The sequence below is a fragment of the Heterodontus francisci genome, chromosome 6 (genome assembly GCF_036365525.1).
Source record: "Heterodontus francisci isolate sHetFra1 chromosome 6, sHetFra1.hap1, whole genome shotgun sequence".
NCBI classification, from domain to species: domain Eukaryota; kingdom Metazoa; phylum Chordata; class Chondrichthyes; order Heterodontiformes; family Heterodontidae; genus Heterodontus; species Heterodontus francisci.
Window position 1 is genome coordinate 133,027,943 of NC_090376.1, and position 144,179 is coordinate 133,172,121.

Genomic DNA, 144,179 nt, shown 5'->3' on the forward strand with positions numbered 1-144,179 from the left:
TATTTAAATGTATTAATTTTATTGATTTAAATACATTAATTGTGGTTCCATCGCCCAGCGATGGGGGGGGGCTGCCATGGAATCGGGCCGGACCCTGCTGGTGTCGAGGTCCATGGCAGGCCTCATCCAGAGTCATCTTCAGGTCACCCACCATGCCCCCAGACGGCAAGAAGGCCACCTGGTTTTACCAGGTGGGGTTCTTGAGGTTTCTGCTGTCTGACCGCCGAGGGTAAAATACCCGCGGTGGCGGGAGGAGGCCCTTAAGTGCCAATTAGCCACCCAAGGGCCTTGGTTTGCCTGGGGTGATGGGCAGTTTCTTGCTGACTGCGTAAAATTGTAGCGGGGGGGGGGAGGCCGTCGGGAACGGACCCCCGCCCCACCCCTTGCTTCCCACTCAATTTTACCCCCCCCCCCCAACCATCAGCCCGATCGTTTGGGGTCTGTAAAATTCCAGCCTATGAGAAACATGGAAAATGAGATTGTGGTTCAGTCCCAAGCCAAAGGGACCCTAATGAGGAGAAAAAAATGAAGCAAAACAACATAGATTGTGTTTTTTTTAAGGTTTAATGACATCAGACATAGAAAACAAATCCTTGATAAATTCTCATGATCCTAACTATGAACTTGTCTGTACAATGAACTGTGAGTCATTTTGAAGGTTGGAATTTTTTTTATTTTGGACGACGACAGTTCATGGGCCATTACATCATAGAGTCCTGTGTAAACATTTTGAGCTAAACTCTTTACAAAGTAAAAATGACACAAAATGTTCTCTTAATGTTGGCAAATTATCAGATTTCGGAGAAAGTCTAATTACAGTGATAGATATGTTTGTGCAAACTGAAATATGACAGGCAAATTGGACTAAAAAAATTGCATCCATTTTTGAATGACATTTTGCAGAATAGTGTTTGAAGTAAAATAACAGCGACTGACATTTTAGTTATGAAATTGCACTGATACTATCAACCTTCTTGATTGAGTTTCAGCCTTGTATCTCCAGGCTCAGCATTCATTCTTCTAGGTTATGCAGTTGGAAATAGTAACTGTGGTTCTTGAGTGGTTTACTTTCCTTATGGATAGAAAAGGGATCAGGAAATGTACAGCAAGCATCAAAGGTTTTATGATACAAAAACAAGAAATGCTGGATTCACTCAGCAGGTCTGGCAGCATCTGTGGAAAGAGAAGCAGAGTTAACGTTTCGGGTCAGTGACCCTTCTTCGGAACCTTCCGAAGAAGGGTCACTGACCCGAAACGTTAACTCTGCTTCTCTTTCCACAGATGCTGCCAGACCTGCTGAGTGAATCCAGCATTTCTTGTTTTTGTTTCAGATTTCCAGCATCCGCAGTATTTTGCTTTTATTAAAGGTTTTATGATGTTGGTATTAAGAGGTAAATAATAAATGATGCAGTATTAAGTAAAATACATCAGAGAAATTGGATAGGCTGTCTGCACTTAAAGTTGATAAGACACCAGGACCTAATGAAATGCATCCAAGGATACTGAGGGAAGTGACAGTGGAAATTGCAGAGGCACTGGCCATAATTTTCCAGTCTTCCTGAGGTTCAGTGGTGGTGCCAGAGGACTGGAGAATTGCATACGTTACACCTTGTTCAAAAAGGTGTAAAGATAAGCCCAGCAACTACAGGCCAGTCAGTTTAACCTCAGTGGTGGGGAAACTTCTAGAAATGATAATGTGGGACAAAATTAATAGTCACTTGGACAAATACGGGCTAATTATGGAAAGCCAGCACAGATTTGTTAAGGGCAAATCGTATTTAAATAACTTGCTTAAGTTTTCTTGATGAGATAACAGAGAGGGTTGATGAGGGTAATGCTGTTGATGTAGTGAACATGGACTTCCAAAAGGCATTTGATAAAGTGTCGCACAACATATTTGTGGGCAAAGTTAGAGCTCATGGAATAAAAGGGACATTAGCAACATAGATACAAAATTGGCTGAGTGATAGGAAACAGAGAATAGTGATCAATGGTTGTTTTTCAAACTGGAGGAAGGTTTGTAGTGGAGTTCCGCAGGGGTTGGTGTTAGGACCCCTGCTCTTCCTGATATATATTGATGACCTAAATCTTGGTGTACAGGGCACAATTTCAAAATTTGCAGACAATACAAAACTTGGAAGTATTGTGAACTGTGAGGAAGATAAGTAGAACTTCAAAGGGACATAGACAGGTTGGTGGAATGCACGGACAAGTGGCAGATGAAGTTTAATGCCAAGAAGTGTGAAGTGATTTATTTTGGTAGAAAGAATGCGGAGAGATAATAAAAAAATAAAGGGTACAATTCTAAAAGGGGTGCAGGAACTAAGGGACTAGGTGTATATGTACATAAGTCATTGAAGGTGGCAGGCAAGTTGAGAGTGCGGTCAATCAAGTGTACAGCATTCCAGGCTTTATCAATAGGGGCATAGAGTACGAAAGCAAGGAAGTTATGTTAACCTTGTATAAAACACTGGCTTGGCCTCAACTGGAGTATTGAGTCCAGTTTTGGACACGACACTTTAGGAAGGATGTGAAGGCGATGGAGAGGGTGCAGAAAAGATTCCAGGAATTAGGAACTTCAATTATGTCGGTAGATTGGAGAAGTTGGGACTGTTTTTCTTGGAGAAGAGAAAGTTGGGGAGATTTGATAGAGGGATTCAAAATCATGTGGGGTCGGAACAGTCTAAATAGAGAGAAACTGTTCCCATTGGTGGAAGGATCAAGACCAAGAAGGCACAGATCTAAGATAATTGGCATGAGGAAACTCTTTTTCATGCAGTGAGTGGTTAGAATCTGGAATGCACTGCCTGAGAGTGCGGTGGAGGTAGGTTCAATTGAGGCATTCAAGAGGAAATTGGATTATTATCTGAAAAGGAAGTATGTGCAGGGCTACGGGGAGAAGGCAGGGGAGCAGCACGAGGTAAGTTGCTCCTTCAGAGAGCCAGCATAGACATGACGGACTGAACGGCCTCCTTCTGTGCTGCAACCATTCTCTGATTTTATATGATTCTAAATAGTGAGTTATGGAAAAAAATAAACCACTTGTAACAAGACCTGGTTCTCAGCCATGACTCAATTGGTAGCACTCTCACCTCTGAGTCAGAAGGTTTTGGGTCCAAGTCCTACTGCAAGACTTCAGCACAAAAATTAAGGCTGGCATTCTAATGCAGTACTGAGGGAGCGCTGCACTGTCGGAGCTGCCATCTATTGGATGAGACATTACACCAAGGTTCATTCTGCCCTCTCAAGTTGACGTAAAAGATCCCATGGCACTATTTTGAAGAGGAGCACGGCAGTTATTCCCAGTCATCCCTCAATCAACATCACAAAAACAGAATATCTGGTCATTGTTACATGGATGTTTCTGTGAGTTTGTTGTGTGCAACTTGGCTTCCACGTTTCCTACATTACAACACTTTAAAAAAAACACTTTAATTAGCTGTGAAGCACTTTGGGACATTCTGTAGCCATGAAAAGTAATACAGAAAAGCAAGTCTTTCTTTAACAGCATGGCGCTGAATGGCTTGTTCTGTGGTATGGAAACAGATTCTATGGGCTGCTTTTTATGAGCGCGCTGCAAATTGCGGCAGCACGCTCTCATCTCGGCGGTCTTCAGGTGTGGATGCACCATCGCTGAGCCCCCGCTATATTTTGCACAGGGGCTCATTTAAATGGAGGAGGTGGAGTGGCCGCCCCCAATGACGTAGTGGGGACGGCCACTCCGTGCCCAGTAACAGTGTCTGGCGCCACCGCCATTTCTAAAGGGCTTCAAGCCCTTCAGTGATATTTGAAATTTTAAAGGGATAATATTGTGAATGTGATTTAAAAATTTAAATAAAAGCTGAAGGCCCTTTCAACCACCCTACCACCCCAACCCCATGTTTGTTTTAGGGTCACTGACCTTAAATAAACTTTTTTGCCAACGTGTACATTCCCCCTTAACCTCGTTACCTTTGCCCTTCAACCACTTCCCAACATTCCCACAGCCAATAAAAAGTGTTTTCACTGCTCTCCCTCACCCCCGCACCCTTATAATTTCACTCCTCCCCCCTCCCAACCAGTGTCATGCCTCGGAACTCCGAACAAAGTGCCGAAGGCACGAGAGTTCTGGCCACTGGTCGGAATATTGGCGTGGGACAGAAGCCTGGACAAGGTGAGTTGATTTGCATCTTTTTAACTTAATTTTAATGTTGAAATGAAGGCCCCGACGCCAGGTGGCGGCGGCAGGGTGGGGTGGATGCAGGCGCCGCACCGAGGCCTCACTGCCACCGGTAAAATGCGGCAGAACCTTCTCGGCTTCAGAGGTCATGGGAGAATTTCCCGGGCTCCCCCCCCCACCACGACCTCCGACCCTGGAGGGCTCATAAAATTCAGCCCTATGAAATCGTTTTCCAAATATGCAATGGCAGGGTGTATTTTCTTCCCCTCTTGCAATATATGACAGTGTCTGATGAGGTTCTCCAATGCCCACTAGTACTTGGAAAGTTGCTGCCCAGGAACCATACCTCGCAGTGCCACTGTGGTGTATTTTCAATCTTTAACTGCTTGGGTGGCATATTCTGTGTATGTACCACAGGTTATAATTTTTTTATTCTGAAAGTATAATTCTAGGAATCATGGGCAATACAGTAAAGCATGGTTACCATGTTGTCCTGTCACCCATTTGAATTGGGGATAAAATCATCTCAGAGTGATTGGAAATCAAAGCCTCCTCTATAGCAGCTATGTGAAAGTGGTTTTACATTAATGGATGACGTTAATTGCAGATATGTGATAACTCACAGTCAATAGCACTTTTAATTTTTTCAGACTGTCAGCTTTGACTCAGGGATAGCACGCTCACCTTAGTCACAAGGTTGTGAGCTCAATACTCACATACCAATACGGACACAATGGGCCAAATGGCCTCATTTGTGCTGAATCATTCCTTGAAACTACAGGTGCAAAATTGGGATGAGTAACATGTGTTGTTTGGGCTCTATGGGTATCATTTGGAACCGAAAATGGCGACTGATGCATGTGTACACACTTATGCTGCTAATTTCACCAGATGCCATAAAGGATAAATGAAGTGTTCTTTAACCACATCTGCAGCAGGCATTAGTCCATACACATATTCAAATAAGGGGGCCAACGCCTGCTTCTGGTCCCTGCTGCAACCTTGATTTACCCTGAGGCGGCCAGTGCAAGTGCTGATTATCCTTCGGGAAAACCAATGCTAAACACCAGGTAGTTTAAAAAAAAGTTGTGCTTACCACAATCACCACCACTACTGATCCTGAGATCTCTGACCTTACTCCTGACTCTGACCTCCAGATTCCCTCCCCAAGCCCTGCCCGCCCTGACAGCACTCCTGATCCCTCAACTGTACTCCCAATGTCTGCGATCTTCCTATCCAATCCAACATTGAACCCTGATCGTGGACACCAAGGCCCAGCCCTTCCTTCTCCAGATTCTTTGCGATCCAATCCAATCACTTACCTGGAAATTGGAGCACTAATCTGTGCAGGTTCCTACCACAGCGCCATCTTCAGTACGATGACGTCTGAGGCCCAGAATCCATGACTCCTCCGACCTCCCCATTTGAGCGCAGGCTGTTAACACTGTGCAGGTAAGACGCCCAAAAATAGGCGCACCGAATTGCTAGACCACTGATTCCAGAGACTTATGCACATAATGTAGGCTGACACTTCATTGCAGCATGGAGGGAATATTGTATTATACTGCACTGTCAGAGGAGCCTCCTTTCAGATGAGATGTTAGACCAAGGCTCTCGCTGGTGAGGAGGATTTAAAATATTCCATATCACTATTTGTAGGAAAGCAGAGAGTTCTCGCTGTACCATGGCCAACAACACTAAAACGGATTTATTTCATTGTTCTTTGAGGAAGCTTGCTTTGCACAAATTGGATACCGTGTTTCCTTGCATTACAACAGTGACCACATTTCAACAGTACTTCATTGGTTGTGACATACTTTGGGATGTCAAAACACAATATGAATGGTAGTCTTTTCCTTCCCTTCTCTTCCCCTTACTCCATCTGGAGACACACCACATAATTCTGCACAAGTTAGTATGTTCTGGAGAGACCATTGGGAAACTGGGAAAAATGCTCACCGTGCTGCATATGGATGTCTTTGAGGCTGAAGTTGCGACACACTGTTGGGTCAGATAAGCTGAAACTTTACTATGTTTCTGGCACTGCTGTCCTTGACTTGCGAGTGCTAGATGCTAACTTTGGATACCAAATTATTCAATTCCCAGCATTGACGTCTTAATTTTAATAAGTCCAATATTTCAAAAACATGAAGCCATGTTAAGATTTTTGTAGAGACCGATGTTAAGCTGAAATGGGAGGGATGCCAGGTTTATACAGTCAGTCAAAACTCAGCATTGGTCTTTGTTCCCAGGTTACACTTTTCCCATTAGAGTGCTCTGCAAAATTAAGCTTAAATGTAAAAGAGTAACTATGAAGGAGGGTGTAACAGAGCAGAGAGTGACAATGAGATGGGGATACAACCCAAAGGAAAACAAACATGTACAAGAGAGGAACAATTAATTTAAAAGATTTACAGAAGTCCTGTATAAAGTAATATCATATTTATACTGACTACTAACTGTCGAAATCATTTCACCATATATTGCAGCTATGCTCCAAATTCTCAATGAAGCTGAGTGAATTTGGGCACGGTCAATAATACCAGAGCAACTATATAGATGCAAAGCTTTTGAATGTACAGTCATGTTCACGACATTACATTCTGGATATGGGGTGGTTAGGGTGGAAGAATAAACCAACAAATTGAAAATAGCAATTAACTGGTCCCATCCAGGCAACAGCAGGGGTCCTGCAGTTGGGCTCAATACCCTGCATTAGGAAAGGAAAGATATTCCAGGATTCCTGCCTGAAATCATCATACAGCAACGCTGCTAGATTGTGAGTATGTGTGTGTGCTGGGTTAAGGACAGTATCAAGAAAAACAATATGCCAAATAAGGAATATTAATTCATCAGTTGGATACTTACATTAAACTTTTAATGGAAATAAATCCTGCAGTTAACTATTAAAAAAAACTGTCAGCCAAGATGTCCACTGCAATTTGCATCTGAAACACCTCTTCACATTCCAAGGCCCCAACTGGAGACAGAGGTCTGAGGAGCATGGACCCAGAACAATGGTTTGCTCTAAGTGATTGAATTACCTAAGACTGCTTCATTAGCACAGCTCTCAAGGCAATCCTAACACCTTGACTTTGAAAGAGCAAACCCCTCCAAGTGTAAATACTGGCTTCCTGGGGAGCCAATTCTGAACCTTGAATCTCATTGGAAGGTTCCAGGAATACCCTGAGGCAGTCATGTGACCATCTGTCCATCTCTGTGAAAGCTGAGAGTTTCTTTGAACAGAGAGCCAAGCCAGTAACTCAGCCTGTGCAGCAGCAGAAAGGGTGTGTACCTTCCTCCATCTCTCTCTCTCTCTCCCCAGGTAGCACCGCAAATTTGAAAACTGTCTGCCACTGTGGACCCTCCAAACCTACAGATTGCTACAGACAGAGACCAGGGGAAGAGATCCACCTACGAGTCTGCCTCCAAGAAAGCCCTGAGCTAAGTGGGCCAGCCACAAAGGGCACTTTGACCGGCAAAAGACTTCAAGAATACAACTTCAGCTAGAAGACCATTGAATCATCCAACCTGACAGATTGTGTATTTAATTTCCATTTATTCTGGACTCTAATCCAGCCACAAAATCTGCTTTTCATTCTGTAATCTATTTGTGTGTGTGTGATTCTCTTGTGAATGTGTGCGTGAATGTATAGGGTATTTTTTTAAATTATTTTCTTTAGATCAAGTTTAGATTGTTAAGTATAATAAACTCACCTCTTTCTTGTTTAAACGCAAGAAAACCTGTCTGATTTGTTCTTTCACAATCACATTAAAGATAAAAGGTAAAACCCTCACTGAGGTGGTGAGCACAACCACAGTTTAAAAAGGAATAAACCCTGTTGCGGTCAAATAAGAGGATGAGCAAGAGGCGAGCCTGTGATCTCCTCCTCGCCTGGCCACAGCAACAAGATCGGGGATAACTGCAATGTCTTCAACAGTCAAACAGCCTGCCAGCATTCACTGCCAAAATGCATGAACGCTGACAAAGTTTACTTGGGTGGATAAAGTACGTCCCATTTTATCCAACAGAGTGTGTTGACTGTATAGCGCAATATAATACCACACTGTCACAGTATCTGTCCTTGGACGCTCCTGGTGATTCTGCAAAGGGAAAGAATAGTACCATACCTAACAGCCATTCATATCTCAATGAAATCAACGTCTGTGGATCTCTTTCTCTCTTAATTTAAATTTTATAGCTGCTGATTTAGTAAACAAACAATGCAAATGAGGTGAAGATCCAAAGAGTTGAAAGTATATTCCTAGTTTGTAGTAGTGTGTCAGTCTCTGCTACTTTCAGCAAAGCTACGATACAGCTGCCAAAACTGTCAGACTTTTTTATTGGGATGTGGGTGTCGCTGGCAAGGCCTAAAACACATCCCGAATTTGACATTAATTCAATTCGAGAAGATTGTGATTAACAGGTCACTGATTCCTTAGTCATCTGCTTTATAAACTGGATAATTCACATTAACTCCACATAGACATGTGCAGTCAGACATGTAATGCATTGCCTTGCGAACTATTTGGCAACCCAAGAGATTCCAAATGATGAACTTGAAAAACAGCAGAGCAATTTAAGTTTACAGCAGAACAACTTAAAATAACAAGGTAAATAATCTCATAGCTACCTATTGGATCTTGGCAGAAGTGTACAAGTTTTATTCCAGAACAAGACACCAGAAATATCTCCCTGGGGAGTGGTGATGTGCTGGTGTAGAATATTATTGCGCCAAAAACAAACCCCCCACACTTAGGGGTTTCTCAGAGTGAATGATGGGCTTCAGCCACACCATTAGGGGGATGCAGTGAGTGAAGGCCTAATACTGAGGGAGGGAACATTGAAGGGCGAATTGCTCTTCAGCTGCTCTTGTGCACTGCCAGTTTAAAGTGCAATTTTTCACTTATTACAGATGACAGAAAATAGGTCACGAACCCACGTTTCTATCTAGGGCATATTAAAAAAAGCATTATTTAAATAAAAAATGTCAATACAAATATTGTAAAAGATTACTCTTGATTGAGTTTTGATAATGTGTATGTCCATCAGGTGCAAATAATCTGCTGAAGCTTTTTTCGTTTCTGCAAAGCAAATATTTGTCATCATGTTGTTCTGACTAATATTATCCATTGTGGGTCTCACTTTGGAATTCACAAGATATGGCGATGGTTATTTTAACAAACAAGAATTTGCCTCACCACAAGGTACGCTAAACATGAAATTACTGCGTTCGATAGGAAGCAGCGCAGTCAGCTGTCAGATTTTGATATTTGCAACTGTGGTGGATGTGCAAAATTGTCAGATCACAATGTATAAGTAAGTTTAATCTTCTTTTATGTTTGGGCGTAAGGATCTAGATGAATATCATCAATCTGATGAATGAGGGTTATTTGTACTGACTGTCTTGTGTCTATGCGTTGTCTAGCTTATATGAAAAGGTTTATCTGTTTCCTATGTGTTATTCATCAGTCTTATATTGTCTTGAGTGTCTATTCATCAACTATCAGTCATTACTAATACGAGGAACTGCCTTTATTCATTATACCCTTTGTGTGATTTTAGGCTTACCCCAGGATAATCAAAAATTAAACTCGCACATTCTGACACACTGGACAATATTCCTCAAATAGTTTTCTTCACAAGCATGTTACTCTAGCAATAAATCATCTTAGAAATTGTTATAGTTATGGTGAGTGTGCATGTTTATTTTCTCAAGAAATACAAAATGCTTTTGAAGATTTATTTCCTGTTTCTTTCTGAAATAATAAGGTAAAAATTACAATTGAAGGCTTTTGCAGATGAATATTTGAGACAGCTGCATAACATTCCTTCAAATGCTACTTTAGCAGAGGTATTAATCCATTTAAATTAGATGGATTAACTGGCCAATACCTGCTTTAATGTTAACCATTTACTAATGTCATCAATAGTAATCTCTCAGCTAATTTTATTTATAACAATTATGCTGATTATACACAAGTGTAGAATAGATATGTTTACAGCTATTTTAATGTGAACATTGCAATCTTGAGCGGTATTTGCAGGATATGCCTGTTGTTTATCTTAGGATGGACATTTTGTGCTTCATTTAAGACTGGGTATGTGGTTATTGATCTTTGTCCTGGTTGCCAGCACTGTTGAATGCTTGTGTTGGAAATTATTTCTTTGCTTGCACAAACAGTAAAACTTTTAAGATACACTTTAGAGGCAAAAGTGTGTCTTTGGATCAATCTCCACAAGTGTCATTTAAATGTATTTTAATAATATTTGAGTTGTTATAATGTAATGGATGGATTGCATTGGCAGGGGAAAATGTTCCACTTGACTTGCCTTCTTATTTTTGAGATCATGAGCCTGCTGTCCTGTGACTTCCAGCTGGAAATCCATAACCAAACATTCTGAGGCACATATTTCTCGAGAACTAGCCTAATGCAGCATAAAATCACTGGGCATGAGAGTGATGTTTGTAACTCTTTGTATACTGTTCGCAGAACTACTCAACTATGAACATTCGTCTTCCAAGGACAGCTGCTGAAGAAACTCATTAGTTGGTAGACATTTTATTTGACACAGGCCAGGTCAAAGTTCAGTTCTTTGCCCTTTGACTGTTCAGAGCAGAGAGGTTGCAAGGTACTTAAGAACAAGATGAGATAGAGGCGGAAAAATTGGATAACGGGTGCAGGGATCACAATGTGCGGTTAACCCACGCCCATTTGTTGCAATTCAGATGGCACGCAAACCTCATGTTGCCTGGCTTGCAACCAGCGCTAAATATGCCTTAAAGTGAGCCTGCACTACTTAAAGCCATCCTGCACCTCTTAAAGGGAAAGTGCAGACTGGCTGCAGCTTGGGCTGGAAGTGGTTGGGGAAGTCTGTCTGACATGCAGGAAGAGTGAAAATGATGTAACAGGCCTGACAGCGGCCACCAAGGTTCTTTAATGCAGTATTAGAGACTTCATTACAAGAAGTTTTCAGGAGGAGAGAGGCCCTTTATCGACCAGGGACCAGGAGAACTTCCAGATAGATATTGTGAAGGCAGTGGGAGCAGATAGCTGTGGTGGTGAATGCTAGCAGTGTAGCCTCGATGATCTAGAAGCAGTGCTGAAAGAAGTTCAATGACTTCACATGAGTCATCCAAGTCAATGAATGCATCTTCAAATGCTATACCCTTACAAATGAACCACCGGCTTCAATACTGCTCCACGCATCATCCCACTTCATTCACCCACCAGTAGCAATCAATCAGGAATTGTACCTAATACTCATAGCCTTGCCTCATCCCCACGTACTTAGCACTGCTGCAAGCCTCACACTCACACACACTGGCAGCTATTCAACCCACCCACTGACACAGTGAGTGCAGGACAAGGTGGCATAAAACGGCAGGCAGCAACATCTAACTGACACGAGCAGGCATGGCTGCATGCACTCACCCTCAAAGAGGAAGTGGTGCTGGCAATCAATGGTGCGGCCACGACTGACGCCTTGACCAGTGATGTGGATGAAATCATAGAAAATGATAAGCATGTTCCTACATTCTCCACCTTCTCCCTCATCCCACAATGTCTTCTGATATACAGATTGTGTAAGCATGCACCTCTAACTTTCCCCCACTTCCCCCTCACCACAATCCTACCCTTGTGCCTTTTTCCTTTCAAATACCCAAGAACAGTTACAATAAAAACAGAAAATGCTGGAATAACTCAGCAAGGCTGGCAGCATCTGTGGAGAGAGAAATACAGAGATAACGGGCTGCATTTTACAGCCCTCCCGACATCGGAGGTTGTGGATGGGGGGCGCCAGAAAATGCCTCTGGCAGAGGCCTGCCACAGGCCTCGATACCGGGAAGGACCAACCCGATACTGCTGGCAGGGGTGAGGCCTCGTCGTGGCCCACACCGCCCCCTCCCCCTCCCACACCCACCCCCCCCCCCCCCCCCCCCCCTCCCACCCCGGCCGCTTTGTGGCAGAAGGGAAATTTAAATAGTCAAAATAATGTTAATGACAGACTTAATCACTTACCCGCTCCCGCCATCCATTTCAGTGTGGGTGGGGGGGGGGGACCAGGGTCAAACCCATCCGATTGGTGTAGGAGATGTTGGGAAGGGGTAAAGTGCATAGTGTATGAACTTTGGGAGGTGGGGGAAGTTCAGGTACACAAGGTAAGTATTTTGTGGGGGGAGAGGGCAAGAAATGAATTGTATGGTTGTTGAGGGGGTGGGAGAGGGGCTAGAAATATTTATTTAATTTCTTCGAATAAATTTTACATAACTATCTCTAAAAATTTTAATTAAATGGAAGGGCTCGCAACCCTTTAAAAATGGCATCAGCGCCTGCACAATGGCGCCTGTCGCTATTACCAGTGTTACGATCAGGTGAGAAAGGTGTCTAGAGGTCCCTCTCAGCCTTCACCTGGTCTTGCTATAACAGGGTTTGATTTTAAACACACCGTGTTTCTAGTTCCCCCATGGGTGAATCTTTGTTCACCGCTTTCCAATTATAAGGCAAAGAAATGAGCACAAACAGGCTTTCTTAGGTTTAAAGAAGAAAGGTGAAATTTTATTAAACTTAAACATAAACTCTAATTCGGTTGACGCTGATGGATACACTACGTGCCCCACCCTAGCACGCATACGTGATACGCACATGCAAATATGATAGAAAAAAGAAGAAAAATAAAGTGGAAAGGTTTGAGGCAATATCTGAAGAGTTTGTTACAGTTCTTCGAGCTCACTGGAGAGTCGTTCTGTAGGTAATTCTTGCTTTTTGTTGGGGTCCAGTATTCTTCTTAAACCTTGTTCACTGTGGGAGAGTTTTCTCTCTTGGGGGTCATGTGTCTCCAGTGGGTTTTTGGAGTTCCATGAGAAAGAAATGGGAGCAGACAGGAGAGAGGAGGTCTTTTCAATCCAGGAACACAGAGCTTTCTGCCAGCTCAAACACTGTGTCTACAATTTAAAACTCCCCGAGTTGGCCAGCAGGGTGGTCACATGACTGACTGGTTTGACCAGGTCTGTTCTGTGTATTGGGAGCAGTGTTCGTTCCAACACTGTCTGCTAATATGCAAAAATATCTTTCCAGCCAGGGGGTTTGGCAACCCGTTGTATCAGGCCTTCTCTTCTTCCGAGCAACAATTTGAAATTTAATGTCCACGTGGCGAAATTAATATGCCTCATTCTTGGCAGGTGAGGGCCTGCATGACATCGGGAATGGCCCACCCGCCTCCTCCATATTATCTGGGTGAGTGGCTCGCCCCGGCTATTGAAATGAGCCACTGCTCTGAATACTGCAGTGGCTCCGCAACTGCGGTCCACAGGGGTAGACTGCCATTTTTGAAGCTCGCCGCCGATCTTGGCAGTGAGCTTATAAAGTCCAACCCAACATTTCAGGTCCATGAACATTCATCAGTATTCAGAAAAGCTAGAAATGTAATCGGTTTTAAGCAATTGAAATGGGGAGGGTGGAAAAAGAACAAAAATGGTGTGTATTATGGTGGAGGGACAGGAGAGATGAAATGATAAAAGAGTTGGTGGTGCAGGGCCAAAGGTAGTAGCAATGAGAGAATTAAAGAAACAAGAGATGTGTCTAGAGGAGGGGTGAATGGCAGAATGATGAACAGCTGCCATCCGAAGGCCAAAACAAGAGAAAAACGAGAGCAAGACCGAAATGTGAAAAGAGAAACGAAAATAAAAGGGGGCAGAGATTTCTGTCTGAAATTGTTGACTCAATGTTGAGTCCAGAAGACTGTAAAGTGCCTGATCGAAAGATGAGGTGCCGTTCTTCAAGCTTACATTGAGCTTCATTGGACCACTGCAGTAGACCGAGGATAGGGAGGTCGATGTGAAAGCAAGGTGGACAATTAAAATGGCAGAAGCTTAGGAGCACACTTGCAGACTGAATGGAGGTGTTCCACAAAGCGGTCACCCAATCTACGTTTGGTCTCCCCATTATAGAGCAGACTGCAATTTAAGCATCGAGTGCAGTATACAAAATTGAAAGAAGCACATGTAACTATGTTTCACCTGGAAGGAGGAGTGTTTGGGGCTTGGGCAATGAGCAGAGAGGAGGTAAAAGGGCAGGTGTTGCGATTCATGAGCTTGCATGGAAAGGTGCCGTATGAAGGGGAGGGGGTGATTGAGGAGTGGACCAGGTGTTGCAGAGGGAATGGTCCCTTTGGAATGCTGAAAGGGGATGGGACGGGAAGATCTGTTTGGTGGTGGCATCACGCTGGAGATGACAGAAATGGTGGAGGATGATCGGTTGAATACAAAGGCTGTTGGGGTGGAAGGTGAAGGCAAGGGGAACTCCATCACAGTTTTGGGAGGGAAGGGAAGGGGTGAGAGCAGAAGTACGGGAAATGGGATGGGCATGGTCACGGGCCCTGTCAACCACGGTGGGGGGCAATCCTTGGTTAAAGAAAATGGAAGATATATTAGAAGCACTGGTATGGAAGATCCCATAAAAAGGGGAGGCGGAGGCATAGTGGTACTGTCACTAGACTAGTAATCCAGAGCCCAGGTTAATGCTCTGGGGACATGGATTCGAATCCCACCGTGACAGATGGTGAAATTTGAATTCAACTAATAAATCTGGAATTAAAAGCAAGTCTGTTGGTGACCATGAAACCATTGTCAATTGTTCGAAAAATGCATCTGGTTCACTAATGTCCTTTAGGGAAGGAAATCTGTTGGCCTTACTTGGTCTGGCCTACATTTAACTTCAGACCCACAGCAATATGGTTGACTCTTAAATGCCCTCTGAAATTGCAGAGCAAACCACTCAGTTCAAGGGCAATTAGGGATAGGCAATGAATGCTGGCCTAGCCTGCAACGCCCACATCCCACAAAACGAATTTTTAAAAAATCATTGGAACAGATACGATGAAGGCGGAGAAACTGGGGAATGGAACTGAGTTCTTACAGGAAGTGGGAAGTGTAGGCCAGGTATCTGAGAGAATCGGGGGCTTAAAATGAATATTAGTTGATAACCGATTCCCAGAAATGAAAACAGAGAAGTTGAGGAAGAAAAGAGTCGGAGATGGACCATGTGAAGGTGAGAGAAGGGTGGAAATTGGAAGCAAAGTTGATGAAGTTTTCCAGTTCAGGGGAAAAGCAGAAAACGCCACCGATACAGTCATCAATGTACTGCAAAAAGAGCTGAGGGAGGGGGCCCAAATAGGACCAGAACAAGGAATGTTCCACATATCCCACAAAAAGGCAGGCATAGCTCGGACCCATACGAGTACCCATAGCAACACTTTTTTATTTAGATGACATGAGTTGAGTTAAAGGAGAAGTTGTTGAAGGAAACAACTGACAGCCCTGAGACCATCCTGGTGGGGAATGGTGTTGTCGAGAGATTGGATGTCCATGGCGAAGACGAGATGGTTAGCACCAAGAAATTGGCAATTGTTAAAGTGATGGAGGGCATCGAAGGAGTCACAGATATAGGTGGAAAGAGACTGGACAAGGGAAGAAAAAAATAGAGTCAAGATAGGAAGAAATCAATTCAGTGGGGCAGGAACTGACAGAAACAATAGATCTACCAGGGCTGTCCTGTTTGTGGATTTTGGGAAGGAGGTTGAAGCTGTTTGAGGTTGGGGAACTATGAGGTTGGAAGCCATGGAGGAAAGATCTCCAAGGAGATGAGGTCAGTGACAGTCCTGGATACGATGGCTTGATGTTTGGTGTTGGGGTCATGGTCCGGGCAAGGTAACAGGAAGTGTCGGAGAGTTGGTGTTTGGCTTTCACTTGGCAGAGGTCAGTTTGCCAGACAATAACAGCACCACCTGTGAGGGTATCGTGAATACAAAGCAAGGGGTGAGATTAGAAGAAGGGTCAGACGGAAGTGAAGTGGAAGAAATATCTGGAGGGCTGTTGGTATCCATGAGTTATTGAAGCTTGTGATCCTTCAGATCTGAAAGGAAAGGAGAAAGATTATTGCTGAAGCATCAGTTGAGATGAAGGACGGAATAAAACAGCACACTAGGATAGCTTTGAGATAGAGTAAGTTGGTGGTGCTGAAGAGAGAGGTCAAAAGTGTGCATGTGGCAGCACGTGGCATTGAGTGGTCAAGCACTGGTGCAGGAGCATGAAGTGCAAGAGGAACAGGATGATGAAGATGATGCTGTCATTCAATCTCACAATCGCAACCACCATCTCAGATACTGGCACTGTGCGTACTTCAGAGCATAACATAGAGGTGGGATCTACATGTAGTTAGTCACTAGGCAGCATTGGCCCACAGCCAAGGCAGGGGGAAAAGGTAGTGTAGGTGCCAGCTCCCCAGAAGGCAAGGTCGCACACGACTTCTGCTGCAGGGGACTCAGATGAGGGATTCAGACTCAGAGCGACACTTCGATGGGGTGGCTTACAGAAAAAGGCTGAAGGGCATGTACGATGAAATGCTTGGTGCATTGGCAGACATGTAAAAAAGCATGATATCACTGTCAAGGAGCATGGAATAGTCTGGCACCAACTTGGCACAGGGCTTTGCACTTGGAGCCCATTCTTTCCAGCATGGAAGAGATGGTCAACTCCACGAGAGCACTTGCAGACCCAATCATGTTAGAGTGTAAATGGCTGTGGTCTTAGCTTCCACTCCAGCACAGGCAGAAGCCACACAACAGCTGAGTACTGCAGTGGAAACTCAGGCTGAGGTCATGAAATCTCAGCTTGTTGCTATGCAGGCTCAGGATGACAGCAATCATCCACCCATCATTACCAGTATGCCCAGAACCCTTGCTGCCGCTTGTCAGCCAGCTAGCTCAGATTGCTGATGCCCATGCCAAGATGGTGCAGTCCAAAGCTTGGCCTTCTAGGTCCACAGCTGCTCAAGGGCATCCTGCAAGGCCATATACAGTCTGCCACACTGCATCATGTTTTTTTTTCTTCGTTCATGGGATGTAGGCGTTGCTGACAAGGCCAGCATTTATTGCCCATCTCTAATTGCCCTTGAGAAGGTGTTGGTGAGCTGCCTTCTTGAACTGCTGCAGTCCATATGAGGTAGATACATCCACAGTGCTGTTAGGAAGGGAGTTCCAGGATTTTGACCCAGTGACAGTGAAGGAATAGCGATGTAGTTCCAAGTCAGTATGCTGTGTAGCTTGTAGGGGAACTTGCAGCTGGTGGTGTTCCCATGCAACTGCTGTCCTTGTCCTTCTAGGTGGTAGAGGTCATGCTTTGGAAGGTTGGACCCTTGTGCTATCATGGAGTTGGTCACCAATCCATGCTGGAATGACTGCTGCAGCCATTGGGGTAGCACTGAGTAAAGGCACTAGGCCAGGCAAAGGCACCGCAAGACAGACGTTAAGGGAATGAACAAGGGTGATTAGCCGACTTTTGTTTAGAATATTGGATGTTTTGTTGAATAAAGTTGATTTGGAATGACTGTTTTGTGGTATTATGACCAGGTGAGAAAGGTGCCTAGAGGTCCCTTTTAGCCTTCACATGGTCTTATTGTAACAGGGTTTATGTTTTTAAACACACTGTGTTTTGAACTCCCCCATGTCGAATCCTTGATCACTGCTTTCCAATTATAAGGCAAAGACATGAACGCACTAGATTTTCTTCGGTTTAAAGAAGGAAAGTGAAATTTATTAAAACATAAACTTAAACTCGAATTCAGCTAATGCCTACAGATATACGACATGCCCAGGCTAGCATGCATACACAATACACACATGCAAATAGGGACTGAAAAGAGCAGAAGAAAAATAAAGTAGAGAGGTTTGAGGCAATATCAGATGAGCTTCTAGTTACTGTGCTTCGAGCTCAGTGTGGTCCTTTTGTAAGTAGTGTTACGACTGACCGCTCCAGTCAAAGCCCCCAATCAAAATATATGATTCTGATTATGGTGGGAGAAGTGCATTATTAATTCAATCCCATCCCTCCACAGTAAAGGCCTGCTACCCGAACCGAACCCGACGGGACCCGACGACATGTGTCGGGTTCGGGTCAGGTCAGGTTGCACATCTGGGTCTGGCATTCGAGCTCGAGTCAGGCCAGGTTGGACACGCCCTATCCCAGGTAAGTGGCTCCACTGTTAATTTAAGTTTTGGACTAGAAAGGCGGTTTTGTTACAGTTATTTTAAGCTTGTGCAGATCAGCAACAAAGTGAAAAATGGAAGGTAAGTTAACTGATGGTCGGGTCAGGTCAGGTGTGGGGAAGAAATGGAAGGACTCGGGCCGAGTCAGACTCGGGTCGGCTGTGGTTCTGTTGGGCTCGGGTCAGGGTTTTCTTTGCAGATCTGAGCAGTAGAGGCCTCCTCAGGTCGTGAAAAAAGAACCCGACCCGAACCCAACCCAGTCCGAGTCCCTCCGATTTTGCCCCAAGCCCGACCCGACCCGACCCGATCCCGCCCCGACTCAACCCGACCCGACCATCCCTTTACTCACCTTCAGACTCGGAATCTCCACGAAGCTGCAGTACATGCGCGATGACGTCATTGTGACGTCACTCGCTCACTGCGCAGATTCAGTTTCATCCCGGACTCCCAGCTCAGGTAAGTTTTGAAAATTTCAATGCTTACCAGCAGAGCACTTAATGTGTGTGTCCGGCCTGACCCGACCCCACACAACTTGGACTCGACCCGAGCCCGATCATCATACCCTGGAGATGGGCCCGTCCTGACTCGAACCCGACAAATGTCGTCTGGTCCCGTCAGGCTTGGGTCAGGTAACAGGCCTCTACCGAGCAGGCCTTTACTCCACAGATGGCCTAACATATCATTTTAAACTTTCCAAATTAAAGAAAGACCCAGCCAAATTGTACCATCTATTAACCCCCGAATGAGGCTAACCAAACTAGGTGTCTTTAAATCAACAAATAAACTGTTTAGTTATAAAAACTAAATTCTTAAACACTACTAATATATAAACAACATTTAAAATATAAAAAAAATAGAGTCCTTGCAAATTTACGCTCCTGCCGGATGTGGAACAGTCCAAGGTTGCTTGAAGTCCTCACAGCCGTCCGATGGGGGAAAAAAGGTTCTTGAACAGTAAAACAGTCCGTAGTCCAATACAGAAGTTGAAATAGTTGCTCCTTCTCCAGAGATGAATTTCAACAATTAACAACTTGCAAACACTTTTTAATGAATCAATTTGGCTTTAGAATTTTTGAGGGATAAAAGATTGTTACAGTCTTACTTCCTTTTCTTCAGTTTAAATTATCAGAGATCTCTGTTTTGGCTTAACCTTTTAGAATTCTGAGAGAGAATAATAAATAACCAGACTAAATTCTCTTCCTTAAATTGAAATGGTCTGAGATCTCTCCTTTCAGGTGCTAACACACAGCTGTCTGTCTGTTTCTCTGAGATAGAACAGTCTGTTTCTACTATAAACCAGTTCAAAATTAAATTGTAACAATGTATCTCTTGATCTCTGGTCCTGAATGACTGTATCCCGGGCAGCGAGAATGCATTCTTTGAATCACAGTCTCCGAGTGGCTGTATCCCGGGCAACGAGAATGCATTCTTTGACTCAGTCTTTGGAGCTTGCAACCTTCAATGGCCTTAAAGCAGTACTGCTCCCTTTCCAGCCTTAAAGGCACCGCATTGTTCCCGGAAAAAAACTACAGGATCATAACAGTAGTCTTGCTTTTCGTTGGGGCCCAGCATTCTGCTTAAACCTTGTTCACTGTAGGATACTTTTTTCTCTTAGGATTCGTACGTCTTCAATGGGTCTTTAGTTCCGTGAGAAAGAGATGAGACCAGACAGGGGAGAGGATTTCTCAGTCTAGGAGCAAACAGCTTACTGAGTTCAAATTCTCTATGGCAAGTTCAAATTCAAAAAACCAACAGCCAGTTAGTCATGTGACTAAACTGGTCTGACCACTTCTTCTGTGTATTGGGGAAGCAAGGACTGGGTCTCTTTTCCAACACTGTCTGCCAGCATGCTAAAAAGGTCTTCCTGGCGAGGGGCGTGGCAATTCCTTGTGATAGGCCCTCTTTTCTCCCCAGCACCAATTTTAAGTTATAATCTACATGTGGCGAAATATGTGTCTATTCTTGGCAGGTGGGGGACTTGCCTGACATGTGGTGAATCAGCAAAAAGCTGATAAAAGGTCACACAGACCTGAAACTTAACTCTGTTTCTCTCTCCACAGATGCTGCCAGACCTGCTGAGTATTTCCATCATTTTCTGTTTTTGTTACAAAGCAATAGCTCCGTAGATACATGTGCAGCATGCTGTGCTCCAAAACCTTACAGTCCAGAAAAGATGCAGGTTTGATCACTAATCTGTGCAGAGTGAACTAATCTCAATCAGCCCTAGGGCCTGAGAGAATAATGTACCTGATTGCAATGAATGGCTGGAAAGTAGTTTTTTTTAATTCATTCATGGGATGTGGGTGTCGCTGGCTAGGCCAGCATTTATTGCCCATCCCTAATTGCCCTTGAAAAGGAGGTGGTGAGCTGCCTTCTTGAACCACTACAGTTCATGTGAGGTAGGTACACCCTTCATTTTTCTTTTTCTTTCTTTTTTTCTTTTGGGCCTCCTTATCTCGAGAGACAATGGATACGCGCCTGGAGGTGGTCAGTGGTTTGTGAAGCAGCGCCTGGAGTGGCTATAAAGGCCAATTCTAGAGTGACAGGCTTTTCCACAGGTGCTGCAGAGAAATTTGTTTGTCGGGGCTGTTGCACAGTTGGCTCTCCCCTTGCGCCTCTGTCTTTTTTCCTGCCAATAACTAAGTCTCTTCGACTCGCCACATCTTAGCCTCATCTTTATGGCTGCCCGCCAGCTCTGGCGAACGCTGGCAACTGACTCCCACGACTTGTGATCAATGTCACAGGATTTCATGTCGCGTTTGCAGACGTCTTTAAAGCGGAGACATGGACGGCCGGTGGGTCTGATACCAGTGGCGAGCTCGCTGTACAATGTGTCTTTGGGGATACTGCCACAGTAGGTACACCCACAGTGCTATTAAGAAGGGAGTTACAGGATTTTGACCCAGTGATAGTGATTGGGAAGGACCGGCGATATAGTTCCAAGCCAGGATGGTGTGTGACTTGAAGGAGAACTTGCAGGTGGTGGTGTTCCCATACATTTGCTGCCCTTGTCCTTCTAATTGGTAGAGGTCCGGGGTTTGGAAGGTGCTGTCTAAGGAGTCTTGGTATGTTGCTGCAGTGCATCTTGTAGATGGTACACACTGCTGCCACTGTGTGTCAGTGGTGGAGGGAGTGAATGTTTGTGGATGGGGTGCCAATCAAGCAGGCTGCTTTGGCCTGAATGGTGTTGAGCATCTTGAGTGTTGTTGGGGCTGCACCCATCCAGGCAAATGGAGAGTATTCCATCACACTCCTGACTTGTGCCTGGTAGATGGTGGACAGGTTTCTGGTGAATGGTAACCCCTAGGATGTTGATAGTGAGGGTTTCAGCAATTGAAATGCCATTGAATGTCAAGGGGAGATGGTTAGATTCTCTCTTGTTGGAGATGGTTATTGCTTGGCACTTGTGTGGCGCGAATGTTACTTTCCACTTATCAACCCAAGCCTGAATGTTGTCCAGGTCTTGCTGCATTTCTACATGGACCGCTTCAGTATCTGAGGTGTCGCAAATGGTGCTGAACATTGTGCAATCATCAGCGAACATCCCCACTTCTGGGGATAGAAAGAAGGTCATTGATGAAGCAGCTGAAGATGGTTGGGCCTGGGGCACTACCCTGAGGAACTCCTGCAGTGATGTCCCGGAGCTGAGATGATTGGTCTCCAACAACCACAACCATTTTCCTTTGTGCTAGGTATGACTCCAACCAGTGGAGAGTTTTCCCCCGATTCCCATTGACTTCAGTTTTGCTAAGGCTCCTTGATGCCATACTCGGTCAAATGCTGCCTTGATGTCAAGGGCAGTCACTCTCACTTCACCTCTTGAGTTCAGCTCTTTTGTCCATGTTTGAACCAAGGCTGTAATGAGATCAGGAGCTGAGTGGCCCTGGCGAAACACAAACTGAACAGGGATTATTGCTAAGCAAGTGCTGCTTGATAGCACTGTAGATGACACCTTCCATCACTTTACTGATGATCGAGAGTGGACTGATGGGGCAGTAATTGGCCAGGTTAGACTTGTCCTGCGTTTTGTGTACAGGACATATTTGGGCAATTTTCCATATTGTCAGGTAGATGCCAGTGTTTTAGCTGTACTGGAACAGCTTGGCTAGGGGCACGGCAAGTTCTGGAGCACAGGTCTTCAGTACTGTTGCTGGAATATTGTCAAGGCCCATAGCCTTTGCAGTATCCAATGCCTTCAGTTGTTTCTTGATATCACACGGAGTGAATCGAATTAGCTGAAGTCTGGCATCTGTGAAACTGAGGATTCAGGAGGAGGCTGAGATGGATCATAAACTCAGCACTTCTGGCTGAAGATTGTTGCAAATCCTTCGGCCTTATCTTTTGCACTGATGTGCATTGAGAATGGGGATATTTGTGGAGCCACCTCCTCCAGTTAGTTGTTTAATTGTTCACCACCATTCACGACTGGATATGACAGGACTGCAGAGCTTAGATCTGTTCCGTTGGTTATGGGATCGCTTAGCTCTCTCTATCGCATGCTGCTTACGCAGTTTGGCAGGCAAGTAGTCCTGTGTGGTAGCTTCACCAGGTTGACACCTCATTTTGAGGTATGCCTGGTGCTGCTCCTGGCATGCCCTCCTGCACTCTTCATTGAACCAAGATTGTTCTCCTGGCTTGATGGTAATGGTAGAGAGGGGGATATGCCGGGCCATGAGGTTACAGATAGTGGTTGAGTACAATTTTGCTGCTGCTGATGGCCCACAGCGCCTTATGTATGTCCAGTTTTGCATTGCTATATCTATTCGAAATCTATCCGATTTAGCATGGTGGTAGTGCCACACAACACAATGGAGGGAATCCTCAATGTGAAAGCGGGACTTTGTCTCCACAAGGACTGGGTGGTGGTCATTCCTACCAATACCCTCATGGACAGATGCATCTGTGGCAGGCAGATTGGTGAGGATGAGGTCAAGTATATTTTTCCCTCTTGTTGGTTCCCTCACCACCTGTTGCATAACCAGTCTAGCATCTATGTCCTTTAAGACTCAACCAGTAGTGGTGCTACCGAGCCACTGTTGGTGATGGACATTGACGTCCCCCAACCAGACTACATTCTGTGCCCTTGCAACCCTCAGTGCTTCCTCCAAGTGGTGTTCAATATGGAGGAGTACTGATTCATCAGCTGAGGGAGGGCCGTAGGTGGTAATCAGCAGGAGGTTTCCTTGCCCATGTTTGGCCTGATGCCATAAGACTTCATGGGGTCCAGCGTCGATGTTGAGGACTCCCAGGGCAACTCCTTCCCGACTGTATACCACTGTGCTGCCACATCTGCTGGGTCTGTTCTGCCGGTGGGTCAGGGCATACTTGGAGATGGTGATGGCAATGTCTGTAAGATACGATTCCGTGAGTATGACTATGCCCGGCAGTTGCCTGACTATGTGAGACAGCTCTCCCAACTTTGGCACAAGCCCCCAGATGTTAGTAAGGAGGACTTTGCAGGGTCAGCAGGGCTGGGTTTGCTGTTGTCATTTCTGGTGCCTAGGTCGATGCTAGGTGGTCCGTCTGCTTCCATTGTTTCTTATTGACCTCATAGCAGTTAGATACGACTGAGTGGCTTGCGAGGCCATTTCAGAGTCAACCACGTTGCTGTGGACTGGAGTCACATGTAGGCCAGACCAGGTAAGGACAGCAGATTTCCTTCTCTAAAGGATGTTAGTGAACCAGAAGTGTTTTTATAACACTGGTTGCATGGCTATCATTAGACGAGCTTTTTCTTAATTCCAGATTTTTATTAATTGAATTCAAATTCCACCTTCTGCTGTGCTGGGATTCAAATCCATGTCCCCAGAGTAATACCCTGGGTCTCTGTGTTACTAGTCCAGTGACAATACCACTACGCCACTGCCTTCCCCTGGAGGCATGTGAATTTCTGATGAGCTCCGGGTCAGGTCTTTGTAATGGCTCATGTCGTCTAATACCAGTTCTCTTTCAAATCTCTTAAATGAAATATGGCAAATTTTGGGAGATATTGAGTTAGAGACAAGTAAAGGAGCAAAATTTAAGGGAAAAGTCATTGAGAATTCAATGAGTGTGTTAATGGTCTCTTGACTTTTGCTCTGCTCCCTCACCATTGCTCTTAATTTCCCAAATAATTGAGAAAATAATGAGTAAAGAAGGTCCTGTTTATTTTGCTAATGGAAGTGGTATGTTGTGCAGTAAAAACAACTTCCCGCCTAAATTCTATATCATGTGTTTCATTCACAGTTTATGTTCCAAACCTTATTACCACAACTGTAGTGCTTTAGTTTAATGTGCTTTATTCGTGTCAGAGCTCTTTATGTAACACAAGGGCAAAAGGAGAGACACTAGCTAACAGTGAGTGAATGCCTATGAAATTTGGAAAAGCTATTCTCAGTAATTGCATGTAACCTAGTATGCTTGATTTTTTTAAACAATAACAACTTGCATTTATATAGCGCCTCTAACATGGTAAAACTTCCCATGACACTTCACAGTTGCGTTATGAAACAAAATTTGGCATCAAGCCATATAAGGAGATGTTAGGACAGGTGACCAAAACCTTGGTCAAAGAGGTAGTTCTTAAGGAATATCTTAAAGGAGGAAAGCATGGTCGACTGGTGGAGAGGTTTGAGTAAGGAATTCCAGAGTTTAGGGTTAGGCAGCTGAAGGCACAGCGGCCAATGCTGGCGTGATGAAAACTGGGGGGTGTGCAAGAGGCCAGAATTGGAGGAGCTCAGTGCTTCTGAAGGATTGTTGGCTTGGAGGAGGCTGCAGAGATAGGGAGGGGCAAGGCCATGGAGGGATTTGAAAACAAGAATGAAATGTTTAACAATCAAGGTGTAATGGGGCTGGGAGGCAATGTACGTCAGCAAGCGCAAGGTGAACAGGACTTGGCTCAAGATACAGATAGTAGAGTTTTGAATGATGTCAAATTTATCTGTAGTAGAAGTCTAATTATATAGCAAACTAGAAAACATTCAGCTGTTCAGTTTGAGTTTAAGTCAATGCCAGCTCCCAGAGAACAGCATTCTCACCCAACCCAGGCAACCAGTTGCTGGTGAGATTTAAAACAATTAAACAATAAAGATGAACAGTGTGTCTGTTACACAGCCCTTGTCATGCAAACAACTTTTCTTGTTTCCGTGAAACAGAGGCAATGTCCAGCAACTTCTGTTTGTTAAATCATACTTTTCAAAAGCTTTACCATATCGATTTCAAGGCTGCATTGCCTCATAATGCCTGTCATGCTTTTCTCTTGAGTGCACTACTCACCAAAAATGTAAAAAATGGAGTCCAGTCCATTTTGGAGAGCTATTTTTTTGCATACGGCAGATAGAAGTCTTGAGGGTTACATTTTGTTTTGAATTGGTGTGGACCTTTGCCCCACTTGATAGCCGATACTACTGATCTCAAGAGGTTGTGCTATAAAAATCATTGAAGTAAATCATGTTTCAAAAACAATTTTTGGTACACAATCAACTTTAGTGATAAATTTAAAAAGCGTAACATTTATTTCCAGCTTTTAGAATAATATATGTCTGTTTATACCATTTGGTTTGAAAGCGGGTGATATCAGCCTGGTTTCTTTTTTGTAGACTTGGCGACTTCAGACATGTCACTGAAGGGCTGACGAGGATAATAACAAATAATCCTTTATATCTACAGAGAATTTCATGCTGTTTTATGTCTGCTGAGGCACTAAGGCTTCCTTCTTTTGAAAGTTTCTTTTTTTTGCTGGCATTAATGCTGGAGAACGAATTTTATCCTTTTTTAATCACAGCAACAGTGGTATGTCTGATGCATTGAAGCATCGTACTGACGCCTATTTGACCTTGTTTAGTCTGCAGCAAGAGGCAGGGTTGGGTGGCATTGGTTTAAGTGAACACAAATACACAGGAAATAACTGAACAGTCCAACTTCTGTATACAGTAACAGCCCTTTTGCATGCCATTTGTCAGGATAGACAAAGTATTGTTTACAGCTAAATTTGCATATATCATGAAATGACTCTGCAAATACTTGTCAGGAAGAAATTCTGACTTTACTCTCATTCATCTGGCATATAATTGAGCATCTAGTTCTGTTTTTTAAAAATTAACAAGAAATTTGTTTTATTCCCATTGTGTGCATGCATCCTTATAAAGCATGTTTAACTTAATTCTTAACTCAAGTATTCTTTACATATTATACATTCCTTCTACTCTATTTCACTTGTGTTCTGTTGGATCTCAAGGAGCTATCCAAGAACAAAATTGCTTTACTTTTGTGTGCAGCTTTGGTTTCGAAAATAACTAATTTCAGTATTTTTTTAAAAGCGTAATTACAACACATTCAAGCAGTTTCAATGGGTCAATTAATTTTTGTATTTAATAGTTAAAGACATTTTCATGGATTTTTTTTTTATGGAAGAAAGATATCTTGAAATAAAGATTAACCTACAATGTGATTGGATGGCATGTAAAGGCATAAGAATGTAACAAATGAAAGATATATTTGAAGTACATGTTACTCTCTGTATTTCTTCTGTTGTTTGCTTTTCTCAACTACAAACACACATATCCATATGTTTCTACTGGTATGGCTGTATTTCCCTCTTGCAAACCATTTCTTTTTGCAAGCACTTCAATGTCTGTCACATAACCACTTGTTTAGCTGAACATGAAATGTCAGCTAGCATTCAATTTGGATCAATGTAACTGAATAGCATCCTGAAGTGTCAGGAAACAACTAAAGCAAAGCTGAGAAGGATGCGATGAATTAAATGTTGACTTGAGTCTTTCTTTACAGATTAGGGGACCAAATTACATGTGGAAGGTCTAATGTAAATGACATCTTTGACACATAACATTGAGACCTAGAAATTCCTCTTTAGAAATGATTTCAATCTTGGCCTTTTTAACGAATCTGCAAGAAAGAACAATTTTGTTCCTGCGATTTTTGGGATATTAAATTAATTTGGATTCATACACCAGTCACCAAATGATCAAAACATACCAACAATAACTCTGCTGAAGCACCAATTAATGAGATAAGCAAAAACCATTAACTGACACAAGACATGCCTTTTCTGTGGATCCAACCGTAAAGGAAGGCAATTTGGTAAGAATAGAGGAGGAAAGATCTGGCTGCAAAGCCTGCTTCACACAGGAAGCCCTGCAGGCTTTCTTTTAGTGGTGCGAGGAAGCACTTAATTGGACTTTATGAAGTTGAAGGGGAGCACACCATTAATTCAATGGCATGCCAGGCATGGGAAGAGGTCATGGAGACTGTGTTGCCTATCAGCTATACTCAGAATTAAGGGAGGAAGGAGCTGTACGAACTTAAATAAAGTACAAAAGTATCTGATGAATGCTTATGTAAATGTCCTGAGCAGCCGGCATATAGACTTCACAGAAATTTGCAGGTTAACAAGCCCATACCTAAATAGTGGCACTCACATTGCATTTAAGAGCAAATGAGTTCAGCTGAAGTCACAATAGGAAGTAATGAATGTAATAAGAAGGCCATAAAATATACATATGGTATGATGAGTGATGCAGATGTAAGGCTAAATAGCTATAGGCACACAAGAACTGTTGTTAATTTAGCAAATAATGTACAATTGCAACTAGAAAACTGTTAGAAATGGTATTGAATCATAAATGACAACGCAGAGACTGTGCAACAGAATTATATTATATTAATGATGCATAATGACATTCTCTTGTTATCCTTACAGAAACAAAATCTATGCATTTCTATAACACTTCTCACACACAGCAAATTATCTCCAAGCGATAACCTTATGGACGAAAAGAAACTGTATGCATCAAGCAGGAAGGGAACAGCAAAAATTGGAGATTTAGGATAGTGGTGTAAAGACATGGTGGAAGAAAGTTATTTGAAGGATGTTTTTGAAAGTAGAGAGGGAAGCACCAAGTTGGAGGAAACTAAACAGGAGGCCCCAGAGGGCAGGGGTTTAGTGGTTGAATGAGGAACCAATAGTGGTATAGGGATAAGGGAAGGCTTCTATCAGAGAAACCCAGGAGATGGTATTATAGTGCAATCTCATCAAGGGAGTTGAAAGTGAGGAGAATAATTTTGAAGTTAGCTGGCTGGGGCACAGAAAGCCAGTGGAATTTGGAGAGAGAGTGCAATGGCCCTGTGCAGATGAGGATGTAGGCTATTGCATTTTGAAGGAGTTGAACCATGCAAGAGGAATTCATGTAAGAGGATGTGTGGTGATGCTCCACAATTAAAAGCCCTTACCACCAAAGAGGGCACTTGCAGACATCAAGAAAGCCAGAAATGACATGATGGGTGCTGATGCCCATGGATGAAGCCAAACTGCTGGTTTGTAGCATGATTTTTTGCATATTGTTGCATTTCTAACAGTTATTAGAATTATCTGGTGACAGATGGCGAATTAGCAGTGTTTAAGAGAACATACTGATTGCTACAGCAAAATTATTAAGAGTCTATATAGTGATAAATATATAGCATCTCTTCCGACAGCATTGCGATAACACAGGAAGAGTGAAGCTGGTCCCTCACATCAACAAGCCTGTTTGTTACATGAAAAGACCTTGCTTTAGATTAGTGCCAAAGCTAGAACTGGCATCCGATCACTCCGTGTCAATACTAGCACTTAAAGCAAGTGGCACATACCCCTTAGAATGTATTCAATATTCAATAAGTTTGAGCAAGAAATTGTGTTGGTGACTGGAGAAGGACAGGTTATTATCAGCTATTGACTGACCCTATTGTGTCACTTTCTGTTTCAGACCTCCTTCAGAGAACTTTTTAAATAACTGATGGCGTACATAGTGGGCAACAGTTGCTGGAATCCAGTCATGACTGAAGTGAAAAGTGAATAGTTTAACGCTGGCACTGTGGAAGGTGTCCATCTGAGCTTGGGACTAAGTGCATTGTAGTGGCAGATTGAGGGTGCTTTGCTCTACAGTTCTCTGCGATACACCTGAATTAGGTTTTCTTGATGCTGATGCTAATTGTCAAAAATGCAGAAACTTTCACTCTTCAGCACTGCCATTTTTTACCAAAATTTATCGTAAAAAATGAATGGACTTGAATTTGCTGCAATGGTGTGTTTGGCAGTGTGTGCCATCAATTGGACTTTTTAGCTCCCCATTCATATCCCAATGTATTTACACCACAAATTACTGGAGCTTCAACCTGTTAACAATGTAGCAAGATCAATGGGAAATCCAGGACCTTGTAGGCAGTGCAGTTCAGAAACTTTTACCTTTACCCCTTCCCATCACCAGCTCACCGCTGATCTGAGTTTCAAAAATGGCGGGGTGCAGGCGTGAGAAATACTCCGCGGAGTTGCCGCAATGTTTAGTGCGGCAGCTTATTTACATGGCTGGGGCAGACCCCCTCCCGCCCCCCCCCCAGATGACCTGGAGCGCTCCGTCAATGGCAACGGCATCTAGTGCCACTGTGCCAGTGCCAGTGCCATTTTTAAAGGGCTTAGAGCCCTTACTGACAGTTTCAATTTTTAAAGCAACAGTGCATTTTTAAATATTTAAAATAATTAGAGAAATCTTTCCAGCCCCTCTCCCACCCACCCTTGCATGTCATTTCTGCCCTCTCTTCCCACCCACCCCCCCCCCCCCCACCAAAATACTTACCTTGAGTATTTGACCTTTCCCAAAGTTCAGAAACGTTTACCTTTACCCCTTCTCATCACCCCCTCTATCAATCAGGTAAGCTTTTTCCCTCTGCCCCTCCTCCCACACTGAAATACTTTATGGGCGGCACAGTGGCGCAGTGGTTAGCACCGCAGCCTCACAGCTCCAGTGACCCGGGTTCAATTCTGGGTACTGCCTGTGTGGAGTTTGCAAGTTCTCCCTGTGTCTGCGTGGGTTTCCTCCGGGTGCTCCGGTTTCCTCCCACATGCCAAAGACTTGCAGGTTGATAGGTAAATTGGCCATTAGCAATTGCCCCTAGTATAGGTACGTGGTAGGGAAATATAGGGACAGGTGGGGACGTGGTAGGAATATGGGATTAGTGTAGGATTAGTATAAATGGGTGGTTGATGGTCGGCACAGACTCGGTGGGCCGAAGGGCCTGTTTCAGTGCTGTATCTCTAAACTAAACTAAAACTAAACTTACCTCCTCCCCCTCTCCCCACCAGTGTCCCGCATCGGATCTCTGGTCGGAGATCAGATGGCACGGGAGTGCTGGTCACTGGCCATAATATGGGAGCGGAACAGCTGGCGCAACGAGGTAAGTAATTATTCCTTGTTTTTCATAAATTAACATATTGAAATGATGGTGCCATCACTGAGCAGCAGGAGGCCTCGCCGCTGCCGGTAATATGGGGCTGGGCCTTCCTGGAGTCAAGGCCCTTGGCAGGCCTTCCCAGAAGCATTTTCCAGGCCCCCCCGCCATAACCCCCGAAGTTTGGGGGGGGGGGGCTGGTAAAATCCAGCCCAGTAACTGAGACTGAGGCATAGCACTGGGAGATAAGTGACCCGGAACTTCTGAAATCAATGTAAATCAACTTTAAAAAGTTTAATTCAGTAAAACAAAACATAGTAAAGTGCTGTAAAAAGTAATATCCATTGTTTGCTCATCCCCTTTTCCACAGATGGAGTGGGAAAAAAAAAGGGTAAATCTTGGGAGTCAAGGACCTCAGGTCCTCCTCAATTCAGCAGAGCTGAGGTGAGACTGGCTGCTCTGGACTCCCAAGAGCCAGGGCTCCCCACAGAGGGTCAGCCAGGTGGCCTGGAGGGAGGTAGCCAAAGTGATGAACCCCACATCAGTCAAGCAACAATCGGAAAGCAAATGCAGGAAAATAATTGCAAGTTAAAAAGTTATCTGTTGTTTTTTTACATGATAGACTTCAGTTGGAGATCGTTGTCCTTCTATTTCAGTACATATGGAATAGGGGGAAGGTTATATCCTTTCAAGATAATCCCTTTCCTGAGAGCAGAAACCAAAGGCAAGTAAGTTATACAAGTCTGTTGCCATGGGCGATGACCTTTTCAGAGTGACCTGTTGATGAATTTAACCAGTCTCTGTTGAGGAAAAGCTTCCAATGCCAGTGGAAAGGTCTATCACATCGACACCTGTAGCTGACACTAAGCAATGGAGATAGCCCATGCAACCTGCAGGGCGAGTAGAGGCATAGCATATGGGAGCATATTCAGTCTGGAGATTTTCTTAAGGCATTGACTCCTCAGGGGGACAGGATTCTGCAGATTCAGGAGTTGAATGGAGCTGTGACTGTGGGCTGGGCAGAGGTTGGCACTGTATTGGCACTTCCAGGTGAGTTTCATCAGCTTCTTGCTTTGTCTTCCGGGCAGCAACCCAATCAAGGATGAGATGTAGAGGCAGGGTTGATGTCAGGACCCAGTATGAGGGCGTCTGGGAGTAGGTCTACAGGGGTACAATTCAGGAGCATTGCAGGTTAGTTGTGACATCCCACTGTCATCAACTGCCAGATGATTCTCTTCCGTGATGGGCTGGATGCAAACTTGAGAACCTCTGCCAGGAAGTTGCGTGGGCACTTCTACTGCTCACTGAGAGTCGTGCTGCTGGTACCCGTGTTTGCCCCTTACAATGCCAGAGACAGTCATCATCCATGAGGGACATGCTGCTGACGTTTCCAGGGCCACTTCCTTCAAACACCACCACTCCCCCACACCCCCCCCCCCCCACCCAGGCCAAATGGCAGGGCCCAGCTGGTGAGGATGAACCTCCAATGATGCACCACCACAGGAGGCAGCTGCCAGCAGTCACATGACACCTGATCCCACCGCCCCCTTCGCACCCCCCCCCCCAACCCCCACCCAAGAGTTCATTCAGAAAAGCATCTGAAATGCACTTCCTCACTCCCTGATCCTGACCAATATGTGGGATGCAGGTTATATGCCCGTGATACGAGGTTTGTGCAGGGAGAGGTGCAAGGAGTAAGTTTTTGTGTTTAGTTTGGAATGTTTTTATATGTTTTTTTTAAAGCAGTTATTTATCACCTTTTGAAATATTCTGAAATTGTTCAGCACTATTGAACAAGTTTACATTTTTGCACTATTCATAAAACTATGCACTATTTTTCAATTCACTACCTGTTTACATTGTGAGTGGTATATATGTGAGCACAAAAAGCATGCAAAACAAAATTGAAGATTCAGAATTAGTAACTACAGAGGGGTATATTACAATATTTATAACAGAGACATGTTTTAGTTTGGACAGGACTAGAAGATTGCTATTTTTGGGTATAATGCTTTCAGGAGGGATAGAAAGGGGAAAATGGTAATATTGGTAAAGTAATAATTAAAGTATTCTATCATGGCACTATAATGTAAAGTTTCAGGGGGACAACCAAATCCATATTGATAAAGTTAAGGAATAGGACAGGATAAGGTACAATTCTTGGAGTGCATTACAGTGGAGATGAGGTAGAGGGGGAGATTTGCATACAGTTTAGAGTTAAGAGTAACAGGCCAATAATATAGAGTGATTTAAAGCATCCAAAGAGATTGTGGGATGAAGGTGATGTCTGCTGTCAAAATGGAGATAATTCTTTTGAGTGTCCTAAAGCAGAATGTTTCTAGTCCAGTAAAAAATAAAGCCTTGCTTGGTTATAGTTCTGGAAAGTAAAATGGGATAAATAACTGATTGGGAAAACAAATGGAAAAAGTGATCACTGAATTCAATCTGAAAATAATAAGGGATAACAAAGAATCAACTAATAGGCTAATGGACTAGCCAAAAAATGCATCTCAGTGAGATAAGAAGGGATCAGCCCAAAATTAACTGTAAAGAAAAGTTTGCAAACAGCACAATGAATCACCAGTGAGTCATCTTCAAATATAAACTAAAGAGAACAAAGTATCTATATTGCTGGAAGATAAAAGGGGTATTCTGTTAGTGTGGAGATAGAAATTGATATTCTTTGCTCTTATTTCTTGAGTGTAAAATGGACGTAAATCATGCCGGTTTAGCGGTAGGACAATAAAAGTAAAATACTGCAGATGTTAGAAATCTGAAATAAAAACAAAAAGTGCTCAAAATACTCAGCAGGTCTGGCAGCATCTGTGGAGAGAGAAGCAGAGTTAACATTTCAAGTCAGTGACCTTTCATCAGAACTGGCAAAGGTTAGAAATATAAGTTTTAAGCAAATGAAGTGGGAGTGGGGAGAAAGAGAACAAAAGGGAAGATGTTGATAGGACAGAGGGTCACAGAGAAAAACTGACAAGGAGGTCATGGGGCAAAGGCAAAGTGTGTTAATGGTTTAGTTAAAGGCAAAGCGTTAGTGCAGAGAGGGTGTTAAATGACAGAATAATGAAAGCCCTAGCCAAAAGCACAAACAGGAAAATAACAGTGGCAATGGCTGAATCAATGAACAGAGATTGGGCTGGGCAATGGTGATCCACATCTTGTTGGGGTAAGAGACAGCACTACATGTCCCCCCATCCCCCACTGAGACCTTTGGAATCCACAAACGCAGAAGTGGTTAAACCAGCTGGTCACATGATTAACCTGCTGGTCCAAGGTTTTTAGCATTAGCAAGTCATTAGCAGTGGGACAACCTGCACCAATCTACACAGGCTTCGGTTCATAAGAACATAAGAAATAGGAGCAGCAGTATGCCATTTGGGCCCTTGAACCTGCTCTGCCATTCAATAAGCTCATGGCAGATCTGACTGAGGCCTTAACTCCACTTTCCTGACTGCTCCCATAACCCTTTACTGCCTTGTAGGTCAAAATCCTGTCTAACTCACCCTCGAAATATATACAATGACCCAGCCTCCACTACTCTCTGGGGAAGAGAATTCCAAAGATTAACATCCCTCTGAAAGAATAAATTCTTCCTTATCTCCATCTTAAATGGGAGACCCCTTATTTTGAAACTGTGCCCTCTAGTTCTAGATTCTCCACAAGGTCCCCCTGCTAAATTCAGCCCATTTTTTATGCATCCTAAGTGGACACCTAAGGCAGGTGTTGGAACCCTCGAATATCTATGTTAGGGGCCTAGCACCTGTTAAAGGGCCTGTTATGACCAGGTGAGAAGGGGTCTAGGGGTTCCTTCTCAGCCTTTGCCTGGTTTAACCATAACAGGGTTTAATTTTAAAAACAACATGTTTTAGCTCCCCCTCAGTGAATCCTTGTTCACTGCTTTCCAGTTGCAAGGCAAATAAATCAATTCGACAGGTTTTCTTAGATTGAAACAAGAAAGGTGGAAGTTTATTAATCTTAAACTCTAATTCAGTTAACGACTACGAATATGCAACGCGACCACGCTAGCATGCATATGTGATAAACACATACGCAGATAGAGACAGAAAAAGTAGAAGGAATAAAGGGGAAAAGTTTGAGGCAATATCTGGATTGTAGTTATAGTCCTTAGAGTTTGACGTTGAGTCTTTGCTTGCCCATAAATCTTGCTGTTTGTTGGGGCCCAATGCACGCTTTAACTTGTTTCAATGTAGGAGTCTTTTCTCTCTTGTGGTTTATGTGTCTTCAGTGGGTCCGGAGGCTTGTGAGAAAGAAAGAGAGCCAGCCAGAAGAGAGGCTGTCTTGTTCCAGGTTCAGTTGCAGTCTGAATTCAAACCGTCATGTGACCAGCTGGTTTAACCACTTCTGCATTTGTGGATTCCAAAGTTCTCAGTGTTGGGGGGTGTAGTACTTTCTCTTACCCCGACAAGATGTGGATCACCGTTGCCCAGCCCAATCTCTATTAATTGAATCAGTGAGAAAATCTTTTGTCTCTCCATGGACCGTCTCTTAGTATGCAAATGTCCTCCAGTCAAGTGTTTGGTGATCTCTTGTAAAACAAGTAATTTCTTCACTCCAGCAACAGTTTAAAATTAATGTTCATACGTCAAAATTAATATGCCTCATTCTGGGCAGGTGGAGGTCTTCATGACAGGGCCCCATTGGCAAATTGGTCACCAATTGTTCAGTGATCACCAACCAAAGGTAATCTTCTGCAATTACAAAAAACACACCTTCCTCTGAAACTGGAAGGAGTAGGAGTGCTCCTTAGAATCCACAGGAGTTACCATCGCTGCCCATGGCCCACTCCTCAGGGATGTTGGCCATGAGGCAAGTGACACAAAAATCGAGTTGCCTGTGGAGCTGCGACCAGCAGCCCGTCTAGTTATTCAGATGAGACCTGAAGACTAATTTCTATTGATCCTCGGAGCCTCTTATTTTAGGCAAGTGCTGGCATTGTCAGCATCAGGTCTGGGATCAAAATTCAGCCCAAACTAATTTCTCTACCAGAGAGATTGACCTGAAATTTAAAAGGGAGGTGCAGGATAAAACTAGGGTCAACAAGACTAAAAAAAATTATGATGAATATAAAATGTGTGCTGGGGAGTGACGAGGGAGATTGAAAGCGCTAATTACAACAGTTACTACACATGAAACATATTTCATTGGCTGTAAAGTACTTGACACCCTGAGGTTGTGAAACATGCTATATAAATACAAAATCTTTCTTTAAAGGGGATATGAGAAAAGGCTAGCAGATAACAAAAGAGAAAAAAGTATAGGCCTTTTTAAAAAGAGTAAAAGAATAGTTAGAAATGGTACAATAATTTAAGTATGAAGAGAAATCTTGTAGAGGATGGCGACATGGTGGGGATATTAAATACATTTGTCAGTTTTTACAAATGATAGAGAAAGTGAGTATACAATCTATTAGAAGGGTCTGTGGAGTAATCATTAAAGATAATAGTAGAAAGGAATTGTTTCTGAAAAAACTAACAGAATTCAAAGTGGGGCAGTCACATCATGATGGCATGCACATTCGGTGTTGAAGGAAGTCGGCAAGGAAATAGCCAAAGCTGCTGTTATAATTTTCTAATCCTTCTCAAATATGAAATTTGTGCTGACAGAGCTGACCAGTATTATCTCTTTACAAATGCTGATGAACCTGTTGTGTATTTCCAGAATTTTCCATTTTTGGCTGTTAAATTATTAATAATTGTTGATTATTCATCATGTTACAGGTATAGCAATTCTTTACATTTTAGTTACGTTTTTGTTGCAGGATACAGTGGTAGAGAGCAACATGAAAATGGCGTATTCTTTATTGGCTGAATATTTTCAGTGAAGAAAGAAGGTTCAGATTTAAGGCAAAAAATAACTAATAAATCGTAATTTATTTTGTATGAAACATTCACATTTGTACTGCTTTAAAGGCATTAGAAAGAAAACATAATGTTTTACAATAAAATTATTGAAATAATTATGAGAAATATACAAAAGAGAATAATAAGCATAGCTCATCATTTTGAAAATGAAAACATTGTCACATTCTTGGACATGGAGCAATCATTTGTTTCAATATGTGTCTGGGATATAACAGTTTTATGTAACAGAAATAGTTGCTATTATGCACAAACTGTGGCCAGGACAATTTATATTCAGAAATGCACTATAGCTAAATTAATTGAAAAATGCAGATGTCATATAAACAATATATACAAGAAACTCAGAAAATACTTAGTTTTCATCAATGTTATAATAACACTATGAATCAAACTATGTGCCAATTATTTGTTAAATAATTGCGTATTTTGAAATGATTTTTAAAAAATATACATTTAATATTTTAACAAAATAATACCGCAAAACTTTATAGTTAAATGCACCTTTTTAAAGCAGACATGAAAATTATGATTTAATTTGCTGAAAATCTGGCCTGCTCAATGAAAATAAAGCCTTTTGCACTTCTACTTAGAGACTTGGTGATGAAAGACAGGTCACAATGGTTGTAAATACTAACATAACATGGTAACTCTTTCTGTACGGCATTAATTAAAGGCAGCAAAGGGGTAAATATCCTCTTTGCTATTCATAGTGAAATCGTAAACACATTTGTTATACTCGCATTCACAATTTCTCCCCAAATAGCAAAACAGAGAAAATTTCCAATCCAACCTCCTAATAGTTCTTCAGTAAGTAAGCATGGGCAAGCAGAGAGAGTGTTCATCCAGGAACAGCAATTCAAATTATATCAACTTAAGCAATACAAAATCAGTGCATCAAAACCTTCATTACAGAATGTTGTCAAAGATTAAAATGTATTCATTATGGGTGTAAAACCACATGCGACTATTCACAGCCCTGTTATTTTCGAATAATGCAATATAAATGCTATTACCTATTCAAATAATTGCTGTGTGCCAACTAGTATCACATTCCTCTATAGTGTTGATGCAACACCCATGATGGTGTAATGAAATTCTCTTTACCATATATGCCATCTATCTGAGCAAGATGTAAATAAAGTGAAAAGGGCAATGGGTCCAGCCCAAAATCCATTTTAGGAGTAAAATATTGGTCATGAAAGGTTGAGAAAATTGTTCTCTAGACAATATGACTTATTTAGCTTACTGAAACCCATTTCCTAGCATGTAATATATGCTAATTGAAAACTAGTCATCTTATCTTGTGGCTCAGACTCATTAATCTGTAATATAATTTGCAACAGATCAGTTTAGGAGTCAAGAACATTATGCTGACCCAAAAGTGCAGAGTCAGACCATTCAAGTGCCTTAACAATGGTTTCCCCTGTCAGTTGGTCTGTCCTCATTTTCTTCCTAATTTATTCTTTAGGCTGCAGAGAATGCTTAAAGACTGTGTGAGCCTTTCCAGACAGTCTTTCCTTAAATGATGTATGAATCTGGAATACACTGCAACATCCGCCCTTTCTGTGGGAGAGAACTATGATTTACAATCTGGACTTCTGTCTTTCATTATGATAACAATAAGATTTTTGTACAGTTTTAGGCAGTGTCAGCATTCTTCCTTGAGATGGATGTGTGGAACATGGCCTCTGCTTTATGATGAACTATATTTATTACTGGAACGGGAATTGCTGTGGTCCAGTGCATGATCGATGCCATTTGACTTCCACTTGATGCAGGACTGCTTCTCGTCCAGGGGCAACACGTGCATCATAGTCTTCCTCTGGAACCAGCAGCAAAGGCAGGACTGTATATAACAAAGAAAATTTTATAATTCCCATCAAGGTAAATAGGCGAGAAAAACCTAGAACAGCTTAGTGAACGGTCAGTTAACTAGTGTTCCTCATGAACAGAATAGATCCATATTTACAATCCACTTTGACACAATTGGAGCAATAACACAAATTCACTACATGGTGCGATTTTTGTTTCGTTTCAGTTGTCTTATATTTTTCTCTTTCTTGTTTGCTTTTGTGTGTTGCCAGGTCATAGGCCATATCTGGAGTTGAAAAGGAAGACAGGAAACCAGCAGCATGGCTCTTTTCCAATGCCAATCTCTGATATGTAAATATGAGAGCTTGCCGGAGTGACTAGCCCTCTTGTATCCTCTTGCAACCTATTGGGATGGCCCTGCCTTAAACATTGTGTCTCTTTCCTCCCACCCAAGCCTCCAACTAACTCCAATTAACCCACTATGTATGAAATAGTGTACATTTATTTATGTGTCCAAATTGACTATGAGATACTCTGTTTCATAGGAGAAAAAATTATTGCAAACTCAGTTCAGCGATTACACCTAGGATACTGCAAATGGCTATCAACTCTCAAATGACAAATCACAGAACAGAATCATACAGCAGAGAAGAGGCCATTGAACCAGCTATCCAACTTGTTCCACTCTTCTACTTTTACCCCAGTAGCCCTGCAAGGATTATTACATTTGCATTCATCGATATCCAATTAGAATTAATTCCCAAGTAGCATCTCATTATTATGATTCTATTCAAAACCCCAGACAGAGGTCATTATTATTGATACAATTGGTTAACATGTAATTAAATGACCATTGGATTTGATGCAAAAACACCTATTCAAGTCTCCATTACTTTAACTATATACTATTCTTAATACTAACTGTAATTAATGCTAATAAAATTATTTACTGTTGTGGCTAAGATACTATAATTATGACACACACTTTGCATGGTTTTTAGAGATACATTTTATTCTCAATTTGTTGTAATCTTTTTTTGCAGGAAAGAATTACAAATCTGTTTCAGCCATAATACTGCAATATGATTCATGCAGGTTAAGTAATTTAGTAGGGTCACCAGACATTTCACCACCAGTATTCCAAAGAGTACAATATGTAACTAGTAATTTATATGCAAAGTTAAGCATATTTAAACTGAGAATGATTTCAGTATATTGAATTCTGAAAACTCAGGTTTGACAGTTCAAACAATTTAAATTATTTAGAATCTGCTGTGGATATAACCAGAACATCAACGATGCAACAGTTTAAAAACAAAAGACTTTAATATCAGTATTTATACAAAAGCCCACATGATGGCTGCCTGTAAGTAGGTGACTTGCATCACAATAGGGAGAAGAAAAGGTGGTGCACTCTCAAGCTTTAGTATACCTTGAAGGATTGGTAATGGCCTTCACAAATGTTGGCAGGATATTCATCCATTTTAAGTGCAGCAGCATTGTGACCGAGTTCAGTCCTATCCTTGCCCACCGCCCTTGCACATGGACCTTCCAGGGGCCATTATTGGAAAGTAAGGGGGATGAGGTCAGATAGCTCATTATAAACTGTGATTCTAATCTGAGACTATCCTTTTCTCTATACCTCAGTATCGCACCATGTAGTGCACTGAAATACAACATTATATACAGGTTTTGAATGTTTTTCCTGCAATACTTAAAATTTTTTAAATGCTGTCATAATGTTACTGTTTGTTTTCAGGCTGCACCAGATACTTCATTGATGCTGAATGCTGAGGAGTGATCTGCAAATAAGCACTTGCTCACAAGCTGAAGTGTGACCCTATAAACATGAAGCAAAGTCATACTGAACACCTTTGTTACTGGAAAAGGCATTACTCCTCTTAACCTTCTAGTTCAGTAAATGAGGAATAATCACTGTCACACCATGTGATTTAGTAATCCCTGGATCAAGTTTATTAAAATTAGAAATAAACAGTAGCAATGCATTATAATAACAGGTTTTGTTAGCTTACAACAGAATTTTTGGTGGTAAAACAATAAGAGATGCTTTGCTAACCCTCCAAATAACACGGAACTTGGTCTAACATCGGTAACACAAAACCTATTTATGAATTGGAACCTTCATCTGTTCAATTCCACATTGATTGAACAAGAACTGCTCATGAACTAACTGTAGAGTGCACAGTATATTTTTCTGTCTGGGCATGGAGCTATCAATAAACCCTTTCTTCCTTCACCAACCCCACAGAATCCTCTTCGTGACATCTTTTGCCACAAGAGCCAAGTTACTTAGGCATTTGAAATTACAACTCATTGCTCAAAAGGTACAATACCATTTGGCTGCCATTTTGTTTTTGCAGAATAAATACAGGTCTGATAGCTCAACCATTAGAAATGACAATACCATCCAGACTTTTAACATCCTACAATAGCCATGGAAAGATTGAATAAACAATCAGTACATTTGAGATCATTGCTTGTTGGCATCAGGCCTAACAGAGGGAAAATTCCATGTTGCATTTCCAGCCACATACAAATGGATCCCTTTCTATCACAGAAAAAAGTCTGCAGCAATCAATCTAAAATAGTATCTTCAAAAATCTTGTCATCAAACGGGACACATTGGAGAATGTTTTGGTTTTTTGTATGAAATAGGTGCAGACAGAATGTCCTAGACCATCAAATCAGTTATCAAGAACACTGGATTGTCAGTTAACTTTAGCCCTTTGCCAATTTCTAGCCAGGTGTCCAGATGGGTCTGGGAATCTCCCATCCAAATCAAGTTGAAGCTTTATTAGAAAAGTCAAAAGGAGGCAGGAAAAAGTGCTGTTCCATTTTGCATGTGATGGGCAAACTGGATGCTATGTATCCGAGGAAACCTCCTGGGTTTCTATGCTTTGGCAGCAATACTTTTAGCAATGTTAATTAGTTATGCCTTGATTTTTGAATTCTCATTTTTGTGTTCAATCCCTCCATTTATCTGTAACTTCTACCATCCCTACAATCCTCCAAGACCTCCTGGCCCCTTACGCATCCCCGATTTCCAATGCCCCAACATTTGGAGGCCATGCCTTCAGCTGCCTAGACTCTAAGCTCTGTAATTCCTTCCCTAAACCTCTCCGCCTTTCCTTCTTTAGGACACTCCTTAAAACCTACTGCTTTGATCAAGTTTTGGGTCACCTGCAATGTCCCCTGTAAATTTTTTTTGTTGTTGTGTGTGACCTATTCATTTAAGTGCAAGTCCCCTTTAAATTATTTTGTGCAGCCGCACATGCGCAGAAACCTAAAGGTGCTGACATGTGTTCAGCCTGCGTGGCCATGCAGCTTAGTGGGAAAAATTGGTTACCTGTCCTAATATCTCTTTATGTGGCTCAGTGTCAAATTTTGTTTGATATCATTTCTGTGAAGCACCTGGGACATTTTACGATGTTAAAGGTGCTAGATAAATGGTAGTTGGTGTTGGTGGAGGATCCTCTTCCCAAAGGAAGCTATGCCAGTGAACCCTGGTGGCTTCACTACAATCTTTGAATGGCTGAGACCAACCATTATGCTGGATAGTTCTTTGGAAGTGCCAAAACATAGCCTGTCATGCTTTCTGTGATGCTGCATGAAAAGCATACCAGGATGAATAGGAGTGAGTGTTGCCTGTTTGGCTGCAGCCAACGAGATGCCACTAACCATTTGTGTAGGCCCTGGCATACTTTGCTGTCAATGAACCCTGGCTTTAGGCCAGGACACACATGCAAACACTGACCTATGCTATTTGCTGCAAGCACAACTGCAATTAAAATGCAGCAGACAGCTTGCACATATCGGGACAGTAAGAGTCAGTTGTGATCTAAAAATTGGCTGGACCACTTTGCAGCCATGCTACAATACTGGCCTATGAGTATGGTATCATGAATTGGCACAGAGAGCCAACTTCCTTGCAAGTGTTTGGTTTGCCACTACCTCACTTTCAAGAGACATCAAACAGAGGGCTGTTCTTGTTGTTTGTCTGCGGGCTTACATCTGCACATAAGATTCACTTTCCCTTCACTTTTGCCTGCTGCGTCTTAATCGCCTGCATTCGCAGCCTTGTCAAATGCTGATGATGGGTTGCAAATGCTTTAAATGGCTTTCCAAAAGTTTGCTGAAATTATGTTCCCTGTCCACCTTGTGACACTGCCTTATTATTGTCCTGTCGCTTTAAATATCACTTATGCAACATTCCTCTCTCACCATTCTTGTCAGCCCTACACTTACATGAATTTGTGTCTAGTGTTGTGAATAAGTTATGCAAATGAGCTTTGCCCACAGAACTGAATGCTCTTTGAACTTGGGCTTTCAGGTTGGATTTGTACAAGTTCTAGACCGAGATCTGAAGACTGATCTTGGCCCTTTGATGGATTTGTCACAACTGCTGTAAAAAGTCCAAACGCCCTTATAGGATTTATAATTTATTCTGTAGAATTATTAATTTCAAAATATAAGGTTACTAAAAAGTATGATTAACAGCTGATGAACATGATTTTAATTGGCTAATTGTCAGATAAACCTTAAATTGATTAATACTGTAAGATCTATCATTAAACTTTATTCATTGAGCATCAACTTTAGCAAGAGCTCTGAATCGAACAATAAGTGTATTAGGATAAAAATCTTCAAAACAATTATGCTGCTACCTGAAAGCAATTCTTGAATCTCTTGCTGACAAAGTAGAGTGCGATTGGATTGATGCAGGAATTGAGGGATGCCATATTGATGCCAATGTAGTTCATCACCAGGAAAAAACTGGATGACAAAATGAAAACATTAGAAATGGTTACTTAGAGAGTTGAAATATTTTATTTTGCATGCAAATATTTCAAGTGCAAACCCAAACATGTTTCAGGTGCTAATTAATCATGTATCAGTTAACAGATAAGTCTGGGTACACGTATACGCTGATGCGAATATACAGAAAACACCGGGCGGCACAGTGGCGCAGTGGTTAGCACCGCAGCCTCACAGCTCCAGGGACCCGGGTTCGATTCCGGGTACTGCCTGTGTGGAGTTTGCAAGTTCTCCCTGTGTCTGCGTGGGTTTTCTCCGGGTGCTCCGGTTTCCTCCCACAAGCCAAAAGACTTGCAGGTTGATAGGTAAATTGGCCATTATAAATTGTCACTAGTATAGGTAGGTGGTAGGGAAATACAGGGACAGGTGGGGATGTTTGGTAGGAATATGGGATTAGTGTAGGATTAGGATAAATGGGTGGTTGATGTTCGGCACAGACTCGGTGGGCCGAAGGGCCTGTTTCAGTGCTGTATCTCTAATCTAATCTAAAAAAAACCTCTTGTATTAAGCCCATCAACAACGATTCACTTACGAAAGTCCACATATCTTAATGTCTCACTTGTAACTTGCACGTATGTGTGAAATAAAGAATGAACTTAAATTTGTCAAGCATCTTGCCATGTTCACAGATCCTTCCAAAATACTTCACAGTCAATGAATTATTTTTCACATGCAGTTCCTTCACAATGTGAAGGCCAATTTACTCATTGCAAAGTCCCACAAAGAGCAAATGAATGGTTGTATAATCTGTTTTGATGGTGTTGGTTGGAATTGGAATATTGGCCAAATCTCTGGGGAAAAAAAACCCTTGCTCCTCTTTGAATAGTCACGAGATCTTTTGCATCTACCTGAGCAGGCTGTGTTACATCTTATCCTTCAGACATTGCAGCATTCCATCAGATCTGTACAAGAATTCCAGCCTATATTAGTTGTTTAAATTCAATGTGATTTAAACCTACCAGTAAATATCAAATGTATATAATGAATGACAATGAGAGAATCATTCATTATGATCAACTATCTCCATTTTGGTTGGTGGCGTTTCCTCAAGAGTAGCAGGAATGTTACTATCTGGTTCAATTTGACAACGAATTTGTGATTGTTTTGGGTCAAAAAACAAATGGGTTTAAAATCTGGACAGACGTTCAGGGGTCAGGGGAGGTTCCCTATTCAACATTTCACTGGACGATGCCCTTGCCATTTCCTGGCTGCCCACCACAGTGAACCGAATAACCAAATCATATCACCTTTTGGTGTTCAAGCTTCAAACACGCTTCAAACCCCAAATACTCCCACATCTGCTGGTTGGGAGCTGATATACCTCTCACCTGGCATATTGGCCTACCGGTCTGATCGAACACGCAATCTCCTCCCCTTTGATTTAAGGGATCATGTTGGGCTGGATGGAGTTTTTTTCCCCCTAAAGAACCTTCCCCTTAACGTTCCATAAATTGGTGTGGAGGATGCGACCACACAAATGTGTGTGCATTCATATCTGGTATGACCGTAGTATAATCTAGTGGCATTAAGTTGTAAGGCATACCTATTCTAATGTGATGCATGCTTCACATTAACAAGATTTGTAGAAGGCAATTACTATTAATTAACAGTTATAGTTAAAACCATGATCATTGGAATCAACAAGTTTGATTATTCTGTATTCTTCATGAGATAGATTCATGCAATTAAACAAATATTTTTTTCCAATCATCTCAAGCCGAATTATTTCAGAGTTTTGAAGTGTTAGTCATAGAGTCATAGAGTTATACAGCACAGAAACAGGTCCTTTGGCCCCTCGTATCTCTACTGGCCATCAAGCACCTATCTATCCTAATCCCATTTTCCAGCACTTGGCCAGTAGCCTTGTATGATATGGCATTTCAAGTGCTCATCTAAATACTTCTTAAATGTTGTGAGGGTTCCTGCCTCTACCACTCCTTCAGGTAGTTTCTTTCAGATTCCAACCACCCTCTGGGTGAAAACATTTTTCCTCAAATCCCCTCTAAACCTCATGCCCCATACTGTAAATCTATGCCCCCTGGTTATTGACACCCCGCTAAGGGAAAAAGTTTCTTCCTATCTACCCTATCTATGCCCCTCATAATGTTGTATACCTCTATCAGGTCTCCCCTCAAACTTCTCTGCTCTAAGGAAAACAACCCTAGCCTGTCCAGTCTCTCTTTATAGCTGAAATGCTCCAGCCCAGACAACATACTGGTGAATCTCCTCTGCACCCTCTCCAGTGCAATCACATCCTTCCTATAGTGTGGCGACAGAACTGTATACAGTACTTCAGCTGTGGCCTAACTAGAGTTTTATACAGCTCCATCATAGCCTCCCTGCACTTATATTCTATGCCTCGGCTAATAAAGGCAAGTATCCCATGTGGTTAGGAAGGCCTTCCTAACCACCTTCTCTACCTGTGCTGCTGCCTTCAGTGATCTATGGACAAGTACACCAAGGTCCCTCTGACTCTCTGTACTTCCTAGGGTCCTACCACCCATTGTATATGTATGTTCAATGCAAAGATTTTCTTTAGACATTTCAATACACTATAATCTATTTTTATTATTATTGTATTTGTTATTATTCAAAATATTAAATTCTAAAGTCTTGGAATCTTTTTCTCCCCCCTGTAATTTTCTTTGTCTCTTTCCCCTCCACTCCTAAAGATATCAACTCTTACTGGGATATAGTTTCAAGAGCATTGTCTTCCTCTGGTACCTAGTTCTCCTACTTATATATGTGTGAGCCTAAACCATTAATCTTGGCAGGCTATGAGGGACATCTCAGTGAGGCCAATCCTGTCCTCAACAAGCATATATACTCATGTACTTTCCAGTAATAATCACTGTACAACAATACCATCCGGAGCCCTTGTTGATTCCCAAATCCCCTCATCAGAAGACAATGAGCCTGTTTGTAGTGCACTACTGTTACACGCATCCAAAGTTCTGCTATCTGTGTCCCAACTCTCCTGTTCACCCATCACCCCTGTGCATCCTGACTTACATTGACTTCCAGTCCAGTAACGCTTCAGTATTAAAATTCCCATCCTTGTTTTCAAGTCTGTCCAAGGCCTCACCCCTTCTTATCTCTGTAACCTCCTTCAGCCCTACAACCCTTCAAGATCTCTTTGTTTCTCCAATTCTGGCCTTTCGTGAATCTCTCATTTTAACTGCAACACCATTGGCAGCTATGCTTTAAGGTGCCTAGGTCCTAAGCTTTGATATTCTCGACCTAAACCTCTCTGCCTCTCTATCTCTCTCTTCTCCTTTAAGACACTTCCTAAGATCTACCTCTTTGACCAAGCTTTTGGCCACCTGTCTTAGTATCTCCTTGTGTGGCGTGGTGCTGAATTTTGTTTGATAGGAAGCACCTTATGATAGTTAACTATGTTAAATGTACGATATAAATGCAAGTTGTTGTTGACAGATGAGATGAGGTTTTGTTTATTTTCTGTTGACTAGGTGCATGTGATGCTGGCAATGTAGCAGCTGGGATTTTGTTGAGCTCCTGACGTCAGGCTGCATGGTAGGTGGGGGAGGGGGGGGGTTGCGGGGGAGTGGAGTGGAAGATCGCAACGACAGCGGCCCACCATAGAGCCTGATGCCGGGATTGCCAGGCCCAATCTTCCCGCCATCATGCTCCATGGTGGGTCGCTGTCGCTGCGATCTTCCACTCCCCTCCACTACCTACCATGGTTTATTTTATATTTTATAATAATTTATAAATATTTAAATAAATGCACTAAATAAATTTAAATACTATTCACCACGATCTTACCGGCTGCCCGGGATATTCCGTGCGACGGGGGGCACTCACATGCCTTCACTTTTCTGTCCAGGGAAAGCAGGCACCAAGGTGGGGCAGTAAATTTGTCAGTTTAAGTGTTCTTGGTGGGGAGAGGGCAACTATACAATGTAAGTGTTTTTGTGGGGGGGGGGAAACGGGGTGACAATTTATTTGCGGTGTAGTTGCGGGGGATATGGGGTTCAACTCTGCACTTTTAGTGGCCGGTCTGGCAGCCCTTTAAAAATGGCGCAGAGGCAGCTGACACCGTTCACAGAATCGCTGAGGCCACCCCGCCATGTGATTGGAGGGGGTGGCCCACACTACATATTTAAATGAGCCACCGCGCGCTAGATCATGGCGGTGTTGCGGCGCACGGCCCATGCTTGCAGGCCGCCATTTTCTTTTTAAATAAAATTCAGCCCAGCATTTCTGTTGGCCATCATTAATTGTCCTGAGGTGGTGATGATGAGACTGTTCGACCTGCAGCAGTCCTTGGCGTGGTGGCCCTCTCGTGATGGGGTTCAGTAAAGAATTCCAGAAGACTGACAATGAAAGATATATGTCACTTGGAAGGAAGCTTGCAGGCGAAGATATTCCCATGATCCGAGATAACTTAGCAGAGCCCAAGGATGTTCCCAGGCTGTATAGTTATATCACCAACTGAGCCATTCGACGAACCCTTATGAGCTTTTAACAGATGTATGAATGTTACAAATGCTCTTCTGATAAAAGACCTTTTACACTTTTAACTGATTCATTCCTGGTAATGGTGATCAACAAATTGAAAATAAGATTTAATTTATTCCATGTCATAAGAATTTTTTGAGTTAAATTTACATAATCTGGTCAGGAGCATCCATATTACTAATCCCAGCTACTAGTTGCCCTGAAAGGTTCAAGATATTTATACATTAGAGAAATGCCAAGAACTAATCATAAAATAGATATAATTATTTGAAATTACAACACCCTTAACTATAGCATGAAAATCCTTGGCAACAAAGTAAAATACTCCATAGCGAGCATGAAGAACCATTCCTTAGAAAATTTGAAACTAGATACAGCATACTCATGTTTTTTTTTTCCATATCACTTTTGATGAGCTTTAATCTGTCATATGCAAATAAACTGAAGCCTAAAATATAACTTTTTTAATATTGTAAAAGTATATAAAATCCCACAATTCCTCATCAGAAAACATGCTTTAACAGGAGTCAGTAGCTATTTCTCTGGTATAGCTTACATATACTGCCCTCTTATGGTAATCTGACGGCCTCACATTCCGAATGTCTTACCTCAATAGTTCACATCTGTTGGGATCATATTCATCGTAGAATATCTTCATTAAAATTCTGCTAAGATGAAGTGGAAGCCAACAGAGGGCAAAAATGAGCACTAAGCAGAACACAGTCTTTGCTACCTCACGACGCTGCAAGTGAATGATCAGAATATTATTTATACAATTGAACTCTTTGTTTGAAGGAGCTTCAAGACTCATAACCAAAGACACCTTGAGAATACTGTACTATTATAGTGATGAGCCTTGCATGAATGCAGTTCAATAAATCATTTACACTGCAGTAATACAGTGACACTCACTCAATGTTTAAGCATACCACTTCGCAATGTCCCTGGATTGATGCATGAGACTTGCCAAAAATCAGCTGCTAAGCATGGATTTCTGCCACAGGATTGATTTGACGGACCTGTTGTTGTGACCTATTCATGTAAATATATTTATTCACTCCCTCTGGCAATGAGTTTGTGGGGTGGGGTTTGGGGGATCTTTATACATTTTTCTGCAACTTCAAATATGTATTCTTCAGACTTAGTGGAGTGGGCAGATAGGTGGCAGATGCTGTTTAATGAGCAAAAATGTACAATATTGGGCTGGATTTTATGAGGCTGAGCCAAGTACAGCGGCAGCCCTAAAAGATGGCACCCTACACGTGTGGCATTCACTCAGCAGAGCTGCCGTGATCTTAAATCAGGCATTCATTAACATGCCCGGAGCAGTCTGCACCCCCCCACCCCATGATGACATGGAGAGGGTGGGTGAGCCATCCCTGGCAATGGCAGGTGCTAGCACCATTTTTAAAGGGTTTAAAGCCCTAAATGCCAGTTTGAATTTTTAAAGAGGCAGTGCATTTAAAAGTATTAAAAATAATTTTAAAAAATCTTTCCAGCCCATCTCCCATCCCCCCAATAGCCTTACATGTCATTACTGTCCTCTAAACCCCCCCCTCAAAAATTCTTACTTTCAGTACCTGACCTACCCCACTCCCCACCAAAGTTCAGAACCTTTGTCCTTTGCCCCTTCTCATCACCCTCTCGACCAATCAGGTAAGTTTGACCCCGCTCCCCCCTCCTGCACTGAGAAAATTGCCTCCTCCCCCCCCCCCCCCCACATGTTTCACGCCTCGTTTCCCCGATGGAGATTCAAAGGCACGGCAGTGCTGTCCGCCAGGATGAAGATCACAGCGACAAATCAGGAGGCGACAGGAACTTCATTGATGCAGATAAGTTAATCTATTTAAAAATGTAAATTATGGTGCCGTCGCCGAGTGGGGGGTGGGGGGCCGCCACAAAGCCTCTCCGCCTCCATTGAGATTGGGATGGGCCCTGCTGGCATCGGGGTCGGGGGTGGGCCTCATACGGAGAAAAAACCATGCCCCCAACTCCCACCGTTCTCGACGTCGAAGGCTGTATAAAATTCAGCCCATTATGTTTTGGGGGAAAAGAACAGTGAAAGGAATACATCCTAAACAGTAAAATTCTAGTTCGCGTGGACAAACACAGCAATCTAGAATATAACCTTTAAAGATGGAAATGCCATAAGATGAATAATATTCTGGGAGATATGGCTAAAAACCATGAAAACAAAACCAAGGAACTGATGGTTTTGTGCAAACTTATTATTATTGTTTGAATATTCCATGTAGTTCTGGGCACCCTGTTAATGCAAGGTTATTACAGCTATGATAATGGTGTAGTGAAAATTCACTAGAATACTACCAGGAATAGGAAGTTATAGTTATCAAGAAAGGCTCAAAACATTGTGACAATTTTCACTGTAACAGAGAAGGTTAAAGGGAAATAAAATGGAAATTTTCAAAATTATGAAAGGCTTTGAGAGGCTTAATAGAGAAAGATTGTTGACATTGGTTGGTGAAGCAGTTCTGAGGAACACAAACTTAACTGGATGAACAAAGGAAAACGTTTGAAGGATTGTTTTAACAAGAGAATTATTAGAACATGAAATGTTCTACTGCTATTGAGTCATTTAAGAGGGAACTATATCAATGAATATAAAGGAAGAATATAAAAGGATATAGGGATAAAACAGGGAAATGTAATTACAACAGATAATTCCAGTTGAAGAGCTAGCGCTAGAATGATGAAACAAACTGTTCCCTTCTGTAAGTTCTGAGATTCTGCGAGATCAGGTGTGGTACATGTAGGTTTGCAAAGCACTCATAGTTTAAAGCAATCAATTCCATTCTACTTATTGCAAGCAGCATGCATGTTGTTAAATTTTGGTCAACTAAGCCAGGTCATGGAGATTAATTTGTCAATTTTTAACTAGTCTTGCTTCAAGTGGAACATTTCTTGGCAAAGCAGTTGCATATCCATCAACATTTTGCAGTATTGTGATATTCACCTTTTCATGCTGAAAGGAATAAAATTACATTCTGTATCATTTTTATTAAATGGACAATGTGTTTGTGTTTGTGCTGTGAAGCAATATCAGGGAACAGGACAAACTTGGCTGTAATGGAGATATCTGCCTATGATGCACTCCAATTATAGCTAGTGGGTGAATTGATTATTACTAATTAAGTATTCATTATCGCATATTGCATTATTGGACATTAGATGGTCAGTATAGCTGGGATGGTGGTATCCTCCCATGAGGAGAGATTGTGGGCCTATATTCTCTAGTGTTTAGAAGAATGAATGGTGATCTCATTGAAGCATACAAAAGGGCTCGACAGGGTAGATACAGGAAGGACATTTCCCCTGACCGGGGAATGTCTATAACCAGGGGACACAGTCTCGGAATAAGAGGTAGGCTATTTAGGTCTGAGATGCGGAGGAATTTCTTCACTCAGAGGTTGGTGAATCTTTGAAACTTTCTATCCCAGAGAGCTGTGGAGGCTCAGTCATTGAGCACATTCAAGACAGAGATCAAAAGATTTCTAGAAATTAAAGATATCAAGGGATATGGGGATAGTGTGGGAAAATAGTATTGAGGGAGAAGATCAGCCTTGATCTAGTTGAATGGTGGAGCAGGCTCGAAGGGCTGAATGTCCTACCCCTGCTTCTATTTCCTATGATGTTCCTATGATTGTCTATGAAAACAGTTTCACTTTAACGCAAGAGTAAGTTACTTCCATTGTTTTCAAGTACAAATTGATGGACTGGATTTTCCCAGGGGCTTCGGGAGCCCGAAGACAGGACTAAATGGGGGTCCCAAGGCTGCACTTGCTGTCAACACACCCAATAGCACAACCTTCCTGGAGGCCACCTCTGCATTCGGCATCCTATTAAGGACGTCAGGTGGGCTCTCGATGCTGTAGGCTCAATCAGAGGGCACCTTTGAGGCAGGTCAGGGACGGTGAGGGCATCTCAACATAATGCCACCCTGGGTGATGTGGTTACAAATAAAAAATTCTGAGGGTTGAAGCTGTTAGACCCCTGAGAGCGGAGGGGAAGCCCCTTCGGGTGGATCGTTTGGACTGCGGGTGCGATTTTTCCTGCCTGCAGCACTGTCATTGCGGCATGGAGCCTCTGGCTCTGATGGCCCCTTGCCTCTACTGAGCTTGCGGCCTCCGCTCGTGGAGGGGGGCTATTCCGCTGCTGGCAAAATGTTGGTAAGGCCGCAAGATCGCTCCTAATTGGGGCATTAACAATGTTAATTGGCTGCCCGCCTTAGTGGAGCAGGAAGCCGATCCTAACCCCAGTCCACCCCTGGGAAAGTTCCTGGCAGTAGGAATGCCCCTGACGCAGCTCATCCCCCTACTCCATTTTCCAGGCCCCCCAGCCTCCATGCCCGCCACCACAGGGCTGGGAAAATTTGCTCCGTGTATTCATTTTAGCCTATTTACATAGATATTAATGGACTTTCAAACTCTATATTTTAGAAGGAAACCTTATTTTTCTTTCAGTAAGTTTTGGCCTTCAGTATCTTCAGTTCACTTTCTCACATTCTCTGAAAAATATGTTTTTGTCTGATGCTGTTTTTAAGAGAGTTTATTACCTTCAGCTTTAAGTGCTTCAGATTTAACTACCTTTCATTTGATACTGGCTAAAAGATAATGGGGGGTAAATTTGATAGACTCCAAAAATAGGGTGTGAAGATCGCAATGAGAGATTAACCCACGTCCATTCAACATTCACTGCGATGCAGGCAGTAGGCCAACTTATTGCTGCCTGCTGATTAACATGATTGCAGCCAGCACTAATCGTAATGTTGAGTGGCTGCATGCTTCAGCAGAGGGCCCAAAATCGTGAGGCTAGTACCAGTTAAAGTAAGCCTGCATTACCTAAAGCCAGCCTGCACCTCTTAAAGGAGAGGTGCATTGTGGCTGCAGCAGGTGAGGGAAGTTGTTCTACAACTGATTCTGACTTGGAAAAGACAGAAGAATGGTACAAGATGGAAGAGTGCAGGCTCTAACCTTTTGGATGATACACTGGAGGCCTTGGAGGAGGAGGTGCAAAGGAGGAGATATCCTGTATGTGCAGAGGACCAGGAGGCTCTCCAGACATATATTCAGTTGGTAGTGAGTGGGAGCAGATAGCTGTGGATTTCAATGCTAGGAGTCAAACCCCAAGGGCCTGGATGCACTGCCAAAAGAAGTTCAATGATCTCACTCACCCAAGTAGTCAAGGTCAGTGAATGCATCTTCAAATGCCATATTCTACCAACTGCACCACTGGCCTCTGGCACGGCTCAATTCACCATCACGCATCACTCACCGACCTCTGTCAATCAGGGCTCATACCTAACATTCAAATGCTAAACTGTACCCTCACACATTTAGTACTGCTGCAAGCCTCAAATCCACATCATGCAGGTTGCACACACTGCTAGCTATTCAACCATGAAAGCCATATCACCCAAACACATTGCACCACACTCACCGACATACCTCTCTCTCTCTCTTGTAGGAGAAGGTGGCACAGACCTGGAGGCAGCAAGAACTAACTGGAGGGGGTGGGCATGCCTGCATATCCTGACCTCCACAGAGGAGACGGTGCTGGCCATTATTGGGATCCCCACTGCTGAGGCCATGGCCAGTGGAGGCACTGAAACCGTCGATGATGACAGTATCTTTATACCTAATCCTCCTTCTCACATCCACCTTACTTACCCACTATAGCAAACAATTTCTCCACAAGAAATGTGGGAAAATACCCACAATTTTGTGGCACAATCTTAATACAAATGATATGAGGGGTGATTTCACAATCTGCAGCCTCCCTCTGCGAGTGCCATGTTATCACTCAAAGTAGTAACAGGAAAAGTGAAAATAATTGCAGGGGCCAGTCTTGCATTAGTGAATTAACCAATTCATTCCCCTGAATGTTCTGATTCTGTTTTTTTTGGATAAATGTAGCTAAGTCTTCAAAGAAGAAGCCCCAACCATAGCTAGATTTTGATTTTCGGGCTGGGTACATTTTACCTGTAGGCAGATTGATGCTAAATTTGGGGCAGTTTTAAGTTCAGAGGTTTCCTGCCCCAATCTGTAGAGAGTCGAAATGTTCTGTCCCTCAGATTTTGGCAAAAAGGTAAAAATAGAAAATTAGGGGCGATAAAGGTTGTGAAACCAAGAACTGTTAGAAAGATTGAAAATTAAGTTTAAATGATTATCAACAGATTCCTATTAAAAGTTGGAAAACACTTAATTATGCAGTGACGGAAACAATTACATCTGCATCTCATTCTTTTGCCGATTATTTTAACAAAGACATTAATAAAGAAATTTGGTGTGATACACTAGGAGTTCTTACAGTAATGCTGTATGATGCAACATTCAGGCTAGAACAAAGAACAAAGAACAAAGAACAGTACAGCACAGGAACAGGCCATTCGGCCCTCCAAGCCTGCGCCGATCTTGATGCCTGCCGAAACTAACACCTTCTGCATTTCCGGGGCCCATATCCCTGTATTCCCTTCCTATTCATATATTTGTCAAGATGTCTCTTAAACGTCGCTATCGTATCTGCTTCCACCACCTCCCCTGGCAGCAAGTTCCAGGCACTCACCACCCTCTGTGTAAAAAACTTGCCTCGCACATCCCCTCTAAACTTTGCCCCTCGCACCTTAAACCTATGTCCCCTAGTAACTGACTCTTCCACCCTGGGAAAAAGCTTCTGACTATCCACTCTGTCCATGCCGCTCATAACTTTGTAAACCTCTATCATGTCGCCCCTCCACCTCCGTCGTTCCAGTGAAAACAATCCGAGTTTTTACAACCTCTCCTCATAGCTAATGCCCTCCAGACCAGGCAACATCCTGGTAAACCTCCTCTGTACCCTCTCCAAAGCCTCCACATCCTTCTGGTAGTGTGGCGACTAGAATTACACGCAATATTCTAAGTGTGGCCTAACTAAGGTTCTGTACAGCTGCAACATGACTTGCCAATTTTTATACTCTATGCCCCGACCGATGAAGGCAAGCATGCCGCATGCCTTCTTGACTACCTTATCCACCTACGTTGCCACTTTCAGTGACCTGTGGACCTATACGCCCAGATCTCTCTGCCGATCAATACTCCTAAGGGTTCTGCCATTTACTGTATACTTCCCACCTGCATTAGACCTTCCAAAATGCATTCCCTCCCATTTGTCCAGATTAAACTCCATCTGCCATTTCTCCGCCCAAGTCTCCAACCGATCTATGTCCTTCTGTATCCTCTGACAATCCTCATCATTATCCGCAACTCCACCAACCTTTGTGTCGTCCGCAAACTTACTAATCAGACCAGCTACATTTTCCTCCAAATCATTTATATATACTACAAACAGCAAAGGTCCCAGCACTGATCCCTGCGGAACACCACTAGTCACATCCCTCCATTCAGAAAAGCACCCATCCACTGTTACCCTCTGTCTTCTGTGACTGAGCCAGTTCTGTATCCATCTTGCCAGCTCACCTCTGATCCCGTGTGACTTCATCTTTTGCACTGGTCTGCCATGCGGGACCTTGTCAAAGGCTTTACTAAAGTCCATATAGACAACATCCACCGCCCTTCCCTCATCAATCATCTTCGTCCCTTCCTCAAAAAACTCAATCAAATTAGTAAGACACGACCTCCCCTTCACAAAACCATGCTGCCTCTCGCTAATAAGTTCGTTTGTTTCCAAATGGGAGTAAATCCTGTCCCGAAGAATCCTCTCTAATAGTTTCCCTACCACTGACGTAAGGCTCACCGGCCTATCATTTCCTGGATTATCCTTACCACCCTTCTTAAACAAAGGAACAACATTGGCTATTCTCCAGTCCTCTGGGACCTCACCTGTAGCCAATGAGGATGCAAAGATTTCTGTCAAGGCCCCAGCAATTTCTTCCCTTGCCTCCCTCAGTATTCTGGGGTAGATCCCATCAGGCCCTGGGGACTTATCTACCTTAATGCTTTGCAAGACACCCAACACCTCCTCCTTTTTGATAATGAGATGACTGAGACTATCTACACACCCTTCCCTAGGCTCATCATCCACGAAGTCCTTCTCCTTGGTGAATACTGATGCAAAGTACTCATTTAGCACCTCATCCATTTCCTCTGGCTCCATGCATAGATTCCCATCTCTGTCCTTGAGTGGGCCAATCCTTTCCCTGGTTACCCTCTTGCTCTTTATATACGTATAAAAAGCCTTGGGATTTTCCTTAATAAAAGTATCAACATCCCCCTTCACATAGAAACTCAGAGAAAAAATATGGACCATTAAAGGGTCGTGGAAAATACAAGTAAGCTCCTTCTAATAATATATTTTGTTGGGATATTTTACTTTGATTTTTCTATTACATTCTTACTTATACTTATCAGCTACAGCTGAAATTAATCCTTATGTGGTTAATCATTGGATTTTAATTTTTGCAACTAGGTACAGGTGATAAGTATGGGACAAAATGGGCAATCAATAGGAAACAATCTTTTCTTTGTGCGGATTTAGCTGATTTCATCAATCCCTGGGTTGGAGGGTTCGGGTGGGGGTGGGGGAGGGGGAGTGATGGGAATCAGCCAGGTTTCTCTTTCTGATCATTATCCAGTAACCCCAGTTGAAAGGTGCATGTGTGTGGACAATGGAGGAGGCCTAGGATCGGGCTTGGCTGTACTGCTCCCATAGTTGAATAGTCCGCCAACACTTGCTGTGTGGACTTATATATGGTACAGCCAATTGAGTGAGATAGTGGAGCCATGAGCAGCAGCCAGGAAGGAGTCAGCACCATCCTAAAAGGGAGTGAAGAAAAATAGTGGAGGGGAATTGAAGGAAATAAAATAAAGGATTGCTGATAGTGAGACTTCCTATTGAAGATTATTGGAATTCCACAGGAGTTCTGTGGTTATCCCATTATAACTCTTGGGGATGTGGGGATGGCGCTTTCACTTGTCTCCTACCGGAGTGATGGTGAAAGATCAGTCAAACCTTTATGAAATTTCAAGGTCTGAATCTATTGCTGTAAATTACTCTAATTGTCATACTAACTGTACCTAATTGGGAAAAATTTGATCAACCTCATATCAAAGAATCGCAATATTTAGTAGGCAACATGATATTGAAGTCAGCAACTGATTTTGTTTAAGCTATTTAGGTTTGAATTGTATTGTCCATGGTTGAATTACAAAAATAAAAATTTGCATTACTATTCAGCTGCTTACTTGTTTCAGATGATCATTCAGAGCGATCTGCATCCCACTTTTCTTCCTTAGCATCTCGCAAGTCATTAAGGAGTAAAACAGAGCTGTGCATGCAAGAGGCATACAGAAATAAAATGCAAACAGCCACCAATCTTTTGCTGTCTTGTAGAACTGGAAATGGGAATATAAAAACATGCATTAGACTGATGACAGACAATGATGTTGAAAGAGCCACACTTCCACAGTCCTGACTCCGTTCTATTCACATAAAGCATTTTATGCACTGAACATTCGAAACAGCTTTGATTGGGCACAATATCTCAGAATACTAGATTTACCATCAGTTAAGGTTGCCAACTTAGGTTGGACTTATTCCTTAAGGTTTCATCACATGACCTCATGCTTTCAACCACCCTGCCCAGTTGAACAGCCTTTATTTTACCATCTCTATATATTTATAACTGATAAACAAAAGTGTTCAAAGAAAATGAAAGAAAAAGCAAAAATTTGAAATGCCACAATGAGTTTGCGTGCAGCAGCATCCTGGAGATTAATCTTTCATTCCTGGAGACTCTAGGACAATCCTGGAAAGTTGGCAACCCTGCCAGCAGAAGTGTAAACATATTGGCCAAGAGGTTCCTTGGAGCTGTCTGTCTCTGTAGCAGGAACCTTGTTTACTCTCACAAAGTTATGGCCAGGGAACAGGAACAGCTCTCAGGAAATTCCGTGCCATCATTTTACATTTTCATTGGAGGGGTGAATTTTATGTCCAGTAACAGAGATATGTCAGAGTTGGGAAATATGTTTCCTTTTTGGTTCTCACTGTCAACGTGAAACACACTTGAATCAAGTATAGCATAAAGTAAAAACATTTCATTTACTCTGCAGAATAGATTAAGGTGTCCCTCACCACCTGTTTCTCTGTCCATCTCATCACAAACTGTAAAATAAAAGCAAAATACTGCAGATGCTGGAAATCTGAAATAAAAACAGAAAGTGCTGGAATTACTCAGCAGGTCAGGCAGCATCTGTGGAGAGAGAAACAGAGTTAACGTTTCAGGTCTGTGAACTTGCAAAATGCAGTCCCTTATGTCTGATGAAGAGAATGAGACTCTCCATTGTATTACTCGGATCTGCATTCAAACTGAAGTGAAGCAAGAGTGCGCTACTCGACAATATCTCACTGTTCCCCTCAGATTATACATTATGTTGAACAGGAGAATGATCATCCACACACAATGTGCCTTATCCTAGAAATATTTATAAAGTGATAGCAATTTCAATGTCCATGTAAGAAATAAAGCTCCAAATACTGGAGACACACAATGCGTGCATCAGGCTCTGAAGCAATAAAAGACAGATCAATATTTTGGATGTGAATCCTTCACCAGAATGGGTTTCCATCCTAAACATTGACTGTTCTGATGAAGAGTCTACACCTGAATCATGAAATAGTCATTCAGCTTTTCATACACTGTCCGACCTGCTGTGATTTTATTAATGAGTTCAATGTGCGGCATGTTATGTTCGGTTTAGTTAATTTGGAATAGCTTTATTAAGTAATTTCGCTTGATGTATCATCAGTTCTCTATGTAAATGCAAACTAAAACATCTGCACGCACTGCTCAGCCCAATCTGATCAGAATAGCGAATGACTGTTCATCAATAAACAGAAATGATGGCACCTCATACCTGCATAAATTGACTTTTTTGAATCGGATGAAGAAAGCAGACACTGTATTTCTTTCCTCGATAGTCTACGTTTACCAGATCAAAGGCTATAGTTTCAGGAACTGCTAATATAATCGACACTACCCAGATGAATATGATTTCAATCACAGTCCACATGGGAACTCTGATCCCTTGAATACGGCTCCAGGATGCAACTGCTCGATACCTGAGATTGGACAGAAGCATTATAAAAAGCCACATTAAATATAAAATGCCTTTTGATAACAAGGAGCAAGCAGGACAGGACAGAGAGAAACATGTTTGATTGATGTGGTAAATTACCTGTCTATACTGAGTGCGCAGAGACTGAGAACAGTGATGCCAACAGATGCTTTCTGCATAAAAGGCATTAGTTTACATATTTCCACCCCAAAGGGCCAGTCTTCAGCATGGAGCTGGAAAGAGAAGGAATAATTACAAGCGAATTTCTGTGAGATTGGTGGTTTTAATAGTGTAACATCAATATGGTTATGAAATACTGAAAGCACAATGTAACTGGTTTACCAGGCTGTTGCATATGCAATGATCCAGCCACTTTTTTTCCTGTTTTTTAAAAAATCGCTTTTACATTCTGACTTTTTCGCCTCTGGTAGCATAGTGATCATGTTACGGGACTGATAATCCCCAGACTATGATCCAGAAATATGAGTTCAAATCCCACCATAGCAGCTGGGGAATTTAAATTCAGTTAATTAAATAAATCTGGAATGAAAAGCTAGTATCAGTAATGGTGACCATGAAACTACCAGATTGTTGCAAAAACTAATCTGATCCACTCATGCCCTTTAGGAAAGGAAATTTGCCATACTTACCTGGTCTGGACTATATTTGACTCCAGACCCACAGTCGTATGGCTGACTCTTAACTGCTCACTGAATGCCCTAGTAAGTCACTCAGTTGTATTCAAGAAGGCAGCTCACCACCACTTTCTCAAGGGTAATAAGGGATGGGCAATAAATGCTGGCCTTAACAGTGACACTCACATCCCATGAATGAATAAAAAAACTCCTTTCCAATTTACATCCCTTTATCTCTTGTTTCCTAACTGCAGTGACTTGTGCTTTACTATCGGTGATTGCCCCTCAATGCCTCATTTAAGTAACTTCCCTTCATGCAAGACCAGGACGGTGAGGGTCAGCAGTCTAAAGTGACTTGAGGAATCATAACAGCACAACCCAATCCTATTCTTGGCCATGTCCAAACATGGGTATTTTAGGCCACTAGGTAGTAATTGAGAGCAGGAGCCCAGGTCATTTTTGCACCTTCTCAGGTCTAGTGGTATTATGTTTATGAAGAGACAGATGCCCTTTCCAGTCCTTTAGTTTCCTGCATCCTTCAGCGAGGCTGACACCACTTTTCGCAGCCAGGCAGCAATGCGTCAGTTCAACATAGGCCAGAGATCAAATCTGTCACCAATGATGAGCCTACCCCCAAAGACATTCACTGAGCCCCTTGTTCCTGCTACTACCAACACCAGTGGCAGACCTATAATTATCAGCACTTCAGCTTATTATTACACAATTCAAAATGCCCCCTCCAGACATAATTCGAGTTTGGATAGAAATTTGGGTGCAATATTAGTTACAAATACATATAAAATTCCTTCGTCCATAATTTAAGGTCTGAATTAAATAAGTTAGTGTCTTTGATAAAGTAAAGATAAATTTCACGGGAATGCATTAATGCTATTGAAATCATACAGTGCGGTTCCACCCCCAAATTTGTAATTGGATGACTGGATGTTTTTAATTTTTTACAGATCAAGTCGATGTAGTATGGCAAATTTAGTAAGACATTGCAACTGGTGCAGGGTCAGCGAATCAAGCTATCGTACTCTACTCCTACCCACCACCTGCACTCCCATCTGGTAAAGCTTTGCTCTGGGAGCCCCGTCTCCCTGCAATTGACGCAATATTAAATTTCACATATGATACCATTTTGCTTCACTGAAATGATGCTTCAACATAACTTCATCTGCAAGTTACATAACCTATCTTAACGCATTTTCCCACAAATGAAGGTGACTTGATAAAGCAATTCTGCTTGGTGCAACATTTAATTTCTGCGATTAAAAAAACTTTAAATTAAGATGTAAAACTATCCTGGGACTTTGGGAGCGATTTGTTTTTAATTTCCAAAATATACTTTATTCATAAAAATCTGTAAAAATTACATTACCGAACAGTTTTAAACAGCACCAAGTCAAAAATTACAAACAGTGCAAAGGAGCTTTTTATACGTATATAAAGAGCAAGAGGGTAACCAGGGAAAGGGTTGGCCCACTCAAGGACAGAGAAGGGAAGCTATGTGTGGAGCCAGAGGAAATGGGCGAGGTACTAAATGAGTACTTTGCATCAGTATTCACCAAGGAGAAGGACTTCGTGGATGATGAGCCGATGGAAGGGAGTGTAGATAGTTTCAGTCATCTCATTATCAAAAAGGGGGTGTTGGGTGTCTTGCAAAACATTAAGGTAGATAAGTCCCCAGGGCCTGATGGGATCTACCCGAGAATACTGAGGGAGGCAAGGGAAGAAATTGCTGGGGCCTTGACAGAAATCTTTGCATCCTCATTGGCTACAGGTGAGGTCCCAGAGGACTGGAGAATAGCCAATGTTGTTCCTTTGTTTAAGAAGGGTAGCAAGGATAATCCAGGAAATTATAGGCCTGTGAGCCTTACGTCAGTGGTAGGGAAATTATTAGAGAGGATTCTTCGGGACAGGATTTACTCCCATTTGGAAACAAATGGACTTATTAGTGAGAGGCAGCATGGTTTTGTGAAGGGGAGGTCGTGTCTCACTAATTTGATTGAGTTTTTTGAGGAAGTGACGAAGATGATTGATGAAGGAAGGGCAGCGGATGTTATCTATATGGACTTCAGTAAAGCCTTTGACAAGGTCCCTCATGGCAGACTGATACAAAAGGTGAAGTCACATGGATCAGAGGGGAGCTGGCAAGATGGATACAGAACTGGCTTTGTCATAGAAGACAGAGGGTAGCAGTGGAAGGGTGCTTTTCTGAATGGAGGGATGTGACTAGTGGTGTTCCGCAGGGATCAGTGCTGGGACCTTTGCTGTTTGTAGTATATATAAATGATTTGGAGGAAAATGTAGCTGGTCTGATTAGTAAGTTTGCGGACGACACAAAGGTTGGTGGAGTTGAGGACACAGCAGGATATAGATCGGTTGGTGACTTGGGCGGAGAAATGGCAGATGGAGTTTCATCTGGACAAATGTGAGGTATTGCATTTTGGAAGGTCCAATGCAGGTGGGAGGTATACAGTAAATGGCAGAACCCTTAGGAGTATTGACAGGCAGAGAGATCTGGGCGTACAGGTCCACAGGTCACTGAAAGTGGCAACGCAGGTGGATAAGGTAGTCAAGAAGGCATACGGCATGCTTGCCTTCATCGGTCAGGGCATAGAGTATAAAAATAGGCAAGTCATGCTGCAACTGTGCAGAACTTTAGTTAGGCCACACTTAGAATATTGCGTGCAATTCTGGTTGCCACACTACCAGAAGGACGTGGAGGCTTTGGAGAGGGTACAGAAGAGGTTTACCAGGATGTTGCCTGGTCTGGAGGGCATTAGCTATGAGGAGAGGTTGGATAAACACGGATTGTTTTCACTGAAACGACGGAGGTGGAGGGGCAACATGATAGAGGTTTACAAAGTTATGAGCGGCATGGACAGAGTGGATAGTCAGAATCTTTTTCCCAGGGTGGAAGAGTCAGTTACTAGGGGACATAGGTTTAAGGTGAGAGGGGCAAAGTTTAGAGGGGATGTGCGAGGCAAGTCCTTTACACAGAGGGTGGTGAGTGCCTGGAAGTCGTTGCCGGGGGAGGTGGTGGAAGCTGGTACCATAGCGACGTTTAAGAAGCATCTTGACAAATACATGAATAGGATGGGAATAGAGGGATACGGACCCCGGAAGTGCAGAAGGTTTTAGTTTAGGCAGGTATCAAGATCGGCGCAGGCTTGGAGGGCCGAATGGCCTGTTCCTGTGCTGTACTGTTCTTTGTTCTTTGTTCTAGCCTGAATGTTGCATCATGCAGCATTACTGTAAGAACTCCTAGTGTATCACACCAAATTTCTCTGTTATTAATCTTTGTTCTTTGTTCTTTGAGATCCGTTTCCTTCAATACAATCACGAGTTGCCTCACAACCCTTCCATTTCATTGTCGTGCCAGATACATTTTTACATTTTACAGCAGACAACATTTTCCCGATATTGTTCGAGGGGTTTCCCATGGATCCAGCCCCTCAGTTCAGCTTGGTGGGGGGACCTTACACAGTGGTCTTTCCCCATTGAGCCTTTGCTGGGGCTACCCCAAGCTTCAGTGCGTCCCTCAGCATGTAGTCCTGGACCTTGGAATCTGCCAGTCTGCAACATTCGGTCGTGGACAACTCTTTGCGCTGGAAGTCCAGCAAGTTTTGGGCAGACCAAAGGGTGTCTTTCACCGAATTGATAGTCCTCCAGCAGCAGTTGATGTTTGTCTTGGTGTGCGTCCCTGGGAACAGCCCGTAGAGCACAGACTCCTGTGTTACCGAGCTGCTTGGGATGAACCTCGACAAAAACCACTGCATCTCTTTCCACACCTGCTTTGCAAAGACACATTCCAGAAGGAGATGGGCAACCGTCTCTTCCCCACCACAGCCACCGCGGGGGCATTGTGCAGAGGGGGTGAGACTTCGGGCGTGCAGGAAGGATCTGACGGGGAGGGCTCTTCTCACCACTAGCCAAGTTACATCTTGGTGCTTGTTTGGAAGTTCTGGTGATGAGGCATTCTGCCAAATGAATCCGACAGGATTCACCGTCTCCTTTTCCCGTAGGGCCTTGAGGACATTCCGTGCAGACCACTGCCTGACGGATCGGTGGTCAAAGGTGTTTTTCCGCAGAAACTGCTCCACGAAGGATAGGTGGTACGGCACAGTCCAACTGGATGGAGCGTTCCGCGGCAATGTGACCAGGCCCATCCTTCGCAACACCGGGGACAGATAGAACCTCAACACGTAGTGATACTTGGAGTTTGCGTACTGGAGGTCTACACACAGCTTGATGCAGCTGCACACGAAGGTGGTCATCAGGATGAGGGCCACGTTGGGTACATTTTTCCCGCCCTTATCCAGAGGTTTGAACATCGTGTCCCTCCGGACCCGGTCCATTTTGGATCCCCAGATGAAGCGGAAAATGGCTCGGGTGACTGCCACGGCGCAGGAGTGGGGTATGGACCAGACCTGCGCCACGTACAGCAACAACATGAGCGCCTCGCACCTGATGACCAGGTTCTTACCCACAATGGAGAGAGATCGCTGCCCCCACATGCTCAACTTTTGTTGTACCTTGGCTACTCGCTCCTCCCAGGTTTTGGTGCACGCCCCGGCACTTCCGAACCATATCCCCAGCACTTTCAGGTAGTCTGACCTGACGGTGAAGGGGACAAAGGATCGGTCAGCCCAGTTCCCAAAGAACATGGCCTGACTCTTGCCGTGGTTAACTTAGGCTCCCGAGGCCAGTTCGAACTGGTTGCAGATACTCATCAGTCTGTGCACAGACAGCGGATCCGAGCAGAAGACGGCGACGTCATCCATGTACAGGGAGGTTTTCACCTGAGTGTCTCCACTGCCTGGGATTGTCACCCCTCTGATGCTCGCATCCTTCCTAATAGACTCAGCAAAGGGTTCAATACAGCAAACAAACAAGACCGGGGAGAGAGGACTGCCCTGTCTGACTCCAGATTGGATCGGGAAACTTTCCGATTCCCACCCATTGATTGAGACTGCGCTACTGATGTTTGTGTAGAGCAGTTTGATCCAATTGCAGATTCCCTCCCCAAACCCCATTTTGGAAAGCACGTCCATCATTTAGGTGTGCGATATCCTGTCAAAAGCCTTCTCCTGGTACAGGCTGATGAGGCAGGTGTCCACCCTCCTGTCCCGCACATAGGCGATTGTATCCCTGAGTAGCGCGTGACTATCAGAGATCTTCCTGCCGGGTACAGCACAGGTCTGATCAGGGTGAATCACCAACTCCAGAGCAAACTTGACTGGACAAGCTATGACTTTGGACAGAATCTTGTCGTCAACATTAAGCAGTGAGATGGGCCGCCAATTTCTGATTTCTGCCCTCTCCCCCTTCCGCTTGTAGATGAGGGCGATGATGCCTTTCCTCATGGATTCTGACATGCTGCCGGCCAGGAGCATACTCTCATATACTTCCAGCAGATCCAGGCCAACCCAGTCCTTTAGGAGCGATGCAAGTTAGTCAGGTACGCTCTACCTTGCCTAGTTTTACTAGAATGATGTATCAGACTTGAGCCATTGGATGTGGAGCCTCTTAACAGTAACAATATTATATGTTTATAAGATATCTTTAAGTGCTGCTAGTGAATAAATGTAGTTTAAAACGGATTAGAATGAATTTAAGAGCTACATGTAGATATTGAATAACATGCTGCCTGGCGTGTGTCACACAGCCACAATGCATTATGGGATCGAGATGACAACAGAAGTAACGAGAAGTGTGTTTTTTATTCCGAAGTAAGAAGCTTGGGGCAAATCCTGGTACGTTATTCTGTACAATCCGTACAAACATAGAGCTGCTTGCTGTTGCTGTTTCTGGTTTTATTTTTCAATGATTGGAGTGTCACAACCAACAGCACTGGGCAAAAATACAAAGAAACAGAAAATGAGTAAGATGGAAAAAAAAACAAAGCCATTTAGACTAACCAGTGGAAGAAGAATGTGAGGATTTAATCAGCATTTGTGCTGTTTTCAGCTGTTGTATTCATATAATGGAAAAAAACACAGTTCAAAGCAATGTCGTGTTAACTAGGGGCATAAAAACATATGCAATAGAAAGAAAAAAACATTCGGCTATCAAGTTCATTCAATCTAACAGATTTACTTCTGCAATTAATCCCATCTGTTATCCACTGACTTCATTATTCTCCAAACCACAAACCGCCAAACCTCATCTGTCAGTAGTTTGTCTTAGATTGTCAACCTTTAAGGTACAGCAAAAATAGGTCCAATTGACTGCAGATTAATCTTGCTAGAAGAAGGAAAGGATTTGCATTTATGTAGCACCTTATCACATCCTGAGGATGTCTCAAACTATGAGATTAACTCGGGATGCAATCACGGTCATGCAGACAAATGTAGCTACCAAGCAGTGCACAGCAAGGCCCCACAAACAGAAAATGGATGAGCAGATAATCTGTATCTGGTAATATTATTTGAGGAAGGAATATTGGCCAGGAAAAGGGAGAACTCCTTGCTCGTGCAATAGGACCTTTTAGATTCACCTGAGCCAGCAGGTGGGACTTTGGTTTCACATCTCTTTCTTTTGAAGTCACTGGAAAGGAAAAAGGGGTGTATAACTATCTGCTATTGCCAGTGGTGAAAGTTCAAATCTACCCCGTTTCTGTTAGATTAGATGTGAAACCAAAACCCCATCTTTTTGCTCAGGTGCATTTGTTCCAGACCGCAATCTGTCTTCTAAAGTTTTAATAGTCAATAGTTGCCAAATGTTTAAGCATATTTTCTTGATCTAGATCAGTAAATCAATGAATGCGATGTCCTGGCTTCTGTTTTTGGTTATTTGCCTATTCTTTTTTAAATGAGAATAAAATGATCTCATTCTGTTTTGCTGAGAATTAAGTAAGTTCTCACACATGTAGCATAAGCCCAACTGGGTGGTAAATTAGATGATGGATGGGTGGAAAAATTCCAGATGTACATTATCACTATGATAAAACAGCTTGTAGCAGCTTAGAACTTTGTGTTTTCAATGAAGTGCAAACTGTAGCAGATGCCTTGTTCAGCATCATAAAATGTGAATTAAACAGCTAAGTACTGCTAATTTTACAAGACAAAAGGAAACATTATTTCCTTCACAGATATAAACAGCCACCCATCAAAATGGTAGATGGGCAAATGTTTGCTTTGAGTGACTTTATGCAACATGATTAGCAGAGCAGGAAGAATTTTTAAAAATGCCATGTCATATCTACAATATTATATTCTTGCACACTTTAAATGGTGAACATTTTGTGAACCAGCTGTCGACTCTGGCAGAGATAGCTGCACAAGCTGGCGATTACCCATCACCGTGATTAAAGCAGTATAGTATCCCACCCGGTAAATCTAGAAGACTGTGGGCCTGGAGTAGATGTAGGGTTGCCAACTCTCCAGGATTGTCTCCGAGTCTCCCGAAATTAAAGATTAACCTCCTCGAAACTGCTGTGAGCAAGGTGAAAAATTAAAAGGGTGTCTATAAAGTTGTTTTGTTTTCATTTTCTTTGACCATTTTCATTAATATGTTATAACAATACTGAAGAAGGTTGAAGGGGTGTGGGGAGGCTGGGCACTTGGAAGTGGGAGGTCTTGTGGCAAAATCTCCAGGATTACAACCAACCAGAATTGGAAACCCTAAGTAGGTGGTAGACCTTAGTGGCATTTGGTTCCCTGGAGGATTACAGCGCAAGGGTTAACTGAAAGCTACTTCGTCTTCAGAAATGACTTACAATTCCAGAAGACCTGGGGTAAAGAGGGTGTAAAAAGTGTAATAATTCCTGAGCTATCCTTAGCAGGCCCATGTTATTGGCCTAATCCAGCTGGGGATTGTGCAAATATTATCTCAACAGCAGATTTAGTAAAGCCTCATTGACCCTCCAATGTAGATTTTGTGCTTTGTGTAAAGGAGATAGTCTCTGACCTTTTTAAGTATGTCACATTGATAAGTCAGGGGGACAAAGGGTTTGGTAATAAGTCAAATCATTTGAACCTATGCTCAAAACTATGAAAAACTGAATGGAGATTGTGGGGTGCAGTGGGGGGTGGGAATGTTCATGGGGTTTCAAATAGATCATCAAAGAAAGACAAAAATATTATTATAAAGTAACAGTAAAAATCAAATTTAGATATTAAGTTAAGAAGTATTCATTTCCCTGTATTTACATGACTACTTTTTAAAATCAAAATTAATGTACTGAGGGAAATGTTGCCCCTCCCGCCCCCCCATAGTGCTACAACTGAGAACCTTGTAATGAAGGTGGAACAGTTTAACCATATGTCCAACTATTTAATTCATGGCAGATAATCAGTTTGACAGTATAGAAAGAATCCAGCCTGTCCAAACTGGGTCACCATTTACTATAATGTTAAAAAAGCTAGTGCAGTATTGATGTTCTGCAACTGAGTGTTACTGGCACATTTAGTAAGCCATAAATCAAGATCATATTTGAAAGTCAAGCTAAAGACCTACATGTAAGACATCATTATTGCACCAGTTTTCATTTCATGTTGTTTCTTTGAATCTAATATTGGATTCTAAAAAATTGTAAGTGGGCAGCTGACTGCACTAAGCTCTTTAAAGTATCAAGATAACGCAGTTGGATTGAATGCACTGTATCAATTGGTATATGTATCAATATATACATATTCTATCAAGTATCAAATATAACCTATTAATTCTAGAAGTCTTGCGTTACCAATACATTATTCTTTGAGTCTTTGTCAATATGATCCATCAACTTTATGACCACCAAAATTCCAAACTCTCGCTACACCCTCCTTTTGAGATAATAGAAAAAATGCATTGCAGAGATGATAAAACAAATGATACAAAGTACATTATGCTCTCTTTAGAAAGAACATCTGATGCCTCATAAAAGATTTAAGACGAAGATTCAACTTCTAATGCTGAATGCTGGAACTAAACAGCTCAAGCTTTGCTCTACAGGTTTACAGTTTTATCTGATTTCCTTGATCAAATTATTGGCTGATGCAAATAGGCACGTTAATCAATTCTACCACATACGTGCTGGCCATGCTACACTCGCTCAGGTTGCCTCTTGATTTTCAAGCACATACAATCACAACACACATGATGCATATCATATGTACCGCCACATGTACAGTAGTACTCCAGGTTTGAGAGACGCAGAACTGATCTGTGTGTGTGGCCCTGGTTACATTCATTATATCTAGTACTGGCACACAGTCTACTGGCCTGAGGGGTAGGTATAAAGCAGATCCAATGCATGCTAAGGCACGGTGAGGTCTTTACACATACTGAATTCTAGGATTTAAGTTTTCAGCTGTGGTAGCCTTACTCCAATCTTAGATCACCACCGTGGGTGGCTCTGACAAAGCTGATTGTGATTTGGCTCTCCTATGGTGTGACTTTTCTACTTGTGATGCATTCATAGCAACAGTTAATTGTCGTGCAGACCCACACCTGCCAAAAATGAGGCATATTAATTTTGACATATGAACATTGATTTTAAACTGTCGCTGGAGTGAAAAAAGGACTTGTTAAAAAAAATCACCAGACACTTGGCTGGAAAAACATTTGCATACTAACAGACAGTGCTTGGAGAGACAAAGGACTATTCCCTGGTCCACTTAACCCAAAATGGACTGTGATCACCAGACATTGAAGGTGAGGAAGCTACATTGCAGGATGACTGCTAAGATGGCAGAATCCACAAACAGAAGTGGTCAAACCAGCTAGTCACATGACTAAAATTCTGGGCAACCTGGGGTTTTTTGAATTATGTCACAGAGAAAGAGGCAGAAGGCTGTTGAAACTGAAGCTGGAGTAAGGAAGCCTTTCTCTCTCTCTCTGTGTCGCTCTCTCTCTTTCACTTTCTCCCAAGCCACCCCCCCGGACCCATGGAAGACACGTAAATCTCAAGAGAGAAAAGAGTCTGACATCGAAACAAGTTGAAGCGTGAACTGGGCCCTAACGAACAGCAGGACTGACCGACAACCAAAGACTCCACATTGAACTTAAAGCACTGTAACCCATCTATTGCTTCAAACGTTTCTGCTTTATTCCTTCTAATTTTTCTGTCTCTATTTGCGTGTGCGTTTATCGCATATGCATGCTGGCGTGGTGGCGTCGCATATTCGTAGTCGTAACCAGATTAGTGTTTTAAGATTAATAAACTTTTTTAGAATTAGAATATTACAGCGCAGTACAGGCCCTTCAGCCCTCGATGTTGCGCCGACCTGTGAAACAATCTGACCTACACTATTCCATTTTCATCCATATGTCTATCCAATGACCACTTAAATGCCCTTAAAGTTGGCGAGTCTACTACTGCTGCAGGCAGGGCGTTCCACGCCCCTACTACTCTCTGAGTAAAGAAACTACCTCTGACATCTGTCCTATATCTATCACCCCTCAACTTAAAGCTATGTCCCCTCGTGTTTGCCATCACCATCCGAGGAAAAAGGCTCTCACTATCCACCCTATCTAACCCTCTGATTATCTTATGTGTCTCTATTAAGTCACCTCTCCTCCTCCTTCTCTCCAACGAAAACAACCTCAAGTCCCTCAGCCTTTCCTCGTAAGACCTTCCCTCCATACCAGGCAACATCCTAGTAAATCTCCTCTGCACCCTTTCCAAAGCTTCCACATCCTTCCTATAATGCGGTGACCAGAACTGCACGCAATACTCCAGGTTCGGTCTCACCAGAGTTTTGTACAGCTGCAGCATGACCTCGTGGCTCCGAAACTCGAACCCCCTACTAATAAAAGCTAACACACCATATGCCTTCTTAACAGCCCTATTAACCTGGGTAGCAACTTTCAGGGATTTATGCACCTGGACACCAAGATCTCTCTGTTCATCTACACTACCAAGAATCTTCCCATTTGCCCAGTACTCTGCATTCCTGTTACTCCTTCCAAAGTGAATCACCTCGCACTTTTCCGCATTAAACTCCATTTGCCATCTCTCAGCCCAGCTCTGCAGCCTATCTATGTCCCTCTGTACCCTACAACATCCTTCGGCACTATCCACAACTCCACCGACCTTAGTGTCATCCGCAAATTTACTAACCCACCCTTCTACACCCTCTTCCAGGTCATTTATAAAAATGACAAACAGCAGTGGCCCCAAAACAGATCCTTGCGGTACACCACTAGTAACTAAACTCCAGGATGAACATTTGCCATCAACCACCACCCTCTGTCTTCTTTCAGCTAGCCAATTTCTGATCCAAAGCTCTAAATCACCTTCAACCCCATACTTCTGTATTTTCTGCAATAGCCTACCATGGGGAACCTTATCAAACGCCTTACTGAAATCCATATACACCACATCCACTGCTTTCCCCTCATCCACCTGTTTGGTCACCTTCTCGAAAAACTCAATAAGGTTTGTGAGGCACGACCTACCCGTCACAAAACCGTGCTGACTATCGCTAATGAACTTATTCTTTTCAAGATGATTATAAATCCTGTCTCTTATAACCTTTTCCAACATATTACCCACAGCCAAAGTAAGGCTCACAGGTCTATAATTACCAGGGCTGTCTCTACTCCCCTTCTTGAACAAGGGGACAACATTTGCTATCCTCCAGTCTTCCGGCACTATTCCTGTCGACAATGACGACATAAAGATCAAGGACAAAGGCTCTGCAATCTCCTCCCTAGCTTCCCAGAGAATCCTAGGATAAATCCCATCTGGCCCAGGGGACTTATCTATTTTCACACTTTCCAAAATTGATAACACCTCCTCCTTGTGAACCTCAATCCCATCTAGCCTAGTAGCCTGAATCTCAGTATTCTCCTCGACAACATTTTCTTTCTCTACTGTAAATACTGACGCAAAATATTCATTTAACGCTTCCCCTATCTCCTCTGATTCCACACACAACTTCCCACTACTATCCTTGATTGGCCCTAATCTAACTCTAGTCATTCTTTTATTCCTGATATACCTATAGAAAGCCTTAGGGTTTTCCCTGATCCTATCCGCCAATGACTTCTCGTGTCCTCTCCTTGCTCTTCTTAGCTCTCCCTTTAGATCCTTCCTGGCTAGCTTGTAACTCTCAAGCGCCCTAACTGAGCCTTCACGTCTCATCCTAACATAAGCCTTCTTCTTCCTCTTGACAAGCGCTTCAACTTCTTTAGTAAACCTTGTGAACCTCAATCCCATCTAGCCTCCCTCGCTCGACAACTTCCTCCCTGCCTCACAGGGTCATACTTATCAAGGACACGCAGTAGCTGCTCCTTGAATAAGCTCCACATTTCGATTGTTCCCATCACCTGCAGTTTCCTTCCCCATCCTACGCATCCTAAATCTTGCCTAATCGCATCATAATTTCCTTTCCCCCAGCTATAATTTTTGCCCTGCGGTATATACCTGTCCCTGCCCATCGCTAAGGTAAACCTAACCGAATTGTGATCACTATCACCAAAGTGCTCAACTACATCTAAATCTAACACCTGGCCGGGTTCATTACCCAGTACCAAATCCAATGTGGCATCGCCCCTGGTTGGCCTGTCTACATACTGTGTCAGAAAACCCTCCTGCACACACTGGACAAAAACTGACCCATCTAAAGTACTCGAACTATAGTATTTCCAGTCGATATTTGGAAAGTTAAAGTCCCCCATAACAACTACCCTGTTACTCTCGCCCCTGTCGAGAATCATCTTCGCTATCCTTTCCTCTACATCTCTGGAACTATTTGGAGGTCTATAAAAGACTCCCAACAGGGTGACCTCACCTCTCCTGTTTCTAACTTCGGCCCATACTACCTCAGTAGACAAGTCCTCAAACGTCCTTTCTGTCCCTGTAATACTCTCCTTGATTAACAATGCCACACCCCCCCCCTCTTTTACCATCTTCTCTGTTCTTACTGAAACATCTAAATCCCGGAACCTGCAACATCCATTCCTGCCCCTGCTCTACCCATGTCTCCGAAATGGCCACAACATCGAGATCCCAGGTACCAACCCATGCTGCACGCTCACCCACCTTATTCCGGATGCTCCTGGCGTTGAAGTAGACACACTTTAAACCAGGTTCTTGCTTGCCAGTGCCCTCTTGCGTCCTTGTAACCTTATCCCTGACCTCACTACTCTCAACATCCTGTACACTGGCACTACAATTTAGGTTCCCATTCCCCTGCTGAATTAGTTTAAACCCCCCCGAAGAGCACTAGCAAATCTCCCCCCCAGGATATTGGTACCCCTCTGGTTCAGGTGAAGACCATCCTCTGTTTGTAGAGGTCCCACCTACCCCAGAAAGAGCCCCAATTATCCAGAAAACCAAAACCCTCCCTCCTGCACCATCCCTGCAGCCACGTGTTCAACTCCTCTCTCTCCCTATTCCTTGCTTCGTTATCACGTGGCACGGGCAACAATCCAGAGATAACAACTCTGTTTGTTCTCGCTCTAAGCTTCCACCCTAGCTCCCTGAATTTCTGTCTTAAATCCCCATCTCTCTTCCTACCTATGTCGTTGGTGCCTATGTGGACCACGACTTGGGGCTGCTCCCCCTCCCCCTTAAGGATCCCAAAAACACGATCCGAGACATCACGAACCCTGGCACCTGGGAGGCAACATACCTACCGTGAGTTCTACCTTTCGTATTAAAAATCTGAGAAAACCTATCTGAATTGATTTCTTTGCCTTATAATTGGAAAGCGGTGAACAAGGATTCATTAAGGGGGAGCTAAAACACAGTGTTTTTAAAAATTAAACCCTGTTACGGTTAAACCAGGGAAAGGCTGAGAGGGAACCCCTAGATCCCTCTCACCTGGTCGTAACAGAAATTTCAGGGCTAGTGTCCAAGATTTTACCCACTAACGAGAAATTGGAAGTGGCAAACCAAATTGATCCCAAAGAAAAAAAAATTTCAATACAGGATTTCGTGTGGTTGTGCTCGAATACTAACATGTCTGCGACTGAAGCCAGTAGCTCCCCAAGTCAGGGTGAAGTAACTTGGGATAAGTTAAAAGCACTGTCTCTGGAAGTTGAGGAAAATGGCTGAGCAGTGTGGGATCACTGTACGTGGCAAGGCTAGGAAATCTGAACTCCTAAAGCTAGTGGCCAACCATTTTTCCCTTGAATCTGAAGAAGCAGGAACAGGGTTAGAAGTAGACCCAGACAGGGTATTATTAGTGAAGTTACAATTGGAACAGAGGAAACTTGAGTTTGAGGAAAGAGAAAAAGAAAGAGAGAGACAGGAGAAAGAGAGACAGGAGAGAAAGAAAGCCTTCCAGAAGGAATGTGAAGACAAAGGGAGGGAGGAGAGAAAAAGAGAAAGAACTTTCCAGAAGGGATGCGAAGAGTGAGAGCTGAAGTGGCTTGAGTTAACTCGGGAGCGACAAAGTAACCCCAGTGAAAGCAAGGCCACAATGCAGGAGCGTAATTCAGGGCTGGGTACAGGATTGTTAAAACTTTCCCAACTGATCCCAAAATTGAATGAGGGAGATGTGGAAGTGTTTTTTGTGTCTTTTGAAAAACTGGCAAGGCAGTTAAAGTGGCCAGCTGAGGCTTGGACTCTCCTGCTACAAAGCAAGTTAATAGGAAAAGCCCATGAGGTTTATTTCATGTTGCCAGATGAGAGTTCAGCAAATTATTAACTGACAAAAATTGCTATCCTCAGGGCATCAGTTAGTTATGGAAGCCTATCGTTTAGAACCCTCAAGAAGCAAGTTGATAAAACTTATCTGGAGTTTGAGAGAAATAAGCAGCTGGCTTTTGACAAGTGGCTGAGAGCTCTTAAAAGTACAGCTCATCTATGAAAATCTCGGAGAAGTAATTTGGTAGTAGAATTTAAAAACTCTCTCCCACTCTCCATAAAGACACATGTAGAGGAACAGAAGGCTCATAGAGCCCGGCAAACCACAGTTCTGGCCAATGAGTTTGCTCTTTTTTATAAGTCAGTTTCCCAGGGAAAAACCTTTTCTAATCACCCCCACGAATCCGAAAAGGACAAAGGGTGGGAAGGTGATAGAAGCCCAAGCAGTCCTGGGAGGGAAAGGAAAGCAGGAGACACAGCGGGCCCAATTCCAGCCAACAACGAAGTTGCTGTAAGCAGGAATGAGGCCCGGAGACTTGTGTGCTTCCATTGTAATAAAGCAGAGCATTTAATAGTTGACTGCTGGAAACTAAAGGGAAAACCGGTCGGGTTAATCAGGGTACACCCACTCAGTGAAAGAGAAGGGACCCTGATGGAAAGCACAGCAGAACAAGCTGTGGCTTTAACTACAGTAAGAGTCAGACCCAGGAAGTCTAATGCTGCAAGTGCAGGAAAATTTAATAGGATTCCTGAGGGTTATCAGAGTTTTGTGTCTGAAGCGAGAGTAACCCCATACCCCTCGAGTGGGGCAAGCAAGCCCATAGTAATCCTCAGGGACACAGGGGCCACTAGATCCATTCTACTGGGAAAAGCCTGACCTTTCCCCCAGAGAGTGCAGTAAACTCCAGACTGGTGGTGAATGGTATTGGAAGGCAGCGCAAGCCTGTACCTTTACACTTGGAGTGCGACCTAGTTTCGGGACAGGTGACCATAGGGATTGTACTGAGTTTGCTTGTCAATGGGGTTGACCTGCTCCTAGGTAATGATCTGGCGGGGATGAAGGTGGTAGCTTCCCCAGTAGTAAAAGAGAGACCGCAGGAGGTCAGAGAGACAGGGCAATGGCAGTAGACAGTTCCCCTGCAGTTTCCCTGAATGTGTAATGAATCAGGCCATGATCAAAACAGCTCCCTGAGAGGAGACTGAATTGGCAGTGCAGGCAGATGACCATGAGGTCTGTCTGTCTGAGACTTTCTTTGGCAAGTTAGAAGACCCAGGGAATGAGTTAAATAAATCTTCCCTACTGAGGCTCAGCGAGCTGACCCAGTACTGAGAGAGATAACACAGGCTGCCCAGTCTGAAATTGAAGCAGAGGGAGTCCCTGATTGCTACTACTTAAGAAATGAGGTATTGATGAGGAAATGGAGTTCTCCACACAGACCTAAGAGCAAGGAGTGGACAGTGGTTCACCAGTTAGTGGTGTCACAGAGGTACCGGAGAGAAATAGTAAGAATGGTCCATGAGATTGCAGTGGCTGTACATGTCGGTATACGAGAAACCAAAGCCCTCATAAGACAACGGTTTGATTGGCCAAAACTCCACAAAGATGTGGTGGAGTACTGTAGGAGTTGCCATATGTGCCAGGTTGAGGGAAAATCACAACCTGCAGTGAAATCTGCACCCCTATGTCCTGTATTGGTGTTTGGAGGACCCACCAGCAGAGGGCTAGTGAACTGTAAGGGACCAATGCCGAGAACACAAGGGGACAGGCAGGCGGAAGGCTGGCAACAGGCTGGAAAGGAAAGGGGAAAAATGGACCAAAAGGGCAGGTTAAAGGAATTCTGGGAGGAATCCTGGACGAAAACTCCTACTGTCCGGTCAGCCAACCCTGAAATGTTTGAAAAATTAGACCCCACATCCTGCTATGTAAATGCAGATGCTAGAAGCACCTCACCAGTATGACGAATAGCATTTACAGACACCTGCAGAGACAAAGAATGTCCTCTAGGGGGCAGATAAACCGTGATACTGATACCTCGCCTAGTCGAAGTGCCGCAGGGGAGTGCAGCAGAATCTGGACAAATACCTGCAAGCAGAAGTGGCCCAGAGGACAAAGGGAAGATTAGCAAAGAATCTACCCCCACAGTCAGGAAAAAAGGGAACCAGCCATCCTCTGAAGTGAAAAGCCCTTGCATGACTCATCAAGGCACTGAAACAGAGTTCAGAGTGGAACCGGTAACTGCCGCCAGGGTTCTGAATGAATGAGAGAGATGCATGTGTGTGTTCCAGTCCTTATCTTCTCTCCAGTCCCTTTTAATCAACTGCTCTTTTTAAAAAATTGCATTTCATTCCGCTGGGTGTGGAGGTGTCATGCAGACCCACACCTGCCAAGAATGAGGTATATTAATTTTGTCATATGAACATTAATTTGAAACTGTTGCTGGAGTGAAGAAAGGACTTGTTAAAAAAAAATCACCAGACGCTTGGCTGGAAAAACATTTGCATACTAACAGACAGTGCTTGGAGAGACAAAAGACTATTCCCAAAGACTTAACCCAAAATGGACTGTGATCACCAGACATTGAAGGTGAGGAAGCTCACATTCCAGGATGACTGCTTAGACGGCAGAATCCACAAACAGAAGTGGTCAAACCAGGTAGTTACATGACTAACCTGCTGGGCAAGCTGGGGTTTTTTGAATTGTGCCACAGCGAAAGAGATAGAAGGCTGTTGAAACTGAATCTGGAGCAAGGAAGCCTCTCTGTGTCTGTCTCTCTCGCTTTCTCCCAAGCCACTGGACCCACAGAAGACATGTAAACCTCAAGAGATAAAAGACTCCAACATCAAAACAAGTTGAAGCGTGAATTGGGCCCCAACGAACAGCACGACTGATCGGCAACCAAATACTCCACATTGAACTTAAAGGACTGTAACCCATCTATTGCTTCAAACCTTTCCCCTTTATTCCTTTTACTTTTACAGTCTCTACCTGCATGTGCAGTTATCACATATGCATGCTAGCATGGTCACGTCGCATATTCGCACTCGGCAACCGGATTAGAGTTTAAGATTAATAAACTTCTACCTTTCTTGTTAAAAATCTAAGAAAACCTATCTGAACTGATTTATTTGCCTTATAACTGGAAAGCGATGAACAAGGATTCACTAAGGGGGAGCTAAAACACGGTGTTTTTAAAAATTAAACCCTGTTACGATTAAACCAGGCAAAGGCTGAGAGGGAACCCTGAGACCCCTCTCACCTGGTCATAACATAGTATAACAAAAACTTAATTCACTGACGAGTGACTCATATCCAGTGCTCTCTAAAAGGTTTTCTTGTTGATTATATACTTTTACAAGCAAGTTCCACTCTGACTTAATTAAATGTCTGTTCTCTTCTCCAAGGAGACAAAAGCATTTGATAATATTTTACTGCAGTGAAATTCAGTAACATTTCTCAATGCCACTCTGCACGCGAAATACAAAAGTAAAATATTACTGAGGCTTTCAAGTCCCTCAAAGCCGAATAGAACTTTAGAGTATTATTTCTTAGCTTATTCGTTTCTGTAGAATGTACAAATTTAAAAACTTTTTTTCATTCGGTTGAGAATGGGCCCATTGGATAATTCTAGGACATCACTGATCATAATTTGTTTGATGTTTAGTGCTGTAAACTGTCAAGTTTTAGAAATTTGTACAATGAGATTGGTCTCATGTTAACCAGATATGCAATTCAGTGCTATCTAAAAGATGTCCCATTGTTGGAAATGTAATGGTATTTTAATTGTTGCATTACACATTTCACATGGGTCAGCTGTGGCTCAGTTGGTAGCACTCTTGCATCTGAGCCACAGTGTTGTAGGTTCAAGTTCCACTCCATGACCTGAGTGCAAAAATCAAGGCTGGTGCTCCAGTGTAGCATTGAGGGTGTGCTACATTGTTACAAATGCCTGCTCTTTCAGGTGGATATAAAAGATCCCATGGCACTATTTTGAAGAAGAACAGCAGAGTTATCCCTGATGTCCTGGCCAGTATATATCCTTCAATCAACATCACAAAAACAGGTTATCGATACATTATCACATTGCTGTTTGTGGGCACTTGCTGTGTACATTTCCTACATTACGATCGTGACTACATTTCAAAAGTGGTTGATTGGCTGTAAAGTGCTGTGGGACATATAGTGGTCATGAAAGGCCCCATATAAATGTGAGTCTCTTTTTTATGTTGAAATTTACATTATCTCTTTTCAATCAGCCCATTTCTTAGTTTCCTGTCCCATTCATGCAAGGAAACAATCAGGCAGCATCTCCACCTGTACAGCTGTTGGGTGAGGCAAAGATTACAATGAAAGTGCAACAAAACCAAAAATTCATTCAGACCTTTATGCGTTCAATGCCACAGTTTCAACAGGTTACTTTTTTTTTTATAAGAGCTTTGTAATGACTAAACATGAGTCAATTTGGGTAGGTGGTGCTAATGGAATACATACTGATGTTTCTTTCTCATGCCCCTCCATGTCCCCTCCAAACTCATCTCATCTGTGAGATCCACTTCCAACTCCCTCAACCCCACTCCCACTAAACTTTTCACCACCCAGCTTCTCTCCTGGCCACGACACTAGCTAATGGTTTCCACTCCATAGATTCTGTCTCCCTCTCTTTCAAATCCACCATCAAACCCAACCCCACAAAGTCCATTTTCAACACCTTTGCCGTTGCAAACTAACATCCCACTTCCAAATTTCCTTTCTTCTCCAACGTCTTGAATGTATTATTGCAACCTAGATTTGTGTCCATCTCTCCTGCAACCTCTCCATTTAGATTTCCATCCCTGCCACAATGCCAAAATGGTCATAACCAAAGTTGCAAACAACATTATCTGTGCCTGTGACTATGATATTATGAAGTATTAATCCTCTTTGTCCTCTTCGACCTCACTACAGCCTTGGGCACGGTAAAGCACAGCTTCCTCCTCCAAAACCTCTCTTTTTCCAAGTCTTTGAGACTATGTACCTCTCCCTGAACCAGACTCCCAACAACTCAGCATCCCATTTGATCCTAATCTGAGCTTCCATCACAAAGACCGCACACTTCCACCTCCCTAATATCATCTGCCTCTTCCCCTACCTCAGCCTATCTATTGCAGAAACACTTTTCCTTGCATTAGTTACCTCCAATCTTGATTATTGCCTCAAAAAACTTCAGCATATCCAAAACAATGTTGCCCATGTCCTATCCTGTTTGCTCGCCCATCATCCCTGTCCTCACTAACCAACATCGACTCCTCAGCCCGCAATAACTTAAACTTAAAATTCTTATTCTTAAATTTAAATCCTGCCATTGTCTTGCCTCTTCCTATTTCTTTAACGTTCTGCTGTGCTACAAGCTTCCCCAACAAACTTTCCTTTTCTCTGACTATGCACCATGCTCTGAAATTCCCTCTTCACCTCTCAGCCTCTTCATCTTCCTCTTCTCCATTAGGATTTAATTACAACCCAATTCATTGACTCAGCTTGTGGTCATCCCTTCTAATCTCTCCTTGTTAGGCTTAGCATCCTTTATTAATGCATCTGTGAAATGTCTTGGACGTTTCTTGACATTAAAGGTGCTATATAAATATATATTGATTGTGATGATGTATAGTACTGCTTTTCAGATCTTTTTAAATCCAAAAATGACCAATAAGGTTATTGAAATGTAAAGCAGAATTTGCTTGTTAAGGACTTTTAAATAGCAATCATTAACAAATTATGTAGTGGTGGGAGAGAGAGATAATTGAAAGTGAATACTAATCTGAATGTCAAATTTGCCAAGAGTTGACTTAATGATCGTGAAGATTTCAAAGTATTGCTACAACAATAGAGCCCACACGGTAGGAAGGTATGGTTTTAAGTGATCCTTGTAAATTAAATGCACCTTTTGTAGCAGAAGCAGAGGGAGTGAACAGCTAAGGAAGTGGGACCTACAGGATTTTATTTCTCTTTCAAATAGATTTCATGTTATGGAGCACAGCAGTTCTAATTTGCCCACTGTCAGTTTTGTGAATGTGTGCAGATTGTGTTGGCAAGGATTGTACACATAAATGCATGGAAACACTTTGGAAGCATTTAGTAGAACTTTTATGTTCGGTCTGTAATTGATGTAGTTGTTGTTTACAAGGGAGAAGAAGAGGAACATGGTAAAAGTGCCAGAAGAGACAAGAAATGCAAATCTATACTGATATCTTAAAGGAATAGTCACAAGAACTATAATTGATTTAGCACAGAGGCTATTATATATCAGTTCAGGCACAAATACCAAATCCTTTGGTAATTGGAAGTTTAATGTTTTTATTCATATTCACCAGATAGTTTCACTTTACTACCTCAGCTTGGAGGCTTTCCTATGGTTAAGATGGCTTACAAAATCGGTATAGCCTATTACCACTTTCATTCTATTTTCAGACTCTAGGCACTGCCATGCTGCATCTCAATTTTACTAGCTGGGGCGGATGCAGAGAAGATCTTGGCATGAACTGCTGCACATGTATGGTTGACTCATGATTAAAATTATCACATCTAAGATGAGTCCAGTGATAATGTCCCCGTCATTCAGAGAATATTGAATGGTGCGTTTATGGGAGTGGGGATGGGTGGAAGCGTGGAGTACAAGGACCAAGATCAATAGTGCAGGACAACATCAAGGATGAAAATAGGATATTAAATATATTTATTAAGGTAAATCAAGAAGCATGCAGTTAAGTGATACCACACTTGTGTTTTAAAAGCCAGGTGATTACACTTATTTTAAGTATACACAGTTTCACGATTTATAGTGTGGTAATAAACCTTGGTTCACAGTGAAACTACAGTAAACAAAAGATGGATTGAACTTTCCTACCATAAATTTCACTGTATTCAGATTCAGAGGCAAACAAAATGAAAGATGCTTTGAAGAGGGAGAAAATATAATAAAGCAAAAAACAAAAAGCAAATGTGGATTCAGAAAAAGTCATATTTTGAGGAACAGTAATTGTTGCTTTACTTAAATTATACATCATTTCCACAATCTTCCCACTGCAGAAGCGTAGGTATTTCATTAAATTCCCTACCATCTACAAAGCTGAACAAGCATTTTTAATATGAGCAAATGTTAACTGTTGTATTGGAACGAAGTTAGTATTTCCAATGAAAGCAGCATTTCCTGATAAACCTCAGGGTATCATCATCACTGACATCTGATAGCTGAATGTATTAACAATCCAAATATTTAATGGGTACATAATGCAAAATATTAATATATTGTCATTTTAAACAACATATGATGTTTAAGGTGAAACACACCCATGAAAAGTGCACGTGCAGTACATGTACAGGAAAGCACCAGTAGAATGGAAATGTAGAAACATTATCTCTAACAATAATTTGCGGCAAATAAACTCTGATAATACTTAATAATCCTTACTTTTGCTGGGTGCCAAAAATGATGCAGCTTCCTATAAAGATACACATCCATAATTTGCACAGTTTAAAATTAAAACAGAAATGCTTTGCATAGTAATTGTGTTTAGAGCCTTCGGATAAAGCATATTGTTCATTGAAACTGAATTGTGTGCATTCCTTTCTGACTCCTTTTACAATATAGTGGCCACGCACCAGGAAATGCACTGCCAGGATCAACTGGGATTTTGGCAATTTCCATCTAGTTGTTTCAAATAAAGATTTGCACATGTCACAGCTGGGTAATGATACCAGTTAAGTATCTCTTTGCTGCATGAAAAATGTTGAAGGATCATTATTAATGGTGGTTTTTGTCATTCCCACACATTATGCCAGATTGTCTCATTAAAAGTTATCTAACATTTTCTTAGCTGATTGTCAAAGGGATTGCCCTATTTTCTAACAAAGAGGAAACTAGAATGCAAACTCGACTTGCATACACAAATCAATGTTTAAGAGTGCAATTATACAACAATGCGGATCTAATATTTTTAGCAATAAAATACAAAATGCAGCTGGCAAAACTTGAGTTATACTATAGGCTGTGCTGGACAGTAACTCACATTTGCCGATCATGTAAGAATTATGCAAATACATATTGGCCCAGATTTTCCTGTACAGGACATATAACCACTAAATCTGCCACTAGTTAGACATGTTAGACTAGCTAGATTTTTAATTTATTGCATGGCATCTTGCTGTAAGTGTGAGTTGATATTGGGGCAGTGAGAGAAACAGCGCATCTGGAGCCTGAGGAAACAGGGCAAGCAAATGTGTATCCCTTTAACCAATCAGATTGAAGGATTGTGAAATTAACCACACAAGAACTGAGAAGGAAATGTAAATTAAACTGGTTGAATTCAATGTCAAATCAGGTACAGAAACAAAGAGAGGGAAAGAAAGATTGGATTAGGCAAGAGAGAGAAAAGACAGAAAGGAGCAGTAAAAAATGTTACATTTTACATTTTTAAAATCTCAAACAACAATTAAAACCTGAAGGAATGACACTCAATACTTAAGTTAATTTTCAGTGCCAGAGAAGTTGACTATCAGTAATTAACACTTAACACATCATTAAGACTGGAAGAGACAGCACTTAGCTTTTTGTGGCGAGTTTACTACTCAAAAAACAGAAACATCACATTGTTCAAGGCATTTCAATGGTGAGTCACGCAGTGAGATGCCGTTTTGGCGAAGCCGAACGTTGCTGTATTTACCGAAAGTTTGACAGCAAAATCTGGTCAATTTACACATTTTTCTGATGAGGAAAGAGGGCAAACGTCATTGAAAAGATACAAAGTACCCAGCAGATCCAACAGAGAGGGATTGGGGCACTTTTTTATACCTGGGACTGGAGTTATAATCCGGCTGGTGCAAATCCCAAGGAAATGAGATGGTATTCCGGAAAGGTCTCGCGCGTCCTTGGTTTTAATTTGTTGACAGCAAAATTTCATCCCAGAGCTACACGCACCATCCAAAACCGATTTGCGCGTAGATGCAAGTTAAACTGGTTTAACTGTACTTTAAACATGTGTGAATCAGTCTACTTGCAGCGTTTGTATTCAGCAGCTAATAGATTCATTGTGGTAGAGTGACATGCACAGATTTGGTAATGAATCTGATCAGATAAAGATGGAAATATATTTAAAGTGTAAAAATAAATTTCCATTGCCCAAATGGCAATATCCCCCCAATAGCTGCAATGTGTACTTTGATCCATCTCAATACCATTGGGGTTGCCTCTGTCTACTCCGGGTGCCACTAAGAGAGGATGTTGGATGAGAAGTTTCCTTTGACCCTATCCCTTGCCCATGTGCCTTACCTTGTATACAGTGATGGGGATGTCGATGATGATGTGCAGCAAGTCCCCCAAAGCCAGGCTGGCGATCAGGATATTCGGTCCATTCCTCATGTACTTGTTTTTGTAAATTATTCTCAGCAGGGTCGAGTTGCCGATGATCCCCACCACGAACACCAGGCAGGAGACGACGGTGTTGATGTATTTGAAGGTGCCCTTAATCTCCGTTCGCTGTTTGCACATCGGGCGGTTCAGCCCCCGGGTCCCGTTTTGATCCGAGATGCTGGCGTTGAAGATCCCCTGGCTGGCAGAACTGGCGACTTTGTGGGGGGCAGTGGGAGCCATCGATTCAGCACTGGATGGTGCAGCATGTTGAGATGGGGTCTGCACTTGCTGCCCCTGGACGGTGGGGAGAGAGGTCTCCCCGTGTGTGAGGAGGATCAGGAGGACGAGGGCTCCAGAAGCGACCATCCTGAAACTCTCGACACTTTGGTTCAGCACCAGGACAGTCACTGGGAACGGAGAGAGTTTTCCACTTGGAAACTATAAAGGGGCGGAGCTGGAAGGGGGAAGCAAAAAAAAAGCTTGGAATTATAACGTAGAAAACATCCAACCAATTCCACTTGCTTATTTCATGCAGTTGACAGGGGACGGGCTCCGATCTCTGCAGACTCTTAAGTGGTGAAATATTTACAATTCAGTCTCCCACTCTATCTCCGATCAGATCGACCTGGTTTTACTCGGGCAGGTTATCTCCCCAATGCGTTAACTTTAGAGGCAACAGAATTGCCGAGGGCGACTCCCTATTAATGAGCTCCTGATGTGGGATGTATGAACCATAGCTTTTTTGGTAAATGTTTGACAAATAAACGTTTTTTCGTTTGCCACAAATATATTCGTGCAGTAAATAATATGCGCCTCCTTTGCTCACAGCATGCTGAATCTTCACCCTACTTTTTCCATAACCTCACCCTGACTTTATCCTTTCGACAAATCATTCAACACCTCTGGCTTATTTTCGGCCGTTTCTCTTACGGAATTTACAGGGGGAACTGACAGTTACACAGATACATTGGAGGATTTTTGAGTGCTCCTGCCTTTGTGTCCAAACAGATGGTGCTTTTCCCCTCCCCCAGATTACACACACAATGGTTAGGTATGGGGAGTCAGGAGATTGTATTGTCTCCGTCTCTCTCCCCCGCTCAATAATCAAGAGTGTCGCCAAAAGTTTTCACCAGGCACTGGCTGCAGTTTCTCCGAGGATCACACACTTATTATTCTCTCCGACTTCCTTCAGCAAGCACCCCAGACCCCGCCCGCAGCCCGGACTCTGTATCACCGGCTCTTGGATCCCAGCCGGAAAACGGCACCTTCCTTTCTCTTCCCTCTCTGAAGAGGTTTAGAAGGGAGCACGGGTTATGCGAGGCTCACATCGCACCGCAGATTTACATTATCGCCTGCTGCCCTGTTAATAATCCACGCCCTAGCGCCCAACCCTTCCATTTACACTTCATTTAATTGACCAGATCAGAGTCAGCAGTAGTTATTTTGGAGTTCCCCCCGGATTTCACATCAACTTCATCTTTCATTCGTTTATGGCTGGAGAATTTTGTCACAGTGGAGCTCGTTTCCCCCCTACATATTGTGCAATATTGAATTGTGCAAATTAGTGCGATACTGTAACAGCAACCCGGATCTGTGGAAATCAGTAAGCTTTAAAAAAAAGCTCATCTGTAGACAGCAGAAAGAATAAAATCTGTTGGCCGTTCTCCAACCCGTCCTGATAGAGTCGATTGATCTGTCTTCAAACGCAAGCTGCAGAGAATAAAATGCCATTGTTAACACAATCTATTTACAAGTAGCCCTTTGGTCTTAATATTGAATTTAAGAATGTCAGACCCTAACTAACTTCCATTTTCTTTCTGGCAAGAGATGTTATCAATGTGGGAATGAAATTCTGACTATTGTGGCAAGAGTTATCCCCAAAGTCCTGGCTAATATTTGCCCCTCAATCAACATCACAAAAAATGATCTGGTCATTATTACATTGCTGTTTGTGGGAGCTTGCTGTGCACAAAATTGGCTACCATGTTTCCTACAATACATCAAAAAGTACTTCATAAGCTGTAAAGCACTTTGAGACGTTCTGTGGATGAGAAAGGCACTATATAAATGCAAGTCTTTCTTCTTTTGTTCTGATTGACATTTCAGGGGTGAAGTACCGCCCACCTCCAAACTCCCTTTTCTCTCAAAAGTCAGTAAATGCGATGTCGCTTCCCGAGTCTGTACTCATCTTTCTCACAATCTCTCGAATCATGTTTCCACCCCTGAACTCTGAAATGGTTATCGGTACAGAAAAAAATTGCATTAAAACATAGATTAAAAAGAAAACAATACAAACAAAACAGTACAGTCCAGCCCGACCCATGCCCAAATGTTGGACACAGAATATAGACCAGACCCGACTCGAACCCAACACATGTCGGTTTGCTCGGATTCAGGTCAGGAAGCCAGGCTTTACAGCCAGGTGTTCTGATAAGCACAGAATCTATCACTCAGTTTGAGTCTTCACACCAAGCTACTGAGTAATTTGAACCTGTAGGGTTTCTGCTGGTACTATATAGAGTGCACAATCTCTCCCTACAGGGACACATCCCATGTACCTAAAGCTAGAGAGTTTAAGTGCATTAAGTGCGCAGCCAAACTTAGGTTTCTGGGGTCACTAAGTCAGCATAGAAAAGGAGAACAATTTGCTCGATGCAGATATAGGATTAGTACGTGAGAACAGGAAAGATATTCTAATGAGAGACTTCAATCGATCAAGTATGTACTGAGAAAATCCAAGTTGATTAGAGTCAGTATTGGTAGATATGTACTTTCTAGGCCCAATGTGTTAGGAAACCATGAGCGTCAATTCTCATTTTGATCTGGTAATCGTAAATGACCCAGAAAATATAAAGGGAATGGAAGTCATAGCACCGGAGAAGGGTGAGGAACAGTGACCACAGAATGATAAAGTTAAATATGATTGAGGAGCTGGAAATACTGAAGGCAACCAGGACCACAGTGTATAATTTTAAAAGGGCTAAATTCAATGAGATCTGGGAACAACTAAAGCAAATAGAATTGTGGAGGCTGTTCACAGGATAACGAACGGAACATCTTTAAAGGTATAAAGCCAAGCATGTAGGAAAATACATTGCCAAAAGCAATAAGCTCATACAAAACAAACGTTACCCTAAATAGGGCAGCAAAGAAATTAAAAGTAAAATAAAAATAGATATACAGATTAGTTATGAAGAAAGATTGGATAGGTTAGGATTGTTTTCTTTGGAACAGAGGAGGCTGAGGGTAGACCTAATTGAAGTGTATAAATTAATGAGGGGTGCAGATAAAGTGGATAGGAAGGCCTCACTCAGGGATCCATAACCACGGGGCATAGATTTAGGGTAAGAGGTAGGAGGGATTCAAGGGAAATTTTTTTCACCCAGAAGGTGGTGGGGATCTGGAACTCACTGCCTGAAAGGATGGGAGAGGCAGAAACCCTCATAACTTGAATATGCACTTGAATTTCCATAACCTAAAAGGCTATAGACCAAGAGCTGGAAAATAGGATTAGGCTGGATGGCTAGTTACTGGCTGGTACAGAACAATGGGCCAAATGGCTTCCTTCCATGCTACAATCTCTATGATATCTATGAATCTATGAGAATCTAAAAGTGGCGTATACAAATCCTGCAGGGAGAAGGGACATTTTGCAGAAATACATCAAAAAAAGTGTTCAAGGCAAAGAAAGCCCTGGAAAATAACAAACCTACTGAAGATACGCATAGCAATAAAAAAAAATCAGTTACACAACAGCAAGAGGGAAGTCAGAGAAGAGGTAAACATAATTAAAGATGCAAATTGGTTTGAAACTAAGGATGAGCGCAAAACAGCAAATACTTTGAATGACAACCAAGAATTCACAAGGGAAGATGTGAGCAACATGCCCAGTCCAAACAATGATATCTCATGTAAAATCAATGCCTTTGTTATAAATGAGATGGAAGCTGTATACAGGCTAATTGTTTGAAATACATAAATTCTCTCGGCTAAATTATATTTATCCCAGAGTAATGAAAGAACCTTTGTGAAGCACTGACGATTTCTATGTCTTATTTGACCCTGAGCTGAGCTTCCAACACTATATTCTCTTCATCACAAAGGCCTTCAACATCCAACTCCATCACATCACCCACCTCTGCCCCTACCTCAGCCCATCTGCTGCTGAAATCCATCATCTATGCTTTTCTCATCTCCAGGCTCGACCTTTGCAATGTTCTCCTGTTTGGATTCCTATTCCACGCTTAAGCTCACCCAAAACATTGCTTTCTGTATCCTATCACCATCAAATCCCATTGATTTATCACTCCTGTGCTCACTGAATTACAATAACTCCTGACCCCCGACGTCTTAAATTTAAAATGTTTATCCTCGTGTTTAAATCCCTTAACGGCATCACCCCTTTAGCTCTCCAGTTTACAACCCTTCAAGAACTCTTCATCTCTCCAACACCATCCTCTTGCGGATCACCCCCTCCCCCCCTTCATTCCACCATTGGTGGCCATGCCTTCAGCTGTCTGGGCCGTATGCTCTGGATTGACTTCCTGAACATTATTACCTCTCTCTTCTCCTTTTAAGACTCTCCTTAAAGCTTGCCTCTTTTCCAACTTTTTAGTTACCCCTCCTTCTTTGGCTTGGCATCTACTTTTGTCTGATTACACTTCTGTGAAGAGCCATGGGACTTTTGTCTTTACATTAAAGATGCTATATAAATGCACATTGTTATTATAAAGGGAGGCGTTGGGCACTGGGGAGGTAACAAGACATTGGTAACAGGCCAATATAGTACTCATATTTAAGTAAGGTAACAAAACTAACACAGATAATGACAAAACCATTTTCTAACTCCCATTCCATGTAAAATAATGGGATCAATTATCAGGTGTAAACTTGAGAAAGACTTGTACCCCAGTAACCGAGTTAACATTGATTCAGAAAGGGAAGTTCCCATCTGACTAACTTCCTGCGACCTAAATGGACTGTGGTAAGGCTTCTGATATGACTTCTGAAACAATTTTTGGCAAAGTTTTGGCAGAGCATATTAATTAAACTCAAAGCTCTGGAGATTCAGGATAAACATTAAGCAGGGATTAAAAAAACAGGTTGAAAGATAAGAAACGATGAGTTAGAGAAGTTACATCAGATTGGAGAGAGGGCGTGCCCAGTTGGATTCCTCAGGGCTCATGAGTTAGACAAGACGTGTAAACTGGCAGCACAATGGCAGATGACCTTTAATGCAGACAAATGAAAAGCACTACACTTCAGAAGGAAAAAAATAGGTAACATGTATAGTATTTCAATAACGTTTGAATGGCTCAAGATACAATTGAGAGCTGGGAGTCTTAGTAGACTTAACAATTAACATAAGGCGGAGACCATGTTTACATTTAAGAATATGTTAGATAGGTGGTTTCAGGAAAGGAATTAAAAGGATATGAGAAAAAATGTAGATACATAGGATTAGGATTACTGCTCATGTGAAGGCTAAGCACCAACATGTTGAGCTGAACAACTTAGTTTTGTGCTCTGGTTTTCAAATAATTCTGTGGAATATTTTAAACAACACCACGCAAACACACCATATGAGGTCAAAACGTAGTTCCACAAGTTGATCATGCAGAGCTCTACCAGCATCAGATCATCTCTCTGCAACCCAATCATATTATGGGCTGCAACCTAAATGTATGTGATCTACCTTCCTTAATTTTTCAAAGCTAAACATCCTGAAAAATAAAATATATACCAAACAAACATCATAAGTTTCAACTACAGTATATCAGGATTGTTATGTTTACGCTGGGTTACTGGGTTTAATTTTGATATCCGAATTAATCTCAGAGCAATGCATATATCACACTGTGTTAAATAACCAACTGGATTATTTACAGCAATTAACTGTAAGGGCTCTTATAGGATTTCAGTATATGTCTTTGAGAGCAGCCAGTGTGTGTGTTCTGCAGAAACTTCTAGCTATGTGTCTTAGTTTCACTTTTGACTCTGCAGCCTCACCTGTAGGCTTAAGCAATCACACACAGTGAACACAGATAAGTGGACAGACTGATACAATCGAACCCTGATCAATCAAATACTGCAAGGATGCTCATTGATATCCTCCCGGTAACTATGGGCTGGATTTTACCAAGCCCTCAACGTTGTGATCTGTGATGGAGAGGGGGCCTGTAGATGGGTCTGGGCGGGTCCGCCCGATCCTCCCGGCAGCGAGGCAGTGAGGCAGCCCCCTTGCTGCTGGGCAATTGGACCTGGATTTAAATATTTAAATGAATAAAATGAATGCATTTAAATCCAGTTACCTGGGATCTAATGGACTCGCAGCGATCTTCAGAGCGGCCTTCAATTCCTGTGCCTTCAATTCCCTGTCCAGGGAAAGCTGGCATGACACTGGTGGGGAGGGGGAAGGAAGTAAGATTTGCTATGCGGGTGTGGGGGGGAATGGGGTCAAATGCACATAATGGGTATAGGGGATGGTGGGAAGTATTGAGCTTCAAACTTTGTGCAGTTTGAGGCGGGGGAAGGTCCGATGTAAAAGGTAGGTGTTTTGGGGGGGAGGGGAGGACAAATAGTTAATGTAATCATTATTGAGAGGGTGGGAAAGGGCCATAAGAAATTTATTTATTTAATTTTGGGAGGTATGCGTTTAAAAATTTAAATTAGGCGGCAGGGCTGCCTGCCCTATTAAAATGGCACCAGCACCTGTGCCTAGGCAGCTGACGCCATTGCCGGGGACAGACAGCCACCCCCTCCACGAGATTGGGGTTGTGATTTGGCTGCCCTGGCTATTTAAGCAAGCCGCTGTGCTTGAGATTGCGGCGGCTCTTTGGCGTACAGCCTGCATGTGCGGGCTGCCATTTTTTGAGCTTGCGGGCTCTTAAAATCTAGCCCTATATGTGCAACATTGAAGAATTTTTGAAACAAAGCTCTTCATGTGTTATTTTCAATTACTTACCAGAAATCTGTATGGTACTGTCACATTCCCTCTATGATTACATCTCTTTCTCCCTCACCTCTTGGCCATTCCCATTGTCTCTCATACCTCCTCTCTGACAAAAGACCCTTCTCTCACAATCCCTCTTCTATTACCAGTGTTACATTCTCTCATTCACTCACCCTCTGAAATTCTATTGCGCACAGTATTTATCATTCCCTTTTATCCTCATTCCTCTTTACTCTTCATTATCTCTTTCCATATTATTCCTCCTCTCTTTTATTCTATCTTTCCTTCCTTTTTTGTGCCTCTCTCATATGATTAGACAGAATGAAATAGAATCTACAGCAGTGTTATTTGGCCCAATGGTTTATGACAATGTTTATGCTCCACACGAGTTTCCTCCTACCCTATGTTATCTAACCTTTTCAGCATATCCTTCTATTTCTTTTTCCCTCATGTACTTGTCTGGCTTTCTCGCAAACACATTTACTTTATTCACCTCAACTATTCATTGTGGCAACAAATTGCACATTCTAACCACTCATCTGGGTGTAGAAGTTTCTCTTCAATTCCTTATTGGATTTGTTAGTGACTGAAAGGTCAGGCCCAAACTGAATCAAAGAAATTGGAACTCCCTGGCTCTAACCCCTCGCTGTCAATTGCCTTGGATGGGACAGACAATGGTGCTGCCACAATGATACAACCAAACTCCTGAGGGTTTTCTGAGGGTTCTATCAGTGTCCCTGTGGTTGGAGTCTGGTGGAATCCCAGAGGAACCTTGGCTGCTCAACACAGTAGCGTAGTTCTCCACCATCTTTACTGGCTATCAATGAGTCAGGTGATATAAATGGAGAGGCTTTTGTAGCTCTATCACTAGAAAACTGGAAGCCGTTCTGTGAAGTAAATGCAACATAGTTAGCAGTAGCAAAGTACAAAATGGGAAGAAAATAGTGACTTTGTGTCTTCTACCAAGGAGAGAAATGGCAAGTCAAAGAATTAGCATTTTTTAAAATTTAACGACTGATGGTAGTGAAACAGAATCTAGAATTTGAACAGCTGGAAAACAGGACAATTTCAAAATGTGTGTTTGCTCCATTTTATGACTGTAATAGGTTGATTGTCATCAAGTGGCTAAGCAAAAACAGTGTCCTTGTTTTGATCCTACTAAAACTTTGAAAGTGCAAGGGTCGATCTTGGGCTTGCCCCAAAATGTGTTGTGACAATCTTATGCGGATCATTCCATCATTGCATAATGGAATCTAAGCTGCAGATTTGGGAACTCTACCCAGGCCTCAAATTGCGGTTGAGGTCTTGCCAGACAATGGCAAAGTTGTACAGAATAAACAAGGTGCCTCAGGATTCGGAAACACATCAAACTATTTACACTGCAATTTTGTAATTGCATCTTGGCTGAATTTGGAGCTGTTAAGGATGCAAAAATATTGTATTATTTGGAGGTTCCAACTTTATGGCAGTCCAACAGACACGAATGAATCAGCTTTAAGAAATTCAATTCAATCGACATCACGTGATAGGAAATGTATGCAGTTTGAAATCTGCTGACCCTGAGGAAAATCTTCATCAAATATTTCTTTGTAAAGAAGATTTTATAATATAGGTGTACTATCAGAGGCAGTAGTTTGTTCTTCCCTCTATTGGTTGCCCTTCACAGTGGTAAAAGGCCAGTGCTTCCTTGAGTCAATGGAATTGTAGGCCTGTGAAAATATGGGTCTATGAACATACCATTCTGTTAAGGGAACTGATTTTTCTGTGGGGAGATTTGCATTGCATTTGCACTCATGGGGCTGGATTTTATAGGGGCTTCGACATTGGGATCCGTAGTTGGGGGGGATGGGGGGGGGCATGAAGATTGCCCCAGATGAGGCCTGCCATGGACCTCGACGCCTGCAGAACCTGGCCCGATCTTGCCGGCGGTAGTGAGGCCTCAATGCGGACCTCACCCCACTGCTCGGCGACAGGACTGCAATGAGCATATAAAATTAATTAAATTAACACATTTACGTACTCACCCACGATCTTGTGGGCCTGCCACGATCTTCATCCTGTCACACCTTTGGATCCTCGTCCCGGGAAATGAGGTGTGACACCTGTGGAGAGAGGGGAGGAGGTAATTTTCTCAATGCAGGACGGCAGGAGCGGGATCAAACTTACTTGATTGGTCCAAGGGGTGATGGGAAGGGTTAAAGGTAAAAGGTTCTGAACTTTGCAGGGGGGGAGGTCACATATTCAAGGCAAGTATTTCGGGGGGTGGGGTGGGGGGGAAAGGCAGGAATGAAGTGCATGTTTATTGGGTGGGTGGGAGAGGGGCTGGGAATATTTTTGCAGCTATTTTTAATAAGGTAAAATGCAATGTGCCTTTAATATTGTGAACTGTCAGAAAGGGCTCTAAGGCCTTTAAAAATGGTGCCCAGCGCCTGTAAAGTGGCACCGGAGGCCGTTGCCAAGGGTGGCTCATCCACTTCCTCCACATCATTGTGGGGGTGGGGGAGTTGGTCAGTCCGCCCTGGCTACATTAATGAGCTGCTGCGTACAAGATCGCAGCGGCTCCGCGGAGTGAAACCCATGCATGCGGTGCAACTTAGAATCCAGCCCCATGGTCTCCACATTGTACAGTGCAACCCCACAATTTTACAGAGACCATTCATTCTCTTGAAACTGCTTCCCAGAAGAAGAACAAAATTAAAAGAATTTTAACTTAAGACTTAGGCACACTACCATTTGTTTTCTCAAGAAATTTTGTGTGTTTTCTGTTCTCTTTCATCTAAATATTCTCTCAGCACTAGTCACTCTCACAGCACAGGCCTGGCTGGTGTTGGTAGCTCCCAAGCTTTGATGCATCCTTGGTGACAGGAAGCTGTTTGTCCTTCATTATGGACCTCACCCTTTGGTCCATCTCTATCCATGGACATCACACCCTGGAGATAGGGAGAAATGTAGAACCAACTGAATCAAGGAGGTAGCACCCCAAGGCTGCTTCCAAAAACACTGTAATTTAACATTATATCTGAAGGACCGTTGCACAACCTTTCCAAGAGCACCAGAACCATATGAAATGCTTGTCAATGTCACCTTAGAGTACGGCAGAGAAGGAGGCCATTTGGCCTATCGAGTCCATGCCAGCTCTCCATTCAATCCCTGTAGCCCTGCAAGTCTATTTCTCTCAGGTGGCTATCCAACCTCCTCTTGTTGATGGTCTCTGCTTCCACCACTCTTATAGGCAGCGAGTTCCAGGTCATTACCATCTTTGTGGGACAATTCTAATTTCCTTGTTGTCCCTCTATTCAAATATTTTTTCAGGATCTCCTCAGGTTTATATATTTGGTTTCTTTGTGATACTATCTGTCCCAATGAGGAACAACAACTGCTTGTTACTTCGAGATTAGAAAAAAAGCTGCCAAAATAGTAATAGACTATATCAACAAAAAATCACATTACTGGGAATCATTATGCTACGTCTAGCTACTGCCAATTTAAAAAATCACAAAGACACATGTATCAACAAAAATGTAACAAATAGATGAGATAATGCCCTGGCTTTTGCAGTCAGCGATGAAGTACGGGCACCTGCTGATGACCTCGAAGAAAGCCTCGCTGAGAAATTTAGTCATCTCTGCTGCGAGAACTTTGCCTCCTCTCACTGGGCAGTGGATTGCAACATTCTTTAATGGAGATTCCCAGTGTGGAGCTGCAGTGATCTCATCAAGCTGTCCAAGCAGCCAATCAGATTAAAGAATTCCCACAAACAACCAACCACAAAATGAAAAGCAATGAAATCAAATCACTTTTTAAAGATTTTACATACAACAAAATAAAGATAGGGACATATTTAAGAGGTGAAGATAGAAACTGAAATATCATGAAAAACTTGAAAAAATATAACTAAAAAATTAGTTTAGTAATTAATCTTAATGATGGCATTTAACAACACTCCACAAACAAACAATTATTGTTCCAGGCCAGATCTGTTGTTCAGCAATAGTTATTATTCAGATTACCGTCGCGACAGAGCAGTGAGTGACAGACAGCAACTACAGGATTTCCGCATTTATCTGTGCTTAGGCTAAATTCAGAAAGGTAGGGCTGAATTTTATGGACCACCTCAGAACAGGAATAGAGGCGGGGGTGGAGGCCAATAAAATTTCATCGGAAGATGGGGGCAAAGGGCCCGTTGCCTTCCCGATGTCTTCCAATTTAGTCCGGGGTGGGGAAGGCCGAGGATGGCATTCGCACCCTATGATAATTGAGGGTGTTAAGTAGCTAATTATTGGCTGCTTAAGGGCATCCACCTGTCTCCGCTTCAAAGGGGTCCACTGCCACAGGGAAACACGACCAGGTAAAGCCTGGCAGCTGCCTAATGGGGTTGGGGGGGAGCTTCCCTTTGGGGGCAATTCAGGGCCTCCAGAGGCCCTTTAGCGGTGATTGCCACCCACCACCACCACCGCCCCCACCCGCCAGCCTGCCTGACTGGCCTCAGCGACTCTGACCTACTCAGCTCTCCCGGGGTTGCCAGCGTCCTTGGTACTGCAAGCTTCTCAGTAGCGCTACCAGTACAGCAGAGCCAACCGTCTTCCAATTGGCTGGCAAAACTTGGAGGCAGGAGGTCATCCCTTAAAGGGATAGCATCCTAGATGGCGGGCAGTTTATTTCCTGCCTGCAGTGTAATTGCAATGGCGGTCCATTGGAGGGCCAAGGCAGGGTCTCCTCCCACCTTCTTGCCCACTGCTGCGTCCCCCATCATCACAACAAAATTCATCCTGTAATAACACAGACAGTTCACCTTTAAAAAACCCACAAAATCCGGGCTTATGTAATAGTTTAAATTTAACAGATGTGCAGTAATAATGAATTTTAGTGACAAGAGTTAATTTACATGTGTTTATAAACAAACACAGTTGAACAATCAATGCCACTTAAAAGAACCTTGTGAAGCTTGTTCTTTTAAGGTAGTCTAATAAACGGATCTATAGACATGTGAAGAGAAAAAGATTAGTGAAGACAAATGTGGGTCCCTTACAGTCAGAAACGGGGGAATTTATAATGGGGAACAAAGAAATGCTAGACCAATTAAATACATACTTTGGTTCTGTCTTCACAAAGGAGGACACAAATTACCTCCCAGAAATGTTGGTGAACACAGGGTTTAGTGAGAAGGAGGAACTGTATGAAATCAGTCTTTGTAGGGAAATGTTGTTCGGGAAATTGGTGGGATTGAAAGCCGATAAATCCCCAGGGGCTGATAATCTACATCCCAGAGTACTTAAGGAAGTGGCCCTTAAAATAGTCGAAACATTGTTGGTCATTTTTCAAAATTCTATAGACTCTGGAACAGTTCAAATGGATTGGAGGGTAGCTAATGTAACCCCACTATTTAAAAAAGGAGACAGAGAGAAAACAGGGAATTATAGACTGGTTAGCCTGACATCAGTAGTGGGGAAAATGCTAGAGTCTATTATAAAAGATGTAATAGCAGAGCACTTGGAAAACAATGACATGATCGGACAAAGTCAACATGGATTTACGAAAGGGAAATCATGCTTGACAAATCCACTGGAATTTTTTGAGGATGTAACTAGTAGAATAGATAAGGGAGAACCAGTGGATGTGGTGTATTTGGACTTTCAGAAGGCTTTCGATAAGGTCCCACATAAGAGATTAGCATGCAAAATTAAAGTACATGGGATTGGGGGTAAGGTACTGACATGGATAGAGAACTGGTTGGCAGACAGGAGACAAAGAGTAAGGATAAACGGGTCTTTTTCCGAGTGGCAGGCAGTGACTAGTGGGGTACCGCAGGATCGGTGCTAGGACCCCAGCTATTCACAATATATATTAATGATATAGAGTAGGGAATTAAATGTAATATATCCAAGTTTGCAGATGACACAAAGCTGGGTGGGAGGGTGAGCTGTGAGGAGGATGCAGAGAAGCTCCAGTGTGATTTGGACAGGTTGAGTGAGTGGGCAAATACATGGCAGATGCAGTATAATGTGGATAAATGTGAGGTTCTCCACTTTGGTGGCAAAAAAAGAAAGGCAGATTATTATCTGAATGGTGATAGATTGGGAAAGGGGGAGGCGCAGCAACACCTGGGTGTCCTTGTGCACCAGTTGCTGAAAGTAAGCATGCAGGTGCAGCAGGCAGTTAAGAAGGCAAATGGTATGCTGGCCTTAATAGCAAGAGGATTCGAGTACAGGAGCAAGGATGTCTTGCTGCAATTATACAAGGCCTTGGTGAAACCACATCTGGAGTATTGTGTGCAGTTTTGGTCTCCTTATTTGAGGAAGGATGTTCTTGCTATGGAGGGAGTGCAGTGAAGGTTCACCAGATTGATTCCTGGGATGGCAGGACTGACGTATGAAGAGAGATTGGATCGATTAGGCTTGTATTTGTTAGAGCTTAGAAGAATGAGAGAGATCTCATAGAAACCTACAAACTTCTAACAGGACTGGACAGACTAGATGCAGGAAGGATGTTCCCAATGGTGGGGGAGTCCAGGACGAGGGGGTCACAATCTAAGGATAAGGGGTAAACCATCTAGGACTGAGATGAGGAGGGATTTCTTCACCCAGAGAGTGGTGAACCTGTGAAATTCTCTACCACTGAAAGCTGTTGAGGCCAAATCACTAAATATATTCAAGAAAGAGTTAGATATAGTTCTTAGGGCTAAAGAAATCAAGGGATACGGGGAGAAAGCGGGAACAGGTTACTGAGTTTGGATGATTAGCCATGATCGTATTGAATAGCGGTGCAGGCTCGAAGGGCTGAATAGCCTACTCCTGCTCCCATTTTCTATGTTTCTATGTTTCTATTATCATATTGTATTTGCATCTAATATTAAGATAACCATTATATTCCCAGTTATTATTATTCTCACAGTTCTAGGTTGATTTTTTCTCCAACCGTATTTCAATATTCCTCTGTCTTAGTAATGAGCAAATAATAAAAAAAGTGAAGGCAGCAATAAAATAAAATTACAAAATAATTTGAGAATTAATGAAAAATAATTCTGCTAGATACTATTATCGCTTTTGGCAGATTTCTGAAATAGTAACAAGTCATATTCTTGATACACGATGTGAACTTGTAACAGTAATAATCACTTTATCCAAAACAGTTACTTCCCTGTGAGATCTGCATGTTGTTTTTTGTCTTGAACACAAGCTCTCACAACTGTGGTTTCGTTCACGTTTTCAAAACAGCTTGTAACGCTGAACTTGATGTACTGTTGAGACAGAAGAATAAAGTTCACATTATTTAACTAGAACATTGTAACTGCTTTGCAAGTCAGAATTCTCAGGGCTAAAGATCTTTGTAACTGTCAACAAGCCTGATTACCGGAAGATGGATTGTGTGAAGCAAGTGAAACAATGGAAAAAACCCTGTTCAAACAATAGATCTGCATCCACAGTCCCTCAGACAGCAGTTTTGCAATACCCAAGCCTTGGCACCATACCAGCAACAACTTGCATTTATATAGAACCTTTAACGTAGAAAAAAAAGTCCAAGGCATTGCATAGTGAGGTAAAAAAACTGAGTGTCATATTAAAGGAGATGATAGTAGTGACCAAAAACTGAGTCAAAGGGGTGGTTTTTAAGGAGGGGCTTAAAGAGGCCGAGAGGTTTAGGGAAAGAACACCAGAGTACAGTTTTAATCAATGGGTGGGAATCGGAACGTTTTCCGATCAAATCTGGAGTCAGGCAGGGCTGTTCTCTCTCCCTTGTCTTGTTTGTGTGCTGTATCGAACTTTTTGCTGAGTCCTTCATGAAGGATGTGGGCATAAGAAGGATGACAATCCGAGGCAGCAGAGGCACTCAGGTCAAAGCCTCCGGCACATGGACGCATCGCCATTTTCTGCTTGAATCTGCTGTCGGTTCACAGACTGATGAGCATCTGCACCCACTTCGAACTGGTCTTGGGAGCCAAAGTAAACCGCAGCAGAAGCGGGGCGATGTTCTTTGGGAGCTGGGCTGACCAATACTTTTCCCCCCTCGTCGCCAGGTCAGACTACCTGAAGGTGCTGGGGATATGGTTCAGAGGAGCTGGGGCGTGCACCAAAAACTGGGAGGAGGAAATAGCCATGGTGCAACAGAAAATTGGGCATGTGGAAGCAGCGCTTCCTCTTGCATTGCAGGTAAGAACCTGGTCATCAGGTATGAGTTGCTGTACGTGGTGCAGATCTGGCCCATACCCCGCTTCTACGCCGTGATAGTCACCCAAGCCATTTTCCGCTTTATCTGGTGATCGAAAATGGACCTTGTCTGCAGGGACACAATGTTCAAACCATCAGGTAAAGGAGGAAAGGCCACCTTTGTGTGTGGCTGCATCAAGCTGTGCATAGCCTATGCATAAACACCAAGGGCTGAATTTTACGCCATTCCAGCGGGTCAGAAGGTGCCATGGGGGCATTGTAAAATTGAGCGGGAGGCTTCAGGAGGCCTACCCGCCCTGCTCTCACCTCTGGTCAACTTTACAGCGGTCGGCCCGCCCGAGGCCAATCAAGGCCCTTAAGTGGCACAGCAAAACACCTTTGACCACAAGTGCATCAGGCAGTGGCCTGCATGTAACGTCCTTGAGGCCCTGTGGGAGAAGGAGATGGTGAATTCTGTCGGATGCTTCCCCCCCAAGCAGACGGTCAAACTCATTCAACAGAGTGCCTCTGTTGCATGTTCTTTGAAGCTCTGTGCTACTATGGAGTGTACACAAAGACTGACCACTCCAGATGGGATCAGTGCCGCAATATAGTGTATTAAATACTAAGAGAGCAGCTACACATGAAGGTGTACAGATATATATTCAAAACTGCTCAACACTCAGAATCACATGGTGTATTACATCATAGCTCTTACATGACTAACATGACCTTGTAGCCACACCTGTTAAAGGTGTACACACACAATAGCGTCAACTCTAAGAACTTTCAAACAATCACGAAAATATAGCTTGGCTGGTGGTAAGCAGGGCCCTCCCCCTTCAGATCCTTCTTGCAGGTCCGGAATCTCACCGCCTCTACACGCAGCCCTCAAGGTGGCTGTGGTGGGGAAGAGACCACGACCCATCTTCTTCTGGAATGTGCCTTGCAAAGCAGGTCTGGAAAGAGATGCAGTGATTTTTGTTGAGGTTCATTCTGAGCAGCTCCGTAATGCAGGACTCGGTGCTCTACAGGCTGTTCCCAGGGACACGCACCGAGATAAACATCAACTGTTGCTGGAGGACCGTCAACTCTGTGAAAGACGTACTTTGGTCTGCCTGAAAGTTGCTGGTCTTCCAGCGCAAAGAGCTGTCGACGACTGACTTGTTGTAGTCTGGCACATTCCAAGGTCCAGGACTTCATGCTGAGGGATGGCACTAAAACTTGGGGCAGCCACCGCAAAGGCTGAATGGGGAAAGGCCACTGTGTAAGGTCCTCCTGCTATAGTATAGCGAGGGGCTGGAACCCATGTAAAACTCCTAGGGTCTTATGCACCAGAGAATGTTAGATACGAAATGTAAATGTACATTGTAAATATAACCTATAAAGACAAGTGTAGTGAGGTACGTCATGTACTGTATTGAAAGTAACTGATCTGCATTGCACTTTATGTAATGTCAAATTTGAACTGTTATGTAATGTATTTTTAAAAATGTTATGAATGAAGTATATTTTTGGAACAAAAAGAATTCCAGAGCATAGACAACTGAATGCATGGCTGCCGATGGTGTGTAAATGGAGCGATTGCATGCACAAGAGGCCATATTAACAGCTGAATTTTCCTGGCCCCATAATGGTGGGCTTGGAGGCAGGGGAGCCGGGAAAATAGGGGGGAGCTGTGTCAACGCCTTTCTGCCGCCCAGGATCTTTCCCACAGGCAGCCAGTTTGCATTGTTAAGGCCCCAGTTAGGGGTGATTTTGTGGCCTTGTCTGCATTTTGCTGCCAGTGGAGCAGCCCCCCACCATGTGTGGAGGCCACCAGTCCAATGGAGGCGGCCTCCCTGCGGTAGCCCTGGGGGCTGCCGGAGCCAGAGGTTCCACGCTGCAAAGCAGGGCTGTGTTTAGAAAAGCCTGCAATCATGGCTGAGACCAATCCAGTGGAGGTGCTTTCCTTCCACCCTGTTTGACATACTGGTCTAGATTCTATTATTCTATTCACTGATGTGCAGGCCAGCGAGGGATCCTCCATGTTAAGGTGCCCTCACAGACCCCAATTTGCCTCAGCAGTGCCTACCTCTCCCAGTGGGGTGACTGAGGCTCCGGAACAGCTGGCTCTCTGATTAGCTCAGCAGCATTGAGAGCCCACCCACCATCCTATGGCAAGTTCAGAGGCAGCCAATTAACAGGCAGCAATTAGGAAGCTGCCTCGAGGAACATTGCTCCACCAGTATCCACCTAGCACAATGAAAGATGGCTGTGACTGTTGGAGGTCAATCATCTCAGCCCCTGCACATTGCTACATGATTTCCTCAGGGTAGTATCCTAGGCCCAACCATCTTCAGCTGCTTCATCTTCCCTCCATCATAAGCTCAGAAGTGGGGATGTTCGCCGATGATTGCACAATCTTCAGCACCATTCGTGACTCCTCAGATACTGAAGCAGACCATGTCCATATGCAGCAAGACCTGGACAATATCCAGGCTTGGGCTGATAAGTGGCAAGTAACGTTTGCTCCGCACAAATGCCAGGCAATGACCATCTCAAACAAGAGAGAATCTAACCATCTCTCCTTGATGTTCAATGGCATTACCATCGCTAAATCTCCCACTATCAACATCCTAGGGGCTACCATTGACCAGAAACTGAACTGGGCCAGCCATACAAAAGCAGGTCAGAGGCTGGGAATTCTGCAGCCAGTAACTCACCTCCTGACTCCCCAAAGCCTGTCCACCACTTACAAGGCACAAGTCAGGAGTGTGATGGAATACTCTCCACTTGCCTTGATGGGTGCAGCTTCAACAACACTCAAGAAGTTAGACACCATCCAGGACAAAGTGGCCCGTTTGATCAGCACTCCACGCACTGCCTTAAACATTCACTCCCTTCACTACCACAAACAGTGGCAGCTGTGTGTACCATCTAAAAGATGCACTGCACCAATTTGCCATGGTTCCTTTGAAAGCATCTTCCAAACTTGTGACCTCTACCAACTAGAAGGACAAGGGCTGCAGATGTATGGGAACACCACCATCTGCAAGTTCTGTCCAAGTCACACACCATCCTGACTTGGAACTATATCGCCATTCCTTCACTGTCGCTGAGTCAAAATCCTGAAACTCTCTTCCTAACAGCAATTTTGGTGGACCTACACCCCAAGGACTGCAGCGGTTCAAGCAGGCAGCTCACTACCAACTTCTCAATGAAATTATGGATGGGCAATAAATGCTGGACTAGGCAGCGATGCCCACTTTTCAAGAACAAATAAAAGAATGTCTCGATCCAAGCAAGTGCGGACTTGGGACTGCCACTTGGTCCCAATGTCAGGGTCCTGAAGCCCGCAACAAAATCCAGCCCTACGAGACAGTTGTGAGGGGGTGCTGGGGATTATAAGGTTGGTGGAGGCCACAGAGATAGGGAGGGGTGAGGCCATTAATGGTTTTTAACACAATGGTCAATTAAATTGGAGGGATTGGGCTCCAGTGTAAGTCAGGAAGGACAGGAGCAGAGTTTGGAATGAGTGGAATTTTATGGACGTGAATATAGGAGATCAGCCAGGAAAGCACTGAAATATGTCAAATCTGGAGATGACAAGGACATACCTTAGTAATTATTTTCAGAAAGTTTGGATCCTTTTAGGTTACACTTTAAAAATTTAATGTTTCATTATGCGACTGGTGGGACTCCAACCATAAACAATAATAGAATTACGAACATCTAGTTGTTTTCTGCTCATCTATGCTTTTCATTTGAGATCACTTTTACAATAAAGATTGCACATCTGGGGCTGCATTTAATGGGTCCCCTGGAAACATGCTAGGAGGTGGGGGACCCATAGAATTGCAATGGGAGGCAGGAGGCGGAGGGCCCATCACCTTCCCATCGCACCTCAATTTAGTCAGCTACAGGATACGCCAAAGACGGCCTTCTTGCCAGAGACCAATTGAGGCCCTTAAGAGGCCTATTATCAGCCACTTAAGGGCCTCTTCCTGCAGCAGTGGGGAGTCCTCCACCATGTGGGGAGGTCGGCCAGTAAAATGAGGTGACCTCCCTGCTGGCTTGGGGTGATAGGGGTCTTCCTTTGTGGGCAATCTGTGGCCCATGGAGGGCCCCCGGTGAAAACCAAACCACCTCCCTAAATCCCCCCACTCCCCCTGCACTCAACGTCTACCTTCCCTCCCCCCCATCACTGGGACCTGCAGGACTGACCCCAGTAATCTCCCTGCTGGCTTGTCGGGTGGGTGGTGCGGGGAGGGAGGACCCTCCTCTGTGGGAGTCTGTGACCATTGGAGGGCCCCTGGTGGAAAGCAACCCACCTACCTGAATCCCCCGCCACCCACTATGCTCAATGCCCATCCTCCCTTTCCCCATCTCTGTGGCCTGTTCGACTTGCCCCAGCGACCTCACCTCACTTACCTTCGGTCTGGGGCTCGAGCATTGGGCCTGATTCCAAGGTCTCTTGCAGTATCAGCAGTGGCCACCACTCCCATTGGTGCTACCAATACTACTGAGCTGCCGGCCCTCTGATTGGCCAGCAGCTCTTGCAGATGGGGACAACGTCTTTAAAGGGACGGGGATCTAAGCGTCACACTGTTAATTGGTCTGGCGCCATTGGATAGAGGAGTGGGAGTGGGGGGGGGGGCTTCGAATGGCTGCGGTGGAGTTCCCACCTCCTTTCTAGCTTTCTAGCTTAGCGCCATTAGCCCCACCAACTCAACTAAATCCTGCCCCTAATTATAGTCATTAGTAATTATATGATAAAAAGACAGCAGTGAATCCAGAGTGCATTTTGTTTACTGCTGAAGATTCTCACAGGGGCAAAAACATTTTAGAATCTTTGGTCAAATATGCTTCAAAAAAGGTCAGAACCAGATCCAGGGGCAAAGTTAGTCAGATGGGAAACTCACGGGGTTACGTGGAACGCTGATTTTTACACCCCATCCAATATTACCTTAATTGGAGAGCAAAATCGGTGTAAAAATAACATTGCACCAAATCCCATCAGTTTCCCGACTGGTGTGATAGGTTAAAATTGCCCCCATTGTGTGGGATGTACAATTAGTGTTCCACCGGAGCCTGTGGGTTTCCACCCAGGGAGTTCTGTTAAAACTGCTTCCGCAGTGTCCTTCACCTCCTTCACTTGGTTCTTTGATCCTCAATTCATGAGGTCATTGCTTCAGATCAATTCAACGCTTCATCCAGTGAACTCTGTTAAAATGCACACCTTCTACTTATTTGTAGCTTTGAAGCATTTTTAAGTTTAGTTCAATTATGGACTGATTATGTTTAAAACTCCTTACTGTGGAACATGTGTACCTTCTGTCCAAATAAATAGCAATTTGATCCCAGTAACACACTAGATGACCTTTAGTTGTTTAAGTGGCATAGGCAGGGCAATATACCGCTGGGAGGTCCACACATCCCTGGTAGTGCCACAGGATAGGTGGGACCTTCCTGTAAGTAATACAGACAAGAAGGTGGTGTAAAAACTCAATAAATCTGCAACTAAAGAGCCTTAAACATTGAAGTCTTTCACATGCTTAGCGAGATGTAGTTGAGTCATTTAAATTGCAGATATGACAGATTTACTTTGTTCAAGGCATTTAGTTGGCAATGTACAGATTCAAATCTGATTTTGTTACTTACTGAATATGATATTATAATCCCTGCAGCAGCATTTCTTCCCTATATCGTAAATTAAATGTATGGTTACAATGTACATCAACCCATCTGAATACACAAAAACAGATCCTAACCCGAGTTATGAAGATGTCCTCTGTAACTGTGCCTCTGGTGCATCATTCCCCCTCAACCTCTTTGTAGCCTCTGCCACAATTTACGTTATTAGCTATTGGCAAGGATGATCCATGAGGTTGTCTAATGAAAAGGTTAAACATTGACAAGCCTCATTATCTACTCTTAATTTTCCTCTCTCGTGGTCCCAAGATTGAAACTTAACCAATGGAAGACAAAGAAAAACAGGAAGAAGAAGGCAGCATTAATTGTAACGTGGGAGATGAATACGAGAGATGAGGGTACAATTTCCCACAAAGGTTCACCTAATTCACCTTTATTTAAGTTAAACTGCTTTCCCTGCCCGTTCTCTGGCCTAATCTATTTATTCCTGCAGGCTCCTTCTTACAACATCCCTAATTGAGTATCATTGGGAAATTTGGATAAAATCCTTCTATGTCTGTGCCCAAATCATTTACATAGAGAACAGAAGAGATACCAACATTGATCTTTAAGATTCACCACGAACTAAAGCTCATCAATCTGAGCAACAGTCATTTACACCTACCCTCTGCACTCACTACTTTAGCTATACCTCCATCCAAGCCATCACTTTACCATTATGTAACTGCAGCCTTACACTTTGTACAGATGCTTAGAAACATTTATAAAATGTATCTATTAAGTAGACAAAGAATTATCATTACAGTATTATGTTATGATTGAAGATGGATTCATTTCTGTCCAAATAATACCACAATGTATAATTTATTTTACCTTAGAAATGCTACCAGCACAAAACTACTGCCAGGATCTTCTAGAGAAACAAAGTGACCAAAGTATATGTGATTATGAGAGCACTTTAAAAAACTATAGACAACCCTGATTAATTTATATTGATAATGTAGTAATCCACTAGATAGTTATAAGCATGCCAGAATTATTTTATCAATCATGAGTATTCATACCATTATTGTGCTAAACAAGGGTATTGAACAAATTAAAAATGATGAGTATTTTCAATATGTTGCTTTGGAGCTTTCACCCGACTGATTTGATTTTCTTGGTGCATTTCCCAAGATCATGGAATTTTAAGCGTAAATTGTGTTCAGTGTGGCTTGAGTTTTTGCAATCATTTGCACTACTTTAAAAAATGTTGTGCTAAATGCAGGGCTTTCCCACAAAACTGACCACACCATCAGGGTAAATTAATCACCATTGGGAGTTTCTGCTAATTGTGCTTGTTTTCAGGCATCGAGGTCCAAAAATTAAACTGGATCTTTCAGGCGCATGGACACTAACAGGTATATTTTAAATGGTTCCGAATGAATTTTCTAAAAATGTACTATGGAACTAAGTACTGTACCTCAATCTAACCCTAGAAAATAGTTCTGTCTATTTTTCAAAAGTTATTTTCAGTCATTTAAAATTGGGTTACCGACAGGTGGTGGATTGGCATAATGATTTAAAATGCTTTTTTTTTGTAATAAACCAATTTTCAGCTGTATTAATCAAACTTTACCATGTTCCCACTCTTAAATACATCAAGGAATAGATTTTGAAGCAAATGTTTGTTAAAAAATTAAATTTTCAAATGCTGCCCAATTGCGCTGGTTCATGAAAGGTTTTGCATTCAGCAATATATAAAAAACCTGAGTGGAAAAACACTTTTCAAAACATGTGCAATTTCCTCTGGAATCGCCGATTGCACACAAAACAGAAATTTCACCCCAACATTTTTAATCTATCTAAATATATGTTTAATGGCTTTAACATCGCAATGCTGAGTTGTAATTCACAAGAAACATGATCCTTTGTGATAGACTACAAATAAGGTAGCATCAAAGAGATAAGTCTATCAATTGAACATGTTATTTTTCCATGGTCTCATTACTTCTCTGATCTCAAATGGTTAATTCAATTTGTAACATTCTCTTCAGATAGAAAAGCATAGCTGATTTGAGCCTACTGAGACTGCAGTATCATCCTGCACACCCCCTTTATTTCTGCTCTGCTCTGTCTGCCTTCTTGTACTGCATTGAAAATTGACATCTGATATCTTGATGATGTACGGTACCACAGTTTCTCACTTTCTTGTTGCCTGCAACATTAAGATAACGCACGATATAATCAAGTACTCCTGTGGGCAAAGAATTGAAGTGTTCTTAACATGACTGGGATTTTGCACAGATTTCAATATTTTTAGACTAAATCTATGTCACAGATATTTCATTTTCTTTTTGTTCTGAATTTTATGTTCTTTTGCAAACATTTAACTCATTCAGAAGCATCACAGTGAATCAGCAATATATTAATTAGATTATAAGGAGTATCCAAACATTTAACCAAATTAGACTAGGCTATGATATCTCCTGATACCCAATCTTTACATCTAGATCAGAACTCTGCTTCCTTCCCATACTAATACCTCCCTCTCTAAGGCTAAATCTACTTTCACATCATTACTACCATTGCTGAGATCACTGCTACTTCTGTAGCTCAGTTCCACTTCTTTACTTTGCAAAAGTGTCTATCCTGCTGTCCTCTTTCAAGAAAAGTTTAGGGCGGTACTTGTTTTGTAGAGAATAAAACAAGAAACGTATTCATAAAGGGAAAATGTAAAATTTCAAGTCTCCTCCCCAGCAGGTAGGAGGCACTGCATTCCAGAGAGGCTACATTCATTTCAATGGATGTTGCAGTTTCAGACTGGTCTGCAAGTCGATGCAGAATTGCCTATTGTGGAGAAAAAAAGGCTACCCAGCAAAGTACAGCATATCCAGCAGTTGACATGATTTCCAAGGTTTGACAGATCTGGTTATTCAAAGCCTTGGTTGCATCTGGAGTACTGTGTGCAGTTCTGGGCACTGCATCGTAGAAAGGATATATTAACCTTGCAAAGAAGGCAGCACAGCTTCACCAGAATGTTACCAGCACTCCGAGGGTTAAATCATAAGGAGAGATTACGTAAATGATTCTTGCATTCCCTGAAATTTAGAAGGTTAAGGAATGATTTGTTTAAGCTCTTCACGATTTTGCAAAGAACAGACAAGAGTAGATAGCGAGAAACGTTTTCCAGTGATGGAGGAGCCTAGAACAAGGGGACGTAACACTAAAATTAGAGCCAGGCCATTCAGGAGAGAAGTTAGGAAACACTCCAATGCAAAGAAGTATGGAACTGTCGCCTACAAAAAGCAATACTTGCTAACTCAATTAATAAATTAAAATCTGACATCAATAGATCTTTTCCAGATAAGGGTATTAAGGGCTATAGGCTGCGGAAATAGGCCCCATATTGCTGCTGGTGTCGGCACTATGAAAGCCCCTGAAGTGCAAAAAAACGCATGCAGCATTTCTGGTTGCTTCAGGCTGATTTGGGGCACATTCTGCAAAGTTGGACCTCGCAGGTCCAGTGAATACCAGTGCTAACCACTCACTGAACAATTGGGCCAGGCATTCAACTTGCAAGTGAGGGTGCTTTTGTAAAGTTTGTTGAAGTATTGTGATGTCTCTTTAGATGTGTGATGTTGAGTCGCTGGCTTTTGAAGGGTCTGTTCCTGCATACTGACAGGGAGGGCAGAGGTGTTTTGTGAACTGTCCACACGATGGCTGCAGCAGTTTTGGGGGCTGTAGTTGCAGTGCCTTGGGGCTGAATCTTCACCATGGAGGTGAGAAAAAGGAACTGGGTTTGTTTTTGGGTCCGGAACCTGCTGCTGGTGAGAAGCTGATTAAAGTCTTGACTTTCATGGGGGATGAGCCTTTAATTGATGGGTTCACTGTCCAATTAGAGCCAGTGGGGCCGAGAATGGAGGCAGTTCAGATGAAGTGTGGGACTGATTTAGACTCCCCACAGCAGCCAGCACTGAGGCTGCTGGTTATCCTAAGGGAGAGATCCCCAAAGTGAAAGGGGAAATGTTTAGGGGGGATATGCGTGGAAAGTTCTTTACGCAGAGGGTAGTGGGCACCTGGAACGCGTTGCCAGCGGAGGTGGTAGACGCGGGCACGATGGAGTCTTTTAAGATGTATCTAGACAGATACATGAATGGGCAGGAAGAAAAGAGATACAGAACCTTAGAAAATAGGCGACATGTTTAGAGAGAGGATCTGGATCGGCGCAGGCTTGGAGGGCCGTAGGGCCTGTTCCTGTGCTGTAATTATCTTTGTTCTTTGTTTGTTCTTTGCTGATTGTGCCAAAGCCTTCCACAGCACCAGAGGCAAGTGAGATGCCACAGGAGAGCCAGAGGCCTGGCACCTGGGGCAGGACTGCCCTCGTTTCATTGAAGCCAAACTGAATGTTGGAGGCTGTGAGGGAGAGAAGGGAGGTCCTATTCCTGAAGTGTGAGAGAAGGAGGCCACCAGGTTGCACGGAGCATTGAGTGAATCGCTGGGGAGTGTTCTTATTGTCTCTATCTACTGTTTACCCCTCTCTTCATTGTATAAGTGATGACACTTTAAGCCAGACTTCTGGGACTCCTTTTATTGCTGCCGTGATCAGAACAGTGGTATGAGGTGATGAAAGAGGTAACAGTGAGAGAAAGGCCTCTTGGAAGATGTGCTTCTTTCATTGGCGATAACTGATTAGATGTTCCAGGCTGCGGTCTTCCATGCATGTGATAGCACAGGTATCTCAGTCTCCCTTCCCATATCATGCCCCGAAACCTGGATGAGAGGGGTTCAGTTGAAAAGTTCCTGAATTAGGAGATCCCTGACATTCATGGCATCTTCACGAGACCTTGGTGCTCTGAGCCTTGCCTGGCCATCTCGTTGTGCAGCAGGGGCACCTCTCTATTCAGCATCATTGCCCTCTGCTTCCAATTCCTCCTCCTCTTTCACCTCCTGCTCCTACTCCTCCCCCGATGTGCTATCACTTTCCAGGGCCTCACCGTCCTCAAGGTCCACACCTTTCTGGAGGGCCATGTTATGGAGAGCGCAGCAGACCACCACAATGACAGAAACGCTTACAGCTGGGTATTGGAGGGCACCACCCGACCAGTCCAGGCACTGGAAACACATCCTCAGAAGCCTGATGGCCTACTCAATGGTTGTCCTACTGAGCAGGTGGCATTAGTTGTATCACCTCTGTGCCTGTGTCTGGGGCTCCCAGACAGGGGTGAGTAGCCATATCTTTAAGGGATTTGACTTGCCCCCTCGGAACCATCCATGCTTTCGGGGGTTGGAGCAAAGATCTGAGGCAGCCTGGACTGGCAGAGGATGAAGGAGTCATGGCAGCTGACATGAAAGTGAATGCACAGATAGGGAAACTGTTGTTGTGGTCACAGACCAATTGAATGTTGAGGGAGTGGAAGCCCTTCCTTTTGATGAATCTGAGTGGGCAGTCGCTGGGTGCCTCAATGGCCACATGGGAGCAATCGATGATGCCGTGCAGCTGGCAGAATCTAGTAATGGTGGCAAAACCCAATTTCCTCTGTTCTTGCAAGGCCACAACTGTCGTGAAATGAATGTACTGTCCAACTCTGGCAAATCAGTGACCTGAGAGATGGAGTGTTGTGATGCCATTTGCGAGATGCCAATAAGGTCCACAACTGATCCTTGGAAGGAGCCCGAGACAAAGAGGTGCAAGGCCACAGTGACTTTGACAGCTACTGGCAAGGCATGGTGACCAGTGCTGCGAGGTGCGAGGTCTTTGCTGAATGTGGCGCATTCCTCCTGGAGAGTTGCAGTCTCCAGCGGCACTAGGTCTCAGTCATCTCCAGGTATCTCCGTCTTTGGTGGTAGATCTTGTGCTGAGAGTATCGCCTCCATTTTCTTCCTGCTTCTTTTTCCTCTCCCGTGGTCTCCTTCTGCTTGGGCTTCTGCCCTTCCTGCGGAGGGTGTTACTCCTCATTGCCACTGGTTCCAAAATCTGACAGTCATGCCCCCATTGCCAGCTGCAGCCTTCCTTTTGGACAAGTGGCTGCCCTATTGTGATTGGCAGCCTTGCCCCCTGCTCTTCTGTCCCCATGATGCTGGGAGTGTGATGACCCCGTTCAATGCCCGAGAGCTGAGTGCCCATTCTCCCCGCCACATGAGCAGTTCCAAGGGCACCTCCTTTGCAAATGCTGAGTCCCCCTTTGTCCCACGGACCCTCTTATGGCGCCATAGTAATTCCCTGGGGCAGCCAAGACTGTACCTACCTCCCTTCGGTTGTCAGCAATGGACCTGAAACCCGTGCATCTCCTTAAAGATTCAAACCTCTTCCGCTATCAAGTTCTTAATGAGCTTCTTAAGTACTTTAGTTGGCCTCAACTGGGAGGTGGACAGGATTGCTGTCCCGCTGTCCTCCCGCCTTGGTAAATATTGCCGGCACTGGGAACGGCATCTCGAAACTGACATTCCAGCCGGTGCCGGTATTTATGACAGGCGAATGGAACAGAGGCTGTGAAAAGTGTAGCTCTCTGCAGAGGGAGGAGGATGAAGGCTCTCCACAAAATGACATTACCACCAAGGGTTTTCAGGGAGCATTTCTCCTACCTTTACCTAGACCAGGAGCAGTGCCTGAGGCATCTGCGAAACAGTTGCATCCGAGAGATGATGGAGGCCCTGTATGCCAGGGGAAGCGAGTTCATAATTTTCTCTTTAACCAGAGAGAAGCAGGTGTTTGGCAACATGGCTTTGCTGGAGTATCATGATTCTCAATAGTGCAGGGAGCCATTGATTGCACGTACGTGGCTCGATGGGCCCCACATGCCTACAGGGAAAAGTACTGGAACCGTAAAGTGCTCCACACCCATTAATGTGCAATTGGTGTGTGACCACACCCAAATCATCATGTCAGTGCATGTCGGCGATGCGGGAGCAGCCATGACACCTTCATCCTGAGGCAGTCTGCCATTTCCGCCACCTATGGGCCACAATGAAGGACTACAAGGTGGCTGCTTGGAGACAAGGCATATCCACCTCTACAAATTGCTGATGAAGCACGCGAGGACAACGGGCATACAATGAGAGCCATGTTGCCACCAGAAACATGATGGAGAAACCCATCAGCATTCTAAAGCAATGTTTCTGCTGCCTGGACCACTTGGGGGTTGGTGGGTTAGTAGGGGGAGCGCTACAATATTCACCAGAACATATCTCCAAGTTTGTGATGGCCTGTTGCAAACTCAGCAACCTGGCTATTGTGAGGGTGCAGCCATTGTGACCAGGCATATGGAGGTCACCATGGGGTGGAGGAGAAGGAAGAGGAGGAGGCATCTGGGACCCCTTAGCTCTGGATGGGCTCTAGGAGCATTTCCATTTGTGGGGGAATCCAAAACTAGGGGTCATAAATATAAGATAGTCATGAATAAATCCAATGAAGACTTCAGAAGAAATTTCTTTGCTCAAAGAGTGCTTAGAACATGAAACTTGCTACTACATGGAGTAGTTGAGGTGATTAGCATAAATGCATTTAAGGGGAAGTTAGATAAGCACATCAGGTAAAAAGGAATAGAAGGATATGTTAATGGGATGAGATGAAGTTAGGTGGGTGGAGGCTTATGTGGAGCAAAAATACCAGCATTGACCAGTTGGGATGAATGGCCTGTTTCAATGCTGTAAATTCTATACAATTCTATAGAATACTGAGACTCTGGTTCCCGTAGAACATCATCCATTCACCACCATGGTTTCGTTAATCCCAACTTCACTCCTGTGATGCTCTATCACAGCATCCTCTTGGCCAAAATCCTGCACTAAAAGATACCAGTAAAAATCTTGCCACCTTTATCCAGCAACACATCTAATGATACAGAAGAAACTGAAATATTAAACCTTGTACATTCCCTTAGTGCCTGCTTTGTGGGTGCCTTTGCCTGTTGTAGTGCTGCTTTGCTGTGCTACCCCCTTGGCTGCAGCATGGCTGGTGAAAGCCTTCTAGCTTATACTGGGGAGACTGCAGATGGCCTTGAAGGATGATCTCAAGCAGCTCTAGGCCTAGAGGGCCCTGCTTTGGACTGCACCACCTTGCATGGGTGGCAACAGTCTGGGCTGGCTGGCTGAGAGGCAACAGCAAGGAAACTGGTTGAGTGGCAGTAGTGGGAGCATGAATGCTGTCATTCTGAGAGAGGTTCGCAGGTTCCTGCTCCATGGAGCCACTGCCATTTGCCTGGGGTGACACCTCAGCAATCGTAGAAATCTGTTGGAGCACAGCTTGATGGACTGCTGTGTAAGCCTGCATGCCTCTTTGAGCACTTAGATCTGCAGCTATGATAGCAACAAGCATGAATCACATGACCTCCATCTGAGCTTCCACTGAAGCGCGGAGACATTGGGTGGCTTCTGTCTGCGTTGCTATGGAAGCTGAGACAGCGGCCATCAGATGCTGCATCACAACTGGGTCAGCAAGTGTTGTTATGGAATTGGCCACCACTTCCACCCTGGAAAGCTTGGGCTCCAAGCTCTGCACGGTGCCCTGTGGCACATTGGAGCCAGACTCCTCCATGCTCCTTGACATAACAGGACTGGCAGGCCTGGCGATGCATCAAGCATCTTGGTGTGCACGCCCACCAACATTCCCCTGTAGGCCGCCCCTCAAAGTCCCTGTAGCAGAACCCATCTGTGACCTTGCCCTTTGGGGAACTGGTGAACAAACTATCCTATCCCCCTAGCCTGGCTGCAGCTCACTCGTGCCCGGTGACTCACCATGTGCAGATCCCGACTCTATAATACCCTCTATGTTACATGCTCTGCTGGTATCAGAGCTGGTAGCTGCAAGTGTCAGATTAAGTGATGGTGCTTTTTCCTCAGAGGTTTTGTGCAGCTTTTGCCCTTCTTCCTGAGGCCACAGTGATGGCCAGGCGGTAGTTCTTGGGTACCTGAAAGCGAAAAATCAGGAGGGGAGGGTTTGGGTGAGAAAAGGTGGAAAGCAAGAGATCCATGGGGCTGGATTTTATGGTGGGCGGGGTGGGAACCAGTCCACCGGCCGAAAATGCGGTGGTGATCCCACATCTGCCGGGCCTGGAGATCCAGACCAGATTTTACAGTCCCCAGGCTCTTAATTGGTCTTGGGCAGGACTTCCATCTCATTGAGGCAGGAAGTGCCGCCAAATGGAGCTGCCGACCAATCAGCGGGCTGGCAGCTCTTAGTCGCAGCAGCATCACCAGGAGCGGTGGCGACTGCTGGGACTAAACCCAGCTTCAGGATGAAGGTGACAGACGACCCCTGAATAGAAGTATGTTTTTGGGGCCTCATCGGGGGGCAATTGGTTGGGCCCGGTGAGGCAAGAGGTGTCGGTTAGGGAGTCAGGGGTGTGTTGGGCTTTGGAGGCGGTTAGGGCTTTGGATGCAGCCCTCTGTGGGACACAGGGTGCCCGATCTGGAGGGCCCCCCAGCAGTCCGCAAGAAGGCTGCCTAGTTTTCTGAGGCCTCAGCCGCCCGCCAGCCAAATGTAAAATCCCCGTGGTGGTGGGCAGAGGCCCTTAAGTGGCAGTTACTTGGCCACTTAAGAGCCTTGATTGGCCTGGGGTGGGTGGGCTGTTTTTCGTCGCCGTCACCCCATATAAATAGGCAGCAGAGGTGGCAGCGGTTCGGGAAGGGCACACCAACTTCCCACTCCATTTTACGCTCCACCTCCCTCCCCCACCCCCAACCCTGTCACTAGCCCTCTCTTTTGGTGGCCGTCAAATTCCGGCCATGGTCATGCGAACTGCAGCTTGGACTTCATGCCACATAGCAGGATGAGGGTGAGGTGGCTTTTGAGAAGGGCCATAAGGCAGGAACATACCGTCTTCTTGAATGGTCTCAGCAGCACCGGGTGCAATGGCCAATGCCACAGGCAGCCCCAGGCCCAAGCCAAGACAGGTAGATGGAGTTGTGATATAGATCAGCCATGGTCTCATTGACTGGCAAAACAGGCTCAAGGAGCTGAATGGCCTACTCCTGTTGATATGTTCTGATCTGAATGAGCACCCAAGCTGGTTCAAAGTTGTAACCTCCATTAAAAGATATGGAGCTACTCCAGGACATAGGCGGCTCCTTGTTATCAGAAATAAGTCTGTGCTGGGGCAAGCAATTTGAAGTTTCCTTCCCATTTAGAGCTGTTGTTGCTTCCCTCCAACAACTCAGCCTCTCCCTTTCCTTTGACTCACTGGCACCCTCCTATATGGTCAGTATTATGTCAAAAGAAATCTCAAAAATCATCAGAAACTGCTGTGGAACTGCTGCTAATTTTGCTGACAGTCGCACACCCAGTAATTATGATTTGTGAGTTCAACATGCATCTAACTAAATGTTTTCAAATTTGGAAAGTTATCCTATAATCTCACTTTGCTCTCTAAATAAGGGACAAACTTGCTCCTTATCATGTTCTCAGATATGCAAAGCACTTGACAACAAAAGAATTGCTTTTGGTGTGCAGTCAGCTGTGGTTACATGGCAAAAAAAAAATGGCCTGGATTTTCCGGCGGGTTTTGAGACCTCGATAATGGGACCATATGGGGGTCCCAAGCCTACTTGTGTCATCAGCGCGCCCCATGGCGCAACCTGCCGGGAGGTGGTCTGCCAATTGGGTACCTCTGGCACTCGCCATCCTATTAAGGACCGTGATGGGGTCCCGAGGCTGCCGGCCCAATCAGAGGTGGGTGCTGCTGAAGCAGGCAGATGAGGTGAAGGCCCCTCAATATGGAGATGCCCTTAGTTGCCTGCATTGAAGTTATCAAATAAAGAGGCCTGAAGCCAGTAGGGCCATCAGAGTGGAGGAGAAACCCCTCCGCAGGAGTAGTGATGGTTGCAGCCTTTCATCCCTGTGGCCCCAACATTGGGGCATGGAGCTTCCGGCTCCATTGTCCCCAGCCTGCCACTGGGGACTACCTCGATTGAGCTGGCGGCCTCCGCATACAGTGGGGATCTGCGATGTCAGGAAAATACTTGCACCGTTGCCGGGGAGACGGTGGCATAGTGATAATGTCACTGACCTAGCAATCCAGAGGCCCAGGCTAATGCTCTGGGGACATGGGTTCAAATTCCAGCATGGCAGCTGGTGGAATTTAAATTCAATCAATTAATGCATTTAATTAATTAGTTAAAAGAAATCTAGAATTGAAAGCTAGTCTCAGTAAAGGTGCTATGAAACTATCATCAATTGTCATAAAAACCCATCTGGTTCACTACCGTCCTTTATGGAAGGAAATCTGCTGTCCTTACCTGGTCTGGCCTAGAAGAACTCTGGGAAAGGAGGAAGTCCTCTTTTCAAAGGGTAGCAGGAGAAGGTCACCCAGCCAAACAAAACAGGCCTGGCTGAAGTTAGCTGAAACTGTCAGCAGTAGGAGTGTCATGCCGAGAAACTGGGTGCAGTGCTGTAAAAGGTTCAATGACCTTCTTCACCCGGGCAAGGCAAGTGTAACACGAAACCCCGATGACAGGCTTCTGGTTCTTCAACCTCCAGCAGACACTCCAGCTGAGGAGCCTGAGGGTACATGTTGCTCCTGAACATGGGAGTAATGTGTGCCCGGGGTACTTACTGACTCCGCAGCAAGGCCAAGAACCCTAGCGCTGTTGGGGTCTGGCAGCACTGATACATGCAGCTTCTTATGAAAATGAGCCACTGGTACTGGTCAGAGAGTCCAGCAGGACATTATCCTCTCTCTGTTTTTTTCACGCAGGAGGAAAGGTCACATAATGCCAGGAAGAGGGATCCAACTGGAAGAGGAGTGTCCCATCTCGCTATCGTGTTTGCAACAGAGGAGGCAGTGATGGAAATCGCCAGGGTGACCCCACGCAGGACCCAGTGGAGGATGAAGCGATGGGCATACCTGAAGGAGAGGGTGAATCGATAGTAAATTCTGAAAATAGAGACATGTTGTTGAAGCTTTTCGTCTTGCACTCATCAGGACAATCACAAAAATAACCAATTAATCTTGCTAATGAGCTTATTGCTGTGGGTCTGGGGTCACACATAAGCCAGACCGGGTAAAGATGGCATTTTTCATTCCCTAAAGGACATTCGTGAACCAGATGAGTTTTCATGATAATCCAATAGTTCCATGGTGATCGTTACTGATACTTTTTATTACAGATTTATTTAATTACTAAACTTCAATTCCCTAGCTGCCATGGTGGGATCATTCATCCAGATCTCTGGATTACTAGCCTAATAACACAACTGCGATGCTACCATACCCATGAAGCTCTGGGCTGAAGTGGGTGGAGTGCACTCCTTCCTGTCCAACACCATGCCAAAAACTCAGCTGCATTTGGGAAACCTCAGCGCTGCAGAGGCTTCTGCTATCAGAGACTGAATGTAGTGACAATGCTCTTTTACAATATGTAGCATTTGACAATACCCCACACCCTGTTCCACATTTTATGAGTTTCTGCTGTTTGTTCTTCCTAATCTGCTTCTTGCATGCTATTCACAGTCAATACAGGAAACTGCTTACTCATTATTTTACATGGGAAGTATTTTCCAGCTCACTTAAAAGATGCACTATCATTCTTTCAAATCTAGTAGCTTCTGTAAAGAAAAAAGCAATTAAAATTGAAACAAAATGAGAAAACCTTTATTGCTTTAATAATAATTTATCCCGAGACATTCAAAGTCAATCCTGTGCTCGCTGACCGGCAATGGCTCCCAGTCTGGCAATGCCTCAGTTGTAAAATTCTCATCCTTGTTTTCAAATCACTCCATGGTCTCACCCCTTCCTTTCTCTGTAACCTCTTCCAGCCCTACAACCTTGTGGGATTCCTGTGCTCCTTTAATTCAGGCCTCTTGCACACCCCTGATTTTAATCACTCCACCACTGGGGACCATATCTTCAGCTGCCCAGACCTTAAACTCTGGAATTCCCTCCTTAACCTGTCTCTTCTCCTTTAAAATGCTTCTAAAAAACCTATCCCTTTGACCATGTTTTTAGTCACCTGTACTAATATCTCCATACGTGGTCCAGGGTCAAATTTAGTTTGATAATGCTCCTATGAGCCTTCCAGGCGTGTTTTACTATGTTAAAGACACTATATAAATACAAGCTGTTGCCATTGTTGTTTTGAGGTTGGGGATATTTAGGCAACAGTTATGCTCATGCATTGGTTGATGGAGTATTTTACAGGGATAAAGAAGAAGCAAAATCTTGAGAAAAAGGACTTTGCCGGATTGTTCCAAGGAAAATTTGACCTATTAGCAAGCATGTTAAAATAGTCAAATCAACTCAGATTGTAACATCTGGTGATTACAACACTGTTAGAATGCGAACAATCAAAAGCAAGAACAGTCAATTATCAGATACAGATTCCACAATTCTAAGAGTCGACTCAACTCCTGACAAGTTGCTGATATATTTGTGGAAGAATGCCAGCAGAAAATCTCCCAGAACTGCTTTTTCCATCAAATGATTCAAACTATTAACAGACTAAAGAAATGCTAAAAAATCAATTTCTTACAGATTTCGATCTGTTTATCACTGTGTAATGTAACATACATGAATGACAAATCGAATTCTATATATAGCTATTTCTTCATGCATTAAAAATTAAAAGAAATTTATTGTTGGTTGCATTTCGTTTGCTTGGAATGTTTGCTTGTTCTACTAAAAAATTTAAAGGAAAAATAGATATGAATCAATTTTTTCAAATATTTGATGCAATGCCAAAGAAGATTTCTGTATAAGCCCCTTTCTGTCAGCTCATCGAACCCTTCTCATGAACTTAGCATCACACAGAGTGCAATGCCTGCTCTTTTTAAATATTTTCTTTAATGGTGTACTCGTCAGTCTGATGTGCATACTTCTATTAGTTATTTTGGCTTCTCTTTACATACATTGCTGACCCATGACTGCAAATCCAGGCACTCTGTCCTTCTGTTTACCTTTGAATAGATCTGTTTACTGAGTTTCCAAGTCTAATTGGGTCATTCACCTTTCAGCAGACCACTAAGGAATGTGCATTAAGTTAACTAGAAATCCAAAAGATGACTTATATTCTCACAGCTTGCAATGAACTGAGTTTAACAATACAGTGAACCAAAAAGCTAATTAAAGACTTAGTCCATTAATTAATACATGCAACAATATTGTACATTAATTAGATACTGCCACAAGATGAATCTGATTAGGATGCCTCATGATTATTCTGGAAACAAGTGAAAATGACTTCTGCTGAGGTGACGACGATTTTACTCGTTATGGTTAGCACAAGTGATTTATTGTTAATTATGTCAGTTTAAGAAGCAGCATTGCTGCTACCTCTGGAAAATGTTGATGTTACTTAGGCAGCAAATCATACCACATATGACAAATGTAGACATTTGTGACAGGATATCACACTGTATCAGTCATTTGCCCTAGCTATGGAATAGTGTAACTAGTACAAAGTCTACGCAAGAACTCTTTAAAAACTACAAATTGTTTAACAACTGCACAAGAGACAAAACCTGAAACCACATGAATATTTTTGTTGTTTAATCCCTGTTGGTGGTGAGAATTCCTATTGTTCTTAGCTGATGTCAGGAAAGAAATCAGATACAATTAATTTACCATTAGCAGGCTTGCAGTTATCTGCACTTCTGGATCAATTTTGAACTGTTCTTGTGCCCTTCTGTAGGGTATCATCCTTATTATCATCATTTCCCAGTAATCTAGATTCTTTTACTTGAACTGAATTTTTTTTGATAGTTCAGGTATTCAATTTAAATAAACAAGTGTATATTGCTCGGAATGCTATACATATTTGATTCAAAAACAGGGAGCTTAGGGTTTGCATGCACAAATCTTTGCAGGGTGGCAGGACGAGCTCATAAAACTGTTAAAAAAAACATATGGGATCCTTGGCTTTGTAAATAGAATCACAAGTTAGACCTTAGCTACAGTATTGAGTCCAATTCTGAGCATCGTCCTGTAGGAAGGATGTCAAGGCCGTCGAGAAGGTGCAGAGGAGGTTCACCAGAATGGTATCAGGGACGAGAAAGACTAGAGAAGCTGGGATTGTTCTCAGAGAAGAGAGGGTTAAGGGAGATTTAATAGTGATGTTTAAAATTCTGAACGGTTTTAATAAAGTAGATATGGAGATGCTGGGCTGGATTTTGTTATCGTGCTGCGCAAAATGTCAGCCGTCCCTCATAAGACTTTCACAGCCGTGCGACCACGATTACGTGGCAGGTGGCCACTTAGCATAATGACAGCGGCTGTCCCCCCAATCACATGGTGAGTGCGGCTTTGGCGACGCCATTTACGGTGTCTCCTGATGTTGGACTGTAGAGTTCAACCCTCCCCCCCCGCATAGTATCCACTTGCAGAGATGCCTCCTCTCTCCCCAACAGTGCCCACTTGCAGACTTCCCCACTTTGCCCCCAAAACAGTACCCACTTGCAGAATTCCCTCCTTCCACCCCAAACAGTATCCACTTGCAGAGATCCCCCCTCCCCCCCCCACAGTGCCCACTTGCAGAACTCCCCCCTTCTCCGCCAAACAGTACCCACTTGCAGAGCTCTCCCCTTCCCTCACATCTGCAGAGTGAGCTTTGTGGCAATATCCGATGCTGGAAAAAATTCATTAAGATAACAACAGATAACTTACCTACAATGAAGGCAGGTGAGAGCCGCATGTTGTGCAGAAGATCGCGAACGCCTGGTAGGATCCTAGCGAATTATATACTAATGCGTGCAAAACCATATTTAACATATATAAACTACAATCAAATCACTTTGCGGTGGAGGTGCCACCACAGAACCTCGCCACCTCTAAGAGAATCAGAACCCAGCATTACGCCGTCGGGTCCCATGACAACGAATCTGCGCTGATTTTCCGCCCCCTCCCCAACCCACCACAGAACCCGCCTTCTAGCCAAGCACAAAATCCAGCCCGCTGTTTCCACTGCAGGAGGGTTGGTAACCAAAAACTGGAGAGGGGAGAGGAGGAGAATTTTTTTATGCAGCGAGCTTTTATGATCTGGAATACATTGCCTGAAAGGGTTCCTGAAGCAGATTCAATAGTAACTTTCAAAAGGGAATTGGATATATACTTGAAAATTAAATATTTGCAGGGCTATGGGGGAAAGAGCACAGGTGAGGGACAAATTGGATAGCTCTTTCAAAGAGCTGGTATAGGCATGATGGACCAAATGGCCTTATTCTGTGCTGTGTGATTCTATGAATGTACTTAAAGGGGAAGCCAGTGGGCAGTCAGTTGACTGCAGATTGGATACTTGGTTGGATTAAGATTGTGCCCTAGTTGAGGAATTAAGGCACTCTACGCCATTTGTAATGTCACAGAGAGGGTCAGTTTGTTTATGAAAAGGCTACCAATCTCAGGAAATGTTGATAATAGTAAAACATACATTTCTCTTGGAGTTTTTTGAGGATGTTACGACCAGAATTGATAAAGGGGAGTCAGTGGGCGTGGTATACTTAGATTTTCAAAAGGCCTTTGATAAAGTCCCCCACAGGAGGTTGGTTAGCAAAATTAAAGCACATGGAATAAGAGGTAAGACTGGCCAAGAGAGTGTGGGAAAATGGCGCACTGACACGGAACACAAAAGTCCGAGTGTATCAAGCCTATGTCCTCAGTCCCTTGCTCTACGGCAGTGAGGCTTGGACAACGTATGTCAGCCAAGAGCGACGTCTCAATTCATTCCATCTTCGCTGCCTCCGGAGAATACTTGGCATCAGGTGGCAGGACCGTATCTCCAACACAGAAGTCCTTGAGGCAGCCAACATCCCCAGCTTATACACTCTACTGAGTCAGCGGTTCTTGAGATGGCTTGGCCATGTGAGCTACATGGAAGATGGCAGGATCCCCAAGGGCACATTGTACAGCGAGCTCGCCACTGGTATCAGACCCACCGGCCGTCCATGTCTCCGCTTTAAAGACATCTGCAAACGTGACATGAAGTCCTGTGACATTAATCACAAGTCGTGGGAGTCAGTTGCCAGTGATCGCCAGAGCTGGTGGGCAGCCATAAAGGCGGGGCTAAAGTGTGGCGAGTCGACGAGACTTAGCAGTTGGCAGGAAAAAAGACAGAAGCGGACGGGGAGAGCCAACTGTGTAACAGCCCCGACAACCAATTTTTTCTGTAGCACCTGTGGAAGAGTCTGTCACTCTAGAATTGGCCTCTATAGCCCCTCCAGGCACTGCTCCACAAACCACTGACCACCTCCAGGCGCTTACCCATTGTCTCCCGAGACAAGGAGGCCAAAGAAGAAGAAGAAGGAGAAGAACTGACATAGATTAAGGATTGGTTAACAGGCAGAAAACAGAGAGTAGGAATAAACAGGTCATTCTCGCGTTGGCAGACTGTGAATAGTGGGGTACCACAGGGATCAGTGCTTGGGCCTCAGCTGTTCACAATATATATGAATGATTTGGATGTGGGGACCAAATGTAGTATTTCCAAGTTCGTAGATGAACAAAACTAGGTGGGAATGTATGTTGTGAGGAAGATGCAAAGCGGCTTCAAGGGGATTTAGAAAGACTTCGTGAGTGGGCAAGAACGTGGCAGATGGAATATAATGTGGAAAAATGTGAGGTTATCCACTTTGGTAGGAGGAATAGATGTGCAGAGTTTTTCTTAAATGGTAAGAGATTAATAAGTGTAGATGCAAAAAGGGTCCTGGGTGTCCTTGTCAATAAGTCGCTGAATGCTAACATGCAGGTGCAGCAAGCAATTGGGAACGCAGATGGTATGTTAGCCTTTATTGCAAGAGGATTTGAGTACAGGAGTAGTGAAGCCTTACTTCAATTGTATAGAACCTTGGTTAGACCGCACCTGGAGTACTGTGTGCAGTTTTGGTCCCCTTACTTCAGGAAGGATATTATTGCTAGAGAGGGAGTGCAACAAAGGTTCACCAGACTTGTTCCCAGCATGGCGGGACTGCCCTATGAAGAGATATTGGGGAAACTGGGCCTGTATTCTCTAGAGTTTCGAAGAATGAGAGGAGATCTCATTGAAACCTACAAAATACTTAAAGGGATGTAGTTAAGATATTTCCCCTGGTTGGGGAGTCTAGAACCAGGGAACATAATTTCAAAATAATGGGGAAGCCACTTAGGACAGAGATGAGGAGAAATTTCTTTACTCAGAGGGTTGTGAATCTTTGGAATTCTCTACCCCAGAAGGCTGTGTAAGATCAGTCATTGAGTATGTATAAAGCAGAGATTGACAGATTTCTAAATACAAATGACATAAGGGGATATGAGGATAGTGTGGGGAAAAGGCATTGAAATGGATGATCAGCCATGATCATACTGAATGGTGGAGAAGGCTTGATAGGCTGAATGGCCTATTCCTGCTCCTAAGTTCCTTAATTCCTATGTTCCTATTTCTATTGGCGTTTCCCACATAAATATGGGTGGAGTACTTTGAATAAAAAGTGCCCTCCCAACAGCTTCCTTCCCTTTCTTCAAACTCCTCTGGTTAAATATACACATATAGTTGAAGCAACATTGGATTTTTAAAAATCAACAGATAGACACAAAAGAAAAATGTCAGCAAGTTTGGTTTATATGCTTGTGGTTGCTTGACTCAGTTTGAAAGTTCCATGGTGTATGCTGTAGCACTTTTTCATTTTAAGGAAAAAGCAGTACTTGCTATGTTGTGTGCATTTATTCAATAACATTCTGACTTAAATGGAGGACTGTTTAAAAGAAAATGTGAATGAAAGTTGCCTATTGTATTATTCACATAGGAAAAAAACAAATTTAAATACCTAAAGGAAGAATTCAATTTTAATTGCTGCCTTAAAAAAATCTTAAATTAGCTGCTGACTCACTGATAGATATAGGATACTTGCTATTTACCTGTAGTTTAAATAAACCAGCTTAAGCTGAACTGCACAATTCATGGATATTGTCGGCTACTATATATAAATCACCACACTTCACAATCTGAATATAATTCCATCATTAATGACTTTATATAAGATATATCAGAGAAATGTGAGTAGGCCATTCAGCCATCGAGCCTGCTTCCCATTCCCATGTAGTTAATAGTGAAGAGGATAGCTGTAGACTCCAGAATTATATCAATGGTTTGGTTGAGTGGGCGGAAAAGTGGCAAATGGAATTCAATCTGGAGAAGTATGAGGTAATGCATTTGGGGAGGGCAAACAAAGCGAGGGAATATACAATAAATGGGAGGATATTGAGAGGGGTAGAGGAAGCGAGAGACCTTGGAGTGCATGTCCACAGGTTCCTAAAGGTGGCAGGACAGGGAGATAAAGTGGTGAAGAAGGCAGATGGATTGCTTTCCTTTATTGGCCGAGGTATAGAATACAAAAGCAGGGATGTAGTGCTGGAACTGTATAAAACACTGGTTAGACCACAGCTGGAGTATTGCGTACAGCTCTGGTCACTACATTACAGGAAGGACATAATTGCCATGGAGAGAGGAGAGGAGATTTACAAGAATGTTGCCAGGGCTTGAAAATTGCACCTATGGGGAAAGATGGGATAGGCAAGGGTTGCTTTCCTTAGAACAGAGGAGGATGAGGGCTGACTTAATTGAGGCGTACAGAAGTATGAGAGGCCTAGCTAGAGTAGATAGGAAGTTTCCCGTCCAGAGAGGTCAGTTACCAGGGGGCACAGATTTAAGGTGATTGGTAGAAGGATTAGAGGGGACATGAGGAAAAACTTTTGCACCAGAGGGTGGTGGGTGTCTGATATTCGCTGCCCTGATCGGTGGTGGAGGCAGAAACCCTGAGCTCATTTAAAAGGTACCTGGACCTGCACCTGAAGTGCTGTAACCTGAAGGCTACGGACCAGGTGCTGGAAGGTGAAATTAGAATGGGCGGCTAGTTTTTTTCATGCAGTGCAGACATGATGGGCTGAATGGCCTCTTTCTGTGCCATAACTTTTCTATAGTTCTATGGTTCTATTAATTAAATCATGGATGATGTGTACTTCAACTCCATTTCCTGCCTTAGCTCCACATCCTTTGATACCCTTACCTAATTAAAATCTATCCAGCTCAGTCTTGGAAACTCCAATTGTCCCAGCATCTACAGCCATTTGCAAGTGAAAAATCTAGATTTCTACCATACTTTGTTCAAAAACAATCTTCCTGATTTCATTCCAGATTGTCCTAGCTCTAATGTTAAGATTATGGTCCCACACTCTTGATTCCCCGACCAAAGAAAATAATTTTTCTGAATCCACTTTATCGATCCCTTTTCATATTTTAAACACCTTGATCATATCAGACCCTCATTGTCCCATGTCTCAATATAATTGAAAAAAAACACCAGTTCCCCAAATCTAAAGTTTCTCTGATGCAAAGAGGTCAAGGAAATGTTGCCATAGTTTATCCCCCAAAGCTGTTGACATCCTTCATGTCACTGAACTATCTGGAGAATGCTTGTGAGAAGATTAACATTTCTGTAAGTATCAGTCAATCTTTAATTACCGTTTGATAATTGATTTTCTTGTAAAGGGTACATGTCAAAATTACAATAGAGCTAACATTTATAATAAAAGTGAGAAAATGCATTTCTTATGAGTCAGGAACTCTTTCAGAGTTCCCATCGGGAAGTGATAGGCATCACTTAGAACCGGTTATCACCATACAGTGAGTTATGGAATCTGTACAAACAACTGATTCCAAATTTCTCTATTGTAATTTTTTAAAGACCAAAAAGAATCTGAAACATACAATTACAAAATATTGCTTGTAACCAAATTGCCCCGTTTAACAATAATTAGTTTCCCTTTTTGTATCGGCTTCTTTTTGGATTTCTTGCTTGCCTGGATTGCAATATTCTATTAATTCTTCTGAATGATAACCTACAATGCACACTGGGAATTCAGTTGTTCATTGTAACTGGTCCTTGATGAAAAGCTTTCAAAATTCATTTATGAGGTTGCACTCCCAGTCCTTTTGAAACTCCTTGCCTTTATAGTCTGAACAGAGACTTCATTGTTAGACATTCTTACCAATACCATCAAAAAGAGGTTTATCTTGTGACTACTTGACATCTCTTGTCCCCAACAAGGTTCTTGTCCTGGATATTCAATTGCAAATTGTTGCTTGGAGAGCAATTAAAGCCTCATTTTATTTGTCACTCAGTAGGATGACAAGGGTTCCAACTGTCTGAGGTTAAGGGGCAGCTGTTAACCCATGGAGAGCAACCATGATTCTTTAATAATTACAAGACAGTTGAACAAATGAAGATTTACAGTTTTCCATAATTGCTACTTGAGGCATTTGTGTTTCAGTCATGGCCTCTTGCATAAAAAAATATAATGTAGTCCCTTTGTTTAATCAAAGTGTGTGAATTTTGCAGTATCTTTGACAGTGGAAGTTACAAAAGGTTAATAGCAGCTAACTTTTTCACCATATTTACAAATATGGAGGAGTTAGACTTTAAGTGATGTCAGCCTTTCCTAACTTCTCCAAAGATTGCAGCTGATTTTTTTTAGTACTTGTTAAGTGATGTCAGTCCAATAGCTCTTTAACCTAATACACATGTACAGATATGATGCGTGAATTTCAAAATAAAACTTAAAAATGGATTCCAGTCAGTGACAGATCATTTTAGACTTTGAATTATGGAATAATTTATTTGCATGAAGATATCATTTTTATGGTCTTTTACTAGCTGCTACGTGTCTTCCAGCATGATCTTCCGGCAGCCTTGTAAAAGTTAAGAAAGCTTCTGTTGGGTGATCTATGCAATGCAACCAAGGTTACCAAATGACTTCCAAACAGAATAAATGCTCTTTTGTCATCAACACTGGCATGAGATGCAGTTCTGATTGCAAAACCCAGTGAAGCCATATTTTTTTTTTAATCGTTGTTGTGATTTTTGCCGACATAGCATCTTATCAATTCACTCTCAGTTTGGTTCAGCTGGGGATACAAAAATATTTAATTCCCAGCGGCTTTGGTGTTTCTTTGAACATTGTGCCCTGAGGTAGCCAGAGCCCCAAAACACAGGAAAGTTTCTGTGCTAACTCCTCAGCAGCTATGTTAGCTATTGTGCGTCTAGTGGAGAATATCTCTACTTATTTGGAAAAGTCAGTAATGTCCAATAAGTACCTTTTGAATCAGAAAAAGGGTCTAACAAATCTCACCCTCAGGTTTCCGCATGCTGTACACATTTCCACGAGCATTTAACTCCATCGGAGCTTGCTGTAATTGTTTTGAAACTTGAAATATATGAGAAGACTTTATATGACGAGCAATTTATTTTTCTCATCAATGGCCAGTAAGGTGCTTGGCAGACTGATAGTGTTGTTTCATGATATCCAACTGCCCATTATTGAGATGATGAAGGAGCTCTCTGAGAGAAATTATTTGTAACTTCTCTGGCACATAGAGCTGCCTGCTTTCAGATTCAAAATTTGTCACCAGTCTGGTGGTACATAATGTCTTCCTTGAACTTCACAACCATGTTTCCCCTTTTCACTAGCTACCATGCCAACAGTAATCACCTGGCTAGTCTATTCATTATTGACTAGGATGAATCGTTGCCAGCACTGGTTTCTCAAATACAGTTTATAGCCCCTCCTTGTGCTGACCACATAATGGCCCTGTTTGTCCTCGATGATCTGGCCTATAATCAGGCAGGATTGTAGCAAAGAATAAAGGAAAGTTTGTGTGGTGAGGCCTACTGCTACCTCATTGATCTGACTGGCATTTCTCTCCTTCTGCATCTACCAGGACGGTCACTGATCCTTTCTCAAATATCTACATTCAACCCCTCCATTCTTGGAAACTACCTCACCATGTCCAAATTCTCCTTCCTCTCCAAAGTCTTTATGTTGGTGCCTCCCAACTTCATGTCCATCTTTCCCGTAAGTCTATGTTTGAATCCTTCCAATTCAGCACTGAAATGATCTTAATCAAAGGCATTAATGAAATCCTCTGTGCATATGACCGTACATTATTCCTCCTCGTCCTTATTGACCTTGCAGCAGCCTTTGACAGGGTCAATCACACCATGCCCTTCATTCTGTTGCCCATCTGAATGGGACTTGATTCCATTCTTACCCATCCAATAATTGCCATGTCATCTTCAGTAAAGGCTTCTCTTGTTTCCACTGCCACCCCCCCACCGCACCCCCCAACACCATTATTTCTGGAGTCTCTCAAGGATTTATTCTAGACCTCACCCTCTTCCATATCTAAATGCTTCAGTGACATCATCCAAAGGCATGGCATATGGTTCTACAAGATGTTGTGTGATTGCCTTTAAGAGAAATGTACCTTTAAGATCTTAGTATGCTAATGAGCTGAGGACCAAGTGACTACATGCCAGTCTCACTCTGCTACTGTAACACCAAGAGGCAAGTTCTGTTAATGGATAGCTCTGTACTGTATATATCAGTTAGCTGTTTAATAAACCTGTTTGAGATCTTCAACAACCTGAACTACACGCATCTCATTTATGTAGCATCAGACCATAGAACCATAGAAAAATTATGGCACAGAAGGAGGCCATTCAGCCTGTCATGTCTGTTTTGGACAAAAAAACTAGCCGCTCAATCTAATCCCACCTTCCAGCACCTGGTCCATAGCCTTACACGTTACAGCACTTCAGGTACATGTCCAGGTACCATTTAAAAGAATTGAGGGTTTCTGCCTCCACCACTGTTTCTGGCAGTGAATTCAAGACACCCACCACCCACTGGGAGAAAACATTTTTCCTCATGTCCCCTCTAATCCTTCTACCAATCACCTTAAATCTGTGCCCGCTGACCTATCTGCTACGGGAAACAGGTCCTTCCTATCTACTCTAGCTAGGCCTCTCATACTTCTGTACACCTCAATTAAGTCACTCCTCAGCCTCCTCTGTTCTAAGGAAAACAACCATAGCCTATCCAACCTTTCCTCATAGCTGCAACTTTCGAGCCCTGGCAACATTCTTGTAAATCTCATCTGTACTCTCTCCAGAGCAATTATGTCCTTCCTGTAATGTGGTGACCAGAACTGTACACAATACTCCAGCTGTGGCCTAACCGGCGTTTTATACAGTTCCAGCATTACATCCCTTCTTTCGTATTCTGTACCTCGGCCAATAAAGGAAAGCAATCCATATGCCTTCTTCACCACTCTATCTACCTGTCCTGCCACTTTCAGGGACCTGTGGACATGCATTCCAAGGTTTCTCACTTCTTCTACCCCTCTCAATATCCTCCCATTTATTGTGTATTCCCTCACTTTATTTGCCCTCCCCAAATGCATTACCTCTTATTTGGATTGAATTCCATTTGCCACTTTTCCACCCACTCAACCAAACCATTGATATCTTTCTGGAGTCTACGGCTATCCACTTCCCTATCAACTGCACAGCCAATTTATGTGTCATCAGCAAATTTCCCAATCATAGCCTCCCACATTTAAGTCCAAATCACTAATATATACCACAAACAGCAAAGCACCCAACACTGAGCCCTGTGGAATGCCAATGGAAACAGCTTTCCATGTACAAAAACATCCATCGACTATTACCCTTTGTTTCCTGTCCCTAAGCCAATTCTGGATCCACCCTGCCTCATTCCCCTGTATCCCATGGGCTTTCATTTTACTGACCAGTCTGCCATGCGGGGCTTTGGCAAATGCCTTACTAAAATCCATGTAGGCCACATACACTGCGCTACCCTCATCAATGCTCCTTGTTACTTCCTCAAAAAACTCAATTAAGTTAGTAAGACATGACCTTCTCTTAACAAATCCATGCTGACTATCCCTGATTAATCCGTGCCTTTCTAAGTGGCAGTTTTTCCTGTCCCTCAGAACAGATTCTAACAATTTACCCACCACTGAGGTCAGATTGACTGGCCTATAATTATTTGACCTATCCCTCACACCCTTTTTAAACAATAGTACAACGTTCTAAGACCTCCAAACGTCTGGTACCTCACCTGCATCCAGTGAGGATTTGAAGATGGTCCTCAGCACATCTGTTATTTCCTTCCTGGCTTCCTTTAACAACCTGGGATGCAATCCATCCAGCCCTGTCGATTTATCCACTTTCAAGGATGTCAGACCCCCCAGTATTCCTCTCTCATTATGCTTATCGTATCTAATATTTCACACTCCTCTTTAACTACAATGCCTACATCAACCCTCTGCTTTGTGAAGACAGAGACAAAAAAACTCATTTAAGAACCCTGTCCACATCTTCTGCATCTATGTATAAGTTTCCTTGTACATCTCTGATAGGCCCTACCCTTTCCTTAGTTATCCTCTTGCTCTTAATGTACTGATAAAACATCTTCAGGTTTTCCTTGATTTTACTTGCCAATAATTTTTCATGTCCTTTCTAATTTCCTTTTTTGCTTCTCCCTTGCACTTTCTATATGGCTCTGGGCTTTCTAAAGTATTAAGATTTTTGTGATCGTTAGAAGCTTTCTTTTTCTGCTTTAACTTACCCTGTAAGCGTCTAGATAACCAAGGAGCTCTAGATTTGGCAGTACCACCCTTTATGTTTGTGGGGACATGCCTACACTGTGCCTGTAGTATCACACTTTTGAATGCCTCCCACTGGTTTGCCATTGATTTTCCTTCAAGTAGCTGTATCCAGTCCACTTTCGCCAGGTCACCTCTCAGTTTTGTAAAATTTGCCTTCCCCCAATTTAGAACTTTTACTCCTGTTTTATCTTTGTCTTTTTCCATGATTATGCTAAAACTAACTGTATTATGGTCACTATCTCCAAAATGGTCACCTACTGCTACTTCATCCACTTGCTCAGTTTCATTACCGAAGACTAAATCCAGAATTGTGCCCACTCTTGTTGGGCTTTTTACATGCTAGCTAAAAAAGACAACATAAAAAAAGCTTCACATTGCACAAGCAGGCTGATGAAACTCAGCTCGACCTCTCTAACACCTCTCTTGGCCCCTCCAGGATGTGATTGCACTGGAGAGGGTGCAGAGGAGATTCACCAGGATGTTGGTTGGGCTGGAGCATTTCAGCTATAACGAGAGACTGAATAGGCTAGGGTTGTTTTCCTTAGAGCAGAGAAGGCTGAGGGGGGACCTGATTGAGGTATACAAAATTATGAGGGGCATAGATAGGGTAGATAGGAAGAAATTTTTTCCCTTAGCAGAGGTGTCAATAACCAGCGGGCATAGATGTAAGGTAAGGGGCAAGAGGTTTAGAGGGGATTTGAGGAAAATATTTTTCACCCAGAGAGTGGCAGGAATCTGGAACGCACTGCCTGAGTGGGTGGTAGAGGCAGGAACCCTCACAACATTTAAGAAGTATTTAGATGAGCACTTGAAATGCCATAGCATACAAAGCTACGGGCCAAGTGCTGGAAAATGGGATTAGAATAGATAGGTGCTTGATGGCCGATGCGTACATGGTGGGCCGAAGGACCTGTTTCTGCGCTGTATAACTCTAGGAGTCTAAGACTCCACTGTCTGCTTGCCCAACATCTAGTTCTGGAAGCACCACAATTTCTTTCAGATAAACATTCGATTTATTTTTCATAGTAATGGTACCTCCGCGTATGAATTGCTCACTGATCCCTAAATCATGTAGAAAATCCAAGAGGTGGTTGGCAGCTACTGTCTGCATGCTAGTTTATGTAATTACACTGGAGCTGAAATTTCATTTAACACTGTAAACAATTTTAAAATTAAAATAGTGCATGTGGAAATTCTACAATAGCACTTTGCTAAACATGCTATAAATATTGCTCATTGGAAATTCAATATCCTGTCTTTTGACAGCATTGTAAATTTCATTTGTAACGCATTTGCTTCTGCAGAAGCTAAGTCAGTCAACAATCAAGAATAAGATTCGAACTTAAGTCAACCTATTAAAAATAAAATAAGACATATTGTTTAATCACAAGATAATTGCAATTGCAATAAGATAAAAATGTGTGGTTCAAAAGGGGCAATGCTGCTGTATATAGCGGTCCATCTGGGCTCAGTTTCTGCTGCAGCTAGAACAATTGTGTTGTGAAAAACATTGGTAAAACTTCACTGTGGTGGGTGTTGGGCCAGATCTTTGCAACAGCTAACGTTTGTCTGCTTCAACACAACATTTGGCAATGTCGGCTTTTTACTTAGTTTTAGCTTAAGTTAAAACACTAGTCAGTGGAGATGTAATGTGATTTTGATGATTGTTTGTTCTGCTTACAAGTCTGGGAACATTTCTCACAACACTTTATTGGGCAACAAAATGCTTTTAGAAAGTATTCCTTGGCTTAATGTTCCAACAGTTACAGAGAAAGATGCACAATTTCAAGTCTTGGTAGATGACAGGATATGAAGAAGTGTTAATATAAATAATTTCCTCCATTTATGGGAGTATGAAGTGGGAATATCACTGTCCTTGGATCCCTTCTGTTTCTCATCAACCTACTGCCTGCCAGTGACAACATTTAAAAACACAATGTCAGGCTCCACATGTACGCTGACAACACCCAGCTCCATCTTGACCCCTCCATTGCCTCTGATTCATCACACTGCTGTCCAACATCCTGCACTGGATGAGCAGAAATTTCCTCCAATTAAATATTGGGAAGACATTGTTTTCAGTCCCCGCTTTCTAGCCACTGACTCCATCCCTTCCCTGGCTACTGTCTGAGGCTGAACTTGGCTGGTCACAACCTTGGTGTCCTATTTGACCCTGAGCTGAGCTTCCAATCCCCTATCCTCTCCATCACCAAGACTGCCTACTTCCACTTTTGTAACATCGCTTGCCTCCACTCTTGCTTCAGCTCATCTACTCCTGAAACACTCATCCATGTTACCTCTGGACTGGACTATTCCAATGCTCCTACCTCGCACCCTTCATAAACTTAAGCTCATCCAAAACTCTGCTGCCCATTGTCTAGCATGCACCAAGTCCCATTCACACATCGCCCCTTTACTCACCGACTTTACAATGGCTCCCAGTCTGGCAATGTCTCAATTTTAAAATGCTCATCCTTGTTTTCAAATCCCTCCAATGCCTTGTTCCTCCCTGTCTCTGTAACCTCCTCCAGCCCGACAGCCCTCCGAGAACCCTGTGCTCCTTCAATTCTAAACACTTGCACAGCCCTGATTTTAATTGCTCCACCATTGGCAGTCATGCCTTCAGCTGCATAGGCCCTTAACTCTGGAATTCCCTCCCTATATGTCTCCGCCTCTCTCCCTCTCTCTCCTCCTATAAGTCACTCCTTGGAACCTACCTCTTTTCTTAAGACTTTGGTCACCTGTCCTATCATCTCCTTATATAGCTCGCTATCAAATTTTGTTTGATAATCGCTTTTGTGAAGTGCCCGGGGATGTTATATTATGTTAAAGGTCCTCTATTAATGCAATTTATTGTATCATTGTATGGGAGCAAAACTGGATAGCCCCCAAAGATGTGCGCAGGGATTGCAACGCCACTCGTTCTTTCTGAAGCAGGCAGCATGCAAACTTCATGCTGCCCCCTCATTTACATGATAGCTGTGTGCAGCCGAGCGATAGGTGCGCTGTTGAGTGGCTGCATCCCTCAGTTTGGAGCTTTAATCTTTGCTACAGTAGTATCACTTAAAGCTAATCTGTCCTGCTTAAAAATAGCCTCTACCTCTTAAAGGGAAGGTGCATTCTGGCTGCAGCAAGTGCTGCAAGGGGCTGAGGAAGAGAATCTGACCTGGAAGAAGTGACTAATGGCGCAATAGGGGAAATTATGTTTCAGGGTTCTCCGACACAGTACTGGAGACCTTGGTTCAGGAAGTGGGCAGGAGGAGCAGATATATGTAAAGGTGAATGCCAGCAAAGTAGCCCCAAGGACCATGGATGCAGTGCCACAAGAAGTTCAATGACCTCTCACGAGTGGTGAAGGTCAAAGAATTCATCTTCAAATACCACTTTTTTTATTCATCACTGGCTAGGCCAGCGTTTATTGCCCATCCCTAATTGCCCTTGAGAAGGTGGTGGCGAGCTGCCTTCTTGAACCACTGCTGTCCTTGAGGTGTAGGTACACCCACAGTGCTGTTAGGGAGGGAGTTCCCGGAATTTGACCCAGTGAAGTATTTCCAAGTCAGGTTGGTGTGTGGCTTGGAGGGGAACCTGCACCTGACACCTGAACCACTAGCCTCAGGCACTGCTCAGTTTACTACTCATCACTTCACTCAACTAACAACAATCTTTATCAATCACAACTGAAACCACTTTGATAGTTTCACCTCACCCTCACACACTTAGCACTGCTGCAAGTCTCACACCCACATCTGACAGCTTGTGCATATTGCCAGCTAATTAGTTATGACGGCCACATCAGGCAACACATTGCACCATATTCACTGATACACTTCCCTCTCTCTTGCACGGTAGGGTGGCACAAAACCAGAGGCAGCAGCACCCAACTGGTGGGGGACAGGCAGGGCTGCATGTTCTTACCCCAAGGAGAAGACGGTGTTCGCCACATCCTATTTCGCCCTCATTCCATAATTTCTTCAGATTTATAAGCTGTAGATGGTCTAAGAAGGAAATCTCTTACTTTCCACCCCTCCGCCCACCACAACCTTACCCTTGTGCCTTTCTATTTTCAGGTACCCAATAATTGCAACCTGGCCAGGCAGTGATGCAGGAGCAAGAATTGGCAGAAGAAAAAGAGACCGATGATGAAGAAACACAGTCGCTCTGACACTCGCAGTCACCAGCTCAGATAATAACACTACGCATACTTTAGAGGGGAGCTTAGAGGTGGGATCTGCATGTGGTGAGGCACCAGGCACAAGTGGCCTGCAGCCAGGGCAGGGGCAAAGGGTGCCAGCTCATCAGAGGGCATGGGTCTACATGAGTTCTTCTGGCAGAGGACTCAGGTGAGGACTTCAATTGGATGGTATATAAAGAAAAGCTAATGGTCATGCACATTGAAATGCTTGGTGCATTGGGAGGCCTGTCAGGCAGTCTTCAATCACTGCCAGGGAGCCTGGAAGAGTCTGGCACCCATCTTGCACAGGGCTTTGCGCAGAGCTTGGATGCCATCCGTTCCAGTGTGGTCAGCTCCATGAAAACACTTGTGGACTCAACCATGATGCAGTGATTGATGACTGATCTCTCATCTTTCATTGCAGCACAGGCAGTGGCCAACATTAAAGTGCTGCAGTGGAAGCTTAGACTGAAGTCTTACAAACTCAGCCTACTGTTATGCAGGCTCAGACTGCTTCCATCACATGGATACCAGTGCTCAAAGGGGCTTGCAGGATCTCGCAGTAGTCCAACAATTTGTACTCCAGCAGGTTACTAGGAATGCTGAGATGCTGCCCCGGGAGGGCTCCATGGACACGAACCTGTAATCATTTCCCACCCCTGCCACATCGCCAGTGCCCTTGCCACTGCCTGTCGGCCAACCAGTCCAAGCTGCTGCCGCCCATGCAGAAGTCGTCCAAACAAGCTCCATCTAGGGCCAGACCTGCTTGATGGTGTCTGCAAGGCCATCTGTCATTTCCTGCACTGAAAGTCAGCAGCCTTCCACCAACCACTGGCTGCATCCACTAGGAGCATTAGAACTTAAGAACATAAGAACTAGCAGCAGGTGTAGGCAATTCAGCCCCTTGAGCCTGCTCCGCCATTCAATATGATCATGGCTGATCTCATCTTGGCCTCAACTCCACTTTCCTGCCCGTTCTCCATAAACCTTCAACCCATTACTAATTAAAAATCTGTCTATTTCCTCCTTAAATTTACTCAATGTCCCGGCATCCACCGCACTCTGGGGTAGTGAATTCAACAGACTCACGACGCTTTGAGAGAAGTAATTTCTCCTCATCTGTTTTAAATCTGCTACCCCTTATCCTAAAACTATGACCTCTTGTTCTAGATTGCCCCGCCAGAGGAAACATCCTCTCCACGTCTACTTTGTCAATCCCTTTAATCATCTTATATACCTCAATTAGATCACCTCTCATTCTTCTAAACTCGAGAGAGTAAAGGCCTAAACTGCTCAATCTCTCTTCATAAGACAAACCCCTCATCTCTGGAATCAATCTAGTGAACCTCCTCTGAACTGCCTCCAATGCAACTACATCCGTCCTCAAGTAAGGGGACCAAAACTGTATGTAATACTCCAGGTGCGGTCTCACTAATGCCTTGTACAGTTGCACCAACACTTCACTACTTTTATACTCTATGCCAAAATTCCATTTGCCTTCCTTATTACCTGCTGTACCTGCAAACTATTTTTCTGTGATTCATGCACAAGGACTCCCAGATCCCTCTGCACAGAAGCACTCTGAAGTTTCTCTCCATTTAGATAATAATTTGCCTTTCTATTCTTCCGACCAAAATGGATAACTTCACACTTATCCACGCTAAACTCCATCTGCCAAATTTTGGCCCATTCACCTAACCTATCCATATCCATTTGTAAATTTCTTATTTCTTTATTGCAACTTACTGTCCCAACTATTTTAGTGTCATCTGCAAATTTGGCTATAGTACCTTCTATCCCTGCATCCAAGTCATTTATATAGATTGTAAATAGTTGGGGCCTGAGGTGCCTGTGGCACCCCACTAGTTACATCTTGCCAACCAGAAAAGGACCCATTTATCCCGACTCTCTGTTTTCTGTTGGTTAGCCAATCCTCTATCCAAGCTAATCCACCTAACCCCATGTGATCTTAGCTTGTGTATTAACCTTTTGTGCGGCACCTTATCAAATGCCTTCTGGAAGTCCAGATAAACTACATCTACAGGATCCCCATTATCCACTTTACTTGTTACATCTTCAAAGAACCCTAGCAAATTAGTCAAACACAATTACCCTTCATAAAACCATGCTGACTCTGATGGATTGCATTTTGACTTTCTAAATGTCCTGTTATTACTTCCTTAATAATGGATTCTAACAATTTCCCAACGACAGATGTTAAACTAACTGGTCTATAGTTTCCTACTTTCTGCTTCCCTCCCTTTTTGAATAATATTAGCATTTTCCCAATTCACTGGAACCTTTCCCACATCCAGCGAATTTTGGAATATGAGAACCAATGGATCCACTATCTCCGCTGCCACTTCCTTTAAGACCCAAGATGTAGGCCATCAGGCCCTGGGGACTTGTCTGCCTTCAATCCCAATAGCTTGCTCAGTACTTTTTCCCTAGTGATGATGATTGTTCTAAGTTCGTCCCTTTCTATAACCTCTGCATTACTTGTTACTATTGGGATGGTACGAACGTCCTCCAATGTGAAAACTGAGGCAAAATACTGATTTAGTGTCTCCGCCATTGCTGTGTTCCTCACAATTAACTCCCCAGTCTCATCCTCCAAGGGACCAACATTCACTTTAGCTGCTCTCTTCCCTTTTATATACTTATAGAAGCTTTTGCTATCCATTTTTATATTTTACACTAGTTTTCTTTCATAATTTACCTTTGCTCTTTGCTAGAACAGGCAAAGGAACATGTAGGACAGGCACTAAGTAAATACACAAGGGTGATTATTTGACTTTTGTGTGGAATATTGGATGGGTTGTTTGATAAAGTTGATTTGACATGTTCATTTGTGATGGTCTTTGCTTCATCATTGTGCCAAGAGAACACTGTGGTGGTTTGTAACAGAGGGTTGATAAGGTGTGGGACTGTTGTTGAATGGGGAATTAGGGTTACATTCACTGTTACTGCACCTGGGTGAGCTAATGACAGATAGCCCGGCTAGAAAAGGGATGGTTGCCTCCTCGTCTTCCATCGCTTCCACCTCTTCCTCTTCCTCATCCTCATCCTGCTTCTCCTCCTCCTCCTTAGCTTCTCGCCGTTTACCTTGTTGCAAAGACTGAGCCCTCATGAGGGCAAGGTTGTGCAGGATGCATCAGACCATGATGAATCATGGCACATTCTCTGGAGAGTTCTGCAGGGCCCCTCCAGAGCAGTCTAGGCAACAGAAGCATTGCTTTAGCACACTAATGGTCTGCTCCATGACGTTTTGTGTGGCAGCATGGCTCTTGTTACATGCATGCTCTCCACGTGTGCATGGGTGGTGGACCGGAGTCATAAGCCAAGGGGTTAGCAGATAACCCTTGTCACTCCAGTAGCTATCATCTGGTTTGATGTGGTGGTTCAAATACTGAGGGGAACTAGTGCAGAATAAAAGCATCATGACTCCTATTAGGATACCAGGCATTGACAAACATGATACTCTGCGTATGGTTGCACACCAGATGTCCATTGAATGAGTTGAACACTTTGAGGTTGTGGCGGATCTATGAATTTAGATGTAGCATACCCAAAGCAACATGTGTGCAGTTGATGTCACCCTGCACCATGGGGAAGCCCACTGTACTGGCAAAGTCATGTGTAAGCTCTTCCTTCTTCTCTCTGGAAAGATAAAAGGCAATGTATTCTCCTTTCTTCACATACTGTGTGTCGGTCACCTCCCTCACACAGCAATGGACAGAAAACTGCAAAATGTTGGAAATGTTCCCTAGTCCTGCCTGGAAGGAACTTGACGTGCAGAAGTTCATGGCCACAGTCACCTTCACAGCCACTGGCAATGCTGTCCTTGCCCTGCTCTGAGGCTACAGGTCTACTTGCAAGAGGTTGCATGCATAGTGGAGATATCTGACATACTGTTCATCGCTGAGGTTCAGGGAAGAGAATTTCACCTTGAACACACTGAATGGATATTGTCTTAAAGCCCTTCTACCCCTCCTCCCCCTCCCTCTTCGAGCAGCTTGTCTTCGTTTGTGTCACGTCTGCTTATTCTCCCCGTCATGCTATAGGCCAAGGGGGAATAGAATCTATAGTAACAATGACTGGGAGCAAGTTTTGTGAGCAGAACTCTTGAAGTGAGAACCAAGGCCTTCACCACTTCCTGTAGTTTTCACCAACTTTAAATAGCTGTACAAACCACCACACTCAGCAACAGCCAGCAGAAATCAATTGGCAACTAACCTGAAAGTAGTTAATGATCCCTTTAAATAGGGGTCCGTCCTGCTGCTGAACACATGTTCAGTTGTGTGAGGTTAATAGAGGGTATTATTTAAAGTGTTGAGGTCAAAAATGGTACCACTGGCTTCAACTCACAATCTTCCTCCGATGCAAACTTCTAGTGCAATCCCCCAGCACCTGTGCTAACAACCTCACCAAAATGGTGTGGCCCATAGCAGAAGTGAGCATGTGCCGTGTGGACACCATTTTGGACGCTAAATGACACCCGTAGCACCGAAATATGGACGCTACACATCTGAATTTTGCCGCCTACGTGTTTATTTAAACTAGTGAACAGAAGAAAATATACCATTAACATAGTTAGCATCTCACCCTAAAATTGTGTCATTGAATTTTGCATAGAAACGTTTGAGTCACTTTTATTTTTTCACCAGTACAGTAATCTAGTAATCGCTAGAGTATAATTGAATGATCATAGATCACCAGCATTTCAGCAAAAATAATGTGTCATCAGATGATTTTGCTCTGCTGATGTTGTGAACAGTAAACACATTGTTTTGTGAGGTAAGCATGGAATTATTTGTCTAGACCAGACAAGATTTGACAAGCAATTGAATCATAACAAACCTTCCAATGCAAACTTGGAGAAAATATTACATCCTTTTAATTTTTGCCATGCTCCTTAACAATTCCATTCTCTGTCCAGCCAAGATATCAGATACCATTGATTCTTTGGCCTCCTTGTCTCGAGAGACAATGGGTACGCGCCTGGAGGTGGTCAGTGGTTTGTGAAGCAGCGCCTGGAGTGGCTATAAAGGCCAATTCTAGAGTGGCAGACTCTTCCACAGACGCTGCAGATAAAATTGGTTGTTGGGGCATTACACAGTTGGCTCTCTCCTTGCGCTTCTGTCTTTTTTCCTGCCAACTGCTAAGTCTCTTCGACTCGCCACACTTTAGCCCCGCCTTTATGGCTGCCCGCCAGCTCTGGCGATCAGTGGCAACTGACTTCCACGACTTGTGCTCAATGTCACAGGACTTCATGTCGCGTTTGCAGAGGTCTTTAAAGCGGAGACATGGACGGCCGGTGGGTCTGGTACCAGTGACGAGCTCGCTGTACAATGTGTCCTTGGGGATCCTGCCATCTTCCATGCGGCTCACATGGCCAAGCCATCTCAGGCACCGCTGGCTTAGTAGGGTGTATATGCTGGGGATGTTGGCCACCTCGAGGACTTCTGTGTTGGAGATACGGTCCTGCCACCTGATGCCAAGGATTCTCCGGAGGCAGCGAAGATGGAATGAATTGAGACGTCGCTCTTGGCTGATGTACGTTGTCCAGGCCTCGCTGCCGTAGAGCAAGTTACTGAGGACACAGGCTTGATACACTTGGACTTTTGTGTTCTGTGTCAATGCGCCATTTTCCCACACTCTCTTGGCCAGTCTGGACATAGCAGAGGAAGCCTTTCCCATGCGCTTGTTTAATTCTGCATCGAGAGACAGGTTACTGGTGATAGTTGAGCCTAGGTAGGTGAACTCTTGAACCACTTCCAGAGTGTGGTTGCCGATATTGATGGATGGGGCATTTCTGACGTCCTGTCCCATGATGCTCGTTTTCTTGAGGCTGATGGTTAGGCCAAATTCATTGCAGGCAGCCGCAAACCTGTCGATGAGTCTCTGCAGACACTCTTCAGTGTGAGATGTTAATGCAGCATCATCAGCAAAGAGGAGTTCCCTGATGAGGACTTTCCGTACTTTGGTCTTCGCTTTTAGACGGGCATGGTTGAACAACCTGCCACCTGATCTTGTGTGGAGGAAAATTCCTTCTTCTGAAGACTTGAACGCATGTGAGAGCAGCAGGGAGAAGAAGATCCCAAACAGTGTAGGTGCGAGAACACAACCCTGTTTCACGCCACTCAGGATTGGAAAGAGGTCTGATGAGGCGCCGCTATGCTGAATTGTGCCTTTCATATTCTCATGGAATGAGGCGATGATACTTAGTTGCTTTGGTGGGCATCCAATCTTTTCTAGTAGTCTGAAGAGACCACGTCTGCTGACGAGGTCAAAGGCTTTGGTGAGATCAATGAAAGCAACGTAGAGGGGCATCTGAAATAAAAACAAGAAATGCTGGAACCACTCAGCAGGTCTGGTAGCATCTGTGAAAAGAGAAGCAGAGTTAACATTTCGGGTCAGTGACCCTTCTTCGGAACTGACAAATATTAGAAAAGTCACAGGTTATAAGCAAGTGAGGTGGGGGTGGGGCAAGAGATAACAAAGGAGGTCTAGATTGGACCAGGCCACATAGCTGACCAAAACGTCACGGAGCAAAGGCAAACAATATGTTAATGGTGTGTTGAAAGACAAAGCATTAGTACAGATCAGGTGTTAATACACTGAATATTGAACAGCAGCAAGTGCAAACCTGAAAAAAACAGTGGGTAAGCAAACTGAACAAACTAAGATGAAATGAAATAAATGCAAAAAAAGGATTGTAAAAAATGTAAAAAAAAGGAAGAAAAAATAACTAAAAATGAAAGTAAAATGGGGGGCTGTCATGCTCTGAAATTATTGAACTCAATGTTCAGTCCGGCAGGCTGTAGTGTGCCTAATCGGTAGATGAGATGCTGTTCCTCGAGCTTGCATTGATGTTCACTGGAACACTGCAGCAATCCCAGGACAGTAGAGGGGCATCTGTTGTTCACGGCATTTCTCCTGTAGCTGGCGAAGGGAGAACAGCATGTCAATGGTGGATCTCTTTGCTCGAAAGCCACACTGTGCCTCAGGATAGACACGCTCAGCCAGCTTTTGGAGCCTGTTTAAGGCAACACGAGCGAAGACTTTCCCCACTATGCTGAGCAGCGAGATTCCAGAGTAGTTGTTGCACTCACCGCGGTCACCCTTGTTCTTATAGAGGGTGATGATATTGGCATCGCGCATGTCCTGTGGTACTGCACCCTCGTCCCAGCACAGGCAAAGCAGTTCGTGCAGTGCTGAAAGAATAGCAGGCTTGGCACTCTTGATGATTTCAGGGGTAATGCCGTTCTTCCCAGGGGCTTTTCCGCTGGCTAGAGAATCAATGGCATCACTGAGTTCTGAATTTGTTGGCTGTACGTCCAGTTCATCCATGACTGGCAGAGACAGGGCTGCATTGAGGGCGGTCTCAGTGACAACATTCTCCCTGGAGTACAGTTCTCGGTTGTGTTCCACCCAGAATAGATTATTTAGACACAGCGGGTGAGGCGACTAAAAACTCTAGAGGGTATCTGGCAGGATAAATATATATAGATCTATATTTATCCTGCCAGATACCCTCTAGAATTTATAATCGCCTCACCCGCTGTGTCTAAATAATCTATTCTGGGTGGAACACGACCTAGAACTGTACTCCAGGGAGAATGTTGTCACTGAGACTGCCCTCAATACAGCCCTGTCTCTGCCAGTCATGGATGAACTGGACGTACAGCCAACAAATTCAGAACTCAGTGATGTATATATAGATCTATATATAGATAACTGGTACTAGGGTCAAGGATGTCTCTGAGTGGCTGCAGGGCATTCTGAGGGGGGAGGGCGAGCAGCCAATTGTCGTGGTACATATCAGTATCAATGACATAGGTAAAAAAAGGGATGAGGTTTGACAAGCTGAATATCGGGAGTTAGCGCGTAAATTAAAAAGAAGGACCTCAAAGGTAGTAATCTCAGGATTACGACCAGAGCCACGTGCTAGCGAGAGCAAAAATAGTAGGCTATATCTGATGAATACGTGGCTGGAGAAATGGTGTAGGGGGGAGGGATTCACATTCCTGGGACATTAGGACCAGTTCTGGGGAAGGTGGGACCACTACAAGCTGGATGGGTTGCATCTGGGCAGGAGTGGGACCAATTTCCTTGGGAGGGTGTTTGCTAGTGCTGTCGGGGAGTGTTTAAACTAGAATGGCAGGAGGATGGGAAACTGATCAGGGAGACAGAAGAGGGGGAAACAAGGATAGAAATGAAAGACAGAAAGGTAAGGAGCAAAAGTGGAAGGCAGAGAAACAAGGGCGAGAAACAAATGGGGCCGTAGTGCAAAATAAAGCTAAGATGACTAACAGTGTCAAAAAGACAAGCCTAAAGGCATTGTGTCTTAATGCCTGGAACATTCGCAATAAAGTAGATGAATTAACAGTGCAAATAGATATAAATGATTATCATATAGTTGCAATTACAGAGACATGGCGGCAGGGTGACCAAGGATGGGAACTGAACATCCAGGGGTATTCAATATTTAGGAAGGACAGGCAAAAAGGGAAAGGAGCTGGGGTAGCGTTGTTAGTAAAGGAGGAAATCAATGCAATAGTGAGGAAGGATATTGGCTCAGAAATCATGATGTGGAATCTGTAAGGGTGGAGCTAAGAAACACCAAGGGGCAGAAAATGTTGGTGGGGGTTGTCTATCGGCCCGCAAACAGTAATGGAGATGTAAGGGGTAGCATTAAACTGGAAATTAGAGACGCATGCAATAAGAGTACAACTGTAATCATGGGTGACTTTAATCTACATGTAGATTGGTCAAACCAAATTAGCAATTATACTGTGGAGGAGGATTTCCTGGAGTGTGTTAGTGACAGTTTTTCAGACCAATAGGTTGAAGAACCAACTAGAGAACAGGCTATTCTAGATTGGGTATTGTGCAATGAGAAAGGATTAATTAACAATCTTGTTGTGTGGGGTCCCTTGGGGAGGAGCAACCATAACATGATGGATAAAAGCAAAATACTGCGGATGCTGGAAATCTGAAACAAAAACAAGAAATGCTGGAATCACTCAGCAGGTCTGGCAGCATCTGTGGAAAGAGAAGCAGAGTTAACGTTTCGGGTCAGTGACCCTTCTTCGGAACTGGTGATTCCAGCATTTCTTGTTTTTGTTGCATAACATGATGGAATTCTTCATTAAGATGGAGACTGAAGTAGTTGAATCCGAAACTAGGGTCCTGAATCTAAATAAAGGAAACTATGAAGGTATGAGGCGCGAGTTGGCTATGGTATATTGGGGAACTTAACTAAAAGGATTGATAGCGGATAGGCAATGGATAGTATTTAAAGAACAATTATTCATTCCTGTTTGGTGCAAAAATAAAACCGGAAAGTTGGCTCAACCGTGGCTTACAAAAGAAATTAGAGATAGTATTAGAACCAAAGAAGAGGCATATAAAATTGCCAGAAAAAGCAGCAAGTCTGAGGATTGGGAGCAATTTAGAATTCAGCAAAAGAGGGCAAAGACGTTGATTAAGCGGAGAAAAATAAAGTATGAGAGTAAACCTGCGGGGAACCTAAAAATTGACTGTAAAAGCTTCTATAAATATGTGAAGAGAAAAAGATTAGTAAAGACAAATGTAGGTCCCATACAGTCAGAAACGGGGGGTAATTATAATGGGGAACAAAGAAATGGCAGAACAATTAAACACATACTTTGGTTCTGTCTTCACAAAGGAGGACATAAATAACCTCCTAGAAATGTTAGGGAACCAAGGGTCTAATGAGAGGGAGGAACTGAAGGAAATCAGTATTAGTAAAAAAATAGTGCTAGGGAAATTAATAGGGTTAAAGGTTGACAAATCCCCAGGGCCTGAGAATCTACATGCCAGAGTACTAAAGGAAGTGGCCCTGGAAATAGTGGATGCATTGGTCATCTTCCAAAATTCTATAGACTCTGGAGCAGTTCCTACAGATTGGAGGTTGGCAAACGTAACCCCACTATTTAAAAAAGGAGGGAGATAAACAACAGGGAATTACAGACCAGTTAGCCTTACATCAGTAGTGGGGAAAATGCGAGAGTCTATTATAAAGGATGTGATAGCAGAACACCTGGAAAGCATAAACGGGATTGGACAAAGTCAGCATGAGTTTACGAAAGGGAAATCATGCTCAACAAATCTATTGGAGTTTCTTGAGGATATAACTAGTAGAATAGATAAGGGAGAACCAGTGGATGTGGTGTATTTGGATTTTCAGAAGGCTTTTGATAAGATCCCACATAAGAGGTTAGTGTGCAAAATTAAAGCACATGGGATTGGGGGTAATAAACTGGCATGGATTGAGAATTGGTTGACAGGCAGGAAACAGAGAGTAGGAATAAATGGATCTTTTTCTGGGTGGAAGGCAGTGATTAGTGGGGTCCCGCAGGGATCAGTGCTTGGGACCCAGCCATTCACAATATATATTAATGACTTGGGTGAGGGAACTAAATGTAACATTTCCAAGTTTGCAGACGACACAAATGTGAGCTGTGAGGAGGATGCAAATAGGCTCCAATGTGATTTGGACATGTTGGATGAGTGGGCAAATGCATGGCAGATGCAGTATAACATGGATAAATGTGAGGTTATCCACTTTGGTTGTAAAAACAGAAAGGCAAATTGTTATCTGAATGGCGATAGATTGGGAAAGGGGGAGGTGCAATGAGACCTGGGTGTCCTTGTACACCAGTCGCTGAAAGCAAGCATTCATGTATTTGTCAAGATGCCTCTTAAACGTCATTATCGTAACTGCTTCCACCACCTCCCCTGGCAGCAAGTTCCAGGCACTCACCACCCTCTGTGTAAAGAACTTGCCTCGCACATCC

At 43.3% G+C, this 144,179-nt stretch overlaps 1 protein-coding gene across 1 annotated transcript; it reads right to left on the reverse strand.

Moving 5' to 3' along the window:
• Positions 1–36,291: 36,291 nt before the first annotated feature.
• Positions 36,292–84,345, reverse strand: LOC137371547 (endothelin receptor type B-like). The gene is made up of 8 exons (XM_068034355.1): positions 84,176–84,345; positions 82,965–83,499; positions 58,621–58,733; positions 58,300–58,504; positions 56,629–56,778; positions 48,040–48,173; positions 42,799–42,907; positions 36,292–38,147 (listed from the first exon to the last, which is right to left on the reverse strand). Exons 2-8 carry the CDS (start codon positions 83,409–83,411, stop codon positions 37,995–37,997), a joined length of 1,311 nt encoding a protein of 436 aa, XP_067890456.1. The 5' UTR covers positions 83,412–83,499; positions 84,176–84,345; the 3' UTR covers positions 36,292–37,994.
• Positions 84,346–144,179: the final 59,834 nt, after the last annotated feature.

Excerpts from the sequence above, each read along its gene's own strand:
- LOC137371547 (XM_068034355.1), bottom strand. The coding sequence starts at position 83,411 with ATGGTCGCTTCTGGAGCCCTCGTCCTCCTGATCCTCCTCACACACGGG. Across the intron at positions 42,908-48,039 it reads AACAGATGTGAACTATTGAG|TTTTTTCCTGGTGATGAACT; the intron begins GTAAGACATTCG and ends TTTGTCATCCAG. Across the intron at positions 38,148-42,798 it reads GATTCAAGAATTGCTTTCAG|TCCTGCCTTTGCTGCTGGTT; the intron begins GTAGCAGCATAA and ends TGTTATATACAG.